Genomic DNA, 140,878 nt, shown 5'->3' on the forward strand with positions numbered 1-140,878 from the left:
GCAATGGAGTAGAAAGGGCCAAAGATCGCAAAATATCCTCCAATACTGCTGACCCAGCCCTATCAATAGTTACAACGTTATCAATCACACTTGTTAGCCCCAGGTGATCCTAGATTTCCTTCACATGTCCATAGCTGAAAAAAAATTGTTGGATGTTCTCATAGTGAATCTGGCACAGAGGACATTGACTCAGCTGCCTCATATGCCCATTCGCAAGGATCTCATAACATAAGATAGCCCCAAGAAGGACCTTCCAACAATGAATTTTCACCTTTGCCGGTGCTTTAAGAGCCCACAAATTCTTCCATATTTGATTATTGCTATAGGATCCCATGATATTAGTTCTCACCAATTTTCTACCATGTTGATGGTTCCATTCAGTATGATAAGTTGATAGCATTGAGAATAAGCCATTCTTTGTAAAATTCTAAGCAACAAAATCTTCAATCATTCCCATTGCCAATAGTATATTGAGGATATGATTTGCATCTATTGGCAAAAAGATCCCACGAACCTGGTCCTCATCCCATGATCTCGATTCTAGATCAATTAATTCTGACACTTTTGTAAGAACCACCGACCCCCTCCGTGTTACAACTTTTCGAGATGGACTACCTAGAATCCATGGATCATTCCAAATATTAATTTGTGTGTCATCTCCTACTCTCTAAATACAACCCTTCTTAAAAGTTTGGACTCCCTCCCAAATACTTTGCCATGTATATGAAGCTCCCTTCATCAAAGGAACGGACACTAAGTCACCTAACGGATAGTACTTAGCCTTAAAAACCGAAGCACAGAGAGAATCCAGTTCAGCAAGTAGCCGCCAGCATTGCCCAGCAAGCATTGCCAGATTAAAACAATGGAGGTCCCTGAAACCCATACCACCCTTCTTCTTAGGAATGCACATTTCCACCAAGCAAACCAATGCATATGCTTCTTCTGGTCATTATCTCACCACCATTATTAGGGACATAGCATTTGTGATCCTTTTTCATACTTGTTTGGGAAGTTTGAAAACCGACATTGCATATGTCGGCACCGCCTGGGCTATTGCCTTCTAGAGGACCTCCTTACCACCATAAGATAAAGTATTTTCCTTCCATCCATTAAGTCTTTCACAAACTCTATCAGTGAGATGTTGAAAATAATCAATCCTATCCACCCAGCCCCACCAACGGGTTGGTCGGGATAACCTAAGATATTTGTCCATTATTGCCTCCATTAAAATGTTCATAGTAGAGCACACTAACTCCCTGTCTTCACTCTTGGTGCATTGACTAAAGAAAATACTCGATTTGTTATCACTAACAAGCTGACCAAATGCCTCACAGCAAAGGTTCGGCACTTGTCGTAGCTTTGAAGCATTATGGCCGTCAGCCTTCATAAGAATTAGCGAGTCGTCAGCAAAAAGAAGATGGGATACTGCCGACGCCGCTCTACAAACTTTAATTCCCACAATATCACCACTTTCTTCCGCATGCCTAAGCAACTATTTCAAGCCTTCTGCGCAAAGGAGAAATAAATAGGGGGACAACAGGCCACCTTGACGGAGACCACGTGATGGCATGAAACAACCTGTCTCCTGAGAATTAAATCTTACTTGGTATTTTACCAAAGAAACACAAGCCATTATAAACCCATCTTCATCATTATCTTTTCCAGAAAACTCCACTCCACTCTATCATATGCCTTGTGCATGTCAAGTTTTATTGCACACAAGCCAATCTTTCCCTGAGTTTTCTTTTTGATGGTATGGTAGCACGCACAAGCCAACCTTAGAAACCACTTCAGAATGCTGCAGGGGTAAATTGCCCGGTTCTGAGAGACAAGGGGTGCATAATTTCTGGTATTCGAATTTGAGGGGGGAAACAGACTGGGTGACGAAGTTTAGAGGGATGAATGAATTGGGGTTTGTGGCAATAAATAAAGTTTCGAGCCAAGCTCAGTTTATTTTAGCTGATGGATTGCTTCCTAGACCTAATCCGAAAACACATATCAGGCTTGTCCAGCTGGGCCTAACGAGCCAAGTTCATGCCCGGACTAGGCCAATTTTGCTAAGCTTTATTCAGCGGTCCCCTCTTCTGCAGTGATAACCAAGTTAAGTGTAACCGCTCTTTGTCAATGTGGAATGAAATGAAATCTCAATTTGAGCAAGCCCAGCTCTGCCGATGTGGATGGTAAAAGTTCTGTGGAAACTAGGAGCCTCTGGTGTGTTTAATGAAGTCACGACATAATGTTGAGCTCTAAGCTTGTTAATTGGACACATTGCATTCGTAAAGTTAACACTGGATCTTTTTCGATTCGTTTACTGTACAGGAGAATGATGCTAATAACCACAGGAATCTTAAGTATTTCATTTCGTCTGTTTGATAGCCCTCTGTTTCATTGTCTGGAAGCTTACTTGTTCAGTATTTGGTTTTGCTGCTACTCTTCAGCACTCACAACCTGCACCATATGTCCATAGCTTGGTTCAAGGCCAGAAACAAGGCATGTTTCCAGAATGTGTTTCGAAATTTTCAAGAGAAGCGTTCATCTATTCCATTTGCCTGTGGAGTCAGCTAAGGCAGCAGTGGAGAACAACTCTGAAGCATCAAGGAAGAACAGAGGAGTTCCTACGGCACGGCACAGCGCACAGCACATTCGAAGATTGAACACTGAACAGCTTGGCTGTTCTGGAGTTGATCCTGTAGCCTAACGCATCTCGTTCCAACACCTACTTTTCTCATTGACCATGATTAGGTTCAGTTCTTTCTTCTGTTGTTGAAATGTTCGATCGGTATATACATCTGGCTATCTGCACGTTTTTTCCGGTTCCCTGTAACTATCTGCAAATCAAACTATTCTCATGATGAATATATGCAATCAAATTTCCGTCAAAAAAAAGTGTACGCAATCAACACGTTGTTAGCAGATGAATTGTGTTATGTTAACCTGAGTACGAGAAGAGCAGTGAATAAAGACTTCTCTTTTATGCAAGATGCTCTCCAATTTAAACTGTAACCCAGCCCACCTGGCAGAGCGGGTATTGATTTTTGGACCGTCCATATTGTGTATGTCAGCTATAGAACCATGGCTGCAGTCTTCAGCAGCAGCGTCAAAACAACGAAGGACTCAAGAACAACAAGGTAGCTTCGTTCTCCGAAACTTAAGATTGTTTTCAGATCTTACAACTGTGAATTGCTTCCATGACTTAGGAACCAGGTTGCTCAAAATCAGTTTTTTTTACAAGATTATTGATCAGATATTCGATTCAAAATTTCAGATATTGCCGGATCATGTGGTTATCGCTAATGCTCAGGTGATATTTGCAGCGTGGAAGGGTTGTAGCCTTTTGAGAGAATATGTTTACTGTTAGTGATATACTGATATCAGCTAACACAAGAGAGTTTGCAGATGAGTTTCAGAAGCTAAGTGTGGAGCGCAATGAGTGAATTCACCTCATAAAATGTAGTCAGGTTCCTTTCTACGGCACATAATTACAGTCAACACAAGTTCATGCGCCAATGATCTGAAAGACTGAAACCCCCAGCCGCTTTCCCTAACAATCCTATCGAAGGTTCAGATGTTCTGCAACAAATATACAAACAAACTGAAGAAAGAAAACTATCCATCCGTTGAAGTGATGTGTGCATCAAAAACCAAGCATCGCATCCATTTATCGTTCCTGAAGCCTCTCCTCGAACGTACGTCTTCGCTAACGCGCCATGGCTAGCGACCCGTCCTTCATGAGGCTGTTGCTCAGAGTCTTGAACCGTTCCCTCGAGTACTGCCGGGACGCCTTCCTCCAGTCCGTCCCGGCTTTCATCATCGCCACGAACTCGTCGAAACTGATCCGGCCGTCCTACGATCAGCAACCGCGGACATGATCAGATTGCAGGTATTTGCCTGGTGACAGACGCAGTGGAGGAGTACGTGCTTATGGTGGCTGTACCTTGTCGGTGTCGACTTCTCGGAGGACGTTGTTGAGCGCGGCGTCGTCGGTGTGGCCGGACTCGTCCGCGAGCGCGTCGGCGAGCTCGGTGCGCTCGATGTAGCCGCTGCTGTCCTTGTCGAAGAAGAGGAACGCCGTGCGGAGGTGGTCGTCCTTGGAGAGCCGCTGCAGGTGGATGGTGATCGCCACGAACTCGCCGTAGTCCAGGTACCCGTTGCCATTCACATCAGCCTGAAGAAGCGAACTCCATTATTAGCAGCTAGAGATATATGTCTACATGAGCATTATACTGTGACTGAGATCGAGGAGGGGCTGGGGGTCGACGCTTACGGCCTCCATGAGCAGCTCTATCTCGGGCTCGGCGAGCTTGGAGCCGACCTTCCTGAGCCCGGCCTTGAGCTCCTGCAGCGTGACCCTGCCATCCTTGTCGGTGTCCATGAGCGCGAACATGTCCCGGATCACCTCCACCTCCTCCGCGGAGAGGTGCTCCGCGATCACCCGCATGGCCTTCTTCTTGAACTTGTTCATGGCGGAGAACTGCTGCAGCCGCGCCCGGACGACGTCGCCCAGCGGCACGTTCGGCGCCTTCCGCGCGTTCTGCAGCCACGGGTGCTCTGCCACGGTGCCACCATGCCAAGAACGCACGCATACATCAGGATCCATGCATGGAGACGAAGCAATTAACATGGACGGGGTCTTGGACATGGACGTACCGAGCACCTGCTGCGCGGTGGGGCGCTTCTTGGGGTCCATCTGGAGCATCTGGCGGACGAGGCTCTTGGCGCCGTCGGAGATCCGCGGCCAGGGCTCGCGCTCCAGGTCCAGGGCGCCGCGGAGGATGGCGCGCGCAACGCCCTGCTCCGTCTCGGCCCAGAAGGGCGGGACGCCGCAGAGGAGGATGTAGAGGATCACGCCGGCGCTCCAGATGTCCACCTCCGGCCCGTAGCTCCGCCGCAGCACCTCAGGCGCCATGTAGTACGGGCTGCCCACGATCTCCGTGAAACGCTCGCCTGTTCACATAGTCACAATAATCTTCATAGCATCAATGCATCATGAACCACGGATTAACCGAGCTAGTAGTGTATTGGCGCCATGCACGTACGTACGGAATATGGTGTCAACTATGCACAAACTATTAAACCTGGGCGGCACTATGTCTGGTGAAAATAGCATCCAGATAGCTGGAATTTTGCTCAAAACCCAAAGCGTAGACTTTCTGGTCACCTTACTTATTTGAGATGAGATGATTTTGTCAACCAAATAAGCCTTATTCCACAATCTTACGAGCAAGATCACACACTCTGCACTCATATAGATGTAAACGTGGCATTCAAGATTCAAATGTCCGCTGCTGGCGTAGGTGCACTACCAGTAACCACATATATCGTCGAAAACAAATCCTAAGGCAGCAACCTTTTGCGTCGTATTTTAACAAAAACAATATTTCTGCTATAAATGGCAGATGTAGAAAAAAAAAGTATACAAATAATAGTTAAAGTCTTACTAAATTGGTAAAGTTCTCTTGTAACGCCGCAAATTTAACAAGCAAACACAAGAATAGAACTTTCATTACAAAGACACAAAGAGAAGCTCAATTTTGCTCAAAAACTTATAAAAAATCAATATTGGAGGACCAACCATTTTGCGCTACTTAACCATGAGTTCCATCGATGCTCTATGGTGTGGAACACAAGACGTTTTCGTTTTCTTCGGAAGAAAAAAATAATACAAGATGTTAAACGGAAGGAGAGAACAGTAATTACGCAAGCATGACAATGCAAGCGAGCGAGCAGGCTGACCTGGTCGGAAGAAGACGGAGAGGCCGAAGTCGATGGCCTTGAGCTGCGCGTCCTCGCTCTTGCCCGCGTACAGGAAGTTCTCCGGCTTGAGGTCCCGGTGCATCACCCCGTGCGCGTGGCAGGCCCGCACCACCTCCGCCACCGTCCTCGCCGCGGCCGCCGCGGCGCGCTCCGTGTACCTCCCGCGCGCCACGATCCGGTCGAAGAGCTCCCCGCCGTCGCACAGCTCCATCACCAGGTGCACCGCCTCGCCGTCCTCGTAGGCCGCCCGGAGCCGCACCAGCGCCGGGTGGTCGGGCAGCGACGCCATGATGGCCACCTCCCGCCGCACGTCCGCCACGTCAACCGCCGTGCGGAGGCGCCGCTTCGGGATGGACTTGCACGCCAGCCGCTCGTGCGTGGCGCGGTCCGTGGCGAGCCGGGTCACGCCGAACTCACCGCGGCCGAGCTCCCGGCCCAGGTGGTACTTGTCCGTCACACGCAGGCGCGGCTGGTGCGGCACCACGCCGTCCAGCACCCGCGCTGCCGCTCTGCCACGGGACACCGGCGGCGGCGGCGGCGCCCAGTCGTACGGGTTGGGCTTGGGCTTGGGCTTGGGCTTGGGCCTCGGCTTGGGCTTCGGCTTCGCCCCGGGGCTTGGTTCTTGGCTGTTGCCCTGGCTGCTTGGAGGCGTCGCCGGCCTCTTGCCTCGCGGCGGCGCTTCGGCTTTGGGTTCCAGCTGATCAGGGGAGGTGGAGGTGGTGCCGCACAAGCACACGTTACCCATGGCACCTCCTGGAAGCTTCTAGACTCTTCTGGACCTTCTTTCGCTGGCTTGCGTCTTGCTCTACGGCAGCTACCTCATACTGTCAGCGAGTGGTATTGCTGTAATAGTCCTCTGTCTCTGTGATCCATTTTGATCAAGAACAAGGTTGTTCTCTAGCTAGTCTTCTCTCTTGTCTAGTCTCTACTGGCGCGCTTGTGCATGTGGAGGGATCTCTCTCTCTCTCTCTCTAACCAGGATCGAAGCACGCATAAACAACAAGGGTATATAGCTTCCTTTCAATCTCTCTCCACGAATGAAAAGGTAAGATTTGGCTGAGAAGGGAGGAAGAAATGGTCGCGGGAGAGAAGAGGTCCAGGTATCCAAAGTACGCAACGAAACGGACGAGAAAGGGAAGAAGAAGAAGAATATGCAGCTTTCGACCGCACAAAAAAAAACTGTTAAATCCTAGCCAATAAAATATCGAGAACATGGCCGCTTTGCTTCGTGCTTACGTTCTTTCGAGGGGACGGATCATGGCCGCGTAGCGAAAAGGCGCGTGGGGACGGAGCCCGGGCTTGATTTCGAAGGCGTGGAGTGCATGGGAGATAGGGACCGCTGGGCCCTTTCCAAGCGGAGCGCTGGTACGGCAGCTTTCCAAGGCTGCATCGTGCTTTCCGGTTGCCGTTCATCGGTGCGGGTGACCGGGCTCGAACACAATTACCGTCACCTCGCGTCGATCCAATGAGTTGGTCGCGTGTCGTGCCTCCCGCTCGAGCCCTGCCGCGGCTGGGTACCTTCCGTAGCTGCCGTGTGGGTTCCAGCAGGAGAGGGTCAGAAAATGACCCGGCGTTAAGGCGCGAGGGTGAGCGCTGCTGCCGGCAAATCAAAGGCGACGAAGGATTCGATTGTGTAGCTGTGATGCCTCTGTGAACTTGTGAACGAGAACCCCCTGCATTTTCCGTCCAAATATGGCGTGTTCGCACGGGAAAACGTCCTTGCTTTTGTCAGCATACTACGTGCTCGTAGTATTCCGTGGCCTCTAGTTTTGATCAAACGCAAGGACACCCATGCCACTGTTACAATCAGGGACGGCAAGCAGCGTGGGTAAATCGGGTTCAGACGATACGGCGTAGTTCCAACATCTCGGTCACGACTAAGAACCCAAGAGATCCGACCGAGAGATCTTGTGCACGAATAACATGAGAAATTTAAGATTTTTGTTCCCTTCCTGCACGAAAAAAAAAATGGAGGCCTTTGCTTTCTATTTTTTTATTTTAGATGGAGGGCTGTTACCGGTAGAACTGAGTAGGCACGGTAGGTGATGGATAAGCGAAATGCTCTGCTCCTTGAAGGATTAGGACCACGATGACATGGGTGCCTGCCTGCCTGGGCTAATAATGTCAACTACCAAAGGACGCAGACACCGTGAAAAGAGCTTTGGGGCTTGACGAAAGGCAATTACAAGATGATGCATCGGGATTAAACAAGGGGAAAAGAGGTGGTCAAAGGTTCGGAGCCAACATGATTGTGGCATGAAGCGACGTGCAGCAGGCAATGATGGGTTCAGCCATCCATCCATCCATCCATCCATGATTCTGCACCCTACAAAAACAAACCAGACAAAATTACCATGTCGCCTTTCATACATCATCGAAGGCCTAGTAAAACAGGTTGTTAATGTAACATCAGGAGGAAGGTGAGAAATGGTCAGGTGAGAGAGAGCAGGGATGCACCACGGTCCTGTCCACGTCTGCTCCCTCAGCAGGACCTGGTACGTCTTCTCAGAATACAAGGAACTTGGTTTGTTGGATAGGTCAGCTGTCTGATTCGAGTCCTAGCAAAACGCTACCTCACAATAGAGACAAACAAGCAGGAGTAACATACTGAGATTTTGGACGACCACGCGCAAACAGGAAATAATTATCTCTTCTTGTCTCGGTCATAGAACACATAGCCGGAGCTCAATTTAGAGCGGTTACAGCGGACCTTTGCAGAAGCATCATAGAATAACTCACCGGTATTGTATATGACAAACAATGGAAGAACCCTGCCTTCAGAAAGCATGAGCTGCATCGATAAATGACAGCGTGGAAAGATTCGACAACAATGCGACAATCTGTGTTGAACCATCCAAGCATCCACTTTATCAGGCACAGCTCTGGGCAGCATTCCAAGAACACCTTCGTAGACAACCACCTGCAAATACTGCAAGCATACGAAGCAAACATTCCCATCTACTGTAACGAGAAAAAAAGAAAAGAAACAGCATCGACACGCAGAGAGCACAGAGCGAAATCTAAGGGGCATAATTTAGGAGAACGAATATGACCTGAAACTATTTCCCCAGAGTATTCCACATTACCGACCAACCATATGCAGTCATTGGAGTAGCAAAATAACTCACAGATGGAGCGTACGGTGACGTAATAACAGGCTAAGTTAGTTCTATAATAACAAAATGGCTCCCTCCCTGACTCCGAGTAAAATAGTTAGCAAGCTAAGCGTTGGCACCCAGCTCCACCCTCCCAGAATGTGCATGGCCCCCTCCCTGCAGGCTTCCACCATGATTGACGTAGTAAGAGTTGCCACCAGAGCGACCACCCCGGCCTCTGTTGTTGTAGTTCCTCTGCTGGTAGTATCCAGTATCATAGTAGTACCCACCGCTGCCGCCACGGCCATTCTGGTACCCGCCGCCGCCACGGCCATTCTGGTACCCACCGCCCACACCACGTCCTCCACGTCCTCCACGGCCATTAGCATAGCCCCTCCTGCCACCACCGCGACCACCACCACGCTGGTTCTGGTAAGACCGTCGATGGATGAACTGTTGGTCTTTTTCCTCTGGATCCTCCGCATCAGCTTCAAATCTCTCCTGCTCTACCTCAGCTGAAGGAGCTTCATCACTTGGGTTCACCGGAGCTTCATCATCCTGAAATTACATTGTTAGTGTAAACAGGAAACATCTTAACCAGAGTTACTTGCAAGCTCGTTAGTTACTATAGAGCGGTACCACATGCTGAGCATCAACAAGAGGAGACTGATGGTCAGTGTAGATTTCTGTAGCCTGAGAATCTTCCTTCTCATCCTGTCAACGAATACATAAATCAGCAAATATTAAAGATGAGAGGCAGGGCTAACTAAACAACACAACTAAACAAATGTGCGTAAGGTGAAAAAATAAATTCTTCGGCCACAGAGACCGTCAGCGGATCTCTCTATATGCGGACAACGCTGTGCTTTTCCTTCGGCCAAGGGTGGAGGATCTTAATCTGATTAAACATATGATTCAGATTTTTGGTGATGCTTCGGGTCTCAAAACAAACATGCTCAAGTGTTCGGTGACACCAATACAATGTCAAGAGGAGCATCTGTTGGTGATTCAGGATAATTTGCCATGTGAGGTTAAGAATTTCCTTTGTACTTATCTTGGTTTGCCACTTCCAATTAGAAAACCAACCAAGGCGGAGCTGCAACCCCTTGTGGATAAGGTGGCGGATTGTCTCCCCGGATGGAAGGCCTCCTTGATGAATCGGGCCGGCAGATTAATCATGGTCAAGGTGGTGCTCACATCCATTCCCATTTATCATATGATAGCACTTGATTTTCCTAAGTGGGTTCTCAAGGCAATTGATAAGAGGAGACAAGGTTTTATTTGGAAAGGGCAAGAACAAGCTAATGGTGGTAACTGTTTGATGTCTTGGAGAAAAGTGTGCCAACCGATTGAATTTGAGGGCCTGGGCATCCAGGATCTGCCCACTCTCAGTTGGGCTCTTCGTTTGAGGTGGTTATGGTTGCAAAAAACCGATCCTACGCGACCATGGGCGGGTATGCAAGTGCAGGTGCATCCAAACACTCGAGCTATGTTTTCTATGGCCACCTTGACCCTTGTTGGAAACGGCATGGACACCAAGTTCTGGAGTGATAGATGGTTACACAGCCAAACACTTTCTGAACTGGCCCCTCATCTCATTGTTTTAGTTCCTAAAAGAGCGATCAATCAACAGACAGTAGCGCAAGGGCTTGATAATCGCTGGTGGGTCGCTGATAACAAGGGTGCTTTGACGGTTCAAGCTATTAAGGAGTATTTGTTGGTTTAGGACCTGATGGAAGATGTGGTTTTACAACAAGATGTGCATGATCAGCATACTTGGAAACTAACTAGCTCAGGGACTTATACCAGCAGGTCAGCCTACAAGGCTTTCTTCGTGGGAACTATCAGATTTGCTCCTTGGAAACGGGTTTGGAAGTCTTGGGCGGCGTTGTGTTGCAAGTTTTTCTTGTGGCTTGCCCTTCTTAATCGGTGTTGGACAGCAGACAGGTTGGTAAAGCGAGGTCTCCCGCACCCTCCCCGCTGCCCTCTTTGTGATCAAAATGAGGAGACCATGCAGCACCTTCTTATCTCGTGTGTGGTATCCCGACAAGTATGGTTCTCCGTCTTTCAGCTGGCTAGTCTTGAGCTCATTTCCCTAACATCACATATTGTTGGTTTCTCTTGTTGGAGTTGTTCGCTCAAGCCGGTAGACAAGCAACAAAGGAAGAGCTTTAACTCATTGATCATTCTTGTTACTTGGGAGCTTTGGAAGCACCGCAATGACCGCGTCTTCAATTCGGCCCCTCCGAATGTTAATTGCGTGGTGCGGACGGTCAAAGAAGAAAGCACTTTGTGGTGTGCTGCAGGGGCCAAGCAGCTAAGGGGGCTGTTCTTTGGGATCGCATAGGTGCTTTTGTGGGCTTAGTTTCCTGTTTGGTTGTTTCTTGTAGTTTGTGGCGCATATGTTAAGCATGCAAGGCCGGGGCCGGAGTAGTTTTTTTTGCTATTCTTTATTCTTTAATGAAATGATATGCAGCTCTCATGCGTATTCGAGAACAAAAAAATAAATTCTATATAATATAAAGATGAAAGGTAGGGTAACTAGATGACAGCCAAGCATTGTTCAAAAAATCGTCGATCGATAGCTGCTCGGCTGACTGGGGAGTAGGGATTAATCGGTTAATCAGGGATTACCTGAATTAATCGGTCGACCATTAATCGGTTGGTGTAAAGTACTTATGTAAACATGTATTGTGTAGAAGATGCTAAGAACTATAAATCTATGAGTATGTGCTTCAAATATAAACTATAAATTCCAAAAAAAATAGCAGCAATCATTCTCATTCAATCAAACACATAAAAAATAGACTCAAAAGTCTCAAATACAAATTATTGCTGCCATTTTTTTGGACCGAGTCAGGGGATTAATAGGCCAAAATAGAAGAAAAAAATAAGAGAAAGGAAGATGAGATGGGCTGCCATCTTCTGGCCCACCCAGCCCATCAAAATCATAATCCTAACCCACCTCTATCCCCTTTGCCCTAGCCACCTCAATCCCACACACACCTCACTTCACCTCCCGTGTAAACCACATCCCGCCGCCTCCCCTCCGCTCCGCTCGCCACGCCCTCCCCTCCCCTCCTTCACCACACCGGCAAGGTGGTCGCCGGGGCTGCGTGGGCCCAGTCTAGAGGCGCATAATGAGTCAAAAGCGGGGAGGTCGGATCCAGGCGGGAGCCCGAGCAGCGGCGGCGCGAGGGGCGGGCGCCCGAGCGGCCTACTGCTGGGCTTGAGGAGGGGCGATGCCGCGAGGGGCTAGCGCAAGAGGCTGGCGCTACTGGAGGCTGCGATGAGTCATTTTGCGACAGGGGTTAATCGGTGGTCAAGGGGATTAATTTATGGTCAACCCGATTAATCGGGTTGTCAGACCGATTAATCGATCAGGCGATTTTAGGGCCGATAACACCCTAATCTACTCGTTGCCCTACCGATCACCGATTACTTGGCCGATTAATCGGCTAATCAACCAATTTTGTCATCACTAAGCCAAGAAACATGTAAGTTAGAAAGAAAAAAAGGATATACTATTTTGTTTACCAAAATACATGGAACATTGAAAAAAGATCAAATTCTTATAAGAAAATAGAGGTAAAAGGTAGGGCTAACTAGACAACAACCTAAACACATATAAGTAAGACAAAAGAATCAAATTCTTTTTGTTAATGCCCCTAATACACCGCCAGGAAAGAAACCACAAACCAACACATGTGTTCATAATAAGACAAAGGTCGATCTAATTAGGCACAAATCCTCTCTCTTGCACAGCAATAAATCAGGTGGCAATGTCACCCTCTGATTAAAACAAGGACATCCACTTCACTAGTCCATACTTCATATACCCTTTTGTTATGTCTATCTAAACAGAAATAAAATGGTTCATTTTTTTAAAGAATATCAAGATGCTAAAAACATCACAAAAATGGCAGTGGCATGCAAAATATACTGCTAAACAAACCACTACCAAAATATTTCTTTAGCACAGATATGAGTTGTCTCAGAGGCAGATAGAAAGATCCTGATTGTTTTGATAATCTATAGATTATACACCCAGGAAAGGTTTAATTTCTTCTATTATGATCATGGTCTTGGTTATGTGCGCATTTAAGGTACCGTTGCTATCTAAATTCAAAGATCCGAACCTGTGAAACAAAGTATTTCATCTCAAACTTTCAGAATGCTCATGCAAGCAAAAATAAGAAATTCCAACCTTTTAAATTAGCATAATATAGAACATCACCACAACGAGCCTTAGTAGACAGATGACAACTAACTTACTAATAAAAGTCACTCCCTCAATTTCAGAATATTTGTCCAAACCCGTCATCCTCATAAACCAAGGAGGTCCACGTGTCTGATTTTAAGAAATGACAACAAGACCCTTTTAGATGGCGTGCTACAATCATTTACACCTTCCACATCATTTAAGTAGGGGTGGAGAGGGGGATACAGCAATATATATACTCTTGTTTCCCTCAATGGACAGATATTTTTGAGATACTAACTCCAAGACGATGGACATATTTTGAAAGGGATGGAGTATATAACTACTGTAACAATAGCCAATGAATGTTTCAAGTCATATTGCTGAATGAGACAAATGTGCCGATGCATCTATTTTATGATATTATCTAGTTTCTTATGAGAATATCCTACAATTGGAATAACAAGAACAATTATAACTCTTCACTTCCATTTTTATCATTTTGCTTCATGACCAGTTGGCAACTAAATCACACTTCTATATTCTAAAATGCATACATTTAACTAAATACTAATCCAACGAATATTATTACATATAGGAAGTGTAGAAAAAATAGGCGTAACTCGCAAGGTATTGCATACTATAAAGGAGTATAGTTCTATGCATAATCCAGCCATATAGGAGATTTTGCCTAGCTCAGTTCCAAAACCTACTTAAGGTTTCTAGTAGGAGGGCATCAATTTATAAGTAAGCTAAGTCTAAGTTGAACCTAAAGATGAACAAGCTAATACTGAAACAAAAGGCTGAAGAAAAGTAGAACCAGAAGATGATCCTGCCACTACCAGGCTTGATGCATTGGGACTGTTTTGCAACAAAAACAGGTGACTTTCATGATTTCATTTTAAAAACAATAACCAAAGGTAATTTTCAAATACAAAGGCAGATAAGTAACAATGTAAGCACACACGCAAATCTTATAGCTAGAAATAATCACAGGATTGATGGAATGGGGTAGAAAAAAGAAAATTTTCGCACGCTAAGAATGTTCTATAAAATGCCAACAAAAATGGGGAACATGCCTACTGCCTTACAGGTTGATGCCAATTTTAAGTGGGAAAGATCTTTTTCTTTTTTCTTTCTTATTTTTTGGACATATTTTGTTACAACCAATTATAATGATGAGGCATGTAGAAATGATCTTAAGTCCTCCCTCCATTCAAGAATACAAGGTGTATTTTATTGTGGTCATCTTCAAAATTAGACTTTGATCATTATTTTCTCACAAAATATATCATTTATTGCTTCAAAACCAATATAGTGTGAAAGCATTTTGAAATATGAATCTAGTTGTACATTTTTTATACAATAAGCACTTACAATTTGACTAACTGCTGGTCAAGATATACAAAATTACTTTTCCAAAATAAAATGTGCCCTGTATTTTTTTCACAGAGGGAGTAGCAACCACCAAAGATTCCATTCCACACATGGGTTGTTTCCCTTGCATGTTGCATTGGTTGACTGAACTTCTAGAGCTATCCAGACAAAAACTTGAATGATTATTATAAATAATTAAATAAAAACATGAGAACCATGCATTTTAGGTTGGAAAAGGCGAGTAACTTTTTTCCAACTGCTGTGAATGAACATGTGAGTTGCATTTCATTAACAAACTAATATGAGCTTTATACTCTATACAATCTGCCGTTAGATGATAAACACTGATTGTGACATCTAATCTAAAGTTTTTTTTGCTAATTTTCTGATAAAAAGATTGAATTGTATGGAGCTGGAAATATGTAATTTATGCACCTGTCTTTGTCTCAGTTCAATGTTGGTGCTATTTGAAGGTAAAAACATATATTTTTCAGCGGTACTAATTAACTAACAAATATAAGAACACCCAATTTAGCACATTACTGTAATTTTGAACCAGTGCGTTAGGTATCACCCTACTGAAATAGTAGTATAATATCAGCTGTCACCATGGAACATTTCACTAAAACGTTCCTAATAAACAAAATCAATAACACCATTCCAAAGGCATAACACTTCCCACTACACAAACTCAATAGTCAATTCAACATCTAATGTATACGCCGTTATACTCGTAATGGAACATAGACAACTGACAGTACAGGAAAAATTGAGAATTTACAAACACAGTTTCTTTTCACACAAAAACATTAATACCCTAATTTTTCTTTCAATGCATTCCTATATTCACAACACTCAAGCGTCATAATGCTTTCAAAATAGTGCCCAGAGAGAGGTATCCAAGTCTACCAGTAATATTTCGATAATCTAAAGCCCAGATGGTGTTACCTCATAGTCTGAATCATCTACAACAGATCATTAATCTAAGTACGGACACTCGTACCAGAAAGATAAAAGTCTATAAGCAGCAGCCATCAGCAATAATGGCATTGCACAGTAGATCAATCATCAATCCACATCAAGATAAAGTTAAGAGGACTGCAATGATTTGGGCATGTCAACCAAGTTAATGAAAGCAAAATAACAAATATGATTTCACCTTGTGCCCTTCAACAGCCACGCTCTCCTCAACTGTCGCCGGTGCCTGGGGCGACAAAACCATGCCCTCCTGTGCCTGCACACCTCCAGCACCGTAGCTCCCTACTGCAGCAGCCACGTCCTCCGTTGCCCTCATCTCTGGTTGTGCTGTGTAGTAGTCCGATGACATGATCTTATCTAACTTTGCCCTCACCCCAGCATCTACAGGTAAAAGGAAACACAAATATTCCGCATTTCAATTACATAATCTCAATTCTGAAGTCAAATCACACTGCAAACCCTATAGCAATCCTCACATGTGATGCCGGAATCAGGATGGATGGGCTCATCTGCACGGCGGAGCCAGAGACGGGCGTGATGGGCACATGCTTGGAGCGCATCGCTGTGGGAGACGCCCGCCGCAGCAGCAGGACGCGAGGCGGCCAGGGCCGCGAGAGCAGACACAGCGTCGAGGTCGGTCTCCACGAGCAGGTCCGCCGCATCATCCGTGACATAGTCATAGGTGATGCAGCAGCTCCGCTCGTGGGTGCGTGCGACCATCGTGGCCATGAACTCGCTCTGCGGCTTCACGTCGAAGAGGGAACCGAAGTAGACGAGTGCGAGGAGGTCCTGAATGGACAAATCTGAGTCGGAGGAAGAAACGGCGGGGGCGGGGGCGGGACGGGAGGAGAGCTCCTCGGCGAGGGCGGAGGCGAGCGGGGCGCGGAGGCGCTCGAGTTCGTCGATGAGCGCGACGACGACGGGCTTGGATCGGAGGACCTCCTCCTGCTCGCGGTTGAGCGTCTTACCGGCGGCGAGCGACTCCTCCATCTGCATGATGCGGTTGTACTTCTTCCGCAGCGCGCGGAGGCGCTTCGAGACCACGCTGAGCACCGGCCCGTCGGTGGCCTCGGCGGCCGCCGCCGCCGCGGCAGCGGCGGAGGCAGTGCGGGCGGAGGAGGAGGAGGCGGTGGGTGAGGCGGCCATGGCGGTGCGCTAGGGTTTTAAGCGCGATTTGGGGCTTGGGGGTCGGAGCTGCGAGTGGGGAGGCGGGGAGCAGGGGCGTCGGCGCGTGGGATTTTTATGCGGCGAGGTGGGAGACGGAAGGGTAGGGCAATCGGGTGATCAGGTGGGCCGGATGATCGCGCGCGAATCTTCAAGCGCTGGCTCTCTTTGCTGTGGGCTGGGGCTGGGCTTGGCCGAACGGTTTTGGACTTCCCGGGGCGATCTGGCCAGAAAAATCACTGCACAAAACTAACCTAAATCGGAAAGTTTATCGAGCCCTGGCTCAAATTTTATTTGGCATTGCACCTCAAACTAGCTTGCTCATGATCACAATCTCACCTTGCAACATGTGGCAACGCCAGGGCGGCCCGTGCTCTAGCACAGGCTTGGCCCAAGTTGCTAAGGGATAGCACCCCTCCCCCTGGCAAAGCCCACATGCCTCGACCTGTGGCTACGGTGCCTCGACGGCTTGACCTCTGCTCCCACACTCGCATGCCGCCAACCTGGTTCCATGGCTACGGTTACCGTTGTAACAGCTTAAATTCTCAAAATCAAAAAAATTAAAAACTTTTTTCAATGAAAATAAAATTGTTTTGTAAAATTAAATAATCCTAAGGGTGTGTATGCGTTTATTTGTTTGCTTGATTTTGTGAGCCAATATAATATATATATATATGTTATATGTATAAATATACATGTGTATATACGCACGAGAAAATAGAGAAGAATTAGAAAGGCTTTTAGATTAAAATAGGTAGAAGCCCATCTCTCCTCTCTTTTCTTTCTCTCTATTCCGGCTTAGCCCAGCTCGACCACCCATTCCGTCTCTTTTCTCCTCTCTTCCTCGTTGATCCAGCCCAACCCACCATCTCCTCTCCTCTCTTCTCTATTCTCCACTTCAGCTCACAGCAGCAGCAATCGGTTGTCGCACGTGTGGACGTCGCCGTGTTCGAGCCGAAGATCGACCACCCATCGCCAAAACGGATTCGCTAAGACTTCTAGAAGTTCGAGCCCACGCCAGTTTTGCCACAGCCCGAGCCAAACTCGAGACGGACACTTGAGTTCAACCATTGGCCGCACGAAATCCCAATCAAATCCGCCAGTTTGAGCTAGAGATAAGCTAAGAAGCAAACAAGGAAGAATCCAGAGTCTTACGCGGAGCTTTTGCCCTATGGGTAAGAGTTTGAGGTCGTTTGAATTAAAAAGAGTGGAGTCGGTCGTATATATATGCGCCCCTACTCCCTCCCTAGAGCATCATGCGGCCTTTGTACATTAAACCAAGATGATCGTCGCCTAAAGCCCATCTCTGGCGAGAGTCGAAGCTTCAAACTGCCCATCGCCATCTCCTGCCTCTCTCGAGCATCGCCGACACCGATGTGTGCCTGAGGTGAGTTCTCCATGCTTTCTCGATGATTTTCCGCCACTCGTCGTCGACCATAGTGCACGGGAGCGCCGTTCCGGTGAGTTTCTGACCGTGCGCCACTGTGGCGAGAGTCGATGTCACCTATGTTCTACCGGAGCCTAGAGCAGGTGAGTGTGAGCCGTCCGATCCAAAATTGAAGACCAGGATTATATCTAAAACATACCCCTTCGTGAACCAATCTGATGTCGCCACGTAGCCTTCATAATCCCAGTCAGGTGGTTTCCTAGTTAATAGGGCGATGTGGCAACCGTGTCAGCATGTTTGTCTGACGTATCATGCCATGTCGGCACAGAGAGCCGAGTTAGCAAGTCCAGTCCGCATAGTTTCTCTTTTTATTTGTTTTAATTGTTTTGCTAGCGTCATAATTAGTATATATTGTGTAATAAATAGATTTTTAGTATAAAAATAAATAGATTTTTCTGAAATGTTTAATAATGTTTTATAGGTTTATTTAATTATATTTAATAGTTTTGTATAGTTTTATAATTCAAATAAATGCTAAAAAATTTCAGAAAAATCTAGAAAACCCCATAAAATCATAGATTGCTTTGAAAAAATTCTTTAAATTTCCTAGCAACATAATTTAATTTGTAGTTAATCTTTTTGATCATATTTTAATCTTTAAGAAATCATAACTTGTTAATCATAGTTTTGTTTTGACCCATTCGTTTGTCAGATTGTTCGGAGGAGTGTGATCTTGTATGTGATGTTAGTTGTTGTGTGATGTTGGTTCTTTTTGAATCTTGATGTTTATGCGTTGTTCTTTTTCCGCGTATGTTGAGAGTAGATGCCAACGTTCCAGAAGAGCTAGAAGGATTGCAGGATCAGAATTTTGAAGACCCAACTGAGTTCAGTGAATATAGGCTATGTTCTTAAACACATTTATTCTAGTCTTTAAAATGTTTTATTTTACAAATATGCATGCTAGTAATTTTATTGAAAAATCCAAGAGTTAGGTTTTACCTTAGTTTTCCCTTATCATCCTTATAGCCATGGTTTGGTTTTGGGTTATGAAAAGGTAGATGATGCTTAGCCTTGCCTTGAGGTGGTAGTCATGATAATTGCTCTACGAAATTGATAATGGTCCTATGCAACGATGATAACATATGATGAAATATTTTTTTATAGAAATATGGCATACGGATTTAAGCATTGTGGTATGATGAGACCGGTGTATGAATGGAAAAGTGATAGTCTTGCTCAAATCTAAGAATCGATTCATGGGCTGATCTTTCTATATTTACAGTACAACTATAAACCTGGTATGAAACGGTCCTAGCCAGGTAAATTCCTTTACTCTTAACATAGTGTAAACCAAAGTATAAGAGCGGGAAATAGAAGGGTGTACTTTCTTAGATCCGAAAGATGTAAGAGTGGGCTTCTGTTGTTGAGGTAAAATCACATGGTGGTGAAATCTTAGCGGGTAGACATATGCTAAAAAGGGCATTGTAAAGGTTTTATAGTGGATTTCTAGCGCACATCTCGGTAGTATGTAAGAGTCTTTCGTCGGGCAATGGATGCTCGGTAAAATAGGAAGAAACATCTTGCGGGTAAAGTGTGAAAAATTTGTAGAATTAAAACTGGATATTCAGCGATGCTCATGGTCACGAGCGTTATTGAAAACCTACCATGATTAGAATTTGATGTTTTGGTTAGTTGGTCAACTATGATGAAGGAAATCATAATTGAGTTGTTCAATTTTAGTGGATGTAACTTTGGTTGAGGAAGTCAGTTGTTGGTTAAATCAAGATGGATAGAATCTTGAGGTGGGTTGTAATTCACTTAATTATTACTATTTTTCAAATGTTTTTACTTAAATGTTATTTTATGCAAAAAAAAAAGTCATTTAGCTATATTCTTGTCAATGCCCTCATATGCATACTATTTCCTTCGCAACTTGCTGAATACGACATGTGCTCACTCTTGCATTACCAAACACTCAGTTGGAGAAGGTATCGAGGAGTACAGCGAGGATGGATCGTTCTAATAAGCTTTCTACGTCGTAGTTTGTTTAGTTCCGCTGCAATTTAATTGGTTCTTCGACCCTTTAAGGTCATTTGTATATGACAGTTTATTCGATTAAGGTATGATTATTGTAATGATTATCATCAATGAAGTCACTATATGTTAAGATTGGTTTGTTCCTTAAACTGATCTCGACAACCATCGGTCCCCCCTCCGTGCCTCAACCTCCACTCCCCCCCCCCTCCGGTGGCTAGCCGCCCTGTGGCCCTCCACGGCTATCCGTCGCAGCGCCGCTCCCCTCTCCACTTCCCCCCTCCGCCAACCAACCGCCCTGCGGCCCAGGGCCCCTTTAGTCGCCCATCTGCCCTGCTCGCTCTCGGCCGCTCCCTGAGAGGCTCAGACCTCAGTCCCTCACTAAACTCACTCGGTCTCTCCCTGCCTCCCTCTGGTTATCTGGTAATCCCTTATCCCTCTCTCCCTCAATTTTGTGGTGGTCCTTATAATCTCACATAGAGAATTTGATAACAATACACTATTCTATTAATTTGTACTTTTGAAGAGATTTAAATATGGAGAAATTTTATTCAAAAGATGTTCGGAAAAGTTTAGTAACTAAAGAAAGTCGTTTTGATCAAAAGAGAGCACGTGTTGAGCTAAATATGGATGATATTGCCGCTGATCCGGGGCTACGAAAGCAAATTGAAGAGTTTGATTCCAATATTATAGATGAAGCTAGAAGAGCATTTTTGTCTATGGGTCCATGTCAACTATTTGGTCATAATTTTCCAAGGAAAGAGAAAGAAGGTCAAATGATGGTGTTTGTAAAAAGATGGTTCGGAAGATTTGATTGGTTAGAGTATAGTGTGCATAAAAATACTGCTTATTAGCTTTTATTGTTATCTCTTCAAACCATCAAGGATGGACTACTTTGGGAGTGATACATTCTCCAAAGTTGGTTATAATAATTGAAAGAATGCATTTCAATCTTTTAATGCTAATGTTGGGGGATCAAATAGTGCTCACAACAATACAAGGAAGCGTGCCATTTATTTCAAAAATTAGAGACAAAGTGTGGCTCATGTGTGGTCGAAGAAATAGAGAAGGAGGAACAATATAAGCTCGCTTGGCTATTGTTCTATGAGTTGTAAGATTTCTCCTTTTACAAGTTCTTGTTTTTCGTGGGCATGATGAGTCTTCAAACTCAAACAATAAAGGAAACTTGCTAGAGATGGTGGAATGGTACAAAGGGAAGGATCCTATAGCTGCAAGTGTACTTGGTCAGAATGCTTTGGGAATAATCAAATGACTTCCCACAAGATAAAAAAGGATTTAGTGAAGGTTTATGCAAATGAGAAAAGAAATGCTATTATTTTTTAGATGGGAGGGTGTCTTTTTGCGGTGCTTGTTAATGAGTCTCTTGATAAATCAATAAAAGAGCAAATGACAGTGACTTTGATGTTTGTAACTCTCTTGACATAAACATTTTAGATTTAATTTGTCATCTATTATCATTTATTAATATACTACCTCTATTCCTTTTTACCAGGCGTATTAGGATTTGAGAAAGTATTTTATAGTATATTTTGACTATTGATTTCTCTTATAATATATTACAATTGCTATAAAATCAACATCTTATTAAATGATATGTGAAGTACGAATCTATTGATATATCTTTTGCACACTAAATATGAGTATAATTTGACTAATTGTTGGTCAAAATTTATAAAGTTTTACTTTTTAAAATCCTAATACGCCTTGTATTTTGAAATGGAGGGAGTATTTTTTTTATCTTGTAGGTATGTCAATGAGCAAGGGCATGAGATTGAGATGTTCCTTGGGGTTAAGCATGCAACAGAAACTACATCATCTCCGTTTTAAAAAGCTTTGGAATCTATGTTTGAAAAACATGGTTTATCTATTTCTCAATTACGAGGTCAAGGATATGATAGAGCTTCAAGTATGGGAGATCAGTTTCATGGGCAACAAAGACGTGTATTGGATAAAACCCCATATATATTTTGTATTTATTGTTTTGCTCGTCAATTACAATTAGTGGTTATTTCTATTAAAATACACAAGCCTAAGGTAATTACTCACCAATAGTATTACTATTTCTGAATCGTTCTTTTTTTCCTCCCGTCCTTATATTCTATTATGTCTTCTTCCGGCCACTGTCCCCTCCCAAGCCTCTCTGCACCCTAACGCCACACCCTCCCCACCGCCCCTCTCCATCATTGGTGCCCCTCCGATTGCTAGTCGCCGCCCCCTCCCCCTCACTGCCGCCCCTACACCTGCCCATGTTGTGACCCCTTCAGCCTCCGCCCATGTCGCCGTCTAGCATTGCAATTAGCATGATAAGCCTCACATGGGGTATTACGGATATTATATAACCAAAGCAAACACTCAATCCACCATATAATCTATGATGTCAAATAATCCTTAGCTTGACTCTCAGTTTTCATAATTCAACTTTTTAAAATCTACAATCTTGAAGCTGTTTTTTAAAATTCTAAGCTAAAATAAACAAGCCCTAAGTTTCTTTCTCTAGGATTTGGAATATAGCTTTATCTTTGGTTTTTTGCTTACAAAGCTACAAAATTTAAATATTTTTCCCCTAAATGAACTGTGGTGGCCAAATACGTAATGAAAGTTTAGGTTTATGCCAACCTCATATTCTAAGATTGTTAGTACCACCTTTTAGCTCATATATCCAACTTATAATAAAGAAGAAATCTCAAATTGCCATGTTTAATTTTAGTGTCAGGAGAACAAGGAGACGGAGTCTTGTAACATGTAGCACACACTAAGGCCAACTCCAATCGATTCGACAAATCCGCTTTTTCCAGTGCTACAGTACTTTGCGGCGTTATTGTAGTAGCTGCAGCGAACTCCAACGGAGCCGGCATCCGTGGGTACAGGAATGCGGTGGCGGCAAATGAGGAGAGAGGGGCGGCTTCTTTGCGGTGGCGGCAAATGAGCCGCATCACTGTTCATCGACCGACGTGGCGCGGACACCGGAGGAGACCACGCTCGGCGGCGGTGGTGGCGTCGAGGGAGGGTGGCGGTGGGCCAGCAGGTTGGTGGCAAAGAAGATGAACCTGTACGCGTACTGCGCCCTCAGCGACTGCAGCCTCCTCGCCTCGTACGCGCCGCCGTCTCCGCACAGCGCCGCGCCTCCTTCCGTGGTCATCATATCCTAGCTCCTGCCGTCGCCGTTGCTCCCAAGCGAAACGCTTCCTCCGGTCGGTTCAGCGCTTGATTTCAGCGCGGAGCAATCGGATTGGTCGCCGCAACAATGCCGTACGGGAGGAGCCGGGAATAGCCAAATGGTACCTGTGTGAGGCATACTTACTGGACGCGGAAGGGAAGGGGAGACAAGTAACTCACGGGCGCGCAGCGTTGCTCCTGCTCAGCAGAGGCGCTCCACAGCGGTGCGGGGCGGCCGGGGGTGGGTGCTGTGTTGCCTTGTTCGCTTTGCGTCGCGTGTGAGTTTGTAAAAAAAAATAGGAGAGAAGATAAGATTAATGTATAGAGTATTTGTTGGAGATAGTTGAAAAAATAGTTCTGTAATAATGATAGTGGATACTGTAATAGTGTTATAAAGTACGAAATTTTAAGATAGTTGCTGGAGTTAGCCTAAATAAGACAGGGACATCCAATAACATCAAACCAAACGAAATAGTTTTCTTTACCGAAAAGTCAAATCAAAATCTTCCTCTCCTTTTTAGCAGGATGATCTTACTCCCAAAAAGACGAAAGAAGAGGGAGTAACATTCATCGTGATAAAACGAAAAGTATAATTGTTTTTAGCACGATGACAGTTACTCCCAAAAGGACGATTGAAGAGGGAGTATCTTGGATGCATAATAAAAAATTGAACAAAAGGATCGCCAATCCGTGCGATCGAAGAGATGGTCAAATTGTGAATTGACAATACAACGTAGTCGTCAAATGTCGCCCCAATGTCATCCATAAGAAATACCACTACTCCACTGATGTCTCTGTCTTTTCCTCCAGGCAATGTCGATTTCAGGTAGTTAAAGCATAGCTACAACGCCGCTATGATTACTACGATCATGCAGCTAAGTAGAACGGGCACGATAGAGTCGCGTGTACGCATGAAGCTCCGCGATTTTTGGGCGATGAATTGAACGGAAGCACGCATGCTTTTAAATAAGATTCTGAATGGATCGACAGCAGCAGGTAAAATGAGCAAACAACTTCAGCCGATGCAACTATATTTACGGCAGTAGACTGTAGCAGCTTGATCCTTGGAAGATTTTAGTTCTCATAAGAGAGTTGTAGCATTGAATTGATCGTTGAAATGATTCTTATTTATATGCGATGTTTGATTGATAAAATATTATTTTGGTTTGATGATTTTTAGATTGCATAAACATGTATATACGTTGCAATTATAATCATAACTAATTAAAGTTGGTGAGAAAATAGAGTTAGTGTTTTTATTTCTGAGTCCAGAAAAAATGAACTCGTTGGATAATACAGTGTCTAGGTCTTTGACCTCACCGGATGGTCCAGTATTAAGAAAGTTTCATGTCGTTACATTTCAATGCAGAAGCAAAATTTGAAGTACGCATCGGACAATCCTGTGATTGAGTAGTGTGAGCACCGGAGGTTTCACCGGATTATTTAACAGAGATGTTACAAAATGACTTGACTGGTGTTGTACACACCAGACAATCCAATGATGAGCTGTACGAGCATTAAGGCTTCACCGTATGATTTAACAAATTAGTGCAAAACATGATCTAGTGGTGGTCTACTAACCGAATGGTATGGTGTTGAGCCCAGTGAATGCCAGAGCTTTTTCCAGAGAGAGTTCAGAGTCCGAATGAGTTATACACACCAAATGATCTGGTGCTGGTACTGGTGTGAGCATCGGACTATCCGATATTCACGTTTTTCATTAGACACTTTTTTTAACAAGATTTTAGTTTGAATTAACTTGTGATAAAGTTATATGGATTTAGAGATGCATGTTTTCTTGTCTCATGCTATGTAGGTGATGCATGTGACTTGGCGGTCGATAGCGGGATGATCGGAGCCAAGCGAGGTGTTTGGTGTTGGACGATCAAGGAGGCCAGACAAAGTCAAGGATGATCCTATCTGTGCGGATAGAGGCCAAGCAAAACATGAAAGGAAGAATGCAGACATCGTGTTGACAAAGTTAAGCGAAGTGGATGCCGGTGCAAGTGACAAGGCGATCCGAGCGATCGAAAGCGGAAAAGACTTGTTGACGGTCAAGATCGCAAGATGAAATATACGTGTCAACTTCAGGATGCTTACTTGATGTCAAAATAAGCAGTTGTGAGTCACGTTTTGAAAAACGTGCGAAGCGGTTTTGCCGTTTAACCTCAAAACCGTGGAAGATTGAAGTGCATGTGGCATCATCGCGAAGCTAGCGTCAAGACAAAGATAAGTTGTGAAGGTGTCATGGTTGTTCGATGGACGAGTGAACTATGGACTAAAATACTCCTGTTGTAGGTAGGAGACCACTATAAACGTGGGGTATGTTGAGAACAAGAAAACTTGACATATAAGGAAGCTCCTATGGCTTATAAATAGAGGGGTATGACTATTATGAGAGGGTGATCTAGCCACTTATGCTTGAGAGTTAGGGTTTTAAAGGAGAGGGGAGGATACCTTAGCCTTTGTAATAGGTTAGAGTTTTTATGAGAAAAAAATATTTTGTAATTTGTTTAAAATAGGACTGATCTCTTATTAAATTGAAGTATAAGTTTCTTTTCATGTTCGAGTTTATCTCATTCTAGTTTCTTTCTATTGGTTTCGTGTTTTTTTTCTTCAAGTTTTTCCCTTTTGAATACGATTTTCATTTTAGTTTTTATGCTGAATTTTCTACTCCTTGTAAAATCATTCTCCTTAGATTATCTCATTTAGTTTTTTTTTCTATTAGCTCCGTATTTTTGTTGCAAGTTTTTTACTTTTGGATACAATTTTTGTTTTATTTTTTATTTTGAAATTTCTACTTCTTGTGAAGTCATTCTTCTTATTGTTAGATACATAAAATTTGCACATTTATGTGTACAAGTAAGTATTGAATTTCATTTTCTCTACTCTATCAACTTGAGGGTTCTCTAAGTAGCTCGTATTAATTCAAAGTTACAAGCTTTTATAAAAAGATATATGGAATGATCTTGAATAAAATTTATAGATTATATATCATTCGTAGAGTCATATTATCTCGGAACTTCCTTTTTAAATAATCTCTTTAGTGTTTTTGCTTATGCTAAAGGTTTAATATACATTAGATGATTAAATAGGAGAATACTATCCATTTAATTTTTTTTATTAAAACACCTACTCACCATCTCTAATAATTCAATCTCTATCCTACGTTTCTAAAATGGTTGTGCGAACATCACGTGATCTCTCTAAAATATCCCATCCTTGTCCAACAGATTCACGGGCTTCCTACCACCTTTGATTAGCTTATTTATATGTGCCGTCACCGTGCGTACGTGCGAGAGATCATTGCCTCCTTTGACACACCCATAATCCTTCTCTCCCGTCAGCTTTCTGATCGCAAGTTCGCAGGCAATAATTCCTAATCCGAAACTCGATCAAGGCGACGATCTGCTCACAACAAGTCGATGATGCTGAAAACAGCTCGAGTCCGAAGCGATCTGCCTCTTGGGTGAGTCGTTCCCGTGACGCGCATACATTCTGCTGCGGCCCAACTCGAGCCTGAAGACGTGCGTCTGCGATTCCCTGCACGGCAACCAGCTTCCTTGGCATTGAATTGAGTGCAACAACCGGCGAACGAACAACCATCTGGTGGGCGAGAGCGACGGCTGACCTGCTGAAGGTTGGAGCTGCTGCCGCTGACGAGAGAGAAACTAAGGGTATGTTTGTTGCTAGCATTTGTTCTTGCCTTGTTTGGTGGATGTATATGATCTTTAAGAAAAATCATGTTTGGTTGCTCATATCTATGGTTCTAATTTGATTTGACAGATGTAAATATATGTCTTCAGTCTGGTTCGAGAGTGAAGTTTGTAACTTGATCCGACAGATGCAGGTTTATGTATCTGTTTATATAGATAGATCAACTTATTAGTTTCGTAGAATCATCTTTATACAAGGAAATAATCACAATCTCAACTCTTATATCCCATCTTAGATTTAATCAATCAAACATAAACTCAATTCAGTTTCTCAAAATATATACGATCAAAAAATTTATTTTTCTTTTTAATAAATATAACTTCGTTAAATCTATTAGAATTCTATAAAAACTGATAAAAAAAACATACCTAAAGAATGCAGTCCGGCAGGTGAGACGCCGGCATGGGGCGCTGATGTGGCGCCAAAGCTCGGCGTCCTCTCCCATCACCCCCACCAGCTCGGCAGAGAAGGAGTGCGGGCTTTTTCTTGGCATGATTCGTACTTGAGCGCGGAGAGAAAAAATCTGCCCAACTTGGGGAAGGAAGGAAAGGTGTCGTGCTCGTGCCGTGCCGTGCCGTGCGTGCGGCTCTGCTTGCATTGCAGGGTCTTGAAGCAACCCAAGGGGCAGCAGCAGCAGCCCCCGTGCAGGTGCAGTCCAACTCTACCGAACGCTCTGCCTACCCGATCGAGACCCCACCGGCAACGACTCGGGCCCAACACCGTCTGCAACTGCAACTGCAGCTGCAACGCATGATCCAGACTGTTCAGTCCAGGTTGCTGTTTTGCCAAGTCTGAGAAACAGATAAGCCTAACTGAAAGAGGGACACGGCTGAACTTCAAACGCATCTACGCTTGTACAGTCAGAAAGAGCAGGAAAATGCCGGTGCGGACTTCGACACCGATGTGTCCGTGGAACAGGCTGGATTACGTACGGGTCGAGCAGCAGGGCCTGCGTTTCAGCCTCACAATCGCGCGTGCATCGCTGCGCATCTTGTTAGGTGGTGTTGGATCAGAATTAAGAAGATATACAGGCGATGATATCCTGAGAAAGAAAGTATGGGCCGGCGAAGATGGTTTGAAAAGAGGATGAGCCAGCCATTGTGGATGCCTTCTCAAACATATTCTTCCATGCAAATTTAAAATATGTTTAGCAGAACTTCAGATTTGTTTCAGTAAACTGGATCCAGTTAATTGCTTCTGTAATACCAGGATAATGAAGTATTTGTTTCAATAAACTCTTCAGACTTATTTAATCCATTTAGATTCATATACTGGGCCTGATTGGTCCTCATCCAACTAGGTCCATGTCAGGGTTCCGGAAGCAAAGAAAAGAGATTCCCTGTCGGAAACTAGCTTCTTTAGTTATTGCATCGCACTGTTACATTTTTCAAGCACTGCCGTTGCAAGTATGTTTCAGTAAAATCTTCAAACTTATTTAACCCATTTGATTCTTTCAGCCAGGCCTGATTGGTCCCTATACATGTCAAGGTGATCATAAGTCAGAAGAAAAATAGAAAAGGTTCCTGCCAGAAACTCTCCTGACAAATTCTTCTTTCTATTGCACTGTTCTTACATGAATGCCTGACAGCTTGAGATATACTATACTGATGTGATTGATTCTAGCTAGTCAACTTTGCTTCTTCCTTCTCCATCTTCACACCCTATATCCAGGACACAGGCACCAATAAACAAATATCACGTTGTTAGGTCGATCCATAACGACTAAATTATCGATAAACAAATGCGGCATGCATGCTACCTGAAATTAAGCCCCCTTGAGGAGTCTCAAGCGAAGGAGCCTTTGAACTATTATATGGTTGGTGAACGATCATGTGGTCGCTCAATGCTAAGTGACAACATGTTTGAACAATTTGTTATGCAAGACCCTCTAACTCAGAGGAATATTAAGAACTTCTTCGGTCTGGGTAAATTCACAGAGCTTCCTGCATCTCGTTCTGCGCAAAAAACAAACCCCATTCGCAAAAATAAATGTTGATGGGTGCAAAGAGATTTAAACGGCCAGTTCCTTAACCAACTGAGGTAGGCTTAGCTCTCTACTGGTAATCTTCAATTCTTCAATTGAGCGACGCAATGTGTAAAACGACGCACCGAGGGGGAGGACGTCCTCCCCGGGTTGTCATTAAGAGGATGCCGTATCTCGAACCCGGACCGGTTCAGTGAGACCGTGCTCGACTAATCGTTAGCACCGTGAAAGTTAGCACCGTTAGATGCAATGTGTAAATTATTGCATCTGTTAACTTGATCCAATACCTCTTTAGAACATCTCCAATCGAACTCTCAAATTTAGGTCCTATTCTTCTATATAGAGAGCTCTCTATCCAGATTCCACTTTTTATTTATCAGCATACTTCAATCAACTCTCTAAATTTGGCTCCTTATACACCATTTGTCACGTGTTCCACCTACCAGACCCAAAACAGCAACAACAGCTCTCAAGCACAAGCATGTCTGTATCTCTGCTCTCTGCTCTCTCTCATTTCTCCCCAAATATCTCTTTCTCCGGCTCTTGGACTCACTCGGCGACCTTAGCCTCCCGTGGCTCGGTGACCTTGGCCTCCCACAGGTGCTCGATTCGAAGAGGAAGGGGCGGGCCAGAGCTCCTGCAGAGGTGATCGAGATGGGAGCGCGTGGATGAGCGCAAGTGACTAAGCGCAGGGGCGGCTACGAGAGAGCGCAGACAGCCGGGCGCAAGGGCGATGGCGGGCGAGTGCGAGTGGCCGAGCACATGGGCCTCTCGGAGTCGTTGTCCTGTTCCCACGCTGCCTCAGCCTCCTCCCGTGCCCCATAGCGAGCGGGTGAGGTTCGCTAGATGTGGGGAGCGAGAGGGAGGAAGTAGCGAGTCCCCCATTTGGCGAGCAGGATAAGGAGTCAAACGGAGCTTGGTTTTATCCAATTTTTACTACAAAATAGGATAAAAAGTGGGAAAGCAATTCGGTTGAAGATGCTCTTTGCATGATATTTGTAGGGTGGTTCTAGTTAGACACGATGATTCTTCCATTCATAACTTTTAGAGAGAGAGCGAGTGGGTGCTAAAAGAAATGTCATCACTTTGCGTGTATCCATGTGCTAAGGAACCTCAATCAATTATGTCTGCTGGCTCTCTCACATTCACTAGCCACTGGACGTAGGCATGCTAACCACTCACTCGCCACCCCTGTCTCCATCTGCCTGCCTCCAAACAATCTCCAACAACTCCCAAAACCCACGATCCACGCACCAAACCCCTCTGGTCCAATGATCCGTTTGGGCACTTGGCTGGAAAGGTCAATGCAATTGCTCCCTTTCTCCCATCTCTCTCATGCTCACTAGAGGAGAGGGCAATCTAACCACAAACTAAGGACATTAACTATATCCATTTCTTTCTTCCTTTTTTTGTTTTGTTAGGAAAACTTTATTTAGAAAATGTGATAGGGGAATAATAGTGTCAAGATATTCTACCGATGTCGAACTACGAAAATGTAGATTTGGAAACATGTGTAACAGAAACATGTCATAACATGATAAAAATCAAGCACATCACTGGTGTAGCACCGCTTTAAAAATCCACGGACGCATCCAAAAACTCCAGACTTCGTTACGACCAGTGATCACTCACAGGGAATTCGCCTTGCGTTGGACTCAAAGGCACCCTCCCCCTCCTCCTTGCCAACTTAACAAGGACCGGTGGCCACTGTGCGGTCAAAAGTTCAGAGGGCGACATGGCATGATACAATTTTTTTTTAGTAGAAGTGAAGTCATGGTACTAATTTCCCAGCAGGGACCTTCTTGCAATAAAAGATAGTTTTATGTAGTGGAGGGGAAAAGGGCCCAGCTGCCCCACGTGACCGACTGCAACACCACTGATGCTGCTTTGCTCTTTTTATAAACCGGTAGGCATAATGCTCCTCTCATTACTGACAGACACTAGAAAGAAACGCGCACTCCCCGGAGACAGGAGAGAGAGAGAGAGAGAGAGAGAGAGAGAGAGAGAGAGAGAGAGAGAATGCGCAGCGGCGGGCGTGAGGACGAGGAGGAGTCGCGGAAGCTGAAGAGCATGGACGTAGACAAGCTGGAGAACGGCGGCGGCGAGGACAGCCCCCCGCGGCCCGCCGTCAAGTACCACGGCTGGAAGGCCATGCCGTTCATCATCGGTACGAGATTGCTGCTGTTGCTCGGTTCGGTCGCAGGGTTTTGCGTGCATGCCCCCACCGCACGCGGCTGGCTGGAATGGATGGCTGCTCGACGGAGAAGCTGACATGAAAGAATGGTGGCAGGGAACGAGACGTTCGAGAAGCTGGGGACGCTGGGCACGTCGGCGAACCTGCTGGTGTACCTGACGCAGGTGTTCCACATGCGGAGCGTGGACGCCGCCACGCTGCTCAACGGGCTCAACGGCACCACCAGCCTGGCCCCCATCATCGGCGCCTTCCTCTCCGACGCCTACCTCGGCCGCTACCTCGCGCTCGCCATCGCCTCCATCGCCTCCCTCATCGTGAGTACCCTCACTCCTCCGCCAGTACAATTATCGCTCCCTTGCCTGCTTGTTCGAGGCGGATGTCGTCTCTTGCGTGCTCGCTCGAACTCGATTTGGGGGTGGAATTCGATCGATCGATGGACGGATTCGTCGGGCTCAGATTCAGTTTTCTTGGGACCGTGGATGACGAGGGAGCTGGTGGCCGGCCTGGTCTGAGTTGGACTTCCGAGCTGCTCTTTTTTTTTTCTTTTCTTTCGAGCTGGTGACCGTGGTGTCAGTACAGCTTAGCTGAAGTTTCAGTCCATTTATCGAGATGGTACCAGATCGGACGCATCTGCGCTCTAGTTTAGTTTAGATTTTTTGTGTGGATTTCAGAGTGCATTTTAGGTGAATTATCAGTCATGATCTGGAAATATATAGCTCTCTAACCAGTCTTTAGTTGATGGATTTTTTTTTTGCTATTTAGGGAGTGAGTACTATACCGAGTAGGAAGCTGCAGGTACCGTCTTATACTCTTAACGGGTCAAATTGGTGGTTGAATTTGTGTTGTTAGAGATACGGTGTCTTCAGTTTTGATCGTTCAGTGTTGACGAATTCTGCTGACGTACGTGTTGTAGTATGTTTATAAAATCTCCCATGGTTGTTAGGCGTCCACTATTTTTTCCTTCGAAAAACTAAATCCACCAGCAGGCTTACTGATCTCCGATCCAACGCACACGTGCCTGATCTGATCAAACTTAGACGTTGTTTGTTTTTAATTCTGATTATAGATTCTAGCGAATATCATAATTCATAATTCGATAGGAAGAAATTTCTCCGTATAATACAGATTGTGACAATACATAGTAAAAATAAACATAGCATTAGCCCCTAATCTCGCTCCATAATGACCCCCACGTTAGTTAGCCTAGCCTCGTGTCCTGCATTATCGTGCACTAGCAGTGTGAGTGTGTAACTCATGATCAGCGCCACGCTAACCCGTATTGTAATGACCTAACCCGTCGGCTTTTTATGCTGTCGATCAGCTTTTATGAGCAGTTTTGATACTCCATTTTGCCCACACCTGTACCCCACGGCGTAGCTGCTAAGTAACGGCTACCTAATGGAGGCTAATCATTAGTGTAATCCTAGTGAGGCATGCCTCGATAATTAAGGTCCCCGGCACCGACTGATACCGTAGTGGCATCGATCACGATCAGCATTGGTGTACTAGGTTCGGAAGAGTACGTCATTTGCACGCGAGTCTTGGAAGAACCTGTCACGCGCAGCCAAATAAAACGGTTCGACTTCGTCGGCCCCTTTATCCGGACAGACGCGCGTATCTGTCGGTGACCGCCACCTAACACTATTCAATCATATTCTTTTTATTTCTCTTTTTGTTCCTGTTATTTTTATTTTTTTATCTCCAACCATTTTACTTTGAAAGAATTTATAAAAAAAAATGAAAGAGAATCCTGTTTTGAAGTAAATAACGTTGAAAATCTTTTCGTAATGAAAATCATGAAGAGAAATTATTGAAACGCTAAAGATAAATAACTCACTTGAAATGATCTAACTGTAGTGCACAGACTCACAAGAGGGGGGGAGGAGGAGCCGGTGGTGGAGCCATCGGAGATTGAGTAGCTAAAACGATGGATCGGTCGGGTTCCGGAGGCAGCAGCCCACGTACCGTGTTACTCTGCTAGCTGGAGGCTGCCGCGATGCGATGGGGAATCGACAGCGAAAGCCACTTAATCTGGCGGCCGGTGGTCGGATCTCACACGGTAGGAGCGTGACATGGAGTCGAGGAGTTCGTTCCGAGGCCACTACGAGTCTTCCTGACCTCATCGCCCCCCACCCCGTGCTGCTCGGCGCTCGTGGTCGCGGCGCGGGCCAGGTCGGGGGTGTCTCTGGTAAAAAGTGCCGGCCCCGCGCCGCGTTTTGCTTTGCCGGAATGGGTTCGCTCGGTTCGGTTTCGGTGGGACGGGGTGGCTTCGCCGTGGCCACGAGAGGCCGCGCGCGCCGGCGCGCTTGTGGAAGTGGGCGTGTGCGGAGCGAGCGGTGGCGTCGGAGCCGTGCACGGCAGGACCCAGAGTGGGCTCAGGCGGCGGGTAGGTGCGCAGTGGGAACACGTGACGGACAATGTGTCGGTTTGGACCCGGGTGGCGGCAGCGGGAACGCGTGGCGCTGGCTACTGGTGCGAAAAACAATTCGCATGCACAGAGAAGATGGAGCCACCAGGATTGACTCACCTGCTCGCTCGTTTCGTGGACTGTCACACTGTGTAGCCCGCCAGGACAGGAGGGCAGGACAAAGCGTCCAGGTCGATCACAAGCAGTAGCTCCCAATGCCACGGCCACTGCTAGTAAGTTAATCGCCTGTAGCCTCCCAATCGTTGGTGCCCACCAACTAACGTGCCGTGCGCCTCTGGTTGCTTCGCCGGGGTTTGGCCCCGGGAGCCGTGTCGCGTTGCCGGCGGAATTGGATGGTTGGCATGGCCTAAGTGGGCCACGAGCCCATGACCCAAGTGGTGGTGTTTGGCCCAATGGTTGGCGTAAGCCTGGGCCCAAACGGGGGGAATACATTTCGCTTGTGATGACCAAGCTATTTCAACTCATCGCTCAACACTGTCTCATCGCTTGGGATATATCTTCGGGAAAATTGCATGTACCACTAGAGGTCACTTCAAGTTGCAATTACCTCCTAAAAGTAAAATAGTTACATTTAACACTCTACAAATTTAACCCTAGTACAAAATTCCCCCTCATGGTTCTTGCTTGACTCCATATCGATATTTTTATCATGATGTAACCTCGAGTGTTCCGTATAGGCTGATAACATATAAATGACGCGATGTAGGAGAGTTTGATAACGTATTCAGACCTAGAAGGCTTCTCATCTGGTCTGATTTGTGGACGGAATTGCAGTGGCATATTTGATCCGATAGACTTTAGTGTGCGGTTATACCCTTCTCCATCCCCACCTCTTTATGCTGGTAGCCTACGTGGAGCATTCCAGGTCATATCAAGGCAAATATTTTGATATGACATTTTGCAACGGGATTATACTTGCCGGGTGCTAAATGCAATTATTTTACCTGTATGGTGGTATTTGTAATTTGGAGTGAATTGTTAGGAGGGTATTCCATTTTACTCAATTTCTTTTGTACCCATATGGTTAATTAATAAAGTTCCTGCTTTCCTTAAAAAAACTTAACACTGTCTTAGCAGTAGTGACAATTAATCTGCTTCGATGCGTTGGGTTGGGGAATCGCGATTTAAGATTTCAAACTCACGTTGAGTTCCCTCCGACGTACTCGCTCACTTGTTCCATCCTTCCATGCATCGACCAGGGCATGTTCCTACTGACGCTCACGGCCGGCGCGGACAGCCTGCACCCTCCGGACTGCGGCGTCGGCGAGACCTGCGAGAAGGCGACCCCGTACCAGTTCGCGGTCCTCTTCATCTCCTTCGCGTTCCTGGTGGTGGGCTCGGCGGGGATCCGCCCCTGCAGCATGCCGTTCGGCGCGGACCAGTTCGACCCGCACACGGAGTCCGGCAAGCGCGGCATCAACAGCTTCTTCAACTGGTACTACTTCACCTTCACCGCCGCGATGCTCATCTCCGCCACGGTCATCATCTACGTGCAGAGCAACGTGAGCTGGTCCATCGGGCTCGGCATCCCGACGGTGCTCATGTTCCTCGCCTGCGTGCTCTTCTTCATGGGCACGCGGCTGTACGTGCGGATGACCCCCGAGGGGAGCCCCTTCACCAGCGTCGTGCAGGTGCTGGTGGCGGCGGTAAAGAAGCGTGCTCTGAAGCAGCCCAAGGACCCGAAGCAGGACCTGTTCAACCCGCCGCACACCAGCGCGCTGGTGTCCAAGCTCGCGCACACGGACCAGTTCCGGTGCCTGGACAAGGCGGCCATCGTGGCGGCTCCCGAGGAGGTGCGGCCGGGGGGAGCCGCGCCGGCGGACCCGTGGAGGCTGTGCAGCGTGCAGCAGGTGGAGGAGGTGAAGTGCCTCATCCGCATCGTGCCGGTGTGGTCGACGGGGATCATCTACTACGTGGCCGTGGTGCAGCAGTCCACGTACGTGGTGCTGTCTGCGCTGCAGTCCGACCGCCGCCTCGGCCACGGCGGGTTCCACATCCCCCCGGCGTCATTCACAGTCTTCGCCATGCTCGCGCAGACTATCTGGATCCCCATCTACGACCGCCTCCTGCTGCCAAAGATCCGGAAGATCACCGGCAAGGAGGAGGGGCTCACGCTGCTGCAGCGCATGGGCATCGGCATCGCGCTCTCCACGGTGGCCATGGTCATCTCGGCCATCGTGGAGGACCGGCGCCGCGCCATCGCGCTGAGCGAGCCGACGCTCGGCACGACCATCACCGGCGGCGCCATCTCGGCCATGTCCAGCCTGTGGATGGTGCCGCAGCTCCTGATCCTGGGACTGTCCGAGGCGTTCAACCTCATCAGCCAGATCGAGTTCTACTACAAGGAGATCCCGGAGCACATGCGAAGCGTGGCGGGGGCGCTCGCGTTCTGCAACCTGGCGCTCGGCAACTACCTCAGCGGGTTCCTGGTGACCATCGTGCACCGGACGACGGGGTCAGGGAGCAACTGGCTGGCGCAGGACCTCAACAAGGGCAGGCTCGACCTCTTCTACTGGACCATCGCCGGCATCGGCGTCTTCAACTTCATCTACTTCATCATCTGCGCCAGGTGGTACAGGTTCAAGGGGACCAGCAACTGATCGGCCAAGGTGATCATCGTCTCCCGAGGTGAGCAGGCATGGATGAGCTTTGAGCTTTGTGCTGATGGAAATATGGTTGAACGGTTGGGTAATTATGGCATGGCCTTGGGAGAACAGGAGAAAAAGGGTGTAGAACAAGGTCAGGATTATTTGTGTGTTACCATAGCGGTTGTTCGGATTTTGCTTCTTATATTTTTTTGTCGCTTCTGTTTTGAATTGAATCTAGGATGATCAAGTGGCTGGGGAAAGAGAAGAAAGAAACAAAAGTGTTGGTTTCTTGTAAGTTGCTAAATTGAAATATAAATGGATGTTAAGATGAAATGAAAGTTCAAGTTTGGTTACCTACTTATGATACTTGTGATCCAAATATATGACTTCAGCGACAGTACCATGAGTAAATGAATGCCTTCAAAATTCAGTTGTGTTTTGCCTTCATGCTGCCTAGCCTACCTGATCAGAGTCCGGCTAGATTATAAATTGGTATGCAGGAGGGATACAGAGATAGAAACTGATGCGGAGAGAAGTTCTACCTTGTGCTGAATCAATTCTCTTCCACAGCAACGCCAAACCGCTTCCTCACAGCGATTTCTACTGCTGGGGTTAGAAGCCCATAAACATAGCACTTCGATAAATGGAACTCCTGCAAGCTGCAATCTTACAGCCACGATTTTGTTTCATCACAGCATATGTACATCACTACATTGTTACACGCAACGAAGGCGAACCAACACCTGAACATTTGAATACTTTTGAGGGCAAAACTATGCTCCTCCAGGGGGCAGGGAGAAAGAAGGGGAAGAAAAAAAAAAATACACAACTACTTTCTTCTCCTATCTCAACGGGGTGATGCATTTCGACAACACCCTAACTGTTTATGTTGTACACGACTATCTAAAAAAATAAGAAATAACTGAAGGCAAAGCTGACTAGTTACAAGGAGGGACCAATCTAATCAGTTGGGATCAATCATGTCAAGAACGATCTAGGCAATAATCTACAAAAATGCTACAAGGATGAAGCTGCAAGTCAAGTGACAACCAGAAGGTTGTTTTCATGCCCATTGTTGTACACAGTGGGACGCAGCGGATCATTCTTCCAGACACCATCAACAATAAACTTAATCTGAAGAACAGTTTGAAGCTATCAGAGAATGTAAAAATACTGATTACAGGGAGTAAAGGGCAGACAATTACCTCATATCTACCCGGGTACAACCTCAGGTTTAAGGAAAAAATACCGCTTTCTGATCTTTCCAGCTTTCTCTGCAGTGATGCTTAGAATTAGATTAACCATAGAAAAGAGATGATAAAGATGAATGTGTATGGATGGGGGTTATCTTTCCAATTGAAGGATATTCGCGTGCAAGCACAGAGTGACATCTAAAGCAAGTCGATTTATTTCACCTACGGTGCATGAAATACAAAAATCTACTTTGTGTTCATTGCCTGGAAACAGAATAAAATTATGCCATTTGGATCAAAATGAACACAAAAGCGGTTTGGTCCTTCACCATCGACAATATAGATTGATGAACCTCATTTCATTGAACTCACCAAGATTATACCACACCTACTAATCATTTAAGAAAAGGCTAAAAATCCAGCAATACAAAGATATACAATCCTACAGGTTAGCATCCAAAGCAGAAATTCACATAGTTAAAAATAATCAGTAGTCTGAAAACGATATCAAAGCTGAAACCAGGCCACATGTCTAAAGTAAAATTAGTTCCATATTTATTAATTAGTGCATGCCATATATATCACCATTCATATTTTTTTTATCCAATGTGAGCATGAAATGCATAGCTAAAAAACATCCGGCCAGTTGGGTATTACAGTTAGTAGCGAAGTGTGACACGACAAGTAAGGATTGATGATCAGTTCATTAATTGAAGATAAACATAAGGTGACAAAGCCTCAGCTTAGGGTGAAGCTATATGCAATAAATTATAAATCTGTTCTTCAAACCACGCCGGTAAGGATAAGGTATTACATAAAAAGGTAGAAATAAATTTCAGTTTTATAGTCACCTAAAAGAAACTTGTGGGTCGTTTGACCTAACAAGTCGCAACGTATACACTGCATCATTACCAAATACAACACTAGTGCCTAGGTATAGCTGAACCTAGGTTTAGAAAATCCGTGTAAATTTACTACCAGTGCCTTTGTCATTTTCCAATTCTCATATGGTAGACAAAAAAAATATTGAAAAAAATTATTAGACCTTATTCCCCTTTTCCAAGAAACAAAAACAAATGTCTTCCACATCTTTTTATTCTCCCTAACTATCCTAAATGACTAGATGTCCAAATCTAGTGACCCGCCCCCCTAATCTGGCTACACCTCCAACCAGATCAAAACAAGTTGCTACATTCATGAACATGGCAGGTTTTTTTATGACACATGTTGCTACATTCATGACACATGGTGTACTGTGTTTGACATGAATCAACACACCAGCACAGTAAGTTTCCAGGATGTGGTCTCCATTAATAGTCTTTTACAATATCTAATCTTATCTGTTTTAGTGATGTATCAGCAACGAACTAATCACTTATCATAAAACGCGCTAGCAGTAAATTGCATTTGCAAAACCAATAAGAGAAGCAACATACTTGGCCTCATCTCTTTGATAACCCTAAATTTTATTTGAATAAATTCAATAGAACTGTAAGGACTAAGGACAACCAACTAAAATGAGTAACAAAGAATGGAGCCTTAAAATATTACATATCTTGTAATTATTCAGTAAAGTTCAAATATTTAAGAGACATAACAGAAAATTGGGGTAGGTACTAACTTGATTTGTCCAGCCATCAAACGACCCAACCAATAAAACCTCCGAAGCAGGATTAGGCCACACAATATAAACAGTACGGAGCTCACTCAAGGCCTTCTCAACTTCATCAAGCCTCCTTTGTTTATCTTCAATTATTTTGTTCCTTTCACTGATGACATGACATATATTCTTATAGAGTAAGTAGGCGGCAATGAGATGAAATATGAAGCATAAATGATAAATTTGAGGAGGGCATACATTATCTCAAGTGCCATCTTCCCTTCTAATATAGCTATTTTAGCACGGATTAACCGTAGCTCCTCTTGAGCTTGCATTACCTTTGTCTCCTCAAATTCCCAATCGTCGGAGACATCATTGAGCACAGTTGCTCCATCACCATTTGACTGGAAAAAGAAATAAAAAAGTCGGATTGTTTAGAGAGACAAGTATCATGCCACTAGAAAAATCAAGACAAGAAACATCTCAGAGATGATCATTCAGCACAGTTGCTCTAATACTACTTGACTGGAAAAGGAAGCAACAAAGCTGGATGTTTAAAGTTACAAGTATAATGCCTCTAGAAGTATAATCCCTAGATTATTACTGACAGACTGTTTGGTTATTGCGGCAATTACTAATGATAATAAGTTTCAGAAAACCTCGAAAGGTATAATAATAAATCAACTAAATTTTGCAGCAAACTACCGACAGAAGTGGCTAACACAGAAGCATTCAACATTGCAAGGGAGCATCCTCTACTGACCACTGCAATCATTTGTAAATCTGCTTGCACTATCTTCATGATGCCAATATAGGCATTTACGAAGATATCATCAGTCACAATGTAAAAGATTTCATTGCATGCTTCCCATGATGACACTCTTTGTGAGTTGGTTGGTTCATAAAAAGCAGATCAGTGCAGTGGAACCATGTCTACTAAGTGCTAATTAAAAACTACAACTGTGGAACAAGTAAAGAAAAGTGAATGCAAATAACACTTTATGTGAAGATACATATACACACCATATCTGATAAAACTTTGTCAAATCTTGATCTTAATGTTTTGAGAGCAGCGGTAAGATCCAATTCCAAATTTTGAAGACGTGAATGAATCTCATCTCTTTCAGAGTCTACACGATCACTAGGATAATCGCTTACAGCCACACCATTAGATGATCTGTGACTGTCATTTTGCACCATTGCAATGTCTAGTGAATCATGTCCAGATAATTTTGCCCTTTCAGTTGGTAGGACCTCAGCAGCTGCAGTACTTCAAATGTGTCAACAAGCAATTAATTAACAAATATGATGCACTATAGAAGAATAAAGTTGATTTGATGTATTACCTTCAAAATCAGATAAGCCACCCTTGCCAAGGGTCCATGTTTGCCATGTGTCATTGCTCGAACTCCTTAAGGCATTGTTGACCTCTAGTGTTCCATTTTGAGGTAGAGATCCATGAATGTTTCCATTATCAGGTACCCTTGGAGTATACCTGCCACCAGCCGCATTATGACTAGAAGCGCTGCTATTGCCAACTAAAGCTGTACACATGCAACATAGTTGGGTCATTTTAGTTCACAATGAACATTCTGAGCCGTTAGCCCGTTATAATGATTTATGCATAAGTTGTCCATAGAGAAAAGAATCCAAAGCTTCCTTAAGAACACTGTAAAAGTGGAAGCTCGTAATTGCTGACCATCTGACTCTCCATTTAAAAGTATTGGTACTAAAAGTGTAGTGAGAGAAGCCGCACATGCAAAATCAGTAAAATACCCAAAACACGGTCAGTCTTAAGGCAGATACTTGTTAGAAAATATATTTGCAAGTCTTTCTATACCCTATAATAAATTATCTATACTAAATTTCAACTATACATGTATACTCTATAATCAAAGATGAAGGCAGAAGACGCTGTGCAAAGTACTAGCTACTAAATCAGTTGTTTGTACTTTGTAAATCACTTGAGGGTAGACTGAAAGTAATTGCTCTGGATCCTCCAATGATCCAAAAAGGGAACAAGACAAAATAACTCAGTAGTGTTTTTGCAATTAATCAAAATTGCAATCAACATCAAGGTGTGAGCAGTGAACATTAACACGAACAATAAAAATATGACAGACCACAGAATAATTATAAATTATTAGTATCATTATTTTATTTTAAGAAAATCATGTAGCTGACAAAAAGGTATTTTGTCCGATGTATAGCCTTAAATGGACAACTAACTAACCGTTACAATATATTTTGTTACATGTGTAAAAACAAATCGGTTCATTTAGCAAATTTTCTACTAGAGACGATGTTAGAAAGCCCCTGCAGAAAAGATCAAACTACAAAAACAGACAGCTTGGACGAACCCTTCCAAGTGCACTCATTGAATTCCTGGAACCTTCACTCCCACGCATTCTTTTTTTTTTTTAAAAAAATGTGAAGCAAGGAGTAGAACTAAAAGAAGGCAGCCACAACGCGTAACTACGACCACTATGCGGCAATGAGCTCCTTGATACAAAAAATAAAAAAAAAAAAAATCAACTGTTGTAACCAAGACATCTTATTTAGTCATAGATGAATGCTTCCCAAAACACGGTCAGTCTTAAGACAGATACTTGTTAGAAAATATATTTGCAAGTCTTTCTATACCCTATAATAAATTATCTATACTAAATTTCAACTATACATGTATACTCTATAATCAAAGATGAAGGCAGAAGACGTTGTGCATAGTACTAGCTACTAAATCAGTTGTTTGTACTTTGTAAATCACTTGAGGGTAGACTGAAAGTAATTGCTCTGGATCCTCCAATGATCCAAAAAGGGAACAAGACAAAATAACTCAGTAGTGTTTTTGCAATTAATCAAAATTGCAATCAACATCAAGGTGTGAGCAGTGAACATTGACACGAACAATAAAAATATGACAGACCACAGAATAATTATAAATTATTAGTATCATTATTTTATTTTAAGAAAATCATGTAGCTGACAAAAAGGTATTTTGTCCGATGTATAGCCTTAAATGGACAACTAACTAACCGTTACAATATATTTTGTTACATATGTAAAAACAAATCGGTTCATTTAGCAAATTTTCTACTAGAGACGATGTTAGAAAGCCCCTGCAGAAAAGATCAAACTACAAAAACAGACAGCTTGGACGAACCCTTCCAAGTGCACTCATTGAATTCCTGGAACCTTCATTCCCACGCATTCTTTTTTTTTTAAAAAAAAAATGTGAAGCAAGGAGTAGAACTAAAAGAAGGCAGCCACAACGCGTAACTACGACCACTATGCGGCAATGAGCTCCTTGATACCAAAAAAAAATCAACTGTTGTAACCAAGACATCTTATTTAGTCATAGATGAATGCTTCCCAACTATGTAATAACCCTTGGTGATTGGCAAAGAAAGTACTACTGCCACTGCACAACTGGAAACAACTTATGTTCCTAAAGAATTTTGAGAATTGAAATCCCACATACCACCGTTGTCACTTCGGCCTTCCACTCGGGGACTGCTCCGTGGCGGTGGCCGCGCCCGCTCCCTATCCCTCTGTAGCCTGGTGAGCATCCCCTCGAGGCCTGCTTTGAACCTGACCTCCTCCCTGTAACCACCGTGGAGCGCACCACAACCATGATTAACCAACGAAGGCCGCAGGGAACAAATGGAGCAACGGGCTTCAGCAGGCACCCACCTCGTCTCCTCCGTCTCCGGCTCCCACCCGGACGGTGACGCCTCCTCCTCCTCCTCCCTGCAACGCACGTACCGAAATTCAGCAAGACGTCGCACGATAAGGGGACAGCGGAGCAATCAACATTCAATGGACGGCCACAGCACAGAGCAACTCGATTACCCACCTCCCGGCGTCACCCCCCGCGCCCGGTGCTAGGTTACGGTCATAGACGCCCACCTCCGGTGGGTAGTGGGGGTGGCCCCCACCTGATGATACCGACGTCGTCGTCGAGGGGCCGTCCGCGCCGGATGACCAGCCGAGGGAGAGCCACCCCCCGCTGGACGCCACGGCGGCGGCGAGGTCAGCGCGCCCGGCCGCGACGAGCTCCTCGCGGGTGGGGAACGCCCTGGGCTTGGCGGAGCAGCGCATGAAGTCGTAGACCGCCGCCTCCAGCTCCTCCTGTCCGCGGGCGCCGCGCGGGCCCGGCGCGGGGGCATTGGCTGGGCGCTGCTGCGGCCGCGGCTGTTGGGGAGACGGCGGCGTCGGCGTAGGTGCCCGAGTCGGGGCGTCGCGGCGCCGGCGGTAGGGCCGGCGCGGCGAGGGCCTGGAGGACGCGGACGCAGCGAGCGGGGCGGAGAGGAAGCGGCGGCGGCGGTGTCGAGAAGGCGGCGGTGGAGGAAGCGGGGTTAGTTGTAGGGCTGGGATTGGGAGGAGGGAGGCGGAGAGGAAGAAGGGCATCGCGGTCGCATTTCTCTCCGCGCTCCCGCTCGGCGAGGGCTCGGCGAATTGAAGAGCAGCAGAGGCGACGAGACGAGGGGAAGATGAGGAGACCAGGCGACCGGTGTGGCAAACCAACCTCCGCCTCACCCTCTCGCCCCAACCAGCCCAGCCGCCGAGCCCTCAGGTGCGCCGCGCCTGCGTTGGCTACAGCCCACCACCATCAAAGCGAGGACAAGTCGAGTGGCTCGGTTGCTCACACGCCACGCTACCGTTTCCTTTCCTCGTGCGGCCCGTGTGCGAGTTTTTTCACAGCGGGAGAATTTTTCCGGCGCGGTTTGAATTTCTCATGCCCAGGTATTAAAATTTCAGCGAAATTTTGTGAATCCCGCAAAGAAGAATCCGATTTATTCATTGTTTTCCTTACTTTAATTTTGGAGGAAAATAAAATATCTAATTTCGAAATTTTCTTTTCCTGACATGTAGGACCCACATCATGGAGTACGAAAAATGATCGAAATTTTGGACTTTTCTCTGGTAAACGAAAAAATTATAAAATGAAATTGAAATCCTTGCTCATGGTCGCTCTGTCGCTCGCTAGGCACCGACGGGGCGTCTTGGATTCGATAGGCAAGTCAAGTCAGGGATCTTTTTGGACGACTAGAGCCACTCAGCGAAGTGAGACCATCAGAGATGCGGTGGGCTTTTGGTGGACCCGTGGCACCGACCACAACCGCGATGGCAAGACGTCGCATGTCACTCGCTGTTGACACCTAAGGCATAACCATGTGACACCCTTTTCTGTTCCCTTTTGCCTCCGAACATCCACTTGTCGAGTCGAGTTGACACCATGAAGCTGTGTGGCACTTCGACCCTTTGGGTGATGGTTGGTTGCATGCCCGAGTCACGGTTGACAAATGCATGAGAGCCTCAAAATTTGAACCCCAACACATTTGTCAAATGCTGCAAATATCGGCCAAAATTTGAAGAATTGTGTGAGAATGCGGCCAAAATTCATAATTTTTTTGAATTTGAATTCAAATTCGACCTATATGTGTCGGTTTCGGAACATGACCAAGCTCAAATCAATGCATATCAACATATATTCGCGCATTTTGTTCGCATTTGCGTACCTGGTCCGAGTAGAATCAAGTGTGATACGGAGAGCTAGCGATGGTGTTTTCTTCTTGTTGTCATGATTATATGTGTTCTCGTCACGAGTGAAGGTAGAAATGGAGTGAGGGGGGGGGGGGGGTTAACACTGTTTTGCATAGTTTTATTTGATGACGTCGGCTAGGTTCTTTGAGTTTCGACGAAATCCTTGGAGACATGACACTATCGAAATTAAGAATTTGCAAATGAAACTATGCATATGGTGCTTTGTCGTCACTTTCTTCTACCATGAGTGTCGAATGATGATGATATGCACCACCTCGGTACTGTGCTACGTGCTAAACTACTAAAGAACTAGAACCTAACAGTTTTTTTTCTAGGATATTTTTTTTTTGGGTTTGGGGGGGGGGGGGGGATGTCTGTCTATGTGGTAGCCAGGTGTGTCAGTGTGTGTCACGTCGGTCCAAATAGAAGGGCCATTTACACAGGTGCGAAAGAAAAAGAGATCACGGGCTCGGCTCCGTCCAACCAACCATGTAGACGCACCGATGTGCGGACAACGGAGCAGGACCTGCGTATCTTGGTGCAAGCCATGGCTGATACCCAATTGGCGGCGTACGACTGGTGAAAGTGACGACGCACTTCAAACCGACGAAACAACGGCGCTACCGGCTCAGATGGACTCAACAAAACTGCGTTCCTATTGGAGAGCTACGAACTGTTACTCTTGTAGGCTTATGATACGAGGCTGATAGGCAAATCCAAATCCCTTTCCAAATGGCGCTGCCTTTTTTTTTCATAGGGTCTGATAGTAACTGGTACGAGCGACACAGCTTCGGCCTGCATGCCCGTGACCAAATGACTTTTGTGGTGTGAGATGCTGGTAGCTAGAGGTGGCCAAATGAGCCTATCAGACTGGCCAGAACGAGCCAAGCCTAAGGCCCATCTAGGCCCAGCTCGGCTACACTTTAACAGGTCATGCCATGTCGATGATATGGCCCATAGCACAACCCATCAGTCATCATGCCGAGCCTGACACTGTTGCGACAGGATTAGCCTACAAGGCAAGATGGCATGGTAACATAATGGTAAGGCCAGAGGCAGGGCAGCCAAGCGGCGATCGAGTAGGTCATATCCGTACCGGCCCATCTAAACCAGCCCGTGCTAGCCAACCTAGACATAGCCCAGCTAGCTATGCCAACCCAGCCCATCTACCCTCGTGCCTCGGGTTGGCTCAATAGTCACAGCCCAATTGACCATATTGGCCATCTTTACTGGTAGCCGATGCGTGGGCGTAGCTGCTAAAAGGTGACAAGCCAACACAAACTGTCGAGTGACTCTAGCCCAGGGAAACCTGGACCACCGTCTGATCGAACCATGATCTCAGGTCTCACCTGAATCACGAACCACCAGAATTGTAAAACTGATATTATAAAACATTAGCTCTTAGCAAACCATCCAACGACATAAGAATTAAACATGTAACCATCGGACCTATTTCTCCAAAATAGCGAAGGCAAATGAGTGCCCGGTAGGATTATTGAAACATTTCATAATACAAAGACATCAAACGGAGGAAGCACAGAACTTCTGCTTCCATGCAGAACTGAAACTGAAAACAGGGTGGTTCAGTGATAACGCATTGAAACACACAGTCAGTTTGAAGGAATGAGATTCTTATTGCTAGCACAAGTAGATATGACGTTGCTGCACCTCGTCATGAAGGATACCTGCAGGGAAATGAAGAAACAATAAATCAAACCATATGAAGCCTCAGGAAAAAGAAACATGAAGAACACAACTGGGTCTTTAAGTAAAAGCATATGGCTCACATGTTCATGCTGACTTACAAGTCAGTTTAAATTATACAAAGCAGTATCCTGTTTCTCAAGCATGATAAAGACATACCATGAACACCTGAACAGTACTTTCCATGAATACAAATGGCAATAATTCGAATAGCTGAGTTGGTGGGCATGAGCAGATCACTATTTTTCTTTCCCTTTGCTCTACAGGAATTAAAATAGTTGAGTGCACGGGTGTGACCTTACATACTACAGCATATAGCAATCACACTTGAACTAAGGCTACAGGCAAAACAACCCATATTATGCTCAACTTTCCCATCCAGCATGGATATAGCTTTAGTCTACTTTAGGTCCAAATCAAATATCAGAGGAAAGGAATAATGCACGAGAGATAAGCACATAATTAACCCAAGGAATATATTGGTGCACTTGAGTGAACAAAGTATAATTGCTTGAGTACCGGACAACCTAAAACTCCCCTACAGTCCTGTTCTTGTTTTCTTTTTCTTTCTCTGTTTTATATTCTCTTGTATTGTAGACCCCTAGCTAGGAACTTCGGCAGAACTTATATCATGACAATTTTTGCCTGAATTATCGTTATCAAATACAGAATGCCAACTGATTATGGGAACATGGCTGGTTCCAGCGTTTAGTTTGTTTGGAGATGTCACATCTGACAACATTGAGTGTACAGATAACACACTTAAAAAAGGTTGAAATGTTCAAAGTTTAAGCCTTACATCAGTGCAATTAAAACAAAACTGAAGAGTCATTGCTCAAAACTTCCAACGTTGATCACAAATTCAACAAAGCTTTACAGATCACAAAGAAATTAAAACTTAGAAGCTTGACAAAATATCTTCAAAAGCACAAATGTGATTTTCTTAACATTATCCCAAAAGAAAAACTTAACATACTTATTTTTCATGCAATTAGATGTTCAACAGAAACTTAAAATTGTATAATGGTATGTAAACCAAATGGCCATTTAATAAGTTTTCAATGGAACACACAAGTTCAAAGCAAGCATTTCTCTGCCAGTAACAGTTCTAAACTCTACAACATGATTAGTCAGTCGTGTCCTACTACTATAACCAAACTGAAATTTGGTTCACTAAGAAGACATAAATCTGAGAAACAAACTAGTAAGGTACAAATGCTCCATTTGATCAGTCAGGAAACTGATTTTCTAAACAACAACAACAAAGCATTTTAGTCCCAAACAAGTTAGGGTAGACTAGAGATGAAACCCAACAAGACCCAACAAAGAAGGATGAAAAAAGAAAATAAAAAGGTATTAGTAATAGTAAGTATAGTAATAGTAATAAAGGTAAAATGGTTTTGGCGCATGGATTGCTAGCTTCCACACACTCCTATCCATGGATAGTTCTAAACAACCTTAAGCTTAATAAATGTGCCAAACTAGAATAGCGCATATAAAGGAACACAGTTTGAATGTTCACCAGGAAATCTAAATTCTAAACAACGCATATAAGCCTAGCTTTTTATCTCAGAACTTACTTGCAAAAGCCCAAATTAAAGCAGAACACCCTTTTCACCATTCCCAAAACATAAAAAGGTTCAGTGTAGCAGATTGCAGAGGAGACACAAAGCCTAACGAGCACAACATCAAACTGAACTTCCCTATATGCCATCGTTCAACAGGCCAAAATTTCTACTAGTACCTCCCCCAAAGAGACAGGTAGGAGATAATGAGGAAGTAATCAATTCACTATAATCTCACAAATTCAATAAGTCATAAATTGCTTGCTCTTTACAGCAACCATACTGCAAGATAGCTAACTTTACGGAAGTCGAAATCAGTAGCTAAATCGGGGTTTGCCCCAACTCCTCCGGCTTAATCAATATCTGCAGAGCTCTTGACCAATGGGAAGCTAGCCAAACCCTAGCTAGAGCAAGGGAATCAATCAAGCAAGCAAACCAGCAGATAATTCGTTCGACGGGGACTCCCAGCAAATCAATCAGTCAATCAACAACTGGACATCTATTTTCGCTAAACATCAAACTCCACCTGCAGGAGTCCAACCAGCAATCGACACCAACCAAGCCCGCCCAACAGCGAGCGGTTCGACCAAATCGACGAATTCCTACGACGGAGTGGCATCAACTCAACAGCAGCGAGATCTGCCAGAGTTAGGCGCTTACCGGCGCGAGGGTCGGGGGGCTCAGCCTAGGACGGCGGCGGGGTTGAGTGGCGGGTGATGAGGTCATCGTAGGGGTCCCGGCGCCCGGCGGACTGGCTGATCTGGGGGTCCCAGGCGAGCTGGGAGTTGAAGCGGTCGAAGGTCCAGAAGCCGTAGGGGCGGAGGGGGAGGCTCCATGCCGCCTTGGTGCGCTCGCACCGCTCCTTCATCCGGTAGACGTGCTCCCTCTGCGCCTGGTCGCGCTGGTCCGGGTCCTCCATCATACGGAGGATCAGGTTCTCCGCGAACTCCATGATGAACCCCATCGCCGTCGCCTCTCCTCTCCGTCGTCGGTCTCGCTCACTCTTGCTGGGGTCGGGTGTGGTTGGGGTGCGGCTGCGGATGGCCGGTGGGGAGGGTGATGATGTCAGGCCCGGCCCAACACGACCTGATTGTGTGTGGACCAGGCCGGGTAGCTACTACATTTCGGGTTTCCACCGCCTACGCGACTTATGATAGGCTGTAGCTCGGTAAATTTGGGTGTGTTTTTTTATCTTAATGACCAAGTATCTGAACGTTACAATAAAAATATTAAAAACGGTAATATTAAAATACAAATTTAATATATAGATACACCATAGAAGTACCATCGAACGAATATATCAGGAGCAATACCATAATTTTATTTCAGATAGGATTAAAAAAGAAGATTATCCACTAATTTTTCTTATAGTTTATTATTTTTTTATTATTAAAACTAGTTCTATATCTATAGCCTATAACAAGATAAAAAAACTAGAAGACGAAAATGGATGAAAAAAGTAAATAATGTGACAAAGAAGAATAAAAAAAGATATGACAAAGAAACTAACTCGTGATTTATACAGTAGAGATTTAATTAAGAGCACGTGATTTCTTCTTAGTGTAAAAATAGTACTAGCATTTCAGCTAAAAAAATTACTACTCCAGCATTTGGGTACAAACCATACAGTGAAGCAGAGTAGGTCCATGCATATTACTGCTATTTGTTGGACCGAAATATGGACAAGATCAGTCTAGGATTACTCAACTACATTTGTCACCACCTTCTATTTCGCTCAAGCTTCACCATTGTTTTCAATGTGCACCTCACCTCTTCATAACTCTATAGTCTACACTTCGACCAACTCCATTTGGCAAGTCGGCAACAATTGCACAAAGGACAGAGCTCGGAACTGACAACCATCAGGAGAGGGATCGCATGCACCCACACCCACAAATCGAGCACAGCCTATCATTCTGCAAAATCAAGTTCTGCCTTCATTATTTGCTCTCCCCGCCGTCCTGTGCATTTTCGATTGCCCTCGATGAACTGCTGCGGGTGAGTTGAGATGCCGCAGCGGTGGTATTCTGGGCATCAATGGCGGTCTGCGAGGTGCTTGCATTGCCCGCTTCTTGTTGTGGGGGAGCACAAGCTGCAGCTGGAGCAGATGGATTTGCATCATGCGCTGCTTCAGTGGATTCAAGGTGGGCACTCTTTTCTTTAGCTACAACTGCGAACAAACACACACACACATCAAGGTAAATCGAAAGGGTCATTGATACGTTAAGCACGATCAGATGTCAGGGATCGTGTGAAGAAACCTTGAGAAGCAACATTACTGTGTGGCATTGGCTGCACAACTTGGGATGACGCAGTCACTGTTGGGGTTCCTCTTTTATTTCTTGCCTGCGCCCAGAAAAAAGAAATGTCACGATAAGGATGAAGACGAAGTTACATGGAGACCATCAGGAGAAACGCAGAACATACCTTCATATCGTCACAGTACTTTACAACAGAGGATATATTGGAGTAACGACCATGAACCAAGGTATATACCCACAGAAGGAGCTTTCTTGGGATGCTTAGGTCGAGGGTATCAACAACAGCAGGGCCTTGTGGCAGCTCTCCAATAGGCGCTTGTGATGGAGTTACTGTATACAGATTAATACCTGAGGGAAATGTTCCACAAGAGCTCTCTCGATAAAAGTTGTAAGTGCTCTTCATAACAGTAACAGCAGAATCCAAGTTATCTTCAGATATTTGCTTGATTGGAATGTTTTTAATTCTGTTAAGTGTCTCGAACCAATTCATGTCAAGGCCTTTGAATTGAGCAGCCGCGTCAGGGGATGAGATAAGAAGCTCATCAGGTTGCAAATCAACGTAAAGTAGAAGTCCATTGGATAATGGAGCAGGTTGATCGGTTGCATCCATGGGTTCGGGCAGTGGAGTGATTGTGGCCAGTTTGATGAGAATACACTGGCACCATGCCAGCGAAGCATGCTTACATATCTTAGCAAAGCTGCTATTTGACAACTTCGGTGTCTTGAAACGCTTTCTTATCTTCTCATTGAGTCCTTCCAGAACATCTAATCGGACATCACTCTCAAGCATATAGATGTACTGGTGGATATAACTGCCACAAGGAAATGCTATTTGAAAACCATCTAGCTTAAGAACAATAAATTCCACTGTGACCGAGTAATTTACCTGTAAAGATCGCTTTCTGATAATTCCGGACAGTTCACCTCTGGTATCGTGCTTATATCAGCCCACAAATTCGCATGATCCATGAATACACTGAACATTTTCTCAAGTAGTTGTTCAACAGGAGCATCACCAGAAGCTCGACGAATCTCAGGATTTCGAATTGCTGCCGTTAGAACTTGAAGGTACTTCCCAAGACCAACAGGAACAATATCGCCCAAACATAAAGCAAACTACAGAAGAGAACAAATGTTTTTTAATATCCGGGGAAAACGTAGAGCTTAACTTAATTATTCTGTAGTTAGGAGGTACCCTCTTATCTGTCCGCAGATATGTATATGCCTTCTCCAGAGTCGACAGGTCCTTATTCTTCTCCAGCAGGTTTAAGTAGAGTATCATATACTTCCTGATGCATGTAATGAATTTTCGTGAACTTTCTGATAAACTGACCTCCAGATTCTTTCTGGATCCACCAACATTTGGATTTTTCCTCCTGGGAAAAGGAAAGACCAAAATTTCCAGGTTAGCTATTGATCATCAAAAGTAAATGCCGTTCGAATACATATAGTCAAACTTTTAAAACATTGACCACCACTATACATAAAAGTGTTTAGATTTGCCATATGAGAATGACATTAATGGATTCATCTAAAAAGTACTTCTGCATCATTAAAAGTTTATTCTTTTCGTTGACACTATATACTTAGAAAAGTGATGATTAAAGTTGTATATAGGAAACCGTGCCCATGTAGTGAACAATCAGTAACTCAGACCGGAGGGAATGAGTGGTAGCAGTTAAATACATCAATCAATAAATCACAACATTAGACAAAAGAAAATAAACCTTACCTTCCTTTTCTAACAGTGCCATCAATTTCCCACATGTTCACTGTAAAGGAAGACCGAGAAGATTTGAAACAGAATGAGAGCTCTTCCTTAGCCCGCTCAAGGTCCCCTGCTTCACCTCTTCTATACAATCCTTGCGCAAGCTTGTATCTTGCCTTGTGGAAATGCTTTAGCTCCACTTCCACACAAGTACCAAGGGCATACAGACAATCATCATAAAGGATGTGCCACACTTTATCAAGTAAATCAGGCTCAACAAACTTATTTTCCACTTTACTATCTAGAGCAGGATTTCCATTCTGATCAGAAGATGAATGCTGAACATTAGTTCTGGACCCCAACATGCTCAAGACATTCTCCTTTGTTGACTGGTTGTATGTGTAGTCAGCAACAACCTATAATAACCAAAAAGGTTAACATCTGATTATCTATTAAAGAATTATTTCACAACAGATGCTCTGATTAGGAGTGATAGGGAAATAGTATACAATAGTCATAATACATGAAAAGATGGAAAAGAGTAAAGCAGTAGTTATCACTGGAAAATGAAATGGTGCAAAACTGTGATAGAAATAGGTGGAAGCACTGTGATAGAAATATCTTATCATTAAGTTGCATCTGTAGCTATAAACGAAGCAGAGTTATATTCTTATCATGGCGGTAATGGCATGCCCACACTTCTTTCTTCAAAATCTCCAGTTGTCAGTCATAGAAGACCGACTTGGGATATGTGTTGATATTTATCAGGTGAGGACAGAAGAAACAAGCAAGTTCTCAGCATTCACGAGTTGAGGGAAAGAAAAATAGAAGCCAATCCAAAACAACAAAGGATATGGCATAAAAATCAACCAGGGAAATTCTCTCGTCCACTAACCAGCAGTTACCAGACTCTCGCCAGGTGCTGAGATTTGTTTTTACTGACCGCAGAATTTTAGAATTTCAAATTTTAAGTCTAGGAATAAAGGAGTTGGCAACCAAAGCTAATTAGCTACACTAGATTGGCACATGTTGCCTGGTGGTTAGGCAGCGAACAATGGTGCGATGTACGCTCACCGCGGCATTTTTTTGTTTTTGTATTAAAAAGAAAAAATCTCAATTCGGTGGGGAAAAAAGGATGGACGGAATTTTGTCCTGGGGTTGCGCTGAGATTGTAATTCCTGAAATCAACAACAGGTGGCAGACAATACTCATAAAGTCATATGGCAAAAATACCTCCTAACTTTTTTCATTGTATAATCCCAGAGAACTTTATTGGTTAAGACTAAGTCACTAAGGTTCATACTAAGGTTGAAGGCAGCAGTCACATACCAGTATTAACTTTTTTAAGTGTTTACAAGCAGGAAAAGAGATAGGACAATGAAATAAACTCCTCAACACTAATGGAAACTTTTGTTCATGTCTTTAAAATGCCTGAAGAAAACACAAGGTTTTTTACTGTTTATTATGGTAGTTAAAGAAAAGGGAGGCAACATACATACATCTATGATTATTACTATGGCATTGTTTTTCCTCACATCGCATCTTTCACTATCGAAGCTTAGGCAGGGCTGTGGTTTTCCAACGTCAAAGCAGAAGACAAATGATTGACACATCTTCCTTCTCTGCCATGCAATCAAGACTAAAGAGAAACTCAGCATTTGAATCTTAATTTGATTGAGCTAATATAGCCTGGCAAGTTCTCGAAAAGTAGGCCAGGTCAAGTGTGGGCAGTAGGCAGCTATGGGATCTCAAATCATGGCTAGTGCATCCACTTGATTGCTATTGGATCTCAAATCATGGCTAGGATATGGTTATTATTGAGACCACTTCACCAAAATGCTTCAAAGCTAGTCCTTTATAGAGAGATCAATAACAAGAAACAAATTAAAGTTTTGAATTGGCATGGGTAGCTCGACCCATTTGATTATCAGAGTCCACATGGCTTCGCTAGTGGAACAACTCGTGTGATCATGTCATCACTCACCAGTCAGTCAGTATGCAAAAGCATAGCTTAGTCAAGAGTATACTTAAACCATTCAGTGAGGAACTAAACAGATGCATATAAATTTTCAAGGAAAAAATAGCTCTTAAAAAGCTGATCAGTGACATCCTAGACAAACCTGTATAGCTTCAAGATTCTGTTTCCCTTGAGTATACAGTAACTTCATGCGTGATGCATGAATCCTGTAAACAGGGTCAACTGCAGTTGGATTCAACATCACAGCTTTGTTGTAGTATGAAAATGCCTTAGCAAAGGAATGCCCCAGTTTCTCACATAGCTTTCCAAGGTAAAAAGCATGAAGCCACTGCACCCTGCAAGTAAATAAGCATCATATCATTGCATATGCGACAAACATCTGTCAGAACATGAAAACAGGTTAGGAGTGTTAGATTACTTGAGTTCAAAAGCCTTCTCAAAGTGCTTCATAGAATTTTGACAAAATGTCTCCCATGTTGTATCCTTCACTGGCAAAGTAGCTCTTTGATCATAAAAGGGTACCACATTTTGAAGGCTGTCGTAGTAAACTAGAGCCAACAATTCATGTGTCTCGCTCTGGATGAAAACAAGATCAGATGTCATCCAAGAAATAACCAAGCTTTCACCAAGAAAAACGGAAGGTAACTAACAGATTGACACAAAAACACGGCTCTCAAACCCAACCTGTGGTGGATCCCTGGGGACAAAGCAAAGTCACGTAGTTTTACGAACGTTCCCTCATCGAGTGCAAGAGTTTGTGGTGTGTGTTCTCAGACCAAAGAAACCACCATTCTATCCGGGACTGATTATGCAAGTACTTCTCGACCTCCTGATTATACCTTTTTGAAGGTTATAGGTTGTTTATGCTTTGCTTGTCTACATCCTTACACAAATCGCTTCAAGATCGTTACCCTGTGTTTCTCTGGATTATTCTGCTCACGGGAGGCAAATGTCTGCCCGGATGTACATCAGTCGACATGTGGTGTTCAATGAACAAGTTCTTCTCTCCCTTTGCTAAATTATCCTCTCCTGTCGCTCCTATTACCAGCTCCATTTCTTCGACCTCATCCCCTCTCCAAGTACTTACTTACTCCTTTCACTACTCCTACTACTGAATCATCTTCCCCCATTTCTCCTGTCTCTTCTACTTCCCCATTCTCCACATATTCATCCCATGGTGACTAGAAGAGGTTGTGTTAGTGAGCAGCTTTTGAGTCTACCTTTTACCCAAGGATGCAGTTGTCTATGCATAAAGAATAGTTGCTTGCCTCACATTCCTAATGTATTGTTGACAACGCTTGCAATAGGGCATTTCTTTCTTTTATATATGGGCATTTCAAGAGGCCCTTCTCGTTTTCTTTGAAGGAGTTGCTCTTATTTATCTTTAGGTTGCTTTATCTAAGTAGGATTCTTCTGCTCTTTGAAGGAGGCTCTTTGATTTAGGCTGTTAAGCCTTCTTTCTTGAATGTTCTGGAAAAGGGAAAGCTACAGATGAAGCTTCCCACTGTTCGTGTTAGAACGACAGGAACTGTGCTCATAGAGATGGTTGACAAAAACGGGTTCTGTTTCTCCGATGAGTTTTCACTTACACGATTCTTCTGACCTTCTCGAATCTCACCGAGCACCCGTTCAGACGTGGCTGATAGAACCTGAGTTCTGGCGCAGGAAGTACCGATGGCGGATTGGTGGCCGAGGCTTGAACTGGCGACCAGGCGCCGTGGCGGTGCTGTCGACGGCGGAAGAACGAGAGAGCACGAGTAGATGGGAACGAGAGGAAACAAGAGATAAGGGCGCCAATGGCGCACTGCCTGAACCAGTCCGATCAACTCCCATTCATAGGCGGCAAGCTTGATGTGGCGTGCTGCAAACGGTCGGACCCAAAGCCTTGGTGAAGAATGGCGCCAAACCCTAATCCTGACGTGTCGAAGTCCACCATAAACATCCTGTAGAAGGCCGGAAACTAGAGCACGAGCGTCGTAGACAGGTTGTTATTGAGTGCTTGGAACGTCGTGTCCGCCTCTAGCGATCACCGGAAGCCCTCCTTCTTGAGCAATTTGGTGAGCAACGCCATGATGATGTTGAAATCCTAGATGAATTTGCGGTAGTAGCCCGCAGGACCCAAGAATCCGCGTAGGCCCCGAGCGGAACGCGGCACCGGTCATGTCGCTACGGCCTCCACCTTGTCGCCATCCATTGCCACGCTGTTGGCCGATATATGGCCGAGGTAGGAGGCGGAGTTGGAAACGAACGTGCACTTGGAGCGCTTGATGAAGAGGGAGTTAACTTGAAAATTCTCCAAGACCGCCTTGACATGTTGCAGGTGATCGGACCACGACGAGATATAGTTCAGTATGTCGTCGAAGAATACGAGTACAAACCGGCGCAGAAGGGGACGGGGCACGTCGTTCATGAGGCCTTGAAAGGTTGTGGCCGCGTTCGTCAGACCAAACGACATCACCAAGAATTCAAAATGGCAGTGGTGAGTGCGGAAGGCAGTTTTCTCCACGTCGTCCGGGTGAACACGGACTTAGTGATAGCCCGAGCGGAGGTCTAGCTTCATGAAGTAGTGGGCGCCATAGAGTTCATCGAGAAGCTCATCGACCACCGGGATAGGGTGTGTCTTTCAACGTCTTGTCATTGAGCGCCCAATAATCTACGCAAAATCGCCATGTGTTGTCTTGTTTCTTGACCAACAATACCAGGGCTGAAAAAGCAGAGGAACTCGGGCGGATGATGCTCTGTTCGAGCATGGTGGCGCATTGCTTCTCGAGCTCGTCCTTTTGCAGTTGAGGGTGTCTGAATGGGTGAACTGCAACGGGTGCGGTGCCGGGTAGATGGATTATGTAGTCGCGCGAGCGCGCCGGCGGTAAGCCGACGGGTTCGGCGAAGAGGTCCCCGAACAACTCCAGTAGTTGGTCCATCAGTGGTGTGCCCTCGGTGTGCCCAATGCACACGACACGCACGGCCAGGGGTTCGACGTTGTGGCGAGGGGAGCCCATGCCTTTCTAGAACACGCGGCGGTCGTCCCACAATATCGGCCCCAACGTGCAAAGGAATTGGACCCTGAGAACAAGATCGTAGCTCCCAGAGGAATGGCATAGCAGTTGATCACGAAGTCCTCCAGGTCGATGCGCATGCCGATGTCGTGACAGAAGCCATCGCACGGCACCTTGTCGCTAGCGCACGGCGACGTGCAGGCCCGAGTGTGGTGCGAGGTCGAAGTTGACGTGCTGGGCTACGGCGTGGTTGACGAAATTATGGGTGGAGCCCAAGTTAAGGAGGGCAATGAGCTGGTGGCCATTGATGACCACGTCCGCGCGGATCCCCGTTAGAACATGGAGGGAGACCACTGGAGTGTGAGCATCCGCTGCCAATGGCAAGTCTGGGCCACCCTCGTCGTCGTAGTCCGAGACCTCAATGTAGAACAAGTGCTGGCACCGATGGTCGTGCACGTATTGCTCATCGTAGTTGTAACAGAGGCCTTGTTTCTGCCGCTCTGTAAGTTTCGTCGGCGTGAGGCGGCGAAAGGGGCGTGGTGGCGTCGACGAAGTTGCACCTGGTGTGGTCGACGTCTATGGCGTTAGCGTTGACTTGAGCACGAACGGGATGGGTATGGACACGCGACCTGGCGGATGCGGCGAGGGTCGGCTCTGGTGTTGTGGTGCGGCGCCATCCGTAGTCTGAGTCCAGCGCTCATAGGCGCGCGCGAGGCTCATGGCCATCTGGAGGTCTTGAGGGGCATGGAGCTCGACGTCGATGCGCACGCGATCCGGTAGTCTAGCAGTGAACAGTTGGACCTGCTGTGTCGGGGACAGATGATCGGCGCAGCACAGTAGCTCAAGAACTTCTCCTGATATGCCTCTACCGTGCCCTGGAACTGGAGCCGAGCTAACTCGCCAAGCGGGTTGGTCCGGAGGAGCAGCCCAAAGCGCTAGTTGCAAAGGTCCTTGAAACGATCCCATGTCGGCGTGCCCTTGTCGCGCTCGAGCATGAAGTACCAATGTTGTGCGATGCCGGTGAGATGATATGAGGCCAACCAAACCTTCTCTGCCTCCAAGGTGCGTTGGCCCTGAAAGAACTGCTCACAGCGATTTAGCCATCCGAGCGGATCTTCCTTGCCATCGAACGTGGGAAAATTGAGCTTATGGAATCGAGGAACGCCATTGTTGCCGCCCATGGGTGGTGGTGGGGGCGGGATAGGGTTGTTGGGAATCGGTGAGGGTGAGGGTGGAAACTGGATGTGGTGGATTGGGATGGTGGCGGTGTTTGGTAGTTGTGGTTGCGGAGGCATGCCCAATGGCGGAACGCTGTGGTGGGGTGAGTCGGCGGTGAGGGCTGATGTTGATGTCGTGGGCGACGCGACTATGGTAACAAGAGCGTTGTGCTCGGCGGCAGCGGCAGGGTGCTGCTCTATGGTGGTTACGCGAGAGGACATGTTCGATATCTACAGCGCCATGTCTGCTAGCTGTTTCGTCAGGTCGGCCATCATCTTGGCCATGGCCTCTATGGCCGGCGCCTGTGCTACTGCCGCGGAAGCATCCTCATCATGGGAACCCGACATCTCTAATATCATATTGATAGAACCAGAGTTTTGGTGCATGAAGTACCGATGGCGGATCGGTGGCCAAGGCTTGAACCGGCGACCAGGCACCGTGGCGATGTTGTCGACAGCGGAAGAACGAGAGAGCGCGAGTAGATGGGAGCAAGAGGAAACAAGAGACCTCTTTATTTCTTCTTGCTTGATTCTAACGATAACAATATCCTGCTATTTGTAGCCAAATTGGAGACTTAACTGAATATCCTAACAACCAATGTAATCTCTAAACAACCAATTAATCAAATCATCTACCTAACTGAATGAAGTCTTTGATTGTCCCACGAGCTGGCGTGAACCTTCAACCACGTTGGCGCTTGTGACGGCATTGGTAAGTCTGTCCGATCATAACAATGGCACTCTTGAATCGCCACCTGGCCGAGGCCGCTGCCCTCTGCCACCCACAACCCGCAGCCTCCTCTAATCAGGAAATGCCCCACTCACCAGTCATGATCATAGGTAATGCTCTCTGCCTCTCTTCTAATTACCTCCCAATTATGCTGATTTCTTTCAAGAAAAACTAGTTAGGGAGTAAGGGTTTTAATTAGATGATAATGAATGCCTTTTGTCAAATTATAAGATTAGGGTTTGAAATTGGAGTTTTGGAGATGGGACTAACAGCCTAGTTGCAAATTGGAGGCGAATTGCAAGGGACGAGACTTGTGATACAAATACTATGTCAAGTATGCTTCTTGATGCATATTTGAATTGGGTACTTCTGTTGTGCAATTCTTGTTTCTGAACGTGAGCCATATATGAAGTAGTTTAATTGCGTCTTTGAATTATCCACAAATTTTAGGTGCTATGGATTCTACTCCAGAGGATATCTATTGGCAACAGGAGATTCAATTTGATCCAGGCAATGTTTTTCAATTTTCATACTGGCTACTAGAAGGGTTTGCTTGCCCATCTCCTCGTAATTAAGAAGGAAACAAATATATGCTTACCATCCGAATAACAGAAAGGTGAAGAAGAAAATACTTGGATAATGGGCCTTGCCAACCCCACGCTCTTAATTTCCCATACACTCAGGTGCAAGATGAAGACAAAGATGGAACAGTATAGAACAAATCTAGGGCTTTCTAGTGTACTTTCAGGTACTAATGTGTTCTGGAGAGTATCTTCGGCAGGAGGAGAATCAAATTAGATAGAGACATAGTTTGTTAGTTGGGTTGGATTCATTAGTTAGAGATAGGATTTGTTAGTTGGTTTAGCTTACAGATAAGATTCTCTATTAGCTCGGGTTCTATTTAAAGGATGGTGATGTATCGATCAGTTAAGCAATGAATAAACAAGTTTAGTTAACGTAAATTAGCTACTCAAAGCCTACTTGAGAGGACGAGTACGCTCCGCCATCTATCCCTACCGATCCAATCAACTAAGCCATATCATCTTGGATTGCTTGGGCGCAACGGGGATGGCCAAGCGCGCGACGGCTTGAGGCGGCCAGTGGAGGATGCGGACGGTGAGGACGTGCGGTGGCCAGGTTTGGAGGCGGAACCCGGTGGTGGCACGATGAGTGCCGGTGAGGACCGGCCAGAGCGGATCACCAATGATGAGGTCGCGGCCGGCGACGATGAGTAGGCCGACAGCGAGATGGCAGCTGGCGGCGAAAGAGCTTCGAACGGCGCACAGGCACGGTCGGTGGCCGCGAGCGGGAGAGGCCAGGGCGGCCTGGCCCAGGAAGGTGGACGACAGATGCTGCAGCGACGGAAGGCTGAAAACAGAGCATGGAGCAGATTGATGGACGACGAATTGATGTGCAACAGCGGAACTTGTTGGAGGGCAATGGTCCACAGGAAGGAAACGTCTATGATACCAAAGATGATATAGCTTAATTGATTGGATCGGCAGGGATAGATGGCGGAGCATACTCGCCCTCTCAAGAAGGCTCTAAGCAGCTAATTTATGTGGACTAAACTTGTTTATTCATTGCTTAACTAATTGGTACATCACTATCCTTTAAATAGAACCCAAGCTAACAGAGAATCTTATCTCCAAGCTAAACCAACTAACAAATCCTACCTCCAACTAATGAATTCAACCCAACTAACTTAAACTAACAAACTCTGTATATAATTTGATTTTCCTCCTGCCGAAGATACTCTCCATAACAAATGTAACTCACCTGCTCAGGAACAGTTTTGGCCAATGCTAAACTCATCAATAAGCAGCGTCGACTATGTCTACGACCCATCTCAACCCTTTGAATTAAAGTTGTATTCATCCGCCAATCCAAGATGCTTATATGTTTACTACCATCGTTGAGCAACAAGTCAACTTCCTGCCATAATGAACCCTGGTTATGCCACAGAACTGACTAATATAAGGAAAAAGATCCAATCAATTGGTATAACCAAAAAGATATTACCTCATCATATAAATTGGAAAGTTTCTGCCAGCTTTCAAATCGCAACGGGTTATACAATAAATCATACTTGAAAAGATTAGCACCCTGTTCAACAAATTCTTCTCCTTCCTTCTTCAAAACAAAACCTGTATACTTGTCGGTGGCACTTAAATCTTCAGCTTGTGCTATGTAGTAATACAGGTTTCCGTAAACATCCGAGTAAGGCTCTGAGCTGCACCAAATAGCTGAACATATAAACTAGGGTATACCCAACAGTACTGCTTAATTCATAGAGAAGGGATCCTAGGTGCAATGTAAAAGCCAACCTGGTAGTGGAGAGTTTTTTGAATGCTTCGTAGCCTCTTTCACCTGGGAACAGTACATTCAGGATAGCTTCCCTAGATCCATTAGTTTCATAAATTTCAGAGAGCATCTTTTCACAAGAATCAGTTCCATCCAAGAAATTATCAATAGGATTGTTAACCAGTAAGTCATAAGGTGGCTGTGGAAAGTGTTTCCGTATAGCCCGCAGCACTCTTCGTAGTTTAACCAAGCCAGTTTTCTGAAACAACAAATTAAGAATGACCAAGGCATTAAGCACTGTATTTCATAGTTCATACCAAACTAAAAGTAGCAAACACGTAGGTAGTTATTAAGAATTTACTCACAGATAGAGCTTTTGCGTATGGCAGGACATATTGAAACACATCAGCACATTGTTCTTTCGTTTGATAATCACCACGGCTTGTATTTTTATGTACCGCGAGATCATCTTCACTGCAAGAATCCGGGTTTATCTTCAAACCATATAAGCAGAAAAAAGCCTGGTCCAAGGCACTATCAATACATGACTGTATCTCGTCCAATTCTGCATGGCCAGGGCATTTATCAGGGAGACACCAATAAAATGCTTTATTCATAGCTTTCTACTTTTGCTGCAGCATCAAGAATTTAGGTATCGATAATTTTGAACCAAAAAAGGAGAGGAGGCCCTACTGTGATTTTTATCTATAAAAAAAGAAGCAAAACAAAGAGAGATGTACAAACAGGCAAGGAAGAATTTAGGTATCCATAATTCATGAGATATAACCAGCCAACACTATCGCAAGTTATATATCATCTTTGCCGCAAGATATATACAAAATAGTAACACATTACTAAAATGGTCTGTGAAATCCTGTTATGTGCCAGGGAACGGTACATGTGAGCTGTGGTACTGTAGCAATAATGGTAAAAGTTAGCTTAGGTTCGTTTCTAAATAAGTTACCTGTTATATTTGTTAAGAGAAGTTGAGTTACCTATTTCCTTAATCTTAGAGATAGGTTTCTTAAGGGTCAAGACATTCCATCTATATAAAGATGTGGCTGTATCTCTTTGAGAAAGCAATCGAGAAAAAAATAATCTAGTCTCTCAAATATGTTGCCATCCATCCCCAACAAGCTGACTCCACCCAGCCATCCTCCCTATGGTGTTTATCCCGTAATGATCTAAGGATCATTGCAGCTGCTATCAGAGCCGACCGCTGACCCGTCACCATGACCGGCAGCGAGGTCCTTGAGGCCAAGGCCACCTTCCGCACGATGCTGCAAGAACAGGACACACTGCTGCAAAAGATGGCATCTGAGACCGGGAACAGCTTCAAGGTTTTGCTAACTGTGCATGAGGAGAAGCCCCGCAAGGAGTTTCAGGACAGTTTCGCCAACGTTAACCGCACCATCACCGACGTCAACTGCACCATCACTGCTGTCAGTTGAACCTTGACAGCCATCACCGACATGAACTGCACCATCACTGCCGTCAGCCCTCACAGCAGTCGAGAAGCAAAAGGGCATCACTAGTGAGGTTATCATGGCGAATTCCATCACATCGGCTGATCCAGCCAAGGCCAAACAGAAAGGCGATGCTGGGGAGACTGCGGCTACAGGCTCCGTCGCCCGAGTCGAGAAGCAAAAGGGCATCGCTGGTGAGGCTATCATGGCGGATTCCATCACATTAGCCGATCAAGCCAAGGCCAAACAAAAGGGCGGCGCTGGGGCGACCGTGGTTACGGGCTCCGTCGCCCAAGTCGTGCCCCCTGGCAGTGGGGCACAAGAGGCAAAGGTGAGCTGCCGCACCACCGATGTTGCCGACACTTCCGCTGCCAACGCCAGACTCACCACCACATCTACTAGCAAAGTCCCCATCATTAGTTGTGCTGCCTTTGGCTGCACCTTTTGGTGGCCTCACTCCGAAAGGCGACAGTCGTTGTTGTACTGTGGCCACCTACACCGTACTACCAGCCTACGTCGTGTCTTTTGAGGTGATCAGCGGGAGGTGCATGGGAGCATGCAGGGTTGTTGCATATTCTGTACATCTTCTGCATCTCGCAGTAGGAAAAGAGACCCTATTGTCCCACACTGGTATCCCTCACTGCCACCGGCTACTTCAATGGCGAGTGCCAGTACCTTCTCTTTAGTCATGAGGCCTCGGTGATACACTGTTGATTTCTCATGCGAGGCGACACAACACTTGAAACATGGGGCTTCCGAGGGCTGCATCCTTGGCCACCACCAAGGCTTAAGGTCGAGATGTCTGGAGGAGGGGTGAAGTTGTTACATGCCAGAGAACGGTACACGTGAAAAATAACGTGTGGGTCATCAAATGTCATGTATCTGCAAAAGTGGGTGTTCCTGGGATGGACGTCTTATCTCCCACCCTGACCCCTCCCCTCCCTGACGCCTCTCCCCTCCACAGCCCCACGCCGATGACTAGCTCTAGCCCGGCGGCCACCCTCCCTACCTCGGCCTCCTCTCTCAAGCCGGCCAGCAACCCTTCATCCCCCTTAGCGCAAGGATCTCTAGTCTCCGCAGCAGCAACTGCACTGACGGCCCGCTCCAAAGAGCTCCGTTGGCGCGACGATTCGCCTCCTCCACTCAAGTCTGGGAGCCCGGCGTGCACCGCAGCCTCAGCCTCGTGTCGAGACGTGGTGGTGGGTTCTGGAGCTCAAGCTCCTGTTCCCTCGACGGAGGTCGTCGTCCCGGCCAAACAGGGACCGACGGCCAGACAAGATCCAACGCCCAGGTCTCGTCCTGTCATCCGGTCGGTGGTCATCCACGCTCCGCCCCAAGACACCGGCCCTGATGCGGGCGGATGGTGTAAGGTGATCAGCAAGCAGTCACAGTCCTGCCTCCCCCGTCCTCCACGGTGGACACGCGGCTAGGTCCTGGAGGTCGTCCGGGGCCGATGTTTCAACGACCCACAAAGCTGATGGATGCAAGAATCGCACCCGTTGCTTCCGTTGTTTGGCCCTAGGGCACCAAGCTCCCTTTTGCCACATGGCGCCCTGGCAACCACTGCAGAAGCGCAAGTTCAATTGGCGTTGCATCACGCCGGCTGCGGCGAGCGACGTTGCTCCCAGTGGCCTCACTGGTTCGGCTCCCGACAGCTCTCCCCTTCCTGTGTCGTCTCGGGGTGGCTCCATTGTGGATGAGGCCGTTGGGGCTCGTGACGTTCGTTTGCGCCGACACCGACACCGGCGTCGCCTCTCGGCAGCAGCGAGAGGGGCTGCGATGCTGAATAGTGATGGAGGTTCCCTTGAGCAAGCGTTCCTGCATCATGTTCAAACAGTTCCGGCGGCCACTCCGGACGCTACGCTGCCAGAGATGTGTTTCATTGGACGTTTGGAGCACATCCTAGCAGCTGAAAGTGAGCTGCACAAGGCAATCCTCGTGACCATCGTGGGCGCCAGACCTGCGGTCTCACCAGGGGACGCCCTGGAGGCCATCGCTGCCCATTTTGATCTCGCTGCGGACACCCTCTCCATCCACCGTACCACGCCGGAGGATTTATTCTTGTTGCTGCATGATGAGGGGTCTGTGGCGCGAATGCTCAACGACGGTCGGTCGCTCCATCTGCCTCGCTTCGATCTCTTGCTCAAGCGTTGGGTCCCGATTTGCTCACGCTACCGGCAAGATGCTCCCTTTTCGGGTTAAGCTCTCGCTGCTCGGCGTTCCGCCACATGCGTGGGATTTGTCTTTGGCGGAGCGCCTCCTTGCTCCGTGTTGCTGGATACAAAGTGTACATCCAACCACTCAAGATCGTTCAGACTTGTCAAAGTTTCATGTCACTGCGTGGACCAGCAACCCAGCACTCATCCTGGCCTGCAAAGACCTCCTAGTCATGGAGCCCATGGAGTTCATGGCGTTTGAGGGGCTGCCAGTAATGAGGTCCCTAATCTATCCGTTTGAAATCCATGTTTTGGATTGTGTCGACTTTGCACAGCCACCAGAGCCGCCTTCCCCACCGACAGATGATGGGGCAAATCGTCACGCTCGCCGGCGTGCTGATGATGGTCCCTTCGGCACTCCGGAGTGACTCCTTGAGAGGAACAAGGCTTGCCAGCAGGGACGACTGCGTGGGTAGCAGCACCCTGCGTGGCCCGATGTTGTAGTCGGCGTGTGACTCCACCTCACTTGGCACGTCCCATGTGGCAGTCGACGTGGCCGTAGTAGTTGTTGTGGCCCCACAGCCTGCATCACAAGCTGTCTCGCATCTCGAAGATGACGGCCGTGAGAATTTAATTCCCAATAGCAACGTTCCAGTTCCAGCCCAAGCTGCCTCCTCGTTCCATGAAGACAGCGGCTGTGAGAACTTAGTGGAATCAGGCCACATTGATGCTAACGCTAATCAAGTACATGCTTTGCTGGGTGGGCACACAGTGACAGAGGAGGCATCGATCAAGGTCTCGGTTAGCTGTACCAGTGGATCTGTCGCTGCCGCGGTCTCGACTCCCGATGCTGCTGCGTTTTCAGCCAAAGTGCATACAAGTCTCGAGGTTGATGTGGTGGAGGGCCCGATCGTCTCGATTGGTCGACCTCCCGCTCCCTTGGGGCTTTCCCAGGTTGACACGACAAGAGATGTATATGGCCATGCAATGGTGGAGCATGCAAACGTGTCGCCTACTGTAGCTATGAACAAAGGGTGTGCGAGCTCGATTTCTTCTGTTGAGAAGGTGCCGGCTACTCCTCCTAGCCCTCCCTCTAGCTCGGATAAAGCAACACCCGCCTCCGTTTGCGTGCCGGATCTGGACCGATACATATCCAAGTCCTGCTCGCGAGTCTACTCCAGGCAGGTTTGCACCTCAGCAAAGCAACCACTGATCCTGGAGTGGAGTGCAGCACCACCTCTGCAACTGATGCAGCCGGACCAAAATGCTCCATCTACTTCGGTGCGCGCAGTGAGTGCAGCACCACCGCCGCAACTGCCGCAGCCGGACCAAGATGCTCCATCTACTCCGATGTCACAATGAATACAGTGTCACCTCTGCCGCTAGACCAAGACCAACCTGCACCATCTACCCCGGCGCATGCGGTGTTCATCTCGCAAATGAGCATCCCCACCAACAGTCTTCTGCCGAGGCCTCACATTTCAAAGCGACGCAAGAAGCGCCCACCACTGGACTGCTCTCCGAGACGCAGCGCGAGAATTGAAGCCGCGCGTCGGACGACCTCATCTTTTGTTAAGGGCTCCTCTTTTGTCATGAGGGGTTTTGGTCTCATCACGGGTAATACGCTGGTGGATCAACAGGCTCAAGATGAATCTGCAAGGTTTTTCTCCAACCCACCGTCAAGGGCGCACATCATGGCCTTAGCTACCATTTTCGGCTGGTCAGCTCCCAACGAAGGCCAATCAAGAGTGGTTGATGGCATCTCGGTGCTATGTTGAGACGTCGTGCTCAGGCCATTTCCATAGTTTTTTTTATGAATACATCCAAGATTCTAGTGTGGAACGTGCGCGGATTCAACAAGAAAGCACGCTGTGATTCGATTCGGGAGGTTGTTAATTCTTTGAAGCCTGACATTGTGTGTTTTCAAGAAACAAAGGTGGCCAATCTCTCTCGCTACAAAATTCTCTCGATGTTGGGATCTTATTTTGATGGGTGGCATGTACTACCGGCCTCCAGCTCACGGGGTGGCATTTTGGTTGCTTGGAAGCCTACTGTATGTCAGATGGTCACCATCCGCACAGACAACTACTCCATTTCTGTCCAATTCCACGAATATGATGTGCAATGTTGGTGGTTCATCGGGGTTTATGGGCCCCAATCCGATGCGGAGAAAATCTTGTTTCTTGATGAGCTACAAGCGATTCATGCACAATGCTTCACCCTGTGGGCAGTCACGAGTGATTACAATCTCATTTATCGATCCAAAGACAAGAGCAATGATGGGATGCTTTCGGAGGCTTCTAAATGATGTTGATTTGAATGAGATCTCGTTGGTCGACCGAAAGTTTACATGGTCTAATGAAAGATCTTCGCCAACTTTGGTCAGGTTGGACCGAGTTATTTGTACAGCTGATTGGGAGAATATTTTCCCGGATTGCCTCTTGCAAAGTTCGGTGTCGGGCATCTCTGACCACTGTCCTTTAATTCTTGGGCTTCATGATAACACAAGAGGCATGCGCCGCTTTCATTTGAGAGCTTTTGGACCCGAATTGATGGTTTTCACGAAGTTGTACAACAAGCTTGGTCGGCTCAAGTTTCCACCGTGTGCCCTATTGAGCGTATGGCTCTGAAGCGGCAGCGACTATGCGAGGCTCTTCAGGGCTGGGGGCAGCGCAAGGTTGGTAACATAAAGCAGCAGCTCCTCATGGCAAAGGAGATAATTCACCAACTAGAGATTGCTAGGGATTCTCAACCATTATATGAGTGGCTGTGCCGAAAACTCAAGATGCATTGCTTGGGCCTCACTTCTCTTGAACGAACCATTGCTCGCCTTCGTTCGAGGATCGATTGGCTCCGAGAGGGTGATGCAAACACCTCCTTTCACATCCATGCCGCGTACAGGAAAAGGAAGAATTTTATTGGTAAATTGCAAGTGGAGGATGATATCATCACGGCTCAAGAGGAAAAGTAGCTAGTTGCCTTTGATTTTTACTCTCAATTGCTCGGCACTGCAGGGGACCGTCCTTGAATGTTGGACCTTGATGCATTGCAGCTACCAATTCATAATCTTGATGATCTAGATGCCCCTTTTTCAGAAGACGAGGCATGGAGGACTATAAAAGACTTACCTCTTGACAAGGCCCTGGGGCCCGATGGCTTCACGAGGCGTTTCTATCAGAGTTGCTAGCCCATCATAAAAGATGATCTCATGGCAGCATCAATGGCGGTACATGAAGGTGATAGCAGGAAGCTTGGTTCGCTTAACTCTGCCTACCTCACACTACTGCCCAAGAGGGCCGATGCAATCAAGGTTGGAGATTATTGCCTTATTAGCTTGATCCATAGCTTTGCCAAACTAGTGGCAAAGATATTGGCTATTTGTCTTGCTCCGAGATTATCCTCTGTGGTGTCCTCTAATCAGAGTGCTTTTATCCGCGGACGTTGCATTCAAGATGACTTTCTTTTTGTCCAACAAACAGCTCGATTTCTACACAACAAAAGGAGCCGCAAATGCTTCTCAAATTGGACATATCGAAGGCATTTGATTCAGTGGAGTGGCCCTTCTTATTGCAGTTGCTCTCACACTTGGGCTTTGGCCTCCGGTGGTGCACCATTCTATGCGGTTTGCTCTCCACAACTTCTACTCGGGTTCTTTTAAATGGTGTTCCAAGGGAACCGATCTCTCATCACTGTGGACTTCGGCAAGGGGACCCATTGTCCCCGATGTTATTTATCCTAGTCATGGATGCTCTCAACGCTTTGATCAACCGGGCCGAAGAGCAAGGATTGCTGCAGCCACTTGCATATCGGCCATTAAACCACCGGGGTATCTCTGTATGCCGACGAAGTCGTATTGTTCTTGTGGCATGTTGTTTCGGATATGGTGGTTATCAAAGACATTTTGGAGCTGTTTGGGGATGCTACCAGGCTGAAATCGAACATCCAAAAGTGTTCGGTTTCCACCATTCATTGTTAGGATGGGGGCATGGTTGTGGTTCAAGATACGCTGCCATGTGCACTACAAGAGTTCCCTTGTACTTATGTGGGACTACCATTGTCCATCAAGAAGCTAACTAAGGCCCATTTGCTGCCTCTCCTGGACAAGATCGCCGACAAACTCCCAGGATGGAAGGCGGCTTTGATGCATCCGGTTGGCAGATTGATCCTTGTGAAAGTGCTTACAACCATCCCAATTTATCAACTAATCGCTATGGATATTCCTAAATGGGTTGCCAAAGCTATTGACAAGATCAGAAGGTGTTTCTTGTGGAAGGGCAAAGCTAACGCGAACGGAGGCCATTGTGTGATTGCTTGGAGCAAAGTATGCCGGTCTGTGGAGCTTGGCGAACTCGGCATCCACAACCTCGACACATTGTCATGGTCGCTGCGCATGAGATGGCTTTGGTTGCAAAAAACTCAACCGGATAGACTATGGGCCTCCCTTCCGATCCAGATAAATGCAAATGCTAAGACCTTGTTTTCGGTTTCCATCATCTCAAATGTCGGTGACGGCAACAACACAATGTTTTAGACTAATCGGTGGTTACATGGGCGGTCAATATCTGATATGGCGCCTACCCTTGTGGTCGCGGTAAGCAAGAGACATACTAGCCGGCATACAGTTGAAGAGACATCCACCCAGCCACCCTCTCGGCGGTATTTATCCAGTAATGATCTAAGGATCATTACAAATCCAGTCTTACCCGATTCTTCTTCATCCTCAGAGTTTTGCTTACTGTCACCAACTGAAGGTTCATCAGTCATAGTGTCTTGTGCTCTGTCATTTTTTGGAGCTGCATCTTCTTCCATCCCATTTGGATCTGTACAATAAGATAGAGAAAAACCAACAAATGCCAGTTATTAATTGACAAGGAAACATGACTATAAGAATAAATTTGGTAGGAAAACCTACTAAGTTGATATTTTAGTTTCACATCTAGTGCCATGAAATGTTTGATTGCAAACTTGAGGAATGTCCCTTCCTCCCCTTCGCAATCCCTTCCAGCACAGCAGAGCCCATATTCAGCAAGCAAATCATGGACTGCGACAATTAAGTCAACCTGCATAGGTGAACGAAAGCAAGTGATGAATGTTGAATAGGAAAAGCATTACTTCAGAACTCTGCGACTTTGCCTAATACAAAGGTGGCACATACCTGAGTTTTGATGGATATTGTAGGATCAAGGTGCTGGAGCTTGCAAAATGCAATGGCTGCATCAATGAGACACGAACTCTCCAACTGGTCAACCTGATAGGAGGTTCCAGAGCACGAGAATTTTCTCGACAGGATCATCTTGAAAGCAGCGCACTTGATTGTAAGGAGCAATGATTGAATGTCACCAACGATAGAAATTAATGAACTCCAGCCATCTTGCCCATTCTGCAAATACGAAAATCAAACTGTCACTCAGGTGGCAGTATTAGAGGAATTAATTCATGAAAAGCTTTTCCCTGACTTGTAAGCAAGCATACAGGTTTGGTCGAATTTATTCAAGAAAATTGCTACTGTTCATGTAATAGATAATGCAGTTTCACTAATTACATCGAATAAGCATAACTGCATAAGTAATAAGTACCATCCTAACATGCACCGTTGTAACACCCTTGATAGACTTGCACCACTGTAACACATCTTTGATAGACTATTTCACTAAGTACCAAGGAACAACTAAACTAACAAACACATGCCAGAAAAACATAGATCATCCTAAAATGTTTAGGATAACATAATCCTCAACCACCACAGCCAAGGATAAGTCATATGTTAAGTAGCGAAGACCTCAGATGAGATCTATTACAGTGCAGGAAATTGACCCATGGGAAGCTATAACACTCCATTATCATTATAATTCACTGCCTTTCTCTCGGCAGCTAATTACAGGCAACCTTATGTAATCAGGATAATAGAATGCGTTCGCTATGACTATATGTGTGGCTCAGAGGAACTGTGGAAAACTTTATGCTCCTTGCCCGATCAACCAATCTACTCCCTCCAGTTAAAAACACAAGACAGTTCCCCTTTGTTTACTTTGCAGTCTCCAAGGTACAGGTTTAACCACAAATATTTCCCATCATATGTTTGCAAAAACTAAAATTATATACTAAGAATAGTTTCTACAGCAAAAAACGCTCATTTTTTTCCTATGGCCAATCTAGATATTCATAAATATGTGTGCGTGCGTGTGTGTGGTCAAAGATTCAAAAGTTTGGCTGTGATAAATGTGCCAAAAATTTTAAATTCTGACTTATCCATGGAACATTACTGACAAACCACAGAAACCCCAAAGTTTCAACCTTCTCACTCTACACCCATATCTAATCATTTTTAAGTGGGGCAGTGATATACTTATGAATTAGCATAAAAGTGAACCTCGGTAGATATTGCCAAGGAAAAGACTTGAGCTAAAAGGACAATTAATGAGATCTGCGGAAAAAAAGAACATCCAACTTACAGAATTATCACACTGATCAATAAAGTCTTTTGCTTTACTGGCGTTTTGAGATATGTCTTTGACTGCTTCCACAACATTCTCTAGCCGGTTCCTGTTCATTGCTTCCACAAAGTCCACATCACTTGAACCTTTTCCCTTTGGGGGTGTAACAGATCCTATCATACCAGCTGCCACAGTTAGAACTTGAATTTTCCTTCGATGAGAGTCAAGATAGACCTGGATGTTCATTGGTTTTGCTTTTTCACATGCAGATATTAAGACATCCAAGGCAGACAACTCAAGTGAAATAACAGTTTCGCTTTCTCTTGGTGGACCGTATGCATTTCCAACATGGACATCTCTGGTGGAAAGTAAAAGTGGAGGTAGCAATTTCATGAACTCTGTATGAGTTATTTTGTTGATATTCTCATCATTGTTCCAAAGTAAAGATTCAAGCCTGATCAAGTTAATTTCACGAAGAATTGTGTCAGCAGTCAGCAATTTTACAAGCTTAGTGTGAGGTAGAAGAATGAGCTCTCCACTGCTTTTGGCTTCTTTGTTATTTCTTAGGATTGACAGGGCAATATTGAACTGCTTATAAGCTCTCTCTTTGCTATCTGATGAAAGGGACAGACAGCCACTCAGCCAGAAGAAGCGAATCCAGAACGCACAATTCATGTTTGACGAAGAATCACATTCAGATTTTTCATCAGTAAGCATGTTACAGGAAACAGGTTTGTCAGAATTTTCAGGACATTTGGAAACATGTGAATCATTTTTCTCAATTCGATCACTTGAACACACATCTGCCATACTGTTTTCCGTACCCAAATCCAAGTTGGTAGAATGCATTTCTCCAACAGATGTGTTGAATGGTAATTCCAGAGCTATTGACTCTATGATCTTACAAACATGGTAAGATGAATCAGACAATTCTGAGGATGTTGATGGGCTTCCAGACCACAAAGCTCGATCATAGTACAGTTCAGCTAGAAATAAGCTGCACAATGCAGATCTGTCTTGAGCCCAGCCTCTAGTAAGTTTCTCCAGGTCGATGAACTTAACAAAATAATCCTGGAAAGGTATTTTGAGATGAGCCATCTCCTCAAGTAACATATAACCAATGTGATGAGGACCAAAATTTTTGGATACCTTGCATAGAAATAGCTTAACATCATTTGCCTCATCATCAGATGTATAGGTGAGAGTATCAGCATGAGTATTTCCAGAACAATCAATCTTTTCTGCAGCACTTGGCCCCTTCAGTATAAATGAATCTAGAAACTGGGTCATAGCATGCGATATATCTTTACCATCGGTTCCATTTTCATCTTTTCCAGATTTGCGACTTCTCAGCCTCTCAAGGCGTGTGCTTCGCCTTTCATGAGGATGTTCTCTATTTGAATTAACATCTTTCTCTTTAACTGTAGTTTTGAAATCATGAGATGGCACACTCTTACCATCATGGTACGAATCATTTCCATTTCCGGCAGCAGGTTCCACAGTTTTGAATGTATCTGTAGATACAACAACATCAATCATGTTATAAGCAAGCCCCTTGTCACTACCCTCAATGCCTGAACACCTATACGCAGTATTTGTGCAATTATCTTCATCAGCCTTCTTGTTGTTTGCACTTAAGAAGCTTAGGATACCATCTAAAAGGGCCATCCATTTTGCTTCGTTCAATTGCAATGTAGCATTCTGTTTACTCTTCTTCGTCCTCGTTTCTTGATGGATTTCATCATCTCCAGATTTTCTTTTATTGGAAAAGTTGAGTGTCACATGCTTGGGTTCAAGTATGTCAATACCCCGAGGTGCAAAAGGTACTGGCTCAGTATCCTCAATGGTCTTCTTTACATGTAAAGCACGATGATGTGATGGCCAATTCCTAAGCAATAAATTTGCAACAGAAAGGCATGCGACTTCATCATGGATTGCTATAAGCACCTCCAATAGTTTCTCCATGCAGTTCCCTATAGAAAACATCATAAACTAAATTAGAAAGAAAAACAGCTATCACAAGTGTGATAGATGAACTACAAATCAATATAAAATGATAATAAAAATGATATCATACAGTTGTTTGGGCTGCATTGAAGCCCTTGCTCAAAAGCCCATCTTGATACGCTCAGCAAACCCATCGAGCAAGAAAGTGTTCCCAGATGATTCCATACAACTGAATCGTTTGCATCAAGCTCGACAGCTTGTAGGTAACAACGAAGAGCATTATCATAAAACTCCAACCCTTGTTGACGGAAGACAAATGCAAGGTTTTTCAATGTCAAAAACCTGTGCAATTGAAAAAAGGTGTGTCAACATTTTAAGAGAAAAAAATAATGTCAGACATGTCAAATTAATCAGCCAGTGGAATCAGTAAGTTATCTAATTCAAGAGTTGTGACACAAAACAAGTAGGCAGTTGTCGTGTATTGTACAACAAAACTAAAACATATTATGATGAGTAAGCAGTATGCTACGATGCTATGCATATATAGAACCATTAGCTACCTGTTGGGAAAGGAAGATCTTGTTTCAAACAAAAAGAGGAAATATATCCGGAAAAACATGATCAAACCAAACCATCAGAAAATCGCTGAGGAAAATAGGCATAAACACGAGCATTTTCCTTCTTTTGAAATACTACATTGCCTTTGCAATTGTAGCACTACAATTTGTGCCATTAAGCTTATAGATATTCAAATTATGATCCCTTACAGAAGAAAATCGGTCTTCCAAAGTCACTATGATAAGGAATTGGTATTATTGGGTACTCGGTAGAATAAAATTTAGAAGCATCTTAGTTTTATGCAACTCAATTGTTTTCTGAATGGTTCTTCTATTTTATATATTTCTTCAGTACTATGCCCAGCATTTAAACCAATCAACAACTAAGTGCATCTTTACCATTAAAATAACAAAAGGTGTGTGAAAAGAACCTTAGCTGCAGCAAATGCTGATCGCTGCCAGTGTTATCAACCTGTTGAAACAAACTACTTGCTGTTACGGAGAAGGCCACAAAATAAAATATGAAATATTATTAGTTAGATTGCCTGAATGTTCGATATTAGCGGGTCCTTCAAAACATCCTCAAGAAGTTCACGAGCTTTTGCATAGTCTTTTTGTTGCAACTTGAGGAGTCCCTCATGATACTTCTGAGAGAGCGCAAATTCCTGACAGCATTATAAGGAAAACTCAATAACACAATAATATTGTGACAATTGTAGTAAGAGCTTTCCACATTGAAGAGTTCAGCCTTGCCACGCCCACAAGAAGGGAGTTAACAGAATCCATCAGTCAGATGCTACTCACTATTCAACATTTTCTTAGATCAACCTACACTAATCTAGCAATTGCAAAAAAAAAAATCATTACTAACTTGCACCCAACTGAAAATGATTGATAAACCTCCAGTTCTCCAACACTTGGTCCAATAAATTCAGGAAAAAATTTGATATGTCAAACAAATTCCCTAGACAGCAATAATCTATAATGGATTCTCTTCTTGACATAGGCAATGCTACAGAAAGTTACTGCAATAGGTTTAGGTGCCGCTATGGGCACATGCCCCCATTCGAAGAAAGTATCGGTGCACTGTTCTTAAGAAAACAAAAGTGAGTCAAAGGCTGGAAGTTTCAGATTTTAATCCCAGAAAACATCGGAAAATGCAATGTTTTGCTAAGCAAACAACAGCCCATCTTATTAAACTATGAAATTCCATTTCCCACTAGCAGCCAGTCTCCTCTAAAATATCAACAGTCACATAAGATAACCACCTTGGTCGATTAATCAATATTAAATAATTATAATGTTGGGAAAAAATAAACCAGCCTGAGAATAATGGTCGAAGATTACTATCCAGATCCCTCCGGAGCCTTGATCTCCGGACCCTCAGCTAAAGGCTCGACCTCTGAAGTCATCAGGTCCTTTCGCGGTACCTCTTCGTACCGGCGAAGCCTTCCCTTGGCTTAACCGGCTCGGCCTCCCGAAGGCTCAACCTCCCAAAACTCGGCCTCCCGAAGCCCAGCCCCCCGAGACCTCAGTCTCCCGAAGCCTCGGCCTCCTGAAGCCCCAACCTTCTGTTGTCCTGCCTTCCGAAGCCTTCACCTCCCGAGGCCCCCGCCTCCAGCTGCTCGGACCGCCTTCCCGGAGGATACAAAGTGAGTCAGCAGGACTTAGGAAAGATCTACCGAAAGAGTAGCACCAGACGTGCTTTGCCTGCAAGGAAGTGACCGGTATTAAACACCTAGGCTAATGGACGCTGCTCTGACACTCCGGCGTAATCGAGGCTATCCTGACACCCCTGACAGTGCGGCGCCGGGCCGCAATTGGCAACCGGCAAGCCGTCTTCAGGGGGCAGGCACCACGATAGTTACTACGGTGGATATTTGTCTCCTAAATAGGGTAGAAAGTAGTTATCCGGGATAAGGCCCAGTAATTCGGTCGGGTCCCAAATATTTGTACATTATGATAACTTGTACGCCAAGCTACGCACGACCTATAAATAGGGGGTCATGGTCGCCTGGGAAGAGCAGAACACGATCTAGACAGCAAAAAAACGACACAGAGGTGAAAACACACCAAGTCATGCTGTAATACTCCTCCCAAAGCGATCCATTTTTTCTACTATCAATACATTCGTGGTGTTCCTTCCTCTTAAACTTCGTCTTCAAGCTTGAATCTCCTCCTTAGAAGAAATTCTCGCTATACTTGCTGGGGCAAGACGAACTCTTGCTCCAACAGCGCGCCGTCTGTGGGGATTCGAACACAGAAGTGCTAAAAGAGATAGGAATCCACGAGGAAAACCACCAAGGTGCTAGCCAAAATCGCCATACCCACCGTTGCAAGCATGCAACTATATGCATGGCTGTCTCAGCCATGCACACCGTATGCATGCTCCAGCTCCACTGCCGTGTGGGACGGCGTTCCTCCGACCTTGGCCAACCCAGAACCCTGGGTCGGTACAGGAACTCCAGACGGCGCAGAGGCCTTCCAGCCTCTGCACGACAAAGACCTCACCGCCTCAGAAGAGGACGCGACCGAAGCCACGACCAAGCAGGCCGCCTTCCAGTGGTTCTGGGCGGTCCAACCCAGGAGTGTTCCCGCCTGGACTTAGTCCCAAAGTATTCCCTTCAACCACACCTGGGATACCCTGAGCGAGCCAACATCTTCGGAAAGTCTGTCCACCCAGTGCCCTCCTTGGCACCTCAGGCGAAAGAAGGTTCCAAGGAGACGAAGGGTTCTGGGGTGCGTGGACCCCGCCAGCACCTCCAACGTCGCCCTCACAACGCCAACCGCGCGTAGGGAACCCCAAGCCCACCTCGTCCAGGGAGGCATAGTCAGAACCACTTCGGCTCCAAAGGCCGGTTCACCGGGCAGCCTCGACGGTCTCCCAAAGGGGAAGGAGACCCTGGGGAAACCACAGGCTCCGGGACACACCACCTTCGGCAGTGACCCCAAAGACAACTCCAAGCTCCGGTGCCCCCGGAGACACACGGGTGCATCCTGCACGGACCAAGGCACAGCTACAACACCAACGACTGCCGCACCCTCATGTCCTTCCGGAAGGAATACCTCGGAAGGCAAGCAGAATACCTGGCCGCGGAAGGAGCCGGCGAAGGACGACGCAGGGTTAGGAGGCCTGGGGCAAACTCCCGGGCAAATCCCCGGCCCCTCAACCCTACCAACAGTATCATATCCAGCAACGAGAACTGAGTCGAGGACACGCCGTCGCCAGGCTCCAGACGGAGTACCTCCGGAGCCGGGCAGCAGCTAAGAGCCGAGGCGGTCGAGGACCGCCTCTCCCAACTAGCCTTCGACTACACCTCCAACATGCTGTCACCAGGCTCCGGACGGATTACCTCCAGAGTCAGGCAACGGCTAAGAGCTGAGGGAGTCAAGCACCGCCTCTCCTAGCCTAGCCACAGGCTTCGAGACAATAGAGGCCTTATTCCTACAAAGGTACGTCCACTGTTAACTATCAGTAGTTTACCTAGTGATCCGTCTTTCATACAGCAATGTTAGAGTATGTTGATGCCTCCAACCTTACTGTTAGAAGTTTTTTTGTAGTAGATAGCCACTAGGTAAAAACAGTAGAACTTAAGTTACACCCTCATTTAGCATGAATAGTTATATAACCTAACTATGTTTTATACTATAACTAGCTTCTTATTGCTAACAGTAGACTGCAAAACTTAGCTATTATAACCATGTAAAATCCCTACAATCCCGCAAACGCATCGTGCTTAGGTCGCCTAGGGGGCGGGTTTACCCAGGTTTTCTGGAAGGCATTGTGCGGTCTCGGAAGTGTAGTTGCCACGTATCAAGGGATTTCCTTGATAGACAGTGTTGCGACGTCACCTGTAAGACATCTTCGGGTGGTGTGATAAGCCCACGTACCGCGGACGTAGCATGCCTAGGTCACCTGGAAGGCAAGACTGCCTAGATTTCCTGAAAGGCATTGCGTAGTCTCGGTAGACAGTGAGGCCCACACACCGCGGGCGCCGCTTATGCCTAGGTCACCTGGAAGGCAGATTATACCCAGGGTGCCCTGGAAGGCATTTGCATAGCCTCTGGTGTCGAAGCCACGCCCCGGGGGATGTTCTCGGTGGCGGAGTTGCGGTGCTCCGAGGAATGCTGTCGCAAGGAATCCTCGTTACACGACATGTCTACATACCGCGGGCGTAACATGCATAGGTTTCCTGGAAGGCAAGACTGCCTAGGTTTTTTGGAAGGCATTGTGTAGCCTCGATAGTGTGTAAATGCCGGTTATCAAGAGACTTCCTTGGTAATGTAGTTGCGGCGCCCCCGAGGGATTTCTCCGAATGCGTGACAAGCCCACGCACCAGTAAGCATTGCTTGTCTAAACCCAAGGTCATCTGAAAAAGTTCTCCGGATGGTAGACTTTGCCCTGGTAGGAAGTGGAGCCCAGTCACCGCGGGCGTAGCATGCCTAGGTCACTGGAGGGCAAGACTGCCTAGGTTCTTGGAAGGTATTGTGTAGCCTCGATAGTGTGTAGACACCGCATATCAAGGGACTACCTTGATGTGAGGATGCGGTGCTCTGAGAAATGTTGTCGCAAGGAATCCTCTCTGCAAGACATGCTTAGATACCGCAGGCGCAGCATGCTTAGGTCACCGCTAAGGCATCAAGCCTAGGTTTACTTTAAGGTATTGCATAGCTTCGGTCGTATAAATGCCACGCGCCAGGGCACATCCTTGGTGGATAGTGTTGCGGTGCACCCCGGACGTTTCCTCGAGAGCACGACAAGCCTACACACCGCGGGCATAGCATGCCTAGGTCACCTAGAAGGCAAGACTGCCTAGATTTCCTAAAAGGTATTGCGTAGCTCCGATAGTGTGTAGGGCCTTCGGCATTAATACGACAAAACGGAGTCTTACAAAGCCTCCGGTAAAAACGGAGAACCTTACAAAAGCTCCGGTAAAAACAGATAGTCTTACAAAACCTCCGGCGAAAACGGAGAACCTTACAAAACCTCCGACAAATACGGAGTCTTACAAAACCTCCGGCAAATACGGAGAACCTTACAAAACCTCCGACAAAAACGGAGAGTCTTACAAAACCTCCGGCAAAAACGGAGAACTTTACAAAAACCTCCGACAAAAACGGAGAACCTTACAAAACCTCCGACAAAACAGAGAACCATACAAAACCTCTGGCAAAAACGGTGAGCTTTACCTCCGTACAACGAAGAGTTTTACAAAACCTCCGGCAAAAACAGAGAGCTTTACCAAACCTCCGCAAAACGGAGAGCTTTACCAAACCTCTGGCAAAAACGGAGAGCTTTACCAAACCTCTGCAAAACGGAGAGTTTTACCAAACCTCCGGCAAAAACGGAGAGTTTTACCAAACCTCCGCACAACAGAGAGTTTTACCAAACCTCCAACAAAACAGAGAGACTTCCAAAAACCCCCGCAATTGAGATGTTTTCCGAAAACACCTAACAAGAAGAGTACCCCGGCATATTGAAGGCAAATGCCTTCGTGCCAAAGGGGTACGAAACCCGCTGGCCTCCAAACGACACAGCACACAGATCAAAGGGGTATAAAAATCCCCTTCCCTACAGGGAAAGGTATGACCCGCGTAACTCAAAACACATATGATAAAAGGTAAAATCATTACCCTACTATCTCCTTTAAAAACACATTTCATACGTCATTTTATGAGTGTTATACTGACATTTAATAAAAGCCCAAGCTACGTGGTACGGGAAACATAGTGGAACCTTTGACTGTCCATTGCAGAGGCCGCAAATTCATCACAGCGGCTAAGGGCCGAGGGGGTCGCGGACTACCTCTCCCGCCTAGCCTTCGACTTCGCCTCCGACACACCGTCGTCTTCGACCCGGGCAGTCGCTAAGGAACCCGAAGGGTCAAGGACCACCTCCGGAGCTTGTCTCCAAAGGTTCCAGATGGACTTCGCTGAGTTGGAAATCTGGAACAAATTGGGAAGAAGGCTCTGCCAGTGTCGAACCCGAGGAGTACGCAATAACCAGGAACAACGAGGTCGCCACTGCCTCACCCGACCCTCCTTAGTTACCCTACGTATCTACCACCACCAGAGTCCTGAGGCCACCTCTCCCCCAGAAGGAACGAAACCGACGATGATCCATGCAAAGGCTTGATACCTCGGTCATCCGAAAGACTAGCCATTGCCTACGAAGGCACGAAGGCACACACACATGAAGTCACCCGTTCGAAAGATCCCCTTACACTCCGATACAGAAGGAGACACGACCGTCCCCGAAGGTCCATATTATATTATTAAACAACTAGTACATCCAGATAACACATACACAAGCGACAATACAGAAATTGCTACGAAAAAGATAGACCCCGACAGAGCAAAACAGGGTGAGAAATAGTACAAGGTGACTAAGTCAAGCCATGAGTCCACAGCAAGGCCATGGTTGACCGTGAGACAAGGATACCTCACGACTTCACCAAGTACTCCCTCCAGGAGACTGCCTTCACCTCCTACGGGTCCCGGTAGGAGCCATGCATGGGACGGCGTATGCGTCTCATCTGCGGCTTGCCGCTGCGAAAGCAAATACAGTAGCCGGCTCCCGAGCTGTCGAAGGACGAAGAAGAGTCCGAGGAGGTCACCGGCGGGACCTTCTCTCCCGCCTTCTTGGCCTCCTCCTTCGCTGTCGTCTCCACAGACGTCTGCTCGTTCTCCTCTCGCAGGAGATCCCAGTCGATCTCCTCATCGTCATCGGAGATATCGATGATCTCAACAGGCATGGTCTCCCCAGCTAGAGGTCGGGCCGAAGCGGCAGGCAGCCGCCTCCCCTGCAGAGATGGAAGCGGTGTGGCCACCGGCGCCTCTGCCAATGACCGAAACGGTCCGGCTCCCGAAGAAGCCGTCGAGATCATCGACATCTCAGAAGAGGATAAGGAGGAAGATAACGCCATACTCAAGTCAGGGTTAACTACTCGCTTGTAGGGCTATGAAGAATCCAGCCAGGTGACCCCAACTTTATGCCCGGACCAAACAGCCACGTAAGCCCGAAAGATGAAGCGGAACCAACACTGCGGTGTCCCCCATTGAATGCCTAAGAGGACTGTGGCCATGCCCTGGTCGTTCCGCCAGCACGTGGCAGCGTTTCACGACGAATGCCTCGTTTTCTCGCACGGACGTCCCATCACATTAATAACCCAGACTCATTTCAGCGTGTGACAGGGCGCGTGGGCACAAGACCCTAAACGACCCCCCGCATTGTCCAGTCAGAACGTGGCAGTGGTACGTCTCATCCTGTCAGGCAAATGCGTAGTGTCCCCCAATCCTACACGTAACCTCTACTTTGGCGACCTCAAAGGGCAAGAGGAACCATACCGAAGGAATCTAGATAACCTGTATCGGTCTCGACACGGACCCCGGAGTACACCACATCCATCGACGCCCCTCTGGCCCGGGGTTCCGACACCGCGCATGCCAGCTCCAACAAGCTCTGGAGCAGATCGCTACCACCAGTATGCCATCAGCCTTGGGCCTCGCCATCGATGCCCACGGTTCCCAACGAAAAAACTTATTAAGGACAGGGAATTTTCATCGGGCATCCTTGATACTATACCAGGCCGGGGTTGGTTTTCCTCTGCATCCTCTCCCCCGTCCGAAACATCGGGGCCCGAGAATGAGGGGGTACTGTTGGGAGAAAATAAACCAATCTGAGGATAATGGTTGAAGATTACTATCCAGGTCCCTCCGGAGCCTTGATCTCCGGACCCTCAGCTAAAGGCTCGACCTCTGAAGTCATCAGATCCTTTCGCGGTACCTCTTCGTACTTGCGAAGCTTTCCCTTGGCTTAACCGGCTTGGTCTCCCGAAGGCTCAGCCTCCCAAAACCCGGCCTCCCGAAGCCCGAACCCCCGAGACCTCGGTCTCCCGAAGCCTCGGTCCCCTGAAGCCCCAGCCTTTCGGAGTCCTACCTCCCGAAACCTTCACCTCCCAGAGCCATGCCTCCCGAGGCCCCCGCCTCCAGCTGCTCGAGCCGCCTTCCCGGAGACTACAAGGTGAGTCAGCAAGTCTTAGGAAAGATCTGTCGGAAGAGGAGCACCGGTCGTGCTTTGCCTGCAAGAAAGTGACCGGCATTAAACGGCTAGGCTGATGGACGTCGCTCTAACACTCCGGTGTAATAGAGGCTATCCTGACACCCCTGACAGTGCGGCGCCGGGCCGTAATTGACGATCGGCTCGCCATCTACAGGGGGCAGGCACCACGATAGTTACTACGGTGGATATTTGTCTCCCAGATAGGTTAGAAAGTAGTTATCCGGGATAAAACCTAGTAATTCGGTCGGGTCCCAGATATTTGTACATTATGATAACTTGTACGTCAAGCTACGCACAACCCTATAATTAGGGGACCATGGTCACCTGGGAAGAGGAGAACACGAGCTAAACAGAAAAAAAAGACACAGAGGTGAAAACACACCAAGTCATGCTGTAATACTCCTTTCTGAGCGATCCATTTTTTCTACCATCAATATATTTGTGGTGTTCCTTCCTATTAAACTTCGTCTCCAAACTTGAATCTCCTACTTAGAAGAAACTCTCGTCATACTTGCTAGGGCAAGACGAACTCTTGCTCCAACATATAATTAATTAAAAACAAGAATCAAGAGTATATTTGTTCATAAACGATCAACAAGAATTTTTTGTTTATGAAAAACACGATTTAAAGTCAGATCCTCTCATTAACTGTGAGACAATGTGCTCTAAGAGATACGGTGAGTCATAACTTGACACCAAAACAATCTTTGCTGCATGTATCTCCTTCTGCACAGAGAGAAGTAGCACTTGGATTAAACATGCAGTACTGATAGATGATAGCCATGTTCTTCTTGATGGTGTGCCTAGGTGGTTGGACCAGCAGACAGATTGGCAAACAATGCAGGTAGAACTGTCGTGCCAGCTTAAGTGTGGATTTTGTAAGGGTTGAGTTCCACAAGTCATAAAACCCAGGGTTATCTTTTTGCGACTACGATAACAAAAACTTGTGGTTTTCTGGAATTTAATCTATCTGCTATTGCACCAAAGGACAAGACGATTGTGCTCCACAGCTCATGGTCTCGCAACGGATCCCTTACGCAGAAATTACTAACCACTTTCGTCAGAGAAAACGCAACTTTTCCAACATAATTGCACTCGACAAATCGGAAGTCCTAACTTGTGACAACCCACAGGCTCCAGATGCCAACCACCAATTTTCTCGGATGATAGAAAACTCGGAGACATAAGGGATGGGGGAGGGGGAGGGCGTGCCTGTGCTTCCTTGGCGGGCGCGAGCGGCTCCCATTTTCCGCCGGAGTCGCTCTCGTTTATGGCCGCGATGGAGAACTGCGAACACGAGAGAGAGAGAGAGAGTAAGAGATGAGGCGATTCGAACAGGGAGTAAAAGGTCGGCGCGGAGAGAGAGTGAGGTCGGGATCACCATGGACGGCGGCGCGGCGGAGGAGGCCGCGACGCGATCGCCGGCGACGAGGGTTCCGGCAGCGAGTGGAGGTCGCCGCCAGGGCAGAGCGCTCCCCGAATAATTACGGAGACCCGTTGCTCCCTGCCGTCGGGGTTTTGTGTTTGTGTGTGAGCGGTCGACCGAGCCCACCAGCCCGACGGCAGTGGGAGGGGATTAGGCGGGAGAAGCGGGCCGGTTTGGAAGGGCGCACGCTTGCGGCCCATTAGCGAGCCGGACCAAATTGAGTAGCCCATATAGCCTCTTCAAAAAAAAATAAAAAGAGTTGCCCATATAGCCTAGGTCCGGCACAATTTCTTTTAAATTTTTTAAATGTTTGATTCAACAATTTGCAAAACCAAGCACAATAATTTAAATTCGTGTTTAACTTTTTAAAGAACCATGCAACAATTTGTGAGATCTTAGTCAACAACTTGTTCAACATTCTGTACATTATTAGTTGAAATAAAAAAGGTAATTGTTGAAATAGTACATTTAAATTTTTGAATTTTTCAAAAGATAAGTCAAACAATATTTAATATGAATCAAACAGGTTTCAAAATGGACACACTGACCGACTTCCATGCGTTGGTAGGCTAACAAATAGGTATGTTGGTTGGCTGACAAATAGTAATATGTGAGAACGAGTTGGAGTGGGATGCTAGACATTAGAGTATTAGACTATGGGTCTATTTTGCAGAGCTCTCAGACTAGTTTCTAGTGTGGAATTAGTGGGAATTCTGTCAAATATTAATTTGTAATTTTTAGCTTTTAGAGTGATTGCGTAGGAATGATTCTCTAAAATAAACTAGATGTTAGGAGCTGAAAAAATCAGCTTTCTCTAATTCACTTCCCCATAAAATCACTTTTTCCATATAGTTTATCTTAGAAAATCACTTTCACTAGAGAATTTGGTTCAGGTAGAACTGTACCAAATAGGTACTACAACTCGCATTGATAATTTGGTACATAAACAAGTTTCATTTATGCGCCATTTGAAGGGATTTGTATACTATATCCACACGAATACCTCTAATCGGCAAGAAATCAAGTACATTTTGATCACGAATTAAAAGTAACTAGGTTTGATTCTTGCCTATCCAAACAAGCTTCAAAACCGGAAAATTTGCCTTTTGTAGAATTATATGTTTGTTTAGAAATACTAATACAACTCGCAAACACAGGCATACACTCACACCCCCACATGCGCGCACTCACACAACGTCTACTGAAGACTAGAGATGTGAAGCTTGAAAATTAAAAAGTCACCACAAATATCTCATTGTCGATGGGTGTGTCACCTACTGCTAAAAGAATTTTTTGTGGTAAGACATATAAGGAACAAACCTAGAGTTTGATCCTTAATGGGCAGGAGATAAACCATCTCCACTAACCACCTAAGTAAGGCTTGGTTCTCCAAAAAAAATTGCACATGTCAGTTTGGTTGATATGACTTTGATGATCCAGCTACACTCGTATGACGATGGAGCGCTTGGGAAGTTGCTAAAACAACTCCTGAGGGTTACTGACCTTGCCAGGGGTGCGATCAACCTGAACATGAGGTTCTTTATCCCTACAAACAACTAAAAGACAAGCAAGAACATTTGGAAATATTCTTCGTTACGAATATAGATGAAGGACAATATATTAATGTGGCAGAATTCTGCAAAGTAGTCAACTAAGCGGTCACAAGACACAACTAGAAGTAATGTTATTTGGTCCTAGACGAAACTATACTTCAACAAAACTCAAGTATTATGACCGCACTTGGCCTCTATTTATGTGGCATGCAAGCCACATGTACGCTACAATACAATCTAAGGAAATAAAATATGGATCAACCTCTATTTGTTGCATTATCAGTTCATTTGATGATTTTGAGTTGCTCATGGAGAATCTGGTAGTGGGGCCAGATCGGCTTTAAACATCATGACGTATCCTTTCCAAAATGTGTTTAAATACTTTTATAGGGCTCCGTATAAAAGATATATGATCCTTTTGTTACACGGTCTTTGTTGATCTAAACCGAATTCTAATGCCGAGTCGTAGTCGACTTGGGGTCCAATTTGTCTCGGGCATCCTTGCTCTTATGATCCGACTAGACTCGGAATCCAGCTTATCTTGGACTTGAAGTCTGACTTGTCTTGGACTCAGAGTCCGACTTGTCTTGGTCCAACTTGAGATGTCTTTTTATATATTTCTAAGTAGCAAAATAGAAAGAAACAAGCTCACCTCATGATTTAATCGACGTGCATGATCTCGCGTCATAGGACTTTGCAATGGTGCAGCAACAATCGATTTTGGTGGATTATTTGTAGTGCGTGTATCTGCAGAAGTGATGTCCTTATCAAATTTGTCATACCAATTATTGTACTACCGGACAGCCATTTTCTAACAAAATGCCCCTTATCCATATTTTAAGGCCTTGATGACCATTGGTTTTGGATAGGAGCATGAATGTAATTTACCAACCAACTCTTGTGTAAAAAAAAAATAAAAAGACTCCAAAATGGTTAATGTTCCTTGGATCACTATCATTTACATTGATTATTAAGTATGTGACTTGTTTGTGAAGCTCTTTGTTTTATTGTGATATTATTCTAAATGATCTCTAGTCTTATGTCATTACGTGTGAGCAATTAAGATAGAATTTATTCCACCTATATAATGGGAGAGATATCTCCAGCGCCCTTAATGTGGTTGAATTAGAAAGTACATGGTTATACCAATGTGATTAAAGAGTTAATCATGAGTTGAGTAATTCACTACAAGATTGAGTGAATAGTCGAGCTATTACAATTACAGCATGTATCTCACCTTGAGCTTGACTAATATCATGAGACAAAGGGATTAGTGCATGTGTATATCAAGGTTCAGCCGATATAATCTTTATGTATACTCGTGAATTAATATGCTCTACTAGGGACTATTGTTTATTTTGGTTCGGGAAGAGGTTTTCGAGTCATAGTCATTTGTATATGAACCTAACGAGTCACACATTTAATGGGTTAGAACAGAACACACATATTGGATCTACATGAGGATTTGATATGATTATGATCCGTAAGGGATTAGAGTTCTAATGGGATACCATGGTGAGAGTCCATAGTAGGATCTATATAAGGGGAGGTGTGAGGAGGGCCGCGTACGATTGAGCCACTCTGAAATCCTAGTCACGCCCTCTCCGCCCAACCTCTCAAAACCCTAGTTATTCGTGTGATGCTATCGCACTGATATTTGACATTCCACCGTATGGCTTGTTTTATGTAGAGTAATTAAGTGTTAGTGTTTTAGGTTGTACTATGAGAGAGGTGTCTTTTTAAATCGTCATAACTTCCACCAATTGGTATTACCTCATCTCTGAGAAACTAACACCAGCATCCCTACTTGAGTGAGGCTTGCCCTTCTCACCCTGATATCGGCCTTGCCGCATATCACTATTTCAAGAGCTGGCTATCCCAGGCTAAGTACTACAACTTTCTTACCCAAGTTATGACAATAGAATTTTAGTCATCAATCAATATTGTTAATCAAGTATCTAATATGCACAGCTTGCCTTGTAGATGTTCAAGTATTCTTCCTTGCACTCCTAGATGTCGCACCTAAACACAGTTGAATGATTATTACCATGTCCTGGTTATATTGTTTCTAATATTAGCATTCATACAACTTAGTAAAAATCATTGCTAAAGTTTACTGTGAAACATTCGGAGTTGTCACATAACTGAACACTGTAGATATGCAAAGTACTCCTCTTCTTTTGCATATACTAATGCTAGTTCAGTTTAGGTCCTAGTTATCATCACTATGTATAGAACATTCTGAGTCAATTCATTTTCCATGTTTCTTTCTAAGTAGAAAGTGAATATCATATTATTGTTTAGTTGTATCTTTAATGAACTCAAACCTATTTATAGAGTAATATTAATTTGTAGGTTAAAGCCCATGAATGTAAGGCTATTGTGAAAATAAGTTCATGTATATACTACGTTGTTGTCAGAAGCTATGACACCGGCAACCATGTTGGTTGTTCTCATCAGTTAGCATCATGAACCAGTGAGCATGTCAACTTAAGGTTCGGTTAGGGATCGGCAATTTCTTTTAGATAGAGGTGTGTTCTTTCATGACATAAACTAGTAGCAGTACCAAAAACATGCATGCAGATTACGAAGTGGATAGCTTCTAACATCCTGATGCTATTGGATAGAAAGCCCAGCTCTTAGATGTAAAAGCTTAACCCTTCTTTAATCAAAAGTGACAGAGGTTTGCTACTACTGATAGATGCATATTGAAAGAACCTTGTACGAACAGGGGCAAAGATATGGAAATCGGGAGTAGTAAGATATCAAAACACTGGTAGAGGTGAGGCATACCTTAACAGCAAGATTACTTCCCTCTCACTAATTTTTCTCAGCCTCTCACTGATATGGACACAACATGCCCATAACACTAAAGGGAGATTATGTGTATTGCCTATCATGAATGTGGTAATACCTCAACCAAGGCATAAGGTCTTAAGGGGAGAGAGTGTAATACACTAGCCCATTAGTGTGTTCTAGTTTTAGCTCATGCGAACCAAATGTTTTGGTATGGTGGATTAGTCCCACCTTAGTAATCTGGGTAGGTTGGACCAACTTATAAGCCTGAGCTGTCCAAACATAATACCTCTTGGTTAAGTGAGGAGAAAATGTAAGAGAAGTGCTATGCATACCTGAACTTGGCCTAGAGGTGCATTAGGCTACAAGTGTATTTTGGACACAAATTGTTACAAAACAGGTCTCAAGTCTAGAGACAATTTCGGCGAAACTCGTCCCATTTTTGCTTTACTTGTCTAGGTTAGTCTAGGCTAATTATGCAATATGATTAGACCTCTAGGTTCTAATTTTGATCGAGGCTTAGAGCCATATCTACTGCCATCAAGGTATGTCAACAATGGTGCTTGTATCAATTATTTCAATGAAGTATTATATGCTTTTATCTTGAGTTAGCAATCTTGTTATCTCTAGGTCCTAACTATCATGTTTGCTTTATTACTCGTCTAGTTAATGACTAGATGATTAGCTAGTAGATATAATTGTGATGATTAGATCTATTAGTTGAAATAACCATGATAGTTAATGTATACCCTGAGTAGGTGTATTGGTAGATTTCGTGAAGTTTAACCTAGCTGGAATGTCTCCAGTGACCTACAATACTGCTATATAGATTAACATACATCATAGACTTCTGGGAGCTGCCTAGTGTTTTTTAATCGTTAGTCTATTTTGAAAGGATCGAATAGCCCAAGAAGAGGGGTGAATTGGGCTATAAAAATTTACTCCTACCGAATTCTAGAATAAGTAGCAATCTTAGCCTAGATAAATTGAAATACGACTACACAATCAAACTAGACAGAAGCATGAAAAATAAGAAAACCAGAACACAAAATAAATGCGAAAAGTAAAGCTTGCAAGTAAGTAAAATGCTCAAATGTAAACACGAGAAAGTAAGAAGATGAATAAGAGAATATCGATTTTTTTCCGAGATATCGAGGAGTTGACACTCTCCCCTAGTCCTTGTTGGAGCATCCACAAAGGATATCGCTCCCCACAAGTCACAAAGTCTCAATTGCTCACTCATGATTGTGACTTCTCTATCTCCGGATTAGCGGGCATCAAACCAAACATATAGCTCTTCTCGAGGCTCTCACAAGAACTCCAAGAGCTTACCGAGACACATCCAATCATCAAAGATTGGCTAGCTATTGCCAACCACCAAGAGTAACTAGCCAGTAGCTTTACTTGATCAAGATCATGTCTAGACTACAGCTAGATGCACACTTGGTACTCTCCAAGCACTAAAGATGCCCTTAACCTTCAATTAAGAACTTTGGAATTTACCCGAGTGCACTCTCTTGCTTTTTGATAACACACAAAATGTATGGGCTCTTCTACGGTCACATGGGAGCCAACTAAAACCGAGTGAGGGAGTATTTATAGGTTAGACCAAATTTAGTTGTTGCTTAACAACCTACTTTTTCTATTAGCACCAGATGATCCGATGAGTATCTCCTCACAACCACCGGACAATCCGGTGAGTACAACTTTCAAAACCACACCGTACTAGCTGTAATTAGCCGTTACTACTGATAATAGTCCGGTGTAGCCATCTGGTGAGCACACCTTTAACATCAAACTATCCGGTCAGTTAACCTTCATTTTTCAAATAGCTGCAACATTCTCTGTAAAAATTAGTCAGTTGATTCCTCTTTGCCTTCACTGGACCATTCGATGAGTATAGCTTTATTTGTAACCAAAAATTCTTCCTTGCAAAAAAAGCTCTAGTGCTCTCATCTCTCCATGATCGGATGATCTGGTGAGTTCAACTTTAATTTTACTAGTAAAATTTGCTTCGGTTGAAAAAGTTCTGGTGCTCTCACGGGGGTAACACCGGAGCATTGCAACATTTCAAAAATTTCAGGACACATGTCACCAAGAAAAGGTTTCGATGATGCCTGCATATTAATCACCAGACCATATGATCAACACATGTGATTTCTGTCTAAACAAAAAAAAAATACACCGATGAGAACACGAGTCATAGACTATACAGTGAGGCTAACTTCAATAACCTCATCCAATTCAATCTTTTCTTGAACTCTAACTTCACGACATCTCAATATGAGCTTCTATGAGCTACATAGTACTAGAAATTCATAACTGTGTATCAAACCAAGTTTAGACTCAACTATGTTAAACTACTAATCTTAGCCCCTCTTTATAGTACGGTCAAAAATACCAAGAAAAAAGATCTTACTACTCTAAGTGTCCTTTATCTTCTATGCGACACTTAAAACTAGAAGATCCTTAATCTTGATGCGCATATCATTTGATCGTCTATATAATCAACTTGGGAAACGAGAATACCTAAACATCATTGTGAACTAAATTTTTTTATATCCTTTAAAACAAATTTGTTAGTCATAACGATATAATTGTCATTAATCACCAAAACACTACTACTTACCTAAGGATTTAGATGCTACATACTTAACTATGTTGTATTTAATAAAATAACTAGGGAATTAAACTACCTCACTACATGACACGGAGGTAGGGAATTCTTCGTGGGCTTAGTAGGTGATAGTTGAGGGAAACAAAAACGCTTCTCTTATATCATGCAACAATACCTTCTGGGCTAAGAAACACATCAAATAGCTACTGAGATAAAGCTTAACTGATGTCTAGTTAAGGCTTGCATATATCTCTATTACATTTCTATTTTACATTTTCTTTCCCATGACATTTTCAATCATCTAACCATCACTTATGCAATCACATTCATGAATATAACTAATACATTAGAATAAAGTAGTTACTATAATTTGGTTTACTTGTTGATCTTTGTGGATATAATAATCTTCAAATACCCTGGGTGAAAGGCTATAGACGTCATATGCGCTAGCGGAAGTAATATTATGCATGTATCTAATGTCAACAACATCATGCCTTGTTCCCATCACAATGCTAGGGTTCAAGAAATTACTGAAAAGTGGACGCAAACTATAGTAACTGTGATAAAATGAATGCAACCATTTAGTTTGATGAGTGTGGAAGGGTTGCTAGCCACACGGATGGTCTACATAACTTCTATTATTATAATCTAGCAACTATTCCATTGAGAATGGATATCCCATATATTCATAATGCAATATCCTATTTCTATGTTCCTCGTATGAGGATGTCTGAAGTGTTAATTTCAAGCTTTGCTAATGGATAATTAAATTGATGAATTTCCTTAAAAATGGTTTAAAGGTATAACATTAAATATATTGGAAGTTACTATTATTTTTGTTAGTCCCTACTGATAGATTTCTTTAGCACAATTTGCTTGTGTACAACTTATCGTATCAGTAATCATTGTAGACTATCATTTTCATTTAGTTAAAATATAAAGAAGCTTTAAAATAGATGTTTTGTTGTTCTTTGGCACGAGAGAAAACAATTTCCCACTGAACTTTACATTCATAACTTCTTAGCTAACATCATTTAGAGCGATGATAAATAAGCTACATTTGTTAATATGTGAATCATAAAACAAATAGAATCACAATACAATACAATCAACTAAATAACTCTTAGGCTTTGTTTGGATACAACATATTTTTGAAGTTTTTAGAGAGAGCCATGGTTTCTCAAAATACCATGGTAAGAAAAAAGTTGAGGCATTGTAGTTTTATAAACCATAGTATGAATAATACATGGTATTTCTTGAGTTTTTGAAATCCACTCACAACCTCTTTTTTCAAAACTGAGCTCTTAGTCCATCTTCCATTATTGTTGTAATAATGTATAGTGATGTGGAATCATCTATTGTGTTATCTACAACTAGTGTTCTTTAGAAATTTATTCTCTTTATTTGTACTCACAAAGTAAAATGAACCTACTTTAAAATACTGTAAAAACCATAGACTGTAATATTTTATGCCAAATGTTTCAAAAACTATAGTTTTGGAATATTGTGCTCCTCATGAACAACAACATCCAAACATGCCCTTACATTTCTTTATTTTCACAAATTTGACGTACTAGAAACTATGGCCGCTATTCATTTTTATTTTTGTGAGAAAAAACACTTGTCTTTTGGCACGGGCGACCTGAAAAATCAAACCTGTTCATCCGTCGGCTGGAATCTAGATTGTTCCAAGCATATACTCTTCACGGTTCACACACCTGTTACGACGCCCACCCGCAGCCGACAACTGGACCCCGCTTCCTCGTGCCCGACGTGCCACAACCGCGTGACCCACCTGTCAGTTTTGCTTGTCTTGCAAGACAACCCCTACGCATTACGAGAAGCTGTGAGTAAAAAACGAAGGGAAAAAAAATCTCCACTCGAGGCTGCTCTCCGGTCTCCGCCTATAAAAGCTAACCCTAGGTTAGGGTCCGTTCGTGTCCTCTCTCTGTTCATCCGTTCCCCACCACGCGCCGTTTTCACTAGGGTTTCCTCCGCCGACCGCTCCAGCCGCCGCCATGCCTCGCCGCAGCTCAGGTATCCCTCCCGCCTCTCCCCTTGTACGCCTCGTAGTGTTTCGATTCTAGACAAGTACTGTCTGGATTTTCGCGGATCTGGGGTTGGGCGTGTAGATTTGGTTGTTAGTTCGAGTCGATCCGTCGGTGGCTGTAGGTTTCGATGGTACTTCGTGGAACGATCTTTGTGATTTGGGGACAGGGTTGCGCGCTGTTGACATGTTTAGATGCAAAAATAGTCGGATCTATTGGCTGTTGGGGCTCTTTAGAAAATTTAAAGAAATGAACTGATGTTATAGAAAAGAACCGATTGCTTCTTGAATAACCGATTGAAGATATCACATTCGCAGGCGGTTCAGACAGGGGCATAGAATAATTTTGAATCTCTCCGAGGGGAAGGGTATTTCCATTGACCCTTTCTTCAGTTGGGAAGGGGTGCTTTTTCCATTGACCCTTTCTCTGTTTGGGATTCATATAGACTTACATGTATCCTGTGTTCTTATGAGGTATTTTAGTTACTCCTGGAAGTTTTCGTCATGTAGTGGATGCAGTCCATTGAATGTTGTACGTTTCGTAGCTGTGTCGTCAGTACTATTGACGTTTGCCTCTTTGAGTAGCCATTACAGTCGTATGTACTGTCTTGGTTTAGTTAGGAGGCGCATAGCGATGGGCATGTGATGCTCACTCAGGCCTTTTGAGGGGGCGCCTTTAACTAGAGGAGCCCCCCAAGCAGCCCTAGACATTCCATCACTCATATCCTGCCACGCTTTTAACTGTTTCACAGTTTCATTTCCTCCTGATGGTGTTCCATCTTAGTTATCACGATTACATTGCAACGCTATTCCAGTTACTTTTGGTACTATCTTATTTGCCTTTTTGAGTAGCCATTATAGTTGTATATACTATCTTGGTTTAGTTAGGAGGCATATAGCAACACTGTTGACAAAGTCACTTCGGTGGATTCAGTGTGGAACACCATTATTTTATAGAGGTGTTCTTTGAGTAGCCTTACATTGTAGTTATCTTTCTGTTTGTTTCTGTTGTCCTTTGCTTATGAGATTTACTTACCAGATGAGATTGGTATGGACATATAGCGCTAAGTCTCAAACACTCCAAAGATAAATTGTTTGTCTGATTAATATTAGAGTTCGGAAAGCAAAGGCTTTGCTTAGTGTTGTAATGTTTTAAGCAGTATGACATATGTGTATGATGTGCCTCTTGAATAACCAGTTGCTGTAATTACTGTATTTGCATTTGGTCCAGACAGGGGCATCTTTTGAGGGAAGGGACCTTGTCTTTTGTTCATTCCATCCTAGATTGATTAAAAAAGTAACTGCTGTTTATTCATCATGTTTCGTGGGTGGAGGTTGTGGTCTTATGGCAGCTTTATTTTACTATGATTTAAGCACAAGGATTTGGCTGGCTACTTGTTGCTTATGCAGTTGTTTCTGTCATCTTCTAACTAGAGTACATGACACATTGTCTGATACAGATATCCAACTTTTCTCTCCATTTACCATTTTGCACTGATGTTTGAATTATTTCCATCCACAAACCATGCCATTAGCTTGTATGACCGTGATGCTTATTTTTATCATTGTATTGGCAGGAAGGTCAGCACCACGGCCTGCGCCGCGTGCTGCTCCAGTGAGAAACCCACCACAGCCAGGTATTTATGTGATCCACATCAATGATGTATGTCTTTTGAGTTAACATTAATTTCAATTTAGTCTTTGTAGTCACATGGTTTGCATGTAGGTCTATTCCTTTTGTAGTAGCATATTTTTGTGGCGCAAGTATTTTGCATCTTCAGTCATGTTTTTCTTGTGCGGCAATATTGTTGGATCAATGAAAATTTATTTCATGTAGTTATTTCAATTCATGTACTACTGTAACTACATTCATGATATAAGCTGTCCTTTTAACGCTCATCACCAATGACGTTTTGCAAATTTGATTCCTTTTGGAATCAAACTTCTTTGCTCGTCAGTTCCTAATATATCAGCTGCAATTTGTTTTCCTTTTTGGCAGTGCGCCAGGCTCCTCCCCCTGCTCCTACTCAGAGCGGAAGTGGTTCCATTCTTGGAGGAATTGGGTCCACGATTGCACAAGGTGGTATTTTTAGCTTGATTTATCTGTAAACAGTCAGCTATACAAACAATAGTGATGCTTATGCTTATTTGGATGGGCATATATTTTAGGCATGGCATTTGGTACTGGCAGTGCCATGGCACATAGAGCTGTCGACGCTGTGATGGGTCCCCGAACCATTCAGCATGAGACTGTTGTCTCGGAGGCTGCTGCTGCTCCGATGAGCAACACTGATTCTTGCAACATCCACTCTAAGGCCTTCCAAGATGTATGTTTTCTTACCCTCTTATGTTGCCTAATTTTCCCTATTTTACAGCATCCATAAACTTTTGTTACTTACCTGTGTGATGGGCTTGGTAAGATTACATACAATTTATTTTGTGGGTGGAGCATGTCATAAATTTTATTTTGGCTGGTATTCCTTTCACCTCTTTGGTTATTTGTTAGTGAAAGGTCCATTTTTGGTCCCTCTACTTTGTGGTTGGTCCAATTTGTGGAAACTTCACTTTAAAATTGGTTATGTACATTGAAATCACTGCAACTTTCATCCAAAGTCCTTTTCAAGGGTGATTTTAGGTGAGGTGGCTTCTTCCTCACCAAATTTGATGTGGTTTTAGGTGAACATGTAAAATTTTTGGAGATGCGGAAGTATCACCACCTAAGATCACCATTAGAAACAACTCTGGATGAAAGTTGCAATAGTTTCAAAACAAGAGGGTGTAAAATAACCGGGTTTTTAAAGACGAGGATCCAAATTGGTCCAACTGCGAAGTAGATGGACCAAATATGAACCTTTTCCTGTTTGTCATTGGTACTCATTATTTTGGTATGTTTGTTTGTTTCTTTGATGCTTCCCTTGATTAGTCAATTTAGCTCTTGCATTGTTTTATCTTTGTTTACAGCTGATATTTCTTCTAACGTGCTTGGTGATTAGTGACAGTAAATTTTTTTCTAGACATTTGAAGCTGTACACAGCAGAAAGTACCAGCAGCACATTGTTTCATAGTCGAGCCCTGTGAACTACTTGTCACCCTAACTAGGCTTATATAACGAGCGAGCGCTTTGCTCGACGGTAGAAGCTCCAGTTGTGAGCCGAACCAACGCACGTTCGAGCTCTGCTCGAGGCGTGCGTTTCGTACTGGGGATTTATTCCTCAAAATCTGCAGGTGTTCGATGATTAAAATAATTTTCGAGCCCTCCAGTCCGGCGTAGCGCTACAGAAAGGATTACGACGTACTCGTCGTCTTCGGGATTCTCGGTAGTCTCGGTGATCTCCAGAAGGACGCCTCCTTCTCCAAAGCTGTGTAGGGGTAGGTCTGGGTGTGTGTGCGCGTAGGGTGGGTGGGTGGGTGGGTGGGTGTGTGAGTGAGTGTGCGTGCGCACATGTAGTCAGTGTACCACCTTCCCAGTAGGGGGAGTGAAAAAATCAAAAAAAAAAAAAAAAAAAAAAACTAGGCTTATATATTCATTCAATCAGCCATTATTTAAATCGAGTTAATGGTTAATACTGTTGCATCCACGTTTTTAGTTAGTTTACTGGCTTGGTGATGTGGTCTCACTGTTATTGATTGGCAATGCAGTGTATCAACAACTACGGAAGCGACATCAGCAAGTGCCAGTTCTATCTTGACATGTTGAACGAGTGCCGCCGGGGAGCAGGTGCTTCTGCTTAAAGAGCTGCTGCTTCACTGGAGTTGATTGATTGGGTTTTTTTTTTTACTCATGATATCATTAATAAGAGTGGATGAAACTATGAACTACTGCACAACTTGTCTGTACCGTGACATTATCACCGGTGCGTGTTAGGTTGTGGTTATGTTCTGTTATCCTGGGAGTAGTACATTCTATCCTTACTGAACAACCATTCTTGATAATTGCGATTATAAATGTTGATATTAATCTGTTGTTCTTGGACTATATTTTGTTTGAGTATAGGTTGTATCGCTGCTTTGTGGGGTTGCAACTGTTTGCCGTTTTGAAATTTTAATGTGCTATTTTGGTAGCAACGCACATCTGTTGTCGGCCAACGGAGGAAGTCAGGATCGACGCAATCTGCAAAAACTTATAAAAATGTTATTTCACTCGAGAATCGATTAAAACTCTTGTTCAGCTCTTGTTAGCTTGGCCCTTGGGGATTTGAAAGAGCCGAGCCCTCCAAACTAAACCTTAGAACTTTGTAGAGCATTTCCCTCAATTAAGTCAAAACACTCTAGAAGGTATAATAAAATTTCGAGTCGCTACTGGTCAAACTTTATTTGGGCCGCATTCAGTTTCAGTAAGCCGGTACGGGTAATCCAAGTCCAAGTCGGTACGCCGTGTTGCCCGCGTGCGCGAAAACGAGCTCCTCCTTGTCAAGTCACATCCTCCAAGCCCAAAGTATAAAGATGGTAACAGGTCAGATCCCAAGCAGGTGGGGGCAAAATCATATCCGATCTAAAACGGCTAGATTTAATCTCATTCGGTTTTAAAATACCAAACGGGTGAAAAATAAAACCTATATTCACAGAGCACTTGTCAGGTTTCGGATGCCCGTTAGGTTGAAAGTTATCCACCACAACTTGACTCATCAGGCATGCACGACTTATACTCGAGCAACATCGCAGGTGGGGACAGTGACTATCGCCACATGGCGCCCTCCACAGCCGCTCGGACCCAATGCGGTCCATGGTGGCCGATGCGGTGGCTGCTTGGAACTGCGCGACGCACAACTCAGGCGATACCATCTTCAAGGAGTGCGATGTAGAGGGGCAGTGCGTAAGGCGGTGGAGGCGGCGGCTTGTCGACGCGGAGGGTCGGAGCATCAGCAAAGGGTGGTGAGGACGGGGTGCGCTGAGTGTGACACGGATGGAGTCGCAGAGGGGGATTGGCGACGTGGATTGGGTCGCGGAGGGGGTCGACGATGTTCTGGCGTGTGAGAGCGCAAAGCAGATGTGAGACAGAGCGCAGTGGAGAGCAAATGGATAAGGATAAGGTCTAGGTCGACGTCGTTTGGCAAGGTGTCCACGGGTTAGCTGTCTGCGTGTGGGCTGAGTGGCTAACGGGTTGGTTGACAACTAGAGAAGTGGATTGTCTTGGGTATCCATGAGTTACCCACGTGAAAAATATGAAACCTGCACCCACATCTACTATAATCGGATACTCGATCCGTTAGACCCATGGGCGGGATTTATGACTTGAACCCGCACCTGCGGGGACCCGAATTCATAGGTCTAGCTGTCATCCCTATCAAATTCATGCTACCGAATGGTCGCTACGATCTAAGATACGGTACCACCACGACAGGCAACAAGTAGCTCGACAACCACTCACACCATGCACACCTCCACTCACACCACGTATGTATACGCTAGAATAGATTAGAGGATACTAAACTCTCAGTGCGTGAAAAACACACAGTAACACTAAACATACACTGTGTAACTCTAACTTACTCCGAATCTAATCTGGGGAGAGAAACACACCTAAGGAACAAATCCAAAGCGCAGGTGAGCACCTGCCTAGAGCGGAGTAGTTGGCTGTCAGCGCAGCACAGTTTCCAAGCTGCTTTCAAACGCTCATGCAAAATGTGGACAACGCTGCCTCCAAGTTAAGGCAGAAATCGTGTCATTAAGATCACTCCAAACGAGGAGGTTCCTACTTGCAATGTATAGCCACGAAAAGAAACACGCTTATGCGCAGACCAACAGTGGAGACTCGTATGCGCTTTTCTAGTATGTCAAAAGGCTCGCTTGTATATGCTCATCCGACAGAACCTGAATGCATGCAGGCGTAGGATCACGGAAGGAAATTATACGGGACCGGGTCTCACAGAAAGATTCTTATCTCCGTGTGACACGTGTCATCTATTTCTCTCATATATGTTCAATCAGACCGTTAGATCCAGGACGAACATCGTGGACTAAAATCTCACGAAAACCTTTTTTAAAGGATCTCATATAATTTTCTTCCCGGGATCACTGAGCATATCAACTTCCAGCCCACGGTCACGCGTCTTCAGAATTCACAGTATTTACAAGTCAGTCAACTCAGTAGTCGAGCGGACCTATCCCCTCTTTTTTTCTTCCCCCCTGTAGCCGGAGAACTCTGAACTTTCAAGGCCTCTCTCCACGAGAAGCTGCCGATTCGGTGGTGCCCGTCGGCACGCTGGTCGCAGACATTCACGGGGTATATTCCAACGCGGATGGGGCTGGGCGATTGCGGCAGATGAGGATGAGGCGTGCGTGGCTGGAAAAGCCAGTGGATCTCCCACGACGCAGGGGAAGGGCGGAAGCGGATAGGGTCGGCTGGATCCTGTAGGCCACCAGGATCTATCCCATCTCCTGTGCGCCTGTCCCCCTTGTTCATCTCACCAACCTCTTCAACGACCTGATGATGATGCATCCGTAGGCAGAGCCTTCAGGCTGGTCGCAGGCTTGGTACAGGTTGTAGTTGCTCGCCAATGGCGATGAACGCGAGTATCTCGCTTCGCGCACAAGGGAGTTTTCTGAAAAAGTCTCAGTTTTCACATAAAAATAAGGAATTTAATTTTGAGCCGGAGGTTGAAGGTTACTCTATTCTTTAAAAAGTAACCTGTGTAATGTGAGCTAAAACTATCTCCAGCAGATACTTTATAAATTCATCTCCTAACACTATTACAATATCTTTTATTTTTTTTTTATCTCCAGTAATTACCCTATTTCCTACCTTCTATTACTCTTATCTTTTATTCGGACCCACCGTCATCCACTCGTCACAGTGATACCGCTCCTCCGAACGATCAGCAAAGTTGTCGTTCCCACACGCTACAAAGATGGACGCCTACATCACTGTAGCACCTAAAACGTGTTGGACTTAATCCAGCGTGGGCGTTGGAGACTTGGTTTTACACGACGAGGAATACGTATACAGCTCGTATACGGTAAGGAGTAGTATATCGGCAGCAAGTGATTGAGTTCAGTAGTTCATCATAGAAAATTATTGACTCTAGAGATACGGTAATATGGAGAAGACAAAATTGTTTGAAGCACGCACAGAACCGGAAGCGCCCCTTGTTTCAAAGAGAGGAGGACGGGTTATTCACATTTAATTTGATGGTCAGAGGCGAATTGAAAGCTAAGCAGTGGTAATTAAGACCCCCGGGTGAAAATAGGGATGTCTCCTACGTTACCCATAATATGTGGAAGTATCGACGTAATTTCATAGAGTCATTCGATCTGAATGCTACATGAAGAACATAAGCTAGATGACGGAACGCGGAGACCTAGGATGTAGAAGATCATAACATGAGCGATTCGGCAGATTTGGATTCCTTTTCTATATCCACTCATGTGGTACTTCATCATACGGTTCGTATACGTCAGGCGTCGTATTGTGCCAGATTGGTTTGCTAGTTAGAGTCCGAGTCGGAAGTAAATCCGATTCAGTTTGGAGTTTAGTTTAGCAGTAGCTATAAATATAGGAGTTGTAATTCCTGTTTTGAGCAAGTTGAATAGAGTCAAATTTTCCTCCAGAAAGTAGTATTGATCTGCTTGAGTTTGGCTGGTTTTGTTGAGTTCTGTTCGTCCATTCGTTCTCGTCGAGTTGCAGAGAACGAGCGTTCCTGTGTGTGTTCGAGTTTTTCGAGTTCGTGCCGTTCTCGTTGACTTCCAGGGACATGCCGCCTGATCCTGGGTGTGGTCCTGGGTGCCTGAAAACAACATCTGGTATCAGAGCCCGACAGGACGCGTAGAAGTCCAATACGCCGGATTGACCTGCATCATTAGCTTGCTTCTCACCGGAACAAAGTCGACACCAACTCATGAAGATGTCAATCATTCCTCAGGATGAGGCGGCGCGGGAGAGCGGCAGTGGGCCGTTTCAGTATTCGCAATTGACGGCGACGAATCACAAGAGCTGGGTGATTCGCGTGCAGGCGATGATGGAAGATCAAGGTGTCTGGGAGGCAGTCGAGCCGGCGGCCGGTGCGGCCGTCGACAAGAAGAAGGACAAGAAGGCGAAGTCGCATCTCTTCCAAACACTCCCGGAGGATCTCCTGATGCAGGTGGCGAGGAAGAAAACTGCGAAGGAGGTCTGGGATTATCTCAAGACAAGGTTTGTCGGCGCGGATCACGTCAAGAACGCGCGGCTGCAAACGTTGAAGAGCGACTTCAACGCCATGCGCATGCAGGAGGGAGAGAGCTTGGACCAGTATGCCGGAAGGCTCAACAGCATGTCTGTCAGGTATGCAAACCTGGGGGAGACGCTCGACGACGCTGTATTGGTTAAAAAGCTGTTCGACACTGTGCCGGATCGATTCCTGAGTGTGATCGCTGGGATCGAGCAGTTCTACGACCTCGACAAGATGCCGTTCAAGGAAGCCGTGGGGTGGCTGAAGGCGTTTGAAGAATGTGCTCGCCCGCATGCATTCGGCGGCAATAACACCGACGACGGCCAGCTCCTGCTCACTCAGGCCGAGTGGCAGGCGCGACAAAAGAAGGATGGTGGCGACTCCTCATCAAGCAACAAGGGCAAATCCCCCCTTATTGTAGAGAGCAGCAACCGCGGTTGGGGTGGTCGTGGACGCTGCAGAGGCCGTGGCAGAAGCGGTCGCGGCGGGACATCGCAAGATGATGAGGAGAGTGGCTCGGACGGCCGTCGCCGCAACAAGAGCCACATCAAGTACTACAACTGCTACAAGATGGGGCACTATGCGAATGAGTGCAAGGCATCGAAGAAGAAGGAAAAGGAGAAACATCTCACTCGTGCTGATGACACCGAGCCGGCCTTGCTACTCGTGGTGTCAGAAGAGCCAGCACAAGAATGGCAGCACCAGCGGGGAGCCGTGCTACTGAATGAGGAGAAGTTGAAGCCAGAACTGCGCGACAGCACAGAGGGAGGCTCAAGCTCTGAGGTCTGGTACCTGGACAATGGAGCCAGTAATCACATGATCAGTGACAAAGAGAAGTTTAGAAATCTGGATGAATGTGTCACTGGTAAGGTGAAGTTTGGGGATGGCTCCACGATACAAATCATGGGCTTAGGGTCTGTCGTGTTCAACTGCAAGAACGGTGACCAGTGGTTGTTGCAGGAGGTCTACTACATTCCAAGACTATGCAGCAACATCATCAGCCTAGGACAACTTACCGAGGCTGGACACAAGGGGATCATGGATGCTGAACATCTACGCGTATATGATAGCAGTCCTGCGCGATTGCTTAGAGGTGAACTCCAAATCGCCTCTACAAGATCAAGCTGCATCAAGTGACGCCGGTGTGTCTCTTAGCCAGCCTTGAAGACTCAGCGTGGCTCTGGCATGCGAGGCTCGGTCACGTCAACTTCACTGCTATGAAGCTGCTCGTTGACAAGGGGATGGCGGCAGGAGTGCCGCCGATCACGCACCCAAACCAGCTATGTCAAGGGTATTTGGTGGCGAAGCAGGCGAGACAGCCATTTCCGATAGTGGCAAATTTCAGGGCGGAGAAGCCACTCGAGCTGCTACATGCTGACCTCTGCGGGCCGATCACACCTTCGACTCTTGCCGGTAACAGTTACTTCATGTTAATTATTGATGACTTTACTCGGTGGATGTGGGTGTATGTGATTAAGACGAAGGATCAGGCCTACTCCGTGTTCAGAAGATTCAAGTTGCAGGTCGAGAACACGAGCGGGCGGCGCATTAAGATGTTGAGGACTGATCACGGTGGAGAGTTTCTCTCTGGGGAGTTCACTCGGCTATGCGAGGAGGCTGGAATCGAACGGCACCTCACTGCGCCATACACGCCACAGCAAAACGGCGTGGCGGAGCGAAGGAATAGGACCGTGATGGCAATGGCGAGGTCCCTCCTCAAGAGCATGAATGTGCCTGGAAGGTTTTGGGGAGAGGCGGTGCGGCATGCGGTGTATTTGCTGAACCGCTTGCCGACAAAGGCGCTGGACAATCGCACTCCGTTCGAGGCCTGGAACGGAAGGAAGCCGTATTGGCACACCTTCGTGTGTTCGGCTGCACTGCACACGCGAAGGTAACAACACCATTCTTGAAGAAGCTCAACGACCGAAGCCAGCCGATGGTGTATCTTGGCGTCGAGGACGGTTGCAAGGCACATCGTCTCTTTGATCCACGGCGCGGTAAAACTCATGTAAGTCGTGATGTTAAATTTGATGAAAGTGTGGAGTGGAGCTGGTGTACAGGTGCAGGCAGCGGAGAGCCGTCTGATTTTGATGTCGAGGAGTCAATTAGTACTGAGCCGGCGGTGGACGGTTCTATGCCACTCGTGGGTGGTCCGGCAAGTGTACCAATGCCCGCGGCACATGATGATCAAGCTCCTTCATCGACTCCGCTGGCCGATGAGCTGACACGGAAGGGCCAACAACCAGGACAAGTGTTGTCGCACGCACGACAGCAACCTCCCCGGCATCTCCCTCCACTCCACTGGTGACGTCTGCCCCTGAATCGCCTGCGGATGATCTGGCCACACCGCTACCGAGCAGCAACAGCAATAGCGCAGATGAAGGCCCTGTGCGTTACAGGCACATCGACGACATTATGAGAAATGCTCCAAGAATGGATCTCGATGGGGACGTGGAAGAAGAGGCCATGCTCGTGGAGATGGAGGAGCCATCTTGGTAACTTGAGGTCGCTGGACAACAGGTCTGGGAGGACGCCATGGCCGAGGAGATCAAGTCCATAAAGAAGAATAACACATGGACTCTCATAGTGCTGCCAGCTGGTCACAAGTCGATTGGACTCAAATGGGTTTACAAACTGAAGAAGAACACAGAAGGAGATGTGATCAAGCCCAAGGCAAGGTTGGTCGCGAAAGGATATGTGCAGTGGCAAGGAATCGATTTCAAAGAAATGTTTGCGCCAGTGGCTAGGTTGGACACCGTGCGCGTCATCCTTGCTGTTGCAGCCAACCGAGGTTGGCAAGTTCATCATCTGGATGTCAAATCGGCATTCTTAAATGGTGAGCTCGAAGAAGAAGTATACGTGGCCCAGCCAGAGGGATTTGTAGTGAAGAATAAAGAGCATCTTGTGCTCAAACTCAGCAATGCGTTGTATGGACTCCGGTTGGCGCCGTGGGCATGGAACATTCGACTTGACAGAAGCTTGAAACATATTGGTTTCAGCAGGTGTCCTCAAGAGCAGGCCGTATACACAAGAGGATCAGGTCTTGCAGGTGTGATAGTCGGAGTATATGTTGATGACCTCATTGTGATAGGAGAAAGTCCAGAAGAGATCATGGGATTCAAGCAGCAAATGATGAGTGAGTTCGAGATGACCGATCTCGGATTGCTCAATTACTATCTCGGGATTGAGGTAGCGCAAGAAGATGGACGAATTACAATCAAGCAAACAGCTTATACGAAGAAGGTCCCTGGTCAATTCGGTATGCTGGATTGCAATCCCACAAAATTCCCCATGGAACAAAGGGCGCAGCTGCATAAGGATCCAGATGGACAGTCAGTGGATGCAACCAATTATCGACGCATCATTGGTTTCTAAGGTATTTGCTCCATACAAGACCTGACCTTTCATTTTCTGTCGGGGTGGCAAGCAGATTTATGGAGAAGCCTACGGTGATGCATCGCAAGGCAGTGAAGCAGATTCTTCGGTATTTGAAGGGCACCGTTCATTATGGGCTTGTGGATACTAGAGGAGGAATAGAAGAAGTAATCACCGGGTATACTGATAGTGACCTGGCCAGTGACATGGATGACAGAAATAGTACCGGAGGTATAGCTTTCTATATCAATGATTGTCTGGTGTCATGGAACTCGCAGAAGCAGAAAACGGTGGCTTTGTCTTCGTGCGAGGCTGAATTCATGGTGGCAACAACAGCGGCATGCCAAGCACTGTGGCTTAGAAGTCTATTGGGGGAGCTGACAAGAGAAGATCCCAAAGCAGTCAAATTGTTTGTTGACAATAAATCGGCAATTGCTTTGATGAAGAATCCAATGTTTCACGACCGTAGTAAACACATTGACACCAAGTTTTATTTCATCCGTGAGTGTGTTGAAGGAGACCAGATTGAGGTTGAGTTCATCTGCACGGAGGAGCAGCGAGCTGACGCTCTGACGAAGGCATTGCCGCTGGCAGTCATGCGACATCTACTAGGAGTTCGTGATCTTAGCCCGCGTCAGGATTAGGGGGGAGTATGTTGGACTTAATCTAGCGTGGGCGTTGGAGACTCGGTTTTACACGGCACGGAATACGTATACAGCTCATATACGGCAAGGAGTAGTATATGGTTCGTATACGTCGGGTGTCGTATGTGTGCTGGATTGGTTTGCTAGTTAGAGTCCGAGTCGGAAGTAAATCCGATTCAGTTTGGAGTTTAGTTTAGCAGTAGCTATAAATATAGGAGTTGTAATTCCTGTTTTGAGCAAGTTGAATAGAGTCAAATTTTCCTCCAGAAAATAGTATCGATTTGCTTGAGTTTGGCTGGTTTCGTTGAGTTCTGTTCGTCCATTCGTTCGCGTCGAGTTGTAGAGACCGAACGTTCCTGCGTGTGTTTGAGTTTTCCGAGTTCGTGCCGTTCTCGTCGACTTCCAGGGACACGCCGCCTGATCCTGGGTGCCTGAAAACAACAAAACGGGCTCCGATGGAGTGCATTGCGGGCTGCCCAAGCAGCAAAATTGCTAGCACAGTGATTGCCGGCTCTGCTGGAGCTGGCCTAAAGGATCCAGGGAGAAGCCAGGGCTGAGAACCAACTGAAGCCAAAAGACTGCCAAACCAGCCACCCATTCTCTCTCTTATTAATGCTCCGAATAGATAGTTTCTGTACAACTCTGAACTCTGAAGCACACAATAAGGATCCTGTAGAGATTTCCCCCTTAAACTTGATCCTCCCCCCTTCAATTCTCTCAATCCCCCCCCCCCCCTTTAACTTGGTCCTCCCCCCTTCAACTGAAGTGTAGGATCCTACAGCACCACCACCGACACTTGCTGCTGCTGCTGCTCCTGTAGCCTGCCCTTGAGGAAACCTCTGCACACCTTCTTCCATAGGTCCTTGTCGGGCTGCCGCACGTCGAAGCTCGCCTTCGCCACGTCCACCTGGCAGTCCTGGCAACAGAAGCACATGTTTTTTCAGACCATCTACAGTAAATACTTACGCAGTGTCACTGAATCAAGTCTGAACTTGGCTAGTGAGCTTACCAGGATGAGGTTGCGCCGGAGGAGGCGGTCGGCGATGCTCATGAGGATGTCCTTGCTGTACTCGGGGTGGCCCTGGACGCCCATGACGCGGTCGCCGAGACGGAACATCTCGACGCCGGTCTTTTCGGACCGAGCCAGCACCTCCGCGTACGGGGGCAGCTCCCACACCTCGTCCTGGTGGAACTCGATGACGGGCATGTGGACGGGCAGCTTGAGTGGCGCGAACAGCCTTGCCGCCGCAGCCGTGGGGTGGATGCAGTTCACGCCGATGTCCCAGCCCTTGCTCGACCGCCCCGTCCTGCCGCCCAGCGCCCGGCACAGGATCTGCAGATACCAACGACAGCATTTCTGTAAGGTGCCAAGATTAATTTGCAACAACCCAAACATTGCATGACACTGTTAAGAATCTCTTTTTGAGTTTTTCACCCAAAGATGTAAGCTCAAGCTGTCATGGCGTCAGAGACACTCAACGATGGACCAGGCCGTTGGCGGCGAACACAGGTCCGGGACGGGAATAATTAAGCCGTAAGCTGGCGTTGTCGAAGCGCTAAACGCTTCTGAACCAGCGGTTTATTGACGCTGGGGGCCATTAACAATGCCGGGGCCGGCGACAAATCACGTCAAGCTCCTTCCTCCGGCCCGTCCAACCGGAAGAAATCGGCAGAGCCATGTGGAGAGAGGACACGGACAGCGCTGGCAAAAGTGCATGATGTGAAGCACTGACGGCATCTCCAGATAACAACGCGAGATCTAACTCGATGCGCTGTTTTCTTCAGGCACAAGCATTAGGAATCACGCATGGTGGCCTGGTACTTTACGTACATTGTTTGCACAAGATTGCAGCTGTTCCTGTCATGAACATGCTCACCTCTGTTTAACGGTTCCGCTTGCACGGCTGAACAGCATGCAGGAAGGCTTTTGACTTTTTGCATGGCACGATTGCAACCTAAAGCTTTTGATATTCGGCTGAGGCCTCATCCTAGGCTGACACTAACGATTAAACAATTGGGTTGGTCGTCTAGGTTGGAAGAGCTGAGAGAGATTTGTCTCCAAGAAGAATCGAACGTTTTAGGATACAAATGGGTACACAATGAGTAGTTTTTAGGTCAGCATTTAGTTCATTTTTTTCTTAATTTAATTAGATGAGATAAATCTCTAGTTCATTTTTTAAGTTTTAGATCGATCTAATAAACTAGAAAATACAAAACTTTCGTCCCAGTCTAAATACATAGAGCTAGGACGGTTAGGGGAGGAGTCCTCGCGTGACCAAGGTTCCAGCCCATGCTTTCACGCATGACCAAGTTTCAGGCAGAAGAAATGTAAGATCACCAGCGTACGCATGCACGACACACGCACACACCCTTTGAGTGATCGCGAGCCGGTACCGTGGCAGCAGCGTCATTTCAAAAGCGACCGCCCGGCGAGGCGCGTCACGCCGTCGGTGCCCTCCCTCCCCTGGCACATTTTTGAAAAACCGCCGATGCGGTTCGCGCGCCAAACCCAGGCCGGAGGGAGGGCTTCGCCGACGCTCCACCGCGGCCACAGGACGGGCCACAGCGTGGCGGCAGCCGCACGGAGATCTCGGGAAACAGGGGCTTTTGCTCGCGCGCGTGCGTGTACAACAACAGCTGCGCTAACCGGCGCGGCCACGTCACCTCACGTGAATCGGCGCGGCCAGCGTGGCGCCTTAAGCTAGATTAGCGTGGAGTTTGTCTACCCTAATCAGACGTAATTAATTAACGTGGCGTGCGTGTGTTTTGCTTAGACCTTAATTAACTATCGAGGTGACGTGGTTGACAGGTGGGAGGGGGGCTGAACCGCTGATGCGACCGGGACCTTTTTTTTCTGGCCACAAACTGCAGTGGGCCCATCGAGTGGAGCCCACGGACTCAGGCTAGATTTTTTACTAATATCTCATTGGACGTGGCTCACTAGCTCTATTTTCCGTGTATTGTTTTATTTTTGTTCATATAGTATCTTTTTTCAGTTCTCAGTTCTCACATAATGGCCTCAGGCCGACCGTTTCCACTAATTATATTTTGCTACCGTTTACTTACCACAATGCAAACCCTTTATGCGTTAACGCCGCGATATGTGCTTTAAACACGCATTAAACCAGCCAAACTCGTCTCGTAATTTAACCATCCAGCGTAAAAAAAGTTGGAATTTTTATCGAGCAGCACGCATGGTGAAGCATTAGGCTAGAGTCCAGAGAAGGCAGGGGTGGATCCAGGGTGCTTGGGGCTCAGCACCCCTACCAGCATGCAGCTCTTTTAGGAGAGAAGGTGGTGTAGGAGGAGAGGGGAGAAGAATGAGAGAAAAAAGAGCAAAAAGAAAACGAGAAAGGAGATGGATGAAGGAGATCAGCATTCTTGGGCCTCCGCTGGCTCTGCCCCTGAGAGAAGGCGCTAGAAGAAGGCCACTCCTCTCGGCCGCTGCAGTCTCGTGTGAGGCTGGGATGGATGGCCGTCTCTTTGCCTAGCGCCAGCGCCGGAAGCCAGCGACGCGCGGCGGGAGGAACAAGACGACCCATCTCAAAGCATTTCGCTTTCTTTTTTTTTACCGTTTTACCCCCGAGAGAAAACCAAACCAAGAAACCAACCGAACCATACCGACGAAGCAGAGGAAGGAGGTTAGCCGCACGCACCTGGTGGCCGAAGCAGACCCCGAGGATGCGCTTGCCGGCGTCGTGGAGGCGGCAGAGTAGGTCGACGAGCGCGAGGATCCACGGCTCGTAGCCGTGCGCGTCGCTGCAGCTCCCGGAGATGACGAACCCGTCGAACCCGGCCGCCTCGGCCTCAGAGGGAAGCTCCCCGCGCGCGGCGCGGAAGACGCGCCACTGCTCGCCGTCCTCGGCCAGCAGCGCGCGGAACACCTCGAAGTACCCGCCGTACGCCTTGCGCACGTACTCCGAGTCCTCGCCGCACTGCAGCAGCGCGTAAGACCCCCCCGCGGGAACGGCGGCCTCCACCGCGGCCGCTGACTCCACGATCGACGTGGCGTTCTCAGTCGCCCCCATTCCCATGGCTGCGGCGGCGCGGGCAAGGGTTCTCCGGACTCCGGCCCGGGAATGGGGGATCGAGAGGTTTCTCGGCTGATTCGCTCGGGGGGTGCGAGGAGAAATGGTGGGGGAGGGGAGCGAGACGAGGGGTATTTAAAGGCGGATTCCATATTTTTTTCCCTCAAAAAGTTGTTTTTTTCTTTCCTTTTTTTCTCCCGTGATCTATTTCATCTCTCTAATTTTATTCGGGGAAGGGCTGCTGGTATGGGATGGGATTTCTTTTTATTTCTATTCCCGGGTCTCCGCCGTGTTATCTGGGTGCCTCCGTTTCCCGTTATGTCTTCTTCTCTATTTTGAATCTTGATAATTCTTACCCTCTCTATTAATATTAATAAGGCAAGTAAATGTACCGTACGCTAGATTACCATCTAATGCGTTTAATTTTTTTTTAGGGTAGCATTTTTACAAATGTTATACACTTGCAACTCTTGTGTATGCATTTGTGTGTAAAACACAAAATGACGAAACCACCGGCGCAAAGCATTGTGCTGTAGATAGCTGTGAAGATACTTCCATGCAAATGGCAAACCGTTCGTAGCTCGCATCCACTCTTTGAGCTCGCTTGCCACGAAACGAGTTGCTCCTGTCCTCGTGCGGGGTGACTGGTCACTTTGCACACACTGAAATCTTAGAGTGTTATTATTTTAAGGTGTTTGATTGTCTGTATATAATAATTTTTCACCTGAGATTGATTAGTGTATCTATTATACCACTATAACAAGTGTAATATATCTATCAGACTAGACAAAAAAATCTCGATTCAGATGTAACATCAAATCAGACACTAACCATATAATTATATCCATAGTTACATAAATAAATAATACATATATATAAACAAACGATCTTCTCTGCAGAAATATATATACAGACAAAATCAATATACCCCTAATACGGTAAACCAAATACACCTTTAGTGCCTCCTGCGCCAGCAGAAAACATGAGCATTTGCACGTTCTCCGATTTGCCCGAAACGGGCAACTATCACGAGGTTCGCTTTCTTGTCTTTGGGGCCGGGAAAACCTCATACCGTGTCGAAGGTATAACCGGCCCCTGCTTTCGACCGGCCTTTGAATGGACCTAGTCACCTAGACATGGTTTGAAACGGTGTAAAAAAGGGGTGTCCAGGTTCAACGCACTTGTGTGCCCAGGTTTCTGACACCATGCAAGTCTTAGGTGAGGTAAAGAAACTTGGCGATCGGATTTCGGATATACGGCCTTCACTTTCAAGTTTCGCCGAATTTTGAGACGTCGATAGGACCGAATCTAGATTTATCGTAGTCGTGAATATGGAAGCTTTGACACATGTAACGGAGGTGGGAAAGAATCTCGCATTTCTTTTATGGTAAAATAGGAGGAGGTGATTTGATCATTCTCCCTATGTTTCCATGCAGAAGAGGGTTTTTTACATCTTATTTATGGTTTTACCTGATTAGAATAATAGTATATTCTCAGATTTATCTTTGTCACGACTGTATAAACAGCCAAAAACTAATTTATAATAAAAAATTGGAAGTGAACTTGCTAGAATCTGAATCTATAGAGGAATCAAAAGTTCTCCTCGTTATTTTTATGTGTAAACAATCATAACCAAGTCTTTATATAGCTATTTATATATAGTTGTATATGTATCAAATACAATATTCACGACCGTACACCTCAACAAATCTAGGTTATAACATATGCGATGCTAACTCGGTCATTCGCTTGAAATTTTATATTTCAGTCTTATACAATACGGATAACAACAAGACAACACATGTGAGCCCATTAATTGCATCAAGCATAAACACACATCTTGACAAATATCTAACAACAAATCATTCAACCGACACATAAGAAGTTTTCAACACCCGTCATTACAAATACTTTCATAATAACTCTTTCTATTTAAAATAATATATATAACTTTTTATATTTAAAATAGTATATTATGATAGATATTATTAGTTACATGTTATATTAGAAACCGCATCAATTTATAATAGAGTTATATTTGTAATCAGAGTAAGGACAATCTCAATACTCACTATAGATAATGTACATTTAATAACCATGCCACATATAATTTATAGTGAGCTGGTAGAAAAGTAAAAAAGAGAGATCTTCTTAGAGGCATAAACTGGACACAATACCTAACGTAAGAAATAAGCTAAGAGATGAATTATGATGCTCAATATCTATGTTCATGTGTTCTATGAAACAAGTCAATTAAAGGAAACACTATTATATATATGATATGAAAATTGATAGATATCTATGTAAGATACTACTATTTGCATTAGGCTATCTCCGGCAGTTACCTCATATTTTTATCTTAAAAAAATACTATTATAGCATTCCTTATTTTTTCATCTTCAATAGTTACTCTATTTCCTACCTTCTACTACTCTTTTCCTCCCTCCAGACCCACAGGTAACCTCTATAAACAGTACTGCTACAGTATTATTACAGCGGTGCATGCTACTACAGTACCAGTAAAATTATAGCGACGGTACTGTAGCACTGGCAGGGGACCGGATAGAGATGAATTCCAATACTACAGCACTTTATAGGGTACTGTGCACTAGATACCTCTACTGCTGGAGCTGACCTTAGTAGGGAGGCTGGGTACGTACGTGCACGTGAGACTGCAGCAACACTGCAATATGCAGATGCAAACACCGATAGATTGAATACCGAGGCAAGGACCACATGTGAATATGTGATACCGGCGATTCGAATCCCCATTTGTCAGTCCCGGCGTGATTTTTTTTAATCCCCTACAGTATCGTCACGCATGTTTCTCTCCTATGTTCTGCCATACGCGTGCGCAGTCAAGGCCAGGTTTTATGATTTTCCTAAACAACTGCTAGTGCTAGCTAACGAGCAATAATTCAAGCAGATTTGATTTGGGATAGTACAGATAAATCGAATGCAGTTCGAATCAAAATGAGGTTGGCAATATACTAGTATAACAGATTAACCATGTATTTTGACTAATTAACTTCCATATATAGTCCCAAAAAGGAAAAAAAACACTCTACTACACCAACAGTAGCGGATCCAGGCTAAAAATATAGGTAGGGTAGAGTCAGCCGCTCAGTCTGAATTAATGCCATCAGGATGAAAAATACAGTACAGAGTGTTCGGTGTGAAGATCTCACCGCTGAAAAAGTAGGATGATCGTCCTACCACGCCCTATTGATCGATCCGCCTATATACAACAACATACGTTGCTCGTGAACTATCTACGAGTAGGATGATCGAAGCAAGGAACTATTAAGGGAGACACAGACTATTGTCCTAGCTCATCTGAAGAACTGGCTTAAGGAATCAGAGGGATATCGACACGCATCTGACACCAAGATGACTTATCTTCGATCAAATCTATCGGCCACGCAGCATGCACTGCACCCAGATCAGTAGCGGACTCAGTCTAAAAATATAGATAGGGTAGAGTTAGCTGCTCAGCCATGAATTAGTGTTATCGGGATGAAAAATACGATACAGAGTGTTCGGTGTAAAGATCTCACCGCTGAAAAGGTAGGGTGGCCGTCCTATCTCACCCTATTGATTGATCCGCCTATGACCTAGATAACTATCTCATCGCACCTCAGTCATCCGCCAGCCTATCTAATTAAGATTTTATTTATTTTTATTCCAATTATAAATTATAACTAAAAAGCAAAAATAAATAGCTCTAATCTAAAAACTGATTCTTATAATCTATCCATCAATTTGTACTACGAAATTTACAATCCACAGTCTGATCTGAAAAAAAACTCTCCACAAAATCCGATTACGACGATGCATAGCAAAAACAAACCAAGGCAAAGCTGAGCGGTTTCGGCCTGCCGATGCGTTCCAGCTGACACGCATTTATCAGTGACACATATTCCGTCTCCGTGAATGCTTCGAAACGATCGGATCAACTGAAATGCGATCACTACTTAATCCGGCTGGATCGCTTGCCGGTTCATCGAACCTGGCCGGAGTTTTGGCAAGGGCGAAACGGCCGGCGTGCAGCACTAAGTTCGTATGGCTAGTGCATGTCTCGGGCAAGTCGAGGCTTTCGGACAACAGCTTTAACTTTTAAGAGCATGGTGACGTACGCACTCTGATCGATCGACATGGTGTTGCAAGCCTTGAAGGAACCGCTAGCTAGCTCTTTCTTCAACGGGAAATGTATGATCGGCAAGCCATGCGGTTGTGATGCTTGATCGTCTGTTGATTCTGTTGAGGAACATGCATGAATGAACACGCAGCACATGCAAGGGATCGGAGTACGTGACGTGGTGTCGATCAGTTGTTTAGGCCGTAGCTATTTGCAATGCATGAACTTAACATGGTTCCTGACTTTTTTCTTAAAAGAAAAAAATGTTCTAAACAAGGCGTTTTGGTTTGTAACATTAGCATTTGTATTTTTTTTTTTCAAAAGGATGGTACCTTTTGGTGGGAGAATTTTTCCTAACAGCACTGCGCTTTGTCAAATCTTTGGGGAGACTTCGATTCGGCCTACCCCACGTTCTATAATCCGACCCTTCAAAATCCAGGGGCTCGTGCATGTGTTTGGCTTTTGGAACTTTGAACCTATGGAAAGTACGATCGAAGTCTCCAAGACCAAGTGTTTGGAATAAGTCAGTCCAAATATTGTAACCATAGTTTGAGTAACCACACGGCGCTGTTTCTCCCCTTTTTGTTGCTGAACTTGACAGCGATATACGGTGCCGTCCACTGAAAACAGAAATTGAAGTGGTCAACGACTTTGCAAGATTACGTTGCATGCATGGTTGTGATGGAAACCGAACTTATAGAGAAAATTTAAAACCGAAATTTCGGTATGTCGTCGCATATACTAGTTAAAAACAACGGCTAGCTTTCTCTGCCCATCATATCAGGCCAAGCTGAAAAATAGGTTCAGTTTTTTTTCACGGCGAATTAATCAAGATAAAGAAAATATACAGCAAGTTATATATATACACACACACCAAGTAGAACAAACCTGATTGTACGTACGTACGTACGGTCAAAGCAACACGTAATTGTGCCTGCGTACGTACAGCTCGAAGTCGATCACACACAGTCACACGAAGCGTTGCAAATAACCTGTTCCGATCCCCTGGGCAGCGCTGGAGAAGCTGCGCGCGAAGCATCGGACGCGGCTGGTGCCGGCCGGCCGGTGGCCGAGAGTGACCTGCTGTCGACGGGAGTACGTGCATGGCCCGTCAAAGCCGACGGCCGCCGCACGGCACGGCGGAATTAGAACCGCAGGGCAGCAAGGTCCGCGTAGCGCATGATCGCAGTTGACTTCCATTGGATGGACCTGTGGGTACCTAAACTTTCCGTACGTACGTCTTCCTCTCTGAAAGAAACTTCGGTCATGATTAGTTTGTAGTGACCAGTTTATGGACATGTCTCTGACACGGGAACGATATCGCAAGGAATGCATTGCATGCCAAGCTTCGGATAAGAAGGCAGGCCACGCCATCATACCGACAGGAACGTGCACGTTTGACCATTTCATTCACAAGGAATCGAGGTTAACGACGAGGCTAGAGGATGTGAATAGGAAACTCATCAAAAAAATTATAGTTTTTTCTAAATTATCACCTAACACGTCTCTCTTCTAACCTTCAAGATTGCACGTCACAACATATGTGTTAACCTTAGTACCAGGTTAGAAAGCTCTCAACACACCAAAGAACTAACAAAGAAAAGCAACAGATACAATCAAGAAAAGATCTTCGAATCCAACCGGGAACAAATAAAAGAAAACTCACAATCTAGATAATGGGTACTGGTCTAACCTTGCCTAAAAGTCAGTCTAACCACAAACCAACAAACCTTAACTCAAAGAAGAGGGGTAGCAACCTAACCTATATATCAGGTGCGGTCTAATCTCAAACGTCAGATTTCAGCAAAAACTCACGAACTAAGGGGGTCACGTTTAATCTTATGCATCTTCCTCCCAGTTTTGGCAGGGGTTGCACAGAGTTAAGCATTTATTGAAATGGGGTGTGCATTACAAAGTTCATAGTGGGACCAAGGTCACCTTCTGGAAAGATACTTGGCTTGGGGAGTCCCTGATTCATGTTCAGTTCTCTAATCTTTTCAGGCTTTGTGAGGACCCTGACACTTTGATTGCAGATTGTGTTAGCTCTGGCAATTGGAATCTTAGGTTTAGAAGGTCTCTAAACCTGAGTGAGCAGGAAAACTTAAGAATCCTCTAAGAAAATTTGAATAGGGTGGTTCTAAATGGTGAGGAAGATGAGGTGTTATGGGCTTTGGATAATTCCAGATAGTTTTCCACTAGGTCCCTTTACAGGTACTTAACCTTTGGTGGTGTTATTAGCAGGGGTGTTGATCTTCCTCTTCTTTGAGGCTGTGATGACCTCATCATCGTTGTTGTCGGTCAACATCAATTGGGACCAACACGAGTTGTTGGACTTCTCCCAATAGTCCTCATCCTCATCGTAGTCCTCATGCTCCTCCTCCTCCTCGGGCTCCTCGTCATCATCGTCCTCATTGTCTCCCTCCTCCTTTGTTTCCTCCTCCTACTCGAGGCTCCTCTTCATTGTCTCTGTTGTAGCCATTCTCATCGGTGACATCATCATCACCCAGATTCGCCTCTTCCTCAGGCTTCAACTCCTCATGTTCCTCAAACTTGGGCACCTTATCAGGGTTCGAGTCCTCCTTGGCGCTAGGCTCAACATCGGATGCCGGTGACTCATCATTGTACCCAAGCTTGATGAAAATAGCCATCGCCCAATTGGCTTCGACCCCTTCCTCGCGGTCTGATGAAAGCACAGTCGATGACAACCCGAGCAACAACAACGACGGTGAAGGTGAAAGTGGGTAGGCATGATGATGAGGAGGCCATGGTGTGGATTCGAGAGAGAAGTGGGAGAGAGTGAGTGAGTGAGTAAGTGTGTGTGTGTGTGTGTGTGTGTGTGTGTGTGTGAGAGAGAGAGAGAGAGAGAGAGAGAGATTGATAAGAAAATTCTAACCGTTCGACTCCCATGCGCGCGAATATGTAGCGGGAAGAGTCATTCGCTCGGCTTCCTGATCTTCATATTCTAGTTGGTTCCACAATAAAACATATTGTTGTCATTACCATAATGTGGTTGGCTCATCTGAAAAAGTGTCTAGAAATACATTGCAGTCAATTCATATTGAAAAGATGTTTGCAGTATTGTTACATATCGTAGACAATTTTGAAGATCAATCATCTTGCGTTATGTTAGGGATGGTTCGTTCAACAGAACCGTCTATGATGTGCCTGCATTTGGGTTTGTTTTTGCTGCTGCTTCCCAAAGCTATTTTCAGATGGTTTGTATGCCTAATCTAATTCACACTCAAATTTTGTTTTGTGTCTGCAATATCCCATATGATATGTGGCATCCTGTAGTAGTGACAGTTTGATCAGCTTATGGATCTACTGCACAATCACCACCATATCATCATCCGCATCATGGCTCAGTTGCAACAAAGAAGGCAACTCGAATAACAAAATCCAAAGAAAAGCAAAAAACTTGCAAAGACCATGCAAGAGAGCAATCGAGAAGAAATTAGAAAAGGATGGTACAAGAGGATAAAGAGTATGATTTCTTCAACTTAGATTTTCCATAACTTACAGAGAATTAACCATGTATGATTACACAAGTAGGTTTCACTCCATCACACATCATGAACCCCCCAAAAATGGTTAAGCACCTAGCCTAACCATCTCGATTTCTCGTCTCTCTAACCCTTCCCCAAATTTGAATAAACGACTTCTCCAAGGCTCAATAGGCTCACAATACCAGCCCTTTGTATTTATAGACATATCTTAGGCATTTTCAAAATACACTCACTTTAACTACTTATCCCCTAGGGGCAAAATGGTCCAACTATTTCTCCTTCGATCCAACGCTCCCGATGTCTTTATCACTTTGCTTTGTCTCGATACAAGCTTCACGATGGTACCACATGCACATCCATCCTTGCCGCAGTTTTGAGACCAAACCACAAAACCGCCTTGCATGCTTCTCAGAAATGTTAAGCCATGGTACTAGTCACATGGTCAGATAGTGACATTTCAAAGCACGCATGTCATTAGGTTCTTTGTGTTGAATGATGAGACATGAAAGTTCAACTGAATCAACACATGTGCTCCACTTTTCCACACAACACAACTTCTTGTTGACATGCGACTGCGTGAGACTTGAATAACCAGTCCTGGTTAACGGGTCCTGACCACATGGTTTGTGTTCTCTTTTTGACCGAAAGTGATGTACTGGTCCCGAGTTGAGTCGCTAACATGAGAGTCTCACACCACTACACCTACACCGACAACAATGAAGTTGGGTCGTCGTTCTCCTCTCGTTCCTATTCCCCATTTCTCTCTCTCATTGGACGAAGCCAACAGATCGGGATCTAGATCGTGGTGGGGTGGAGCTCGTTCGGTGGCGATCAACAAGGGGTGCCATTGTCGTCCCTCCTTATGCTCATTTCTCTCTCTCTCTCTCTCTCTAGGTGTGAAGCTAGTTATGATGAGGATGTGCTACACGGCACCACCATCAGTGCACCGATGCCAGGTGAGTCATCCTTAATCCCACCCCCTCTCTCTAGTGTAGAACACTAGAAGACGTTTGAGAGCAACTGAAAGTTGTATTCATTCACAAGTGTTGTGCTTATACATGATGTACAAGAGGCTCATGGTCGTAACTGTGTAACAAACTAATGGACTATCCACTAGATCAGCTAGAGATTAGGATCATGGTTGAAGACTAGGAATTGTACAGACATGTTCGCTAACACTCTCTCATAGTCTTGGTGTCGTTTGCTCCGTCGATGACATAAAGACTAGAACGAAATGCGTTAAACAACACAGATGGAAGACCATTGGTCATTACATCGGCAAACTGTTGCTCGGTTGGAATATGTAGAACCCGAAAATCTCCAAGGGCAACCTTCTCCCTGACAAAGTGGATGTCAATTTCTATATGCTTGGTTCTCTTGTGATGAACTGGATTTGTAGCCATGTATATTGCTGACATGTTGTCACAGTACACGATAGTTGCCTTGCTGAGGTCGCACTGGAGCTCACCAAGTAATTGTCGTAACCAACAAAATTCTGCAACAACATTGGCAACTCCTCGACACTCTGCTTCTACACTTGAACGTGACACCATGGCTTGGTGCTTTGACAAGACCATGACACAAGAGAGTCATCGAGATAAACACAGTACATGGACGTTGATCAACACGTGTCGGGACACCCGACCCAGTTTGCATCACTGTAGGCACATATGTCGACCGTAGGTGATGCTCAAAGCTGAATGCCAAGCACTATAGTGTCGTGGATGTAGCGAAGGACACACTTCATCATGGTGAGATACGAAGCATGTGGGTCAGGCATATGCAAGCAGAGATGCTGCACCGTATAAGTCAGGTCTAATCTCGTCATTGTTAGATATTGCAAGACCCCTGCAATGCTACGATATGCAAACGGATCAAAAACTGGATCGCCCGAGTCTGCAACAACCTTAGGCTTGGTGTCGACAGGAGTAGCTACCGGTGTACATTTCTGCATCCCCGCACATTCAAGCAGCTCCTCGAATAGGCACGTTGGGACAGGAAGAAACCATCCCGTGAGCAGTCAACATGGATGCCGAGGAAGTGTTGTAGGGGATCAAGGTCTTTCATCGTGAACTCGACGAGGAGGCTGTCGATGATGGTGCAGAACAAGTTAGTCGATGAAGATGTGAGTATGACATTGTCGACATAGAGGAGGAGCCAAGCCGTAGATGCACCACGCCGGAGCGTAAACAAGGAAGCATCAGAATGGGATGTCTTGAACCAAAGCTTGGCGGTGAAGTTGGAAAAGCGAGTAAACTAGGCTCTTGGCGCCTGCTTAAGTCCATACAATGACTTAAAAAGCAGGAACGCATGGTCAGGTTTGTTGGCGTCGATGAAGCCCACAGGTTGGTGGTAGTAGACTTGCTCGTCGAGGACGTCGTTCAGAAACACATTCTTGACATCGAGGTGTTGCATCGGTAAGGTACGAGATGCCACCAAGGTGAGCACTGATTGTACTGTTGCCGGTTTGACAATAGGTGAGAAAGTTTCATCATAATTGATGCCTACACGTTGATGAAGTTCTTGTACAGCCCAACGAGCATTGTATCCATCGAGCGTGCCATTAGGATGTAGTTTATGACAGAAGACCCATTTGCTGAAGATAATATGGCATGTTGAGGTCGTGGAACAAGTGTCCAGGTATTGTTGGCGATGAGCACGACATACTCGTGAATGGCGGTGTTCCAGTTCGGGTCGCAGAGCGCCACACGTACTGAGGATGGCAGAGGCGGGAGTTGTGGCAAGGTTGTGAGTTGGGCATATTTAGGGTTAGGTTCGAATGTGCCTATGCATGCATGAGTCAGCATTGGGTGGATTGGTGCTGGTGCGGCATGAACTAGTGGCGGCGACGTGCTTGGAAACAGATGTGGGGTGCCCATTGCGGTAGTTGCGGGAGAGGCAGGTTCGGGTGCATGGAGTACCGACGTCGTGGGATCTGATCAGGAAGAATCAGGAGTGGCAAGTTGAGGAAGATGGGGCGCATGAGGCGTTGCACGCGTGGCTAGAGCGACAGGTGCATGAGCGTGTCGTGCGGTGGAGTCCAACGCATCACAGTCGTGATCCGCAGGAGCATGAGGTCAAGGCGGCTCGGTGGAGTCATGATATGCAAAAGAGAACGTGAACTCATCGAAGTAGACGTGCCACGAAACGATGATGCGTCGTGAGGAGAGGATGTATCACCCGTAGCCCTTGTGATCTGCAGAATACCCAAGAAACACACATGCAGCAGAACGTGGTTCCAAATTGTGAGCTGTGGTGGCAATCATGTTTGGAAAACATAAACATCCGAATACACACAGGTGATGGTATGATGAAGGAGTGTCGTAGAGCAGCTCATGATGAGTAGAAAGATTTTTAGGTTTTTGGAGGGCTGACGGTTTAGTAGATATGTTGCTGTGGCTAGGGCTTATGCCCAAAAGTGATAGGGAAGAGAGGCATGTAACAACAAGGTACGCAACGAGTCATTCAATGTTCGAAGGATCCTCTCAGCTTCGCCATTTTGCTAAGAGGTATAGAGACAAGATAATCAAAAAATGATGCCATGTGTGGAGTAGAATGATCGCATGATATTGTTGTCAAACTCCTTACCGTTGTCTGACTGAACAAAAATAATGGGTCTTGAAAATTGAGTGGAGATGAAAGCATGAAAATTAATCAAAGTGGAAGCAACTTCTAATTTTTTTCAATGGAAAGGTCCACACATAATGGCTGTAATCATCTAGAATTGCAAAGTAGTACTGGAAGCCTAAAATGCTAGCTACCAGCGATGTCCAAACATCGCAGTGAAGAAGCTGAAAAGGAAATTCAGTTTTCGACAAAGAGGGAGAAAAAAGGGAGACGCGCATTCTTGTCTAGATGACAGACAGTACATGTCTAAACCATATCTTTATTACAACGGAAATCAAAGGACTGTAAAGTGTGATGAAAGGAGTCACAACCCGGATGACCGAGACGCTGATGCCATACGATGGTAGATGCAGTGAAGCACATTGTCATCGCCTGGGACGTGAGGGGATATAGATCACCGTCGCTATCACAACGCATAATCACTGCCCTGGTTGGTATATCCTTGACAGAGAAACCATTGGCGTTAAACTCAATAGTCATATTATTGTCATGAGTGTGGACAAATAAAATATTTTTTATTAGGTGAGGTGCAATGAGAATGTTAGATAAATAAAGAGGACCAGAAGAAGTAGAAAGGGAGGCATTTTCGGTATGAAAAAATGGTAGAGAGGAGCCATTGCCAACAACTATTGAAGATGGAGAAAGAAGGGGAGCAACAGAAGATATGTTACCAGGGAAGATGCCATGTGAGAGGATGCCCATGTGTCCACGAACCAGTTGCCACCACGGCAGAACCTGACTGCATCGACATGTTGGTGAGGCCCTGGATCAGCTAGGCCTGATCCCACAAGGGTATGTTAGCAGTAGGTTGCGTCCTCGGGTTATGAGCATCGAGGAACGCCTACGGCGTGCTAGGGCGCAGGCTGAGGAGCCCAATAGCTGACGATGGCGTCGTCAAGAGAGACATGGGCCATGCTTGGAAGAGCCCTGCCCACATGTTAACGTCGGAAGGGAGCGCAGTGGTCGATGCCGCCAAGGGTTGCTGCTGGCAGGCGGCATTGGTGGAGGTAGAGGTGCCCCCACCAATTTTCTTCTTTTTTGTTGTTGTGCTTGCCGACGTGGTCACCTAAGGAAGATGTGCCGCTGGTGTTCCCAGGCACCGCATGTGCGGCGAGGCTGAAGACCGCTGCGCCGAGGCCACCGGGAACCATGGAGGAAGAAGCTTGTGGTGAGGGTGCGACAACAAATTGCGCTTGAGCAAGGAAGGCGGCAGCCTGGGTGAGCCTCGCCAATTGCTTGGCACGGTTCTCCTCGAGAAGGAGATAGGAATGAGTCTCCAAGAATGTAGGGAATACCTTCTTCATCGTGAGGGTGGGGATGGCACCTTGGAGCCGTAGGTTGAGGCTGCGGAGGAACGTGATCCCCAGATCGGGCTCATGATCGGTGAGCCAAGATCTTCGAGAGTACCAGCGAGACCTGAGACCTGTTAAGATTGGTGCAGTAGGCCATCACTGACATATCCCCTTGGTAGATGTTCTTGAACTCAGTGCCCATGTACACCGAGCGCGTGGCCTTGTTGTCGCGGAACAACAACACTATGTTGCGCCACAACAAGTACGCTTTGTCTTGGAAGGTCTGCACGGTGTGGAGAATCTCGAGCAAGATGGTGGAGTAGAGCCACGAGACGATGGAAAAGTTGTTCTGCACCCACTCCGAGTCACCTTGCACCACCACAGAGCTGTTGATATGATTGACAAGACCAAACTTGCCGAGAATTACATGGAAGATTTGGCTCCAGGAACCATAGTTAGACTCGACAAAGTCAAGTACTATGGGAACATGACTTTTGATGTCAATGAGTTGGATTTGGGAGGAGAGAGAGGTTCGGTGTGCATTTGAGAGCTCATGTGGGTGATCCAGGCTGGGAATCCTTGTCGGCGGTGGAAGATGATGAGCTCATGGCGCAAGGGCGAGTTGCAGCAACGGAAGAAAAGGATCGAGAACATTGATACCATGTAGAACACTAGAATAAGTTTGAGAGCAATTGCAAGTTGCATTCATTCGCAAGTGTTGTACTTATACACGATGTACAACAGGCTCATGGCCGTACCTGTGTAACAAACTAACAGACTATTGCTAGATCAGCTAGAGATTAGGATCATGATTGAAGACTAGGACCTATACACACGTTCGCTAACATCCAGATCTGCTCGGGGGTGGGGGTCGGAGCGACCCTCGTCGGTGACTTGGACATCTCAATCTTTCTTTCCAATCTTTTTTCTTTTTTTGGATTTTATTTGTGTGAAAAGTTTTCTCAAACTTTCATCTCAAAATATTTTTTTGATTTTTTGTCAAAATTTTTTCTCGAAATTTTTGTAGGTTACCTGAAAAGGAAGAGGGGGGGCGGGGGGGGGGGGGAGCACGCGTGCACGCTAACAAGCACGCCCCAAGAAATTGTTTACTCCGGCGTGCATGTTCGGTAGGCTACCCTAACCAAAAGTTCCTTCCATAATACTAATTCCTATCTCAAAGGAAAAACATAAAAAAAAAATTGCTCCAGAATCTACACAGCATGTCGCCCTCACGAATCATGAACTGCCACCTCCTCACAGGACCATGAACAGATCAGGATAATGCAGATGACAATATGCGCAGAGTCAGGAATCAAGATCAGAGAAACCTATACAAGCCGTTCATCATAAGCTTCTCCTTTATTCAGTCTTGTACTCTGTTACAACAATCAGGCTAATAAAGCCCTGTTTTCAGAAAAATAAAATAAAAACATAGGGCTCGTTCGGAACATGGAGAAATTTCCACTTACTGAGAGAATTGAATCTTTTTTTTTTTTGCGAGGAAGCGAGATAATTGGGTTAATTCTTATGGAATTACTTCTGGTTCTAATATTCCTGCCCCCGGTGTAAGATTTTTTTTTGGAAAACTGAGTATATGTGCCAAAGTAAAGTTATTAACTTTGATAATATGTTCGAAGTTGATCATATGTCTTATAAAAATTAGTTTGTAACAAATTTTGAATTGGTAAGAGATGTGAATGATAAATTTTGTTACAAACTAATTTTTATGGAACATATAATAAAAATTTATCAACTTCAAACATATTATCTAAGATTAATTAACTTTGAGACATATATAATCGAATTTTCCAATATTTTTCACCACAACAGAGACGTGGACAAGAGATCAGAGGGGCCCACGGGCGTGCTTCAGGCGTTTGGATGGATGAGACTGAGGATATGGGAGCAAGAACAGCCGTGCTTGGTGACCAGTGAGTAGGATTGCACAAGCGTGGTGTTTGTACCAGAAGAATTTTAGCATGTTTACCTTTGGTCCCTTTTGCCCTGTCAAATCTACGTCGTTGGCAACTGAAAAATATTCATTGAGATCTTTCACCGAAAAACCTTTACAAGATTTCGATTCATACCGTTATTTACTGATCTAACAGCTGACACGTGCAACTAAGAAAAAAAAGAACATATGAAATACATAAGAAGAGATCTTTCTGTGAGACTGGGTCCTATAAAATTTCCTTCCTTTAACAACTTGGCATCACATCAAGGATCTTCCAAAAATCTTGGGCGTTCTTGCCCTAGTAAAATCCGTCCTATACATATTCTTGTCCTAATAAAATGAAATCCATCGCCCGATTCCTATTCTTGTCCAAGTGAAATTCAGTACTCTGGCCTGGTTCTCATAGGTTGTACATGTTGCATTCCAGGATGGCTTTGAATCGAAGTCCGTTCACTAGCACATAACAGCTGAACTGTTTCCTATGAAATTTGCGCATTATTTTTTTTCTGCGAGGCATTCCCTCCCTTACGGCATAATCAGAATCAGAATACATGGTGTTGCAGCTCCTCGGAGCTTCTGCAAATGATAAAGCCACCACTTGGGCAATGTTCCGAACTCTTCCCAAGAAATAAAGCGAAATATTCCCAATTCCCTGAAGAAGAAAAGGAAGAGAAAATACACCGAGGCACAACTCAAGATGCATGCACGTATCAAGCTCCGACACAGGCTGCAACAACTAAGCGTAGTTTACGTGATCTGATCTCTCCTCCCCAAAGAGAGCCACAGACTATGACACACCAATCTGGCTGTGCTTAATTCGGCTAAATGATGCACCAATCAGTGACCTCCCAATGCTATTTTATTACAGTGATCATAGATGCATAGAGACGACCAAACCTTTCCAGCACACTGCAAATCAGCAAAAGGTGTGATACAACAAGCTGCCAAATGGCATGCGTCGCAAGAACACCAACCCTGAACGATTGAGAGTCAGAAAGGCATTTATATGAGTTCATGGGCTTTATCATTAACAGAAGAGACCACGGTTTGACAAACACATGCATGCATTGTGACATGCTAGCCACTGGACAACAACTTGCCTATGCATGCTGATTAGTAAACACATGAACTGCTTTCAGAAAGGAGAAAGTGAATGATGAAACAACAGGATAGGAAACATCTAGATGTAGGTACAATATCACTTTTTTATTTTATTTTATCAAGTATGCACTGTGAATGTGAGGACATGTCAGAACCCAATAGTCATTTTAGAATTGCACCTGAACATGATTGGTCCATAACTGGTTTCTGTATGTACTTCTGAGCATGTGAAATCCAAAGTTAAAAGCATATGATGACTCCATTAGTGTTTGGCTCAAATCCATTTGAGCATACATGCATACAAATCATAAGTAATGGACTTCATTTAGTGTAGAAACGCTGGACAAAAAGTAAAATCAGCTGGATAGTATTTCTCACACTTTTACTCCATAAGGGTATAAGGAGTTGTAATCGCCAAAAGAAAAAAGAGGTATCATGAGTTGTGCATGCATAGTAACAGCACAGTTAGAACATTTACAACAGTGGGCAAGGAAACTGTCCATATTTAGTTCTAAAATAAGCAGCTGATTCTTTTCAGATGGAAATTGATCACAAAATAAGTACGATTTGAAACTGAGGAATAGCTTTCACTTTCACATGAAAAATGAATGAGAAGGATATGCACAATGACGAAAGAATCACTTGTCAAAGTTTAGCAGCAATAAAAGTTAACTAATGCCGCCGTACCACTTCACATAGGAAAATATCTAGCACCTGTTATTCTAAGTCTGACCAGCTCTCAAATTCATAACTAATGTGGATGCCATCAGATCATCATGAAATTTCTTTGAAAGAGACAAGTATCGAAACGATACATCATCCTACAAAAATTAGCCCAGAATGAACAAATAGATGATGAAAATGTAAACTCTGTTTCTTTTTCTATAGAAAATAGCTGTACATATAAATGGCTCCTTAGGTAAAGAGTTTGTTTGGAGAAGCAATTTCACAAGTAATACAGATCAGAACTTGCTAGCCACTTTTTCTAAGACATGTTAGTCAGAAATAGTATTGGAACATGAGCTAAACAAATTGAATCCATTGTGAAATGAAATAGAACCTCTGCTTTGAAAGGTTACTCAAAGTCATTAGGATGCTTTGATGGAGCTGACTCTACAATCTTTTAGTACAGGCTCTGTAAGCCTAGGCAGCTCGTTGTTGGTTGCTCAGCATACAATACACAGATTGTCTAATGCCACTTTACAAGCAGGAGATATTGTATGTGTTTCCAGTTGCAGCAGACAAGACAAGCAATGTACAGCAGTTTTGCTTGAGCAAATGGGTTCAGCAGCAGTTTTTATTCCCTGGTCAGTGAGCACTGAGCAGTTTACACAGGCATTTAAGTAAATTATTGAGACAAAAATTTAAAAACTTTGCCATGACTAGTATAACATGAGCAATTTACCAGAAAATGCAAATTCAGTATAATATGAGCAATTTACCACCACTGTAATCAAATGTCATATATAAGAGGAAGGAACTTATCAACCATAGACTGCAAGCTTTTCAGCTCAGTAGCCAGTAGGTAAAGCAGATTAACATTTCCAAAGAAAATGGAAAAAGAAAACTGATGTAATACTTCAAGAAAAGTCTATACATGCCTTGAAGAAGTTCAAGGTTTTAGTGGTCATATTTATGATTAACATACCAAAACCAAATAAACCACATTCACGTTTAAACAAGGCAGAACAGTTGTATGTGCTTATAAAATGCTTTATGAACTGGCCAAAAAACAAGATCCTTTGAAAAACATTGGTCTAGCAGCCGCCAAGACATGAATGGAAAGGAGCACTACCATTTCAGTGAACGACAGACATGCATACATCTATTACAATAGCCAAATCTTGATTGCATATGACTCAGGATGCTCTTACATGCTATCAAACCAAGCTTTCACCTGAAAGCATTCCTTTGAAGCACCAACCCAATTAGGGTCAGAACAAGTTGAAGTGACACCAAAAGAAGTCCATAATGCGTCTTATTTGAGGACAGCACCATATCAGGTTACAATGGTCAATGGTGGATCATGTAAGATCTTGTAATAAGTGTTGTGAAAGATGTAGTGGGCTAGACATATTGCCAGGAGTTCTGCTGACCTCAGTTTCCATTACCTTAGATTCCACATTACAAAGAACTGAACCCAACTGAGAAGCCACAAACCTACAATATCGATTCAGATATTCCAACCCAACATAAAAGTATTCCCGCACTGAGTGGAACTGTGGAAGATGACTATCGTGCATCTATTCTTTCATACTCATATGTTATATTCATCATGTGTCAAGAGGTCAAGGAGCGTAAGCATTCAGTGTTAATTGCTCAATCCTATTGCAATGAATTGTTGGACGATACATATTCGCTTGCATGGGCTGGACATGAATCACCAAAAGGGAAAATGTTGGAACACAATCTTCATCTTGGTGTCACGATTCCTCAAAAAGGACTGGAACACCCAAATCTTCCATTAGAAGAAAAAAAGGAAGCCCCTCCTGTAGACAGTAACACATGCAACCCTCTCTAGTCTCTAATGTTCCCACACAAATATCAGCACACAGCAGAACACCATGAAGGCAGCAATTAAGCTGAATGTTCTGTAGCGGTGAAGGTTATGTGGAGGTCAGAGTACAATACAGCTACAGATTGATAATAGAGAGTTTATTCACATGCAAAGGGGCATGGACGTGTGTAGCAAAAAGCTTCCTCTTCGTACATCAATAGTAACAGAAGGCCTTGTTCAGTGGAAACTGTTTATATCAAACATTCTAAGCATCCAACAGCATAATTTGCAAAATAATGCAACTGATGACACATGAAGTAATTCTCTTTTAGAGAATAAATGCTTGGAAGGGATAAGAGGAATACATATGACCAGTTGACCACACATCATTTATTTGAGCTGCTGGGCCAGGCCCGCCTAGTTCTGAAAGGCTTATAAGTTATAAGGAGCTTCCAGAATGTTGATCACAATACTTGATTAAAGCTGCTAACGGTGGTACTCAAGGATCCAACACACAAAAGAATGTTCAGATCGTATCATGGATTCATGGTACACGCATTTAATATGCCATCATATTGTCTCCTGACGTCAGTGAGGACATTCAAGATTAACATGGGATTATGTTTGGGCTGTCTATAAACTGAAGGGTGATAGTTCCAACCATTCTGGCATTTTATGTGGTCTCATATGGCCATATCCTTGTGGCGGAACATTAATCAAGCCTCAGAGCATGCTTCATTTATTATAGGGCCAGTAAAACTAGAATGATGCCATCACAGTAGGAAGTTCCATGAGTAGAAGTTGGGCAAAACTCAATTTTTCGATAGGTTACATTTTTTGTTCTTCGGAAAGTAAACCAGATAAACAAACTGTTTCACAAAAGTACTTTTATCAGCTCAATACATTTTATTCAATTTTCAGATATGTATTGCATTGCACTAAATTATATGTTCCTTTACTTTGAATCAGCATCAGCAGTGAAGATAGAAACAAACAGCCAGAGAAATGCAAAAAACAGACAACAACAATAGAAATAGATGCAAAGTTACCTTAAGGAGTTAAAGTTCTGCTATCTATTTGATGTTTGGGTTGTAACATGAATAAAAATATGCCACCTGCAACTGAAACATTCAGAGATTCAAAAGTACCTTCCATTGGAATGCTTACAAGCTCACAGGCTTGGAGGGTCTCTGCAGAAAGGCCACTCCCCTCACTTCCTAACACTAAACACAGATTCATTCACCAGTGAATCAGCTAATTCTTTGGATAGTGAGTGGGTTCCTCTGGATCTGCCACTGCTACTTTCTGGATGACCTGCCGTAATCTTCATATCATATTTAGTAATCAAAGCATGCAGGTCATGCCAGGTACCGGAGACGATAGGATGCTGCAAAGAGGCTCCACAGGCTGCACGAAGTGCCTTTTCATTGAAAGGGTCACAACAAGCTGGAAGAAGAAATACCCCATCCTGTTGGTAGTTGTTTGTACAAGGTGTTAGAAGTGTAGAAGCTGGAAAGACAAATACTATAGAGCATTTGGCAGAGTCGTAAATTTCTCAACCACAGATAATTAATACATATGCATACTGTATGCTTATACCCCATAAAAATGTATTGTGTGCATCAGGATTAGCTATGGAAATTCCGTCTGATCTAAAATAAGGGCATACTGATTTTCTTTCTTTTTTTTTAGCAAAGGAGCAGAATGGATTTTAGTGGCATATAAACGATAGTATGATACTTCTAGTCTTCTAGCTCAGCATGGTCAGCCAACCTAATTTCCTCTGATGAAGCTTCAAGATATGCTTGCCAACGAAAGGAAACTATACTTGATAGTTGAAAATGTACTTAGGTGTACTAAACTATGGTAGATTTATTATTATGCTCAAATTTCTGTAAATCTCTCACAGCTCATTTTATCTTGTAGATCAAATAGGTTCAAACCAAATGACGGTGGTTGTAATCTCAAAAGGAAAAGAATATGCTCTGGTTATCAACAAGTAATGTCAAAGAAAGAAAATAGCATACCCATTTGAAAGCGCAAGCTGATCTTATCAATGTTCCAAGGTTGCCAGGATCCTGCAAGGTGGACAGGTAGTGGCACCATGATCAGCATGACATGCATCGTCCAAAGTATGGAACTATGCTTGTAATGTGCATAACTGCATTCACTTCAAACTATGCTATGTTTCTAACACATAAAAGATGACAACAATTAGTATGTCCCTGCATAATGGTGGGCACGGCATATCTTCACCTGAATCCCATCAAGGACAAGAATCCTCTTTGGAGAATGGAACAACCCATCAACAAGAGCTCCACCCTCATCGCTTCCGAGGTCGTGGAAATGCGTAGGCATGTCAATGACAGCAATCGCCTCGGTCGAATCAACCGATTGCATCCCAGAAACCTTCTTCATCACAGCGGCACTGACATACACGACATTGTCGGAGAACTCATACAACTCCTCCGGGACCTCTACACCGTCCAAGAGAAGCAAGCAATCGATGGCGAAGAACTCAAACCGACACATCTCCCTGCAGCAAGGAGGAGGAACAGTAGGCCAGTAGCTCAGAAATTAGAAGAAAAAAAGGAATGAACTAAACAAGAAGCTTCACAGGATGGGTAAATGACAAGGGCCTGGAACGGCGGGAGAGAGAGGGTTACAGGATGGGCACGAGGCCGACGAGGAGAAGGCGGCGGCAGGAGCGGCGGTACGCGGCGGAGAGCCGGAGCTTCACGCAGTGCTTCACGAGCGGGTTCGCCACGCTCGCCACCTGCTTGCGCTTTTGCCCGCCCCGGAAAGAAGACGCCTTCACCGCCGCGGCGGCCGTCGTACCGGCGGCGCGGGATGAGGCTAGGACCCGAGGCCGGAGGGCTCGCTTCGGTTTCGCCGGAAAGCCGGCCGCCGGGAGCAGCGCCGACGGCGGCGGGGCACGCGCCAGTAGCATCGCGGTGGCGAGCGCGGCCGTGGTGTGGCTCGCTCCTTTGGTAACTTCGGCCTCGTGGGCTTCGCGCCCATCTTAGCTGCTCGTGTACTCATTGTAGTGTCAACGGTCCAGATGACCTCTAGATTCCCCCCGTTCGCTGAGTTTTGACATGTATGGTTAACTTTGGCCTCGGTTAGGATTCATTTGAAATTCTTAAAATTGCTATGGCTGTTTGGCACAACTGAAACTTGAGTTTTTATTAAAAAACTATTTTTCTAAAAAACTGCTTATGGCTTCTGAGAAAAGTTGTTAGTTTATATATTTAATTTTTAGTCTCTCAGCACATAGCTTTTCAGAAAAATCATTTTTAGCCAGCTTATTAGCATTTAGTCCATTTTATTAGAAGCTAACTTATCAGTTTTTCAAAAACCAGCATAAGCTCAGCCTGTTTGGCACAGTTTATGACTTCTGAGAAACGAAAACTGCTAATAAGCTATGCCAAACAGAGCCTATATCACATGCCACACAAATTTCATCTCAATTCAGACAATTGTTGTGGACCATTGGATGAGAATCCAATGGTATCCACACCATCTTCTACCTCTCAGCTCACCTTCTCTCTACATGACAGTTTCTTCATAGAGCTAAAGCATTGCCTTACTCTCTTGCCTCTCACCTGCCTCCGACGAAGTCTCCGCTGCTAGATCTGTGCCCACCGCCGGCTGTCATCTGCTTTGGAGCTCCTTCACTCACTCTGGCACCGGCCCATCGGTTGTCCTCCACTGCCCATGGCTAGTGGTGCCCCCGCACTCGCCTTCCTCCCTCAAGAGCTCTTTTAAGCCCGATGACAAAGGAACCCTCTAGCTCTATTGGAAGCCACCATTTTTCGTCGTCTGATACATTGATCACATTTTCAAACGCCTGATAATTAGAAAGTGTGAAAAAAAGCTTCGGATCGATTTGAAATTCCGGCGTCCCATACTGATTACCGAAGCTTGGCCACTAACCCTTGGATGAAGATCATTTTTGCCGATGTACATCAAGAGCTCCTAGTTACTTCATAGACGGCATGGTGCTGCTGGCCCGACCGAGTCGATGGTGTGCTGGCAGATGCCACGACGGCTAAGTATCCGCGGTTCACTCGGATTTGCCAGCGCTCTAGGAGCAACTAAGCAAGTAGGCAAGGTTGTGCAGAGCTAGCTCGTGCGTTCATTGCGCGCTTTTGCTGTATGTCCTAGTTGTTGAAAACCACCGTGCACACCCGGCTGGAGGACGCTTGTAGCATTTAGGCTCATAGGTAAGTGATAAGTGTTTCGGTGATTAATGATAACCATATCATTGTGACTAATAAATTTATTTTGAAGGGTATAAAAAAAATTTAGTTCACAATGATGATTGGATATTCTTAGTCCCTGAGTTGATTATATAGAGATGTGCATCAAGATTAAGGATTTTTTAGTTCTAAGTGTCACAAAAGAGATGAAGGACACTTAGAGTAGTATAGGTCTCATTTCTTAGTCTTTTGATCGTACTATAAAGAGGAGCTAAGAGTAGTAGTTTGACTTAGTTGAGTCTAGACTTGGTTTGATGCACACTTGTGAAATTCTAGCACTAGGTAGCTCAGAAAAGCCCATGGTAGAGATGTCAAGAAATTAGAGCTCAAAGAAGTTTGAATTGGACGAGCTCGGAAATATTTACTTCACTGGATAGTCTGGTCATGTGAAAGGTGAACTCACTGGATAAATTCTATATCTCAACTCAGGAAGGTATTTAGTTCACCAAATGGTCCGGCGATAAAGATGGTATTCGCACCGGAGCTTTTCTTGGTGACGCGTGTCCTAAATTTTAAAAAGTGCTTCACCGGATAGTCCGGTGTTACACTAGTGAGAGCACCGGAGCTTTTTCCAACTGAAGTGAAATTTCCCAGGAAAATTCAAGTTGAACTCACCGGATTATCCGGTGATGAAAAGAGGGGATCACCGGACTATTTCTTGCAGAGGCAAATTCAAAGTGCAGAAAAATGAAGCTCTACTCACCGGATAGTTCGGTGTTTACGTTGTGGTCACCGGACAAATACACCGAAGCAATGTTCAAAAGAGGCTTCACTCACCGGATAGTCCGATGTATGCATAGAGGGATCACCGGACTAATTCTTGCAGAGAGGTTTGCAACTGGTGTTTTGGCCTGGTTCTTCTGACCGAATTGTCTGGCGTGACTTCAGTGATCACCGGATGAGTACACTGGAGGATCAACAGCTAATGACAGCTAGCACAGTGTGGCTCGGAGTCTGTACTCACTAGATTGGCCGGTGTGAGTCAGATGGTAATCATCATATGATCCGGTGTTAACAGAAAAAGTTGGTGGTTAGGCAACGGCTATAATTTAGATCTCTATCCTATTAATACTCCTTCATTTGATTTCATTGCATGTGTAAGTGACCCAGAGAAGCTCATACACTGTGTGTGTCATCAAGAAGCAAGAGAGAGCACTTGAGTTGATTTCCAAGTCCCTAATTGAATATTAAGGACTTTGTTAGTGCTTTGAGAGTAGCAAGTGTGCATCTAGCTGTAGTTTAGGTTTGATCTTGGTCAAGTGAAGCTATTGGCTTGTTACTCTTGATGATTGGCAACACCTAGCCTGTCTTGGTGATTGGTGGTATTCTCGGTGAGCTCTTGGGGTTCTTGTGGGAGTCATAGGAAGAGCTTTGTACTTGGTTTGATGCCCGTCAATCCGGAGATGGAGAAGTAGAAATCATGAGGGAGCATTTGAGTCTTGGTGACTCAAGGGGGAGCGATATCCTTGGTGGATGCTCCAACGAGGACTAGGGGGAGTGCCAACTCCTCGATACCTCGGGAAAAAAATCTGGTATTCTCTTGTCCATCTCTTCTCTATTCTGTAATTTAATTTGAGCATTTACATTCTTGCAAGCTTTAAATTCTGTATTTTCTTAGTGTCTTTGCTTGCTTATTTAGTTGCCTTCTCCTAGTTTGTTAGTGTAGCCGTATTTTCTTTCTTCCAAGCTTAGGTTGTTTTGTTCTAGTTTTCGGTATAAGTTTTTTTAATTGCCCAATTCACTCCCTCTTGGGCCATTCAATCCTTTCAGCGCTCGACAACGGGGACATACGCCAAGCACTGGTGTACCCGAGTAGCAGGACTGGCAGCCGACATAGGCACACGCAGCGATGGAGGCTGGAGCCAAGCCGCCCGTAGCCACCTGCCGCACTCCGCCTGGCACATGACCAGCGCAAAAACTTCCCTTCAGTTGCCTACTATTGTCATAGGAACATCAGTGGTGTTGACTTCCCTTAGCGCTTGAGAACCTGGTTGCCCCCAAGCATGTGCATATGGAAAATCATGGCATAGAGCTTCAGTGTCCTCCTAAGAAGCCAACTCTTTCGGCATACAAGACCATTTGATCAAACTTTTCGCAATTGATTAGTCTCTCCGTTGGATGATGCGGCGCTGAAGAATCCTCTCTGGGACCTAAAACTCAATAGAGACGTCAGGTAATTTAGATAGTACCTGTTTGTTGCCGATTGCCTTTTTGAGTTGAGAGACATGGAACACTGAGTGAATGGAGCTGTGACTTGGTAAATCCAATGGATAAGCTACTGTTCTAATCTTTTAGAATAAGAAATAGTCCAAAGAACTTAAATAAAAGTTTTTGGCATGATCGGTTTGCAAGAGAGGATTGCACATATGGTTGCAACTTGAGAAACACATTGTCATTTATCTCAAAGGAGCATTCTGATCTCTTCTTACCTGCCTGATGCTTCATTTGGGCCTGAGATCTTTCAAAATGATGTTTGATGACAGATCGTATCAAGTGTCTCTCAAATAACAACTGCACCATTTCTGGCATCATGATGACTAGAGTAGAATCCATTCCAAAATGTCTTGGGGGATGTCCATAAAGAACCTAAAATGGAGAATGTTTAAGAGCAGAATGATAGCTGGTATTGTACCAATATTCAGATAGGGGTAGCCACTTAATCCAGTATTTTGGGAAAGCATGGACAAAGTATCTCAAAAATGTTTCAATGCATTGGTTAACTCTCTCAATCTGGCCATCAAATTGAGAGTGATAAGTGGTGCTCATTCTAAGTTGTACATCTGCAACCTTAAAAAGCTCTTGCCAAAACTTACTTGTAAAAATTCGATCTGTTTGTGATTGAAATAGGTAACTCATGTAACTTGTAGACATTATTCATGAAAGCTTGAGCTACTTGTGCAGCAGTGAATGGGTATGACAGTGGTATAAAATGGCCATATTTAGAGGATATATCTACTATCATCATTATGCAGTTTACTTTACCAGAGAGAGGTAAACCCTCTATAAAATCCATGGATATCATTTGCCAACAAGATGTAGAAGCATGTAGTGGTTGTAATAACCCAACATAGCTAGCTCTATCAGGCTTAGCTTGTTCACATGTACTGCAAGACTGCACAAAGGTGTGAGTGGAAGCTTTCATACCTTTTCAAGCAAACAAGTGCTTAAGTCTTCTATAAGTAACAGGGAATCCTGATTGACCCACAATTGCTAAGTTATGGATAGCAACAATGATCTTCACTTGCAGTGGAGGGTTGTCACCAATCCAGATTCTATTATTTTATATGAGAATGCCATCTTTTTTTTCTCTCGAATGCGCAGGAGAGCTACACATCTTTATATTAAGTAGGAAGAGAAAGTGCATAGTGTACAATGACCCTACACATGTCTATATACCGGAGCTTATATAAGGGAAAATTACAGTAATCTTAGAACAACGATGGTAGACAAAGCACAAATTATAAAACAGAGCCATCTTTGAGAGTAAAATGGGGGACAACACTTGAATCCACCAATAGAGTTGCCATTATATGTTATGTTTTGGGATCAACTTGGTATCCCTCTCTGACTAATTCAAGCCAAATAGGATTTGTTGAAGATGCTACTAATAGTTGACCAGAAGGGTTTGGGTGTCTAGCATTAGTAACTCTATTTTCTCTGATCGTTTATTGTAGACGATCTTATAGTTCAAGCCTATCAATTTGGTAAACACCTTGTGCTGTCAATGGGTATGTAATCTTTTATCACACAAATGAGTCAGACTTTTCTAACTTGTAAAGATAATGAACTTGCAAATAGGATCTCAATTGTTCAATGGCCACCAGAATAGCAAGATATTGATTATCATAAGTTGAAAGACCACTAGTCTTGGGACCGGAATTTGGTTCTACCCAAATCTTTATATCTTCTTTTGTACCAATGATATTCAAATCATCTACATATACTGATATTATGTAAAATCCATTCTGGGACCTTCTTATGAATACACAGGGACAATCCGTGCTATTTGTGTAACCTCGTTTTCCAAGAAATTCACTCAAACGATTGTACCATATTCTACCTGACTGTTTCAACCCATACAACAACTTCTTCAATTGTATGCTATAAAGGTGTCTATTTCTTCTATCCTGATTCGGCAATGGTATTCCTTCAGGTACCTTCATATAAATGACCGAATCTAAGCTCCTATAAAGATATAAGGTCACAACATCCATCAATTTCATTTTCAACTCAAGGTTGACTGCCATTGAGATTAAATATCTAAAGGTAATACCACCCATCACGGGGGAATAAGTTTCTTCATAATCAACGCCTGGTCGTTGAGTGAAACCTTGTGCCACTAGTCGTGCTTTGTACCTCACAATTTCGTTCCTTTCATTCCTCATCCGACTGGTTTAAAGTGGGGAGGTGTGCAGCATACTGGTCCGAAAACCTCTCTTTTGTTCAGGGATAACAGTTCAGCTGTTATTGCCTTCTGCCAGTCTTCCCAATCTGACCTCATTCTACATTCAACGAGCGATGCAGGCTCAGGGTCATGATCTATGACTGTGGTAATTTTATTTGCAAAGTATGTATTGACTATTGTGGTTGCTCTATTCCAGGATTCCCTGAATTCACATAGTTTATTGCTATTTCATCATGGACTGCACTTTCAGGTGCTTCTTCATCTTGCTCTTCATAATTTCTTACTATTGGAGCAAGGTTCTTTAGTTTACCAGCGTCAATTTCAGCGCGTGCATTTTCGCTGGTTCCTTCCTACGTGGGAAGATTCAAATCTGGTATACCTACTTCCTGAGATTTTATACCATCGTCAGGTCTCAACTGGCTCCCCTTCTTTTTCCTTTGGGGTACTTTTGTGATCGGCTGTGGTAAGCTCTTATTTTCCACCTTCGTCGGACGTCTCTGGCTATTTGGGACTTGAGAAACCGAATTTCTTATCTTCTTATTATTTTTCAGAGTTCCTAGGATAAGATGAGGGGTACCTTCTTTTGGTACTTCCATCCTCTCCGGTGCATTGCGTGCAGGCACATGCGACTTAGTCACGCTATTCAAATCACAAAAATGATCAGACAAATTGTTTGCTAATTTCCGTAAATCGATAATTTTCTGTACTTCACCATTAGCTTCACTAGTGCGAGGATCATGTGCCACAATTCCTCCAGCCTGCCATATAATTTCCCAACATTTTTCATCCAAGGGTATATTTTCTCCCCCTAATGATGTAAAATTATTTTCATCAAAAATACAGTCAGCAAAGCGGGCCGTATGCAAATTTCCAGTTGTTGGTTCTAAATATCAGATTATGGATGCAGTCTCATAACCGACATATATTCCAACTTTCCGCAAAGGTCCCATAGTGGTTCACTGTGGCGGCGGTATTGGCACATAAACCATACATCCAAATTTGCGTAAATAAAAAATCTTCGAAATTACCCCTTGCATTAGTTGCATAGGTGACTAGATGTTGTAGAAGGATGGTCTATAATTAGTGAGAGCTGCCGCATGTAAGACTGCGTGTCCCCAACATGTAGCAGGCAAATTACAGTGCTGCAACAAAGGTCTAACAATGAACTTGATTCTCTTTATCAGCGCTTCGGCTAGTCCATTCTGAGTGTGGACATACGGTACAGAATGTTCAACTTTAATTCCCATACCAGTGCAATAATCATCGAACGCTTTAGAAGTAAATTCACCAACGTTGTCCATTCTGATGGATTTCACGCGATGATCTAGAAAATTATTCCTGATTTGTATGATCTGCGAGATCAACTTTGCAAATGCGTGGTTGCGGGTAGATAATAGACATACATGCGATCACTTCGAGGATGCGTCTATTAATACCATAAAGTACCGAAACGGGCCAGAAAGCGGCTATAGGACCACAAATATCCCCTCTGGATTCGGTCCAGGAATACAGGGATTTCATCTTGTACCTTCAAGGTAGACGGTCTTATTATTAATTTTCCAGTAGCACATGCAGGGCATACAAAATCTTCATGATTCGGAAAATTCTTCACATTTACGCCATGACCTTGTGAGTTAGTAATTATGTTTCTCATCATTCTAAGACCAGGGTGACCTAACCTATCATGCCATAGGGAGAATAATTCTGCACTTCGAAACACAGTCTTCAAGGTAGTGAATGCTTCAAGTGCCCTAATACGAGTGTAGTACAAACCACTGCTTATGGAGGGAAGTTTTTCTAGTATTCTCACTTCGCTATCACGCTTAGTGATGTGTAGGTACTCCCTAACATCTTCTTCGCTAGTTTCTATATGGAAACCGTTAACGCGAATGTCTTTAAATCTTAAGAGATTTCTTGTAGATTCAGGGTATAACAATGCTTCATCAATGTGCAAAGTAGTTTCCATAGGTAGTATGACTGTGGCTCTTCCAGAACCTACTACGCATTTATCACTTCCAGTGACAGTCATCACCTTTCATGAGCTATTTCTAATAAACTAAAAATACATCTTTTCTCTTAAGATGGTGTTTGTGGTTCCACTATCCACAATACACACTTCCTCCATGCGGGCGCCACACATATTCTATAAATAAAACATTCAATCATTCACATGCGAGGAAGTAGCAATGAGACTAAATTCTTTATTAGCTATCGAAAAAATAATATTGTTTGCAGCTAAGATTTCTCTTCTAGACCTTACATTTATTCAATTCTTCTAAATTCATCAACTAATTGAATGGCTAATTACTCTAATCCTAGATAGAGTCTGCGAAAAATCTGGCCACTTCTGCTTCAATGACTTTCTTTTCCGCTTCATTATTTATGGCATCTTCTATGTCAGTTGAGAGGGCAAAGTAGAGGTCTTCGCATGCTTCATCGGGAGGTCTTTTACAGTCATTGTGGGAGCGTCATCAACTTCCATATGAGATGCATACCTTTCAATTTTGATTGCTTTGTCCTCTTCCATCCCTACTGCAATGGTGAGGTATGCTTCTGGCTGCTCTTTCTTCTTCTTCCGGAATGCTTCCACAACATGCTTTGGTGCTTTGCAGATTCAGGACCAATGGCCCCAAACACCACACTTATAGCATGTCTGGTTCTGCTCACCATATGGCTTGACTTTTTTCTTTGTCTTACCATTATTGTCACCAGGCTTGACTTTGTCTGCCACCACTTTCTTTCCTCTCTTCACCTGCTTCATATTACGGTTCTTGCGCGGTTTGAAAGAGATATGATTGACTTCTAGACCACTTCTCTTCCCTTGCGGCTAGGATAAAAAGTTCTTGTTTATGACTTCGTCATGAACTTTATGGAGTTGCAACACATCAATCAATTCAGAATACTTGTAATTTGATTGACGGTGATTGCGTGCGGATTCTGCCGCATTTGGGTGGAAAGTGGAGAGAGTCTTCTCAATTTTCTCCTCTTTTGTGATCTCTTTCCCACAGAGACATAGTAGTGTGCAAATGCGGTGCAGCGCGGAATTGTACTCTCTGGCATGCTTATAGTCACAGAAACGGAGCCGGACCCATTCTTGCTCTGCGAGAGGCTTGATGGTGTATTTAAGATGCTCAAAATGCTCCTGCAGTGTGTCTCATAGTGCCTTAGCGCTGGTCATTACCATGTACTCATCCTTCAAAGTGGGAGAGAGATAATGGCAGAGAAAATGAAGTGTCTGATCATTCTCATCCTCCATGGGAACAATTGTACTACTTGTTCCCAGACCAATTGCAGCGCGGAGCCTTTTTGCTCCCGGTACAATCTGAACATCCGATGTCTAAGTGAGATAGTTGCGGCCATCAGCACTCAGCTCAGCGAACTCCTTGTTCGTCATGCCAGCCATCTACATATTTAAATGATGCAAGTATTACTACCAGTAAAGTTGCTTCATATTGCTACATTGGATTGCTGCAAATTTTCCGATATTTTATATGCTATTATTCGAATTTTACTAAATTTAAACGCATAACAGGCAATTTAAACAGCAAAAAACATAGAAATAAATATTGTATAATTGCTAAAACAAATACAAAATTCAAATTCAAGAGGTACTTTTCTGCAAGAAAAAATACTTATAGGATTTTCTGCAAAGTCCGATAGTTTATACACAAAACTTTAGAATTTACGTAATTTTCAGAAACCATAGTCTAATTTACGAAATTTCTACGTGCCCTTTTTCTTTTCAATTCCGGCCTCTTCGTATTCTTTCTAGCCAGCCTATATAGCTTCTCCCATTATTTTCACCGGTTTTTCTTTCTTTATTGGGCCTAATTTCCACTAATAGGCTACCAGCCTATTTGGCCCAATCCACCCGGGGTTGGGATTTCCACCCGCCCCTGTTCGCTTTCGGTGGTGGTGGCTGTGGGGCCAACCCTAGCTGGCAATGGGCGCGCACGTGCGGCGCAGGGCGTGGCGCGCGCAGGCGGCACAGGCGCGGAGCATGCGAGCGGCACAGGCGCGGAGCGTGCGGGCGTTGGGCAGTAGCAGCAGTAGTGCGGCGCGTGGCCGGGGAGCACGACAGCATGGCTACATGACCAATGCGTTTTGGCGTGGTGCCGTGATGCATTCACGTGCTGCAGTGCTTGCATGCGTTCACGTGTTGCAGGCAGGGGCGGATCCAGCCCAGTACCAAGGGGGGTGCTGGGCCTTTGCTATTGGGCCAAAATGATGTATTTTTTCTGAATTTTTCATTTTTTTCTCTGGACTTTCTGGGCTTGTGGGCTAAAATGATGCATTTTTTTTCTGAATTTCCCTCTACTTCCTCTGAGCTTCCTGGGCTAGGCCCGTGCTGCAGCCCCCCCAGCACGGGCCCTGGATCCGCCCCTGGTTGCAGGGCTACACGGACTGCATGCGGCAAGCACAGACTGCAGGCCATTCTTCTTCTGGGCAAGCACGCGGTAGCACGGCGTGGCACAAGCGAGGCCTGCAAGGCATCTACCGCTTTTCCTCTTCTTTGCCTTTTGTTTCTTCACTTCTTCGGGAACGTCTACCTTCATGTCCAAATTCCTTGCACCAGATGTCTTCTCCAAGCTCTCAACATTAATTGCCTTAAGACCTGGCAATGGCTTCAGCTTTTTCTCGTAGTGTTCAGCCTTGTCCAGGTTTAGGGATGAAAACGGAACGGGAAAATCTCATCCCGTCCTGGTGCCGTATCCCGATTATTTTCTCTAGTTTTCGTTTTTTCGGGACTTATTCGAAAACGGGATGAAAACGGTATAGGTCGTGCGAAAACGGTACCGAAAACGGTTTGATATATTTTCATCCGTTTTGTTATTTTCCCGTTTTTATTCGGGATATTTCCGTTTTTGTCCCGTTTTTTCTTCGCGGGATAAAGCCTGAATACATGAAGGCCCATCTACTTTTATTATCCATCGTAGCCCACGAAGGCCCATCTAATGTCATCCACTCATCCAGGGTTCCAGCGCCAGCGGCCAGGCTCCCAATCCCAGCCGCCAGCCGCCGTCCGCCAGGCCGCCAGTACCCAACGCCCGGTCGCCAACTCACCACTCGCCCCGTCGCCCGCCCTCCAACGCCGCCGCCAGCGGCCAGCCACGCCGCCCGCTCGGCCGCTCCACGGCTCCAGCCTCCAGCGCACCTGCGCACAGCGGCACAGCGCACGCCTCCATGGCTCCACCTGCGCACGCGGCATGCCTCCACTGCGCGTCTGCGGCTCTGCGCGCTCCTTCCACTCCAGTTGCCAGGCCGCCAGTACCCAATGCCCGGTCGCCAACTCGCCAGTCGCCACTCGCCCGCCCTCCAACGCCGCCGCCAGCCACGCCGCCCGCTCGGCCGCTCCATGGCTCCAGCCTCCAGCGCACCTGTGCACAGCGCACGCCTCCACCTGCGCACGCGGCACGCCTCCACTGCAGCCACCAGCCTCCACTGCAGGTCTGCAGCCACCAGCCTCCACTGCAGGTCTGCAGCGCCGGCCGCTGCCACTCCACCCGCCGGTGCCTGCCACGCCGCCCGCTCCAGCGCACCTGCGCTGCTGCGCACGCCTCCACTGCAGGTCTGCAGCGCCTGCTGCCCGACAGAAGCAATTGCTGCCCGCTCCAGCGTGAAATGATGCTTGCACTCCAGTGAATCAAGTTGAGACAGTGGGGATTTTGAGAAAATTGCAGTGGTATTTCTATGTCAGACAGGATTTTGTTAGCCATGTAATCTTACATTTGCACTTGCATTTTGTTTGTCCAGAGCTAGTAGCAAGTGAGCTTTATGAAGTGAGTGGCAGCACGATGCTACCAACTGGAGAAACCCCTTCTAGCTCGAGGCCACTAGAGAAGTATCTTGGTTTAGGTCGCTTGCTCCTAGAGGCGCCGCCGCCGCCTACAGTCGATGCTAAGACCGACAGCTCTACTGCAGGTAAATCTATGATGACTATCAATCATAGCAATATATCTCTT

The 140,878-nt window shown here is 45.2% G+C and overlaps 9 protein-coding genes and 1 non-coding gene across 13 annotated transcripts; 3 read left to right on the forward strand and 7 right to left on the reverse strand.

Moving 5' to 3' along the window:
• Window positions 1-3,417: 3,417 nt before the first annotated feature.
• LOC133915694 (calcium-dependent protein kinase 9-like) lies at window positions 3,418-6,975 on the reverse strand. Its single transcript, XM_062358956.1, has 5 exons — window positions 5,734-6,975; window positions 4,648-4,944; window positions 4,265-4,548; window positions 3,935-4,165; window positions 3,418-3,844 (listed from the first exon to the last, which is right to left on the reverse strand). Exons 1-5 carry the CDS (start codon window positions 6,497-6,499, stop codon window positions 3,698-3,700), a joined length of 1,725 nt encoding a protein of 574 aa, XP_062214940.1. The 5' UTR covers window positions 6,500-6,975; the 3' UTR covers window positions 3,418-3,697.
• Window positions 6,976-8,803: 1,828 nt separating this feature from the next.
• On the reverse strand, window positions 8,804-16,667 carry LOC133915695 (uncharacterized). Its single transcript, XM_062358957.1, has 4 exons — window positions 15,882-16,667; window positions 15,587-15,786; window positions 9,489-9,563; window positions 8,804-9,407 (listed from the first exon to the last, which is right to left on the reverse strand). The coding sequence occupies exons 1-4, from the start codon at window positions 16,549-16,551 to the stop codon at window positions 8,976-8,978; spliced, it is 1,377 nt and encodes a 458-aa protein (XP_062214941.1). The 5' UTR covers window positions 16,552-16,667; the 3' UTR covers window positions 8,804-8,975.
• A 14,119-nt stretch (window positions 16,668-30,786) lies between these two features.
• On the forward strand, window positions 30,787-36,442 carry LOC133915696 (protein NRT1/ PTR FAMILY 2.11-like). Its single transcript, XM_062358958.1, has 3 exons — window positions 30,787-31,035; window positions 31,159-31,376; window positions 34,690-36,442. The coding sequence occupies exons 1-3, from the start codon at window positions 30,888-30,890 to the stop codon at window positions 36,088-36,090; spliced, it is 1,767 nt and encodes a 588-aa protein (XP_062214942.1). The 5' UTR covers window positions 30,787-30,887; the 3' UTR covers window positions 36,091-36,442.
• Window positions 36,443-36,713: 271 nt separating this feature from the next.
• On the reverse strand, window positions 36,714-43,486 carry LOC133915697 (protein FLOURY ENDOSPERM 6, chloroplastic-like). The gene is made up of 9 exons (XM_062358959.1): window positions 42,728-43,486; window positions 42,565-42,621; window positions 42,353-42,474; window positions 40,218-40,415; window positions 39,895-40,133; window positions 39,130-39,275; window positions 38,893-39,040; window positions 37,284-37,352; window positions 36,714-37,212 (listed from the first exon to the last, which is right to left on the reverse strand). The coding sequence occupies exons 1-9, from the start codon at window positions 43,279-43,281 to the stop codon at window positions 37,117-37,119; spliced, it is 1,629 nt and encodes a 542-aa protein (XP_062214943.1). The 5' UTR covers window positions 43,282-43,486; the 3' UTR covers window positions 36,714-37,116.
• A 2,360-nt stretch (window positions 43,487-45,846) lies between these two features.
• Window positions 45,847-48,729, reverse strand: LOC133915698 (uncharacterized). Its single transcript, XM_062358960.1, has 2 exons — window positions 48,348-48,729; window positions 45,847-46,103 (listed from the first exon to the last, which is right to left on the reverse strand). The coding sequence occupies exon 1, from the start codon at window positions 48,649-48,651 to the stop codon at window positions 48,373-48,375; it is 279 nt and encodes a 92-aa protein (XP_062214944.1). The 5' UTR covers window positions 48,652-48,729; the 3' UTR covers window positions 45,847-46,103; window positions 48,348-48,372.
• A 516-nt stretch (window positions 48,730-49,245) lies between these two features.
• Window positions 49,246-83,032, reverse strand: LOC133915700 (calcineurin-binding protein 1-like). 4 transcript variants are annotated; one of them, XM_062358964.1, is made up of 21 exons: window positions 82,885-83,032; window positions 82,716-82,790; window positions 73,987-74,106; window positions 73,873-73,913; window positions 73,015-73,226; window positions 70,956-72,910; window positions 69,659-69,883; window positions 69,416-69,563; window positions 69,207-69,323; window positions 61,247-61,446; window positions 60,905-61,140; window positions 60,600-60,810; window positions 60,357-60,512; window positions 54,053-54,210; window positions 53,777-53,969; window positions 51,681-52,072; window positions 51,144-51,324; window positions 50,835-51,064; window positions 50,115-50,760; window positions 49,967-50,033; window positions 49,246-49,857 (listed from the first exon to the last, which is right to left on the reverse strand). In XM_062358964.1, exons 1-21 carry the CDS (start codon window positions 82,885-82,887, stop codon window positions 49,628-49,630), a joined length of 5,796 nt encoding a protein of 1,931 aa, XP_062214948.1. In that variant the 5' UTR covers window positions 82,888-83,032; the 3' UTR covers window positions 49,246-49,627. The 4 variants fall into 4 exon arrangements, with proteins under 4 accessions (XP_062214948.1, XP_062214946.1, XP_062214947.1 ...); XM_062358962.1 differs by having other exon boundaries at window positions 49,949-50,033; XM_062358963.1 differs by having other exon boundaries at window positions 49,967-50,038; window positions 50,114-50,760.
• Window positions 83,033-91,764: 8,732 nt separating this feature from the next.
• On the forward strand, window positions 91,765-95,918 carry LOC133915701 (uncharacterized protein C6C3.02c-like). The gene is made up of 5 exons (XM_062358966.1): window positions 91,765-91,932; window positions 93,520-93,579; window positions 93,942-94,022; window positions 94,112-94,269; window positions 95,582-95,918. Exons 1-5 carry the CDS (start codon window positions 91,914-91,916, stop codon window positions 95,672-95,674), a joined length of 411 nt encoding a protein of 136 aa, XP_062214950.1. The 5' UTR covers window positions 91,765-91,913; the 3' UTR covers window positions 95,675-95,918.
• Window positions 92,549-92,655, forward strand: LOC133917190 (small nucleolar RNA U19). Its single transcript, XR_009909599.1, has one exon. It is a non-coding gene; the product is annotated as a small nucleolar RNA U19 (small nucleolar RNA).
• An 8,752-nt stretch (window positions 95,919-104,670) lies between the features above and the next one.
• On the reverse strand, window positions 104,671-108,219 carry LOC133915702 (gamma-glutamyl peptidase 5-like). The gene is made up of 3 exons (XM_062358967.1): window positions 107,762-108,219; window positions 105,115-105,438; window positions 104,671-105,021 (listed from the first exon to the last, which is right to left on the reverse strand). Exons 1-3 carry the CDS (start codon window positions 108,137-108,139, stop codon window positions 104,881-104,883), a joined length of 843 nt encoding a protein of 280 aa, XP_062214951.1. The 5' UTR covers window positions 108,140-108,219; the 3' UTR covers window positions 104,671-104,880.
• Window positions 108,220-127,293: 19,074 nt separating this feature from the next.
• LOC133915703 (uncharacterized) lies at window positions 127,294-129,257 on the reverse strand. The gene is given in 5 exon segments (XM_062358968.1): window positions 127,294-127,479; window positions 127,481-127,716; window positions 128,276-128,326; window positions 128,505-128,784; window positions 128,915-129,257. Coding segments are annotated over 5 exon segments (1,032 nt in total). The 5' UTR covers window positions 129,199-129,257; the 3' UTR covers window positions 127,294-127,298.
• Window positions 129,258-140,878: the final 11,621 nt, after the last annotated feature.

This window comes from Phragmites australis, chromosome 4 (assembly GCF_958298935.1).
Source record: "Phragmites australis chromosome 4, lpPhrAust1.1, whole genome shotgun sequence".
NCBI lineage: Eukaryota > Viridiplantae > Streptophyta > Magnoliopsida > Poales > Poaceae > Phragmites > Phragmites australis.

What these genes read in the sequence shown, in the direction of transcription:
- LOC133915694 (XM_062358956.1), bottom strand. Translation starts at nt 6,499, where the DNA reads ATGGGTAACGTGTGCTTGTGCGGCACCACCTCCACCTCCCCTGATCAG. An exon ending in CTCCGTCTTCTTCCGACCAG is followed by an intron (nt 4,945 to 5,733) that starts GTCAGCCTGCTC and finishes CTATGTGAACAG; the next exon opens with GCGAGCGTTTCACGGAGATC. An exon ending in CACCGCGCAGCAGGTGCTCG is followed by an intron (nt 4,549 to 4,647) that starts GTACGTCCATGT and finishes GCACCGTGGCAG; the next exon opens with AGCACCCGTGGCTGCAGAAC.
- LOC133915695 (XM_062358957.1), bottom strand. Translation starts at nt 16,551, where the DNA reads ATGGCCGCCTCACCCACCGCCTCCTCCTCCTCCGCCCGCACTGCCTCC. An exon ending in TGGCTGTTGAAGGGCACAAG is followed by an intron (nt 9,564 to 15,586) that starts GTGAAATCATAT and finishes ATTCGTTGACAG; the next exon opens with GATGAGAAGGAAGATTCTCA. An exon ending in TTGTTGATGCTCAGCATGTG is followed by an intron (nt 9,408 to 9,488) that starts GTACCGCTCTAT and finishes ATGTAATTTCAG; the next exon opens with GATGATGAAGCTCCGGTGAA.
- LOC133915696 (XM_062358958.1), top strand. Translation starts at nt 30,888, where the DNA reads ATGCGCAGCGGCGGGCGTGAGGACGAGGAGGAGTCGCGGAAGCTGAAG. An exon ending in GGCCATGCCGTTCATCATCG is followed by an intron (nt 31,036 to 31,158) that starts GTACGAGATTGC and finishes GAATGGTGGCAG; the next exon opens with GGAACGAGACGTTCGAGAAG. An exon ending in CCTCCATCGCCTCCCTCATC is followed by an intron (nt 31,377 to 34,689) that starts GTGAGTACCCTC and finishes TGCATCGACCAG; the next exon opens with GGCATGTTCCTACTGACGCT.
- LOC133915697 (XM_062358959.1), bottom strand. Translation starts at nt 43,281, where the DNA reads ATGCCCTTCTTCCTCTCCGCCTCCCTCCTCCCAATCCCAGCCCTACAA. An exon ending in GCGGGGGGTGACGCCGGGAG is followed by an intron (nt 42,622 to 42,727) that starts GTGGGTAATCGA and finishes CGTGCGTTGCAG; the next exon opens with GGAGGAGGAGGAGGAGGCGT. An exon ending in ACAAAGTTTTATCAGATATG is followed by an intron (nt 39,276 to 39,894) that starts GTGTGTATATGT and finishes TTCTTTTTCCAG; the next exon opens with TCAAATGGTGATGGAGCAAC.
- LOC133915698 (XM_062358960.1), bottom strand. Translation starts at nt 48,651, where the DNA reads ATGGGGTTCATCATGGAGTTCGCGGAGAACCTGATCCTCCGTATGATG.
- LOC133915700 (XM_062358961.1), bottom strand. An exon ending in TCAATGCAGCCCAAACAACT is followed by an intron (nt 72,911 to 73,014) that starts GTATGATATCAT and finishes TGTTTTCTATAG; the next exon opens with GGAACTGCATGGAGAAACTA. An exon ending in ATCTGCGGACAGATAAGAGG is followed by an intron (nt 51,065 to 51,143) that starts GTACCTCCTAAC and finishes TCTCTTCTGTAG; the next exon opens with TTTGCTTTATGTTTGGGCGA.
- LOC133915701 (XM_062358966.1), top strand. An exon ending in GAGAAACCCACCACAGCCAG is followed by an intron (nt 93,580 to 93,941) that starts GTATTTATGTGA and finishes CCTTTTTGGCAG; the next exon opens with TGCGCCAGGCTCCTCCCCCT. An exon ending in TGGGTCCACGATTGCACAAG is followed by an intron (nt 94,023 to 94,111) that starts GTGGTATTTTTA and finishes CATATATTTTAG; the next exon opens with GCATGGCATTTGGTACTGGC.
- LOC133915702 (XM_062358967.1), bottom strand. Translation starts at nt 108,139, where the DNA reads ATGGGAATGGGGGCGACTGAGAACGCCACGTCGATCGTGGAGTCAGCG. An exon ending in GGGTCTGCTTCGGCCACCAG is followed by an intron (nt 105,439 to 107,761) that starts GTGCGTGCGGCT and finishes TGGTATCTGCAG; the next exon opens with ATCCTGTGCCGGGCGCTGGG. An exon ending in TCCGGCGCAACCTCATCCTG is followed by an intron (nt 105,022 to 105,114) that starts GTAAGCTCACTA and finishes TTCTGTTGCCAG; the next exon opens with GACTGCCAGGTGGACGTGGC.